General features: G+C 43.0%; 1 protein-coding gene and 4 long non-coding RNA genes across 8 annotated transcripts; 1 reads left to right on the top strand and 4 right to left on the bottom strand.

Annotated features, from left to right (window-relative positions):
• Window positions 1-243: 243 nt before the first annotated feature.
• LOC146062583 (uncharacterized) lies at window positions 244-6,944 on the bottom strand. Its single transcript, XR_014471407.1, has 4 exons — window positions 6,932-6,944; window positions 5,256-5,454; window positions 962-1,154; window positions 244-456 (listed from the first exon to the last, which is right to left on the bottom strand). It is a non-coding gene; the product is annotated as an uncharacterized LOC146062583 (long non-coding RNA).
• Window positions 6,945-12,514: 5,570 nt separating this feature from the next.
• LOC146063813 (uncharacterized) lies at window positions 12,515-40,662 on the bottom strand. The gene is made up of 13 exons (XR_014471681.1): window positions 40,465-40,662; window positions 35,914-36,106; window positions 35,217-35,415; window positions 33,590-33,788; window positions 29,039-29,231; window positions 28,342-28,540; window positions 26,554-26,752; window positions 22,003-22,195; window positions 21,306-21,504; window positions 19,518-19,716; window positions 14,967-15,159; window positions 14,270-14,468; window positions 12,515-12,792 (listed from the first exon to the last, which is right to left on the bottom strand). It is a non-coding gene; the product is annotated as an uncharacterized LOC146063813 (long non-coding RNA).
• A 1,452-nt stretch (window positions 40,663-42,114) lies between these two features.
• Window positions 42,115-49,746, bottom strand: LOC146063814 (uncharacterized). Its single transcript, XR_014471682.1, has 3 exons — window positions 49,549-49,746; window positions 42,950-43,142; window positions 42,115-42,451 (listed from the first exon to the last, which is right to left on the bottom strand). It is a non-coding gene; the product is annotated as an uncharacterized LOC146063814 (long non-coding RNA).
• Window positions 49,747-51,249: 1,503 nt separating this feature from the next.
• LOC146063812 (uncharacterized) lies at window positions 51,250-83,957 on the bottom strand. 2 transcript variants are annotated; one of them, XR_014471679.1, is made up of 4 exons: window positions 83,399-83,957; window positions 55,922-56,115; window positions 52,161-52,353; window positions 51,250-51,662 (listed from the first exon to the last, which is right to left on the bottom strand). It is a non-coding gene; the product is annotated as an uncharacterized LOC146063812 (long non-coding RNA). The 2 variants fall into 2 exon arrangements; XR_014471680.1 differs by having other exon boundaries at window positions 83,409-83,957.
• Window positions 83,894-101,356, top strand: CCDC28A (coiled-coil domain containing 28A). Of its 3 annotated transcripts, none has more exons than XM_083176590.1 (6): window positions 83,902-84,231; window positions 84,392-84,582; window positions 87,615-87,775; window positions 89,518-89,672; window positions 97,754-97,776; window positions 100,456-101,356. In XM_083176590.1, the coding sequence occupies exons 2-6, from the start codon at window positions 84,428-84,430 to the stop codon at window positions 100,508-100,510; spliced, it is 549 nt and encodes a 182-aa protein (XP_083032716.1). In that variant the 5' UTR covers window positions 83,902-84,231; window positions 84,392-84,427; the 3' UTR covers window positions 100,511-101,356. The 3 variants fall into 3 exon arrangements, with proteins under 3 accessions (XP_083032717.1, XP_083032716.1, XP_083032715.1); XM_083176589.1 differs by having other exon boundaries at window positions 83,905-84,115; XM_083176591.1 differs by lacking the exon at window positions 89,518-89,672 and having other exon boundaries at window positions 83,894-84,115.
• Window positions 101,357-102,484: the final 1,128 nt, after the last annotated feature.

The following is a 102,484-nucleotide window of genomic DNA, read 5'->3' as shown; positions in this document are numbered from 1 at the left end:
TTCAAAATATTAGGGTTTTACATAAATGATAGATGAAATTAAGGTGGAACGTTAGGAATGGAACCATACAGCAAAATGTAATGTCGCACGGCACCATACGGCACAACATAATGCTCTACTGATGGTTGTGGGGAGGGAGAAAATCTGGTTTAACCCAGAATTTCAAAAAATTAGATTTTAAATGAAAGCAAACTAAAAAGGACCGAGTACGGAGGAAAAGGAAGTCTAGATAAGTAAAATGTAGAAAAGATATTTACCTGTGCATTGAAGTCAAACATCTCTTCCATCAGCTTCAGACTCAACAGTCTGCAGCAATGTACCCCGATGTCTGTTCGTAATTTTCACTAAAAAGCCATCTTTAGGGTTTGGAGACATTGCCATCCTCTTGTAACTTCGCCAATGGATAAAGCCATTTTCTTTCAGTGGCCCAAAAAATGTAGATATTCAATAGAGTAGCTGCCATAGTGAGAAGAGGAAAGAGTTTTAGATCGGTTAGAGCATGTACTAGTACTGAAAAAGTCTATTGGCACACCACAATTTATAAATGACACCAGGAAAGCACCATACTGCAAAGGGAAAACAATACAACACACCACATACTTTTAGAAAGGAAAAAAATAGAAACAATTTGGATTTTAAAAAGGGAGGCAAGCAGTGAAATTAAGTCTAGAAAATAATCACAGCAAAATGCCATGGCGCACGGCATTAAGAAGCACAGCACGATTGCCGATTGCCTACTGATTGCCGAAGGGATGGTGAAAACTTGCTAACCCACGCACTTTAAACTATTCGTATATTGTTGAAAAGTATGTTGGATGTTGGAAGAACAACCTCATGAAGGCACAATGCCACACCATAGTTTTAGAGACATTACATTCTGAAATACATATAAGATTAGTAATGTAACCAAGCACGAAATCGGATAGATGATACGAAAGGAAGACTGTAATGCTATATTTACCTGTGCATTGAAATCCGTAAATTTCTTGTACAGCATCAGAAACATCTGCAGCACTGAATCCTTAAACACGCTTGTAAAGTCCACCACCATGACATCCATGATTTCCACAGTGATTGAAGACATTGGCTTTCTTGCTGCTTTGCTAATGGATGAAGCAAACCATTTTCTTTCAGGAACCCAAAAGAGTAGCTGCCTAAAATAAGAAGGGGTAACAATAATATTTAACGCTAAACAAAATAAAGTTAAAAGGTAAAATTGGAAAATGCCTTAAATGATGTCAACATACAGAACTGAATAAACAGTGATTCTAAACTTAACGGCCAAGATGGGGAAAATCTTTTCATAGTCTATTAAGGAAAAATCTAAAAAGGTAGGTAACAGCACAAAAAATCATGCTGCCATATTTTTGGATTGACTGAAATATTCATAGAAACCTTTGTATATTGAGGAAAAACAAGCTGCACATAGGACTGAAACTGCCAGTAAGGCAATTTACAGCATAGCATCGGAAAGCACGATGCCATACAGTTCTTCTGTTTTATGATCAAAATGTTCATAAAAACCTTTGGATTTGAAGGAATTACAAGCTGAACATAGGACGGAAAACACCAGGAACAATAAAGCACAATGCCGCACCTTACGGCACAGAACGATGCTACGGTTTAAGGGACACTGAAAATAGTTTGTATGGCTGGGTGTTTTCTATTAGATCAAGGAAAACGCAGCTGGATCGGGTACCGACATCATCAGTAAGCACATAACTGTTAATACCAAGTTGTACGGTGCCATACGCCAAAGCATCAGACAGTCTGCCGCCATACTAATGGAATTAGGGATGCTGATAATAGATTACACCCAAAAATACAAGCTATTCGCATATTAGGTGAACGCAGATTCCAGGACTGAAAGCACCAGGAAAGCAATTTACAGCATAGCATTGGAAAGCATGATGCCATACTTGTGATTTTATGGCCAAAATAGTCATAGAAACCTTTGCATATTGAGGTAAAACAAGCTGCACATAGGACTGAAACTGCCACGAAGGCAGCATACCGCATAGCATCACAAAGCATGATGCCATACTTGCTTTTTTGACTGAAATATTTGTAGAAACCTTTGCATATTGAGGAAAAACAAGCTGCACATAGGACTGAAACTGCCACGAAGGCAGCATACCGCATAGCATCACAAAGCATGATGCCATACTTGCTTTTTTGACTGAAATATTCGTAGAAACCTTTGCATATTGAGGAAAAACAAGCTGCACATAGGACTGAAACTGCCACGAAGGCAGCATACCGCATAGCATCACAAAGCATGATGCCATACTTGCTTTTTTGACTGAAATATTCGTAGAAACCTTTGCATATTGAGGAAAAACAAGCTGCACATAGGACTGAAACTGCCAGGAGGGCAATTTTCAGCATAGCATCGGAAAGCATGATGCCATACTTGCTTTTTTGACTGAAATATTCGTAGAAACCTTTGCATATTGAGGAAAAACAAGCTGCACATAGGACTGAAACTGCCAGGAGGGCAATTTTTAGCATAGCATCACAAAGCATGATGCCATACTTGTGAGTTTATGACCAAAATAGTCATAGAAACCTTTATATATTAAGGAAAAACTAGCTGCACATAGGACTGAAACTGCTAGGAAGGCCGCTTACAGTATAGTATCACAAAGCATGATGCCATACAGTACTTCTGGTTTTATGATCAAAATGTTCATAAAAACCTTTGGATTCTAAGAAAATACAAGCTGGACATAGGACACTGAAAATAGTTTGTATGGCTGGGTGTTCTCTATTAGGAGATCAAGGAAAACGCAGCCGGATCGGGTACCAACATCAGTAAGCACATAACTGTTAATACCAAGTTGTACGGTGCCATACACCAAAGCATCAGACAGTCTGCCGCCATACTAATGGAATTAGGGATGTGGATAATAGATTACACCCAAAAATACAAGCTATTCGCATATTAGGTGAACGCAGATTCCAGGACTGAAAGCGCCAGGAAGGCAGCTTACAGAATAGCATCACAAAGCATGCCGCCATACTTGCGATTTTAGGACCAAAATATTCGTAGAAACCTTTGCATATTGAGGAAAAACAAGCTACACATAGGACTGAAACTGCCAGGAAAGCAATTTAAAGCATAGCATCACAAAGCATGATGCCATACAGTTCTTCTGGTTTTATGATCAAAATGTTCATAAAAACCTTTGGATTCGAAGGAAATACAAGCTGAATATAGGACGGAATACACCAGGAACAATAAAGCACAATGCCGCACCTTACGGCACAGAACGATGCTACGGTTTAAGGGACACTGAAAATAGTTTGTATGGTTGGGTGTTTTCTATTAGGAGATCAAGGAAAACGCAGCCGGATCGGGTACCAACATCAGTAAGCACATAACTGTCAATACCAAGTTGTACGGTGCCATACGCCAAAGCATCAGACAGTCTGCCGCCATACTAACGGAATTAGGGATGCTGATAATAGATTACACCCAAAAATACAAGCTGTTCGCATATTAGAGGAACGCAGATTCCAGGACTGAACTCGCCAGGAAGGCAACTTTCAGCATAGCATCACAAAGCATGATGCCATACTTGTGAGTTTATGACCAAAATAGTCATGGAAACCTTTATATATTGAGGAAAAACAAGCTGCACATAGGACTGAAACTGCCAGGAAGGCAGCTTCCAGTATAGCATCACAAAGCATGATGCCATACTTGTGAGTTTATGACCAAAATAGTCATAGAAACCTTTATATATTGAGGAAAAACAAGCTGCACATAGGACAGAAACTGCCAGGAAGGCCGCTTACAGTATAGCATCACAAAGCATGATGCCATACAGTACTTCTGGTTTTATGATCAAAATGTTCAGAAAAACCTTTGGATTCTAAGAAAATACAAGCTGGACATAGGACACTGAAAATAGTTTGTATGGCTGGGTGTTCTCTATTAGGAGATCAAGGAAAACGCAGCCGGATCGGGTACCAACATCAGTAAGCACATAACTGTTAATACCAAGTTGTACGGTGCCATACACCAAAGCATCAGACAGTCTGCCGCCATACTAACGGAATTAGTGATGCTGATAATAGATTACACCCAAAAATACAAGCTATTCGCATATTAGAGGAAGGCAGATTCCAGCATAGCATCACAAAGCATGATGCCATACTTGTGAGTTTATGACCAAAATAGTCATGGAAACCTTTATATATTGAGGAAAAACAAGCTGCACATAGGACTGAAACTGCCAGGAAGGCAACTTCCAGTATAGCATCACAAAGCATGATGCCAAACTTGTGAGTTTATGACCAAAATAGTCATAGAAACCTTAATATATTAAGGAAAAACAAGCTTCACATAGGACTGAAACTGCCAGGAAGGCAGCTTCCAGTATAGCATCACAAAGCATGATGCCACATGGACTGAACATTTGGAAATTAACAAAATGCCATGATGCATGGCACAGCAGTATGCTCTACTGATGGATGAAAGGATTCTAAAAACTGGTTACACCCAACAATACAAACTATTACAACGAGAAGAAATGCTGTAGAAAAATAGAAGGCGTGGTGAAAAAAAATCTGGCGGCCGGTTGGGCGGCACTCATGACATAAAGTGCCCTACATGGGTCAAAGGATGCTAAGAGCTGGCACCTGAAGCAGAACGCAGAAATGGAATCCAAAGCTAAGAACTCATAAATGGAATCTGCAGCTCAGCACTCAGTACTTGAAGCACTGAGAACCTTGACGAGCTACAAAAACTCATAAATGGAACCAACCTTGGAAACTCATAACTGGAACCAGCTGCAGAACTGGAATCTGGGGCCAAGAACGCAGCGCTGAGTAGTATAACTGAAGGCGCAAAACTGGAACCTGTAAACTGAGAACTCAGAAACTGACACCTGACAAAGTGCCCCCGGCCGGGTAGTACCTGGAACCAGCCACAGGCACTCCAGCCTGCATGATCAAGCATCAGAAATGGGGCGCTGGACCAGCCCCAGAGACTCAGAACTGTCCCCAGTCTGCAGAATTGGAATCTGAGGCAGAGCACAGTTCCGAGGTGTCAAGCTCAGAACTGGCCAACCCCCAGGAGACTCAGAACTGGCTCCAAATGCAGACCGCTCCATACTAACATGTGGTACTGTGCCAAACAGCATAGCCCAAAATAAGCAAGGATGCCATACTAACAATTTTAGGGACGAAGAACAGTTTGTATTGTTGAGTGTAATCGACTACAATATTTAATATATGTCTATAGTTACCTATGCATAGAGGTCAGATAATATCTTGCCCGGCAGCTTCAGAGAAAAGTCCACTGCACTGGATTCTGATGACCGATTTTAATGTCCACCACAGTAGAAGATCCGGACTTTAACTTCTTCTTTCGACTTTGCCAAAGGATGAAGCAAACCATTTTCTTTCAGGTATCCAAAGATCTCATTATTTAATATAGAAGCTGCCCTAGGGTAAAGTAGAAAAACTAGTAAACATAATACTTGCATGCAAAATTGGTGAAAACCCAAGACATGAGGTCAACATACCTTTGGATATTAAGCTAAACCAGCATGATGCTCTACTGACGGTTGTAGGGGGATGGGACAGGACGGGAAGCAGTGAAGGTTTTAGGGGGTACGGGACGCACCAAAGATTTTAGGGGGTACGGGAGGCAATGAAGGTTTTAGAGGGAAGGGACGCAATGAAGGTTTTAGATGGGCATTGAAATCTGGTTTAACCTACAAGTATAAACGAAGGATTTGAAATGAACGCAAGCTGTAAATAGAGATGGAATAGAAGGAAACGACCATACAGCAAAATACTATGTCGCACGGCACCACACGACACAGCATAATGCTCTCCTGATGGTTGTAGGGGGATGGGACGGGACACGCTGAAGGTTTTAGTTAATACGGGATGCACTGAAGGTTTTAGGGGGATGGGATGCACAGAAGATTTTAGGGGGTACGAGACGCAATGAAGGTTTTAGAGGGAAGGGACGCAGTGAAGGTTTTAGGGGGGGAGGGATGCCATGAAGGTTTTAGATGGGCATTGAAATCTGGTTTAACCTACAAATATAAACTAAGGATTTGAAATGAACGCAAACTGTAAATAGAGACTGAATAGAAGGAAAAAACCATACAGCAAAATGCCATGTCGCACGGCACCATACGGCACAACATAATGCTCTACTGATGGTTGTGGGGAGGCGGAAATCTGGTTTAACCCAGAATTTCAAAATATTACGGATTTAAATAAAGGTTAGATGAAAAAGGAGGTGGAACATTAGGAATGGAACCATACAGCACAACATAATGCTCTACTGATGGTTGTGGGGAGGAAGAAATCTGGTTTAACCCAGAATTTCAAAATATTAGGGTTTTAAATAAAGGATAGATGAAATTAAGGTGGAACGTTAGGAATGGAACCATACAGCAAAATGCAATGTCGCACGGCACCATGCAGCACAGCATAATGCTCTACTGATGGTTGTGGGGAGGGGGGAAATCTGGTTTAACCCAGAATTTCAAAATATTAGGGATTTAAATAAAGGATAGATGAAATTAAGGTGGAACGTTAGGAATGGAACCATACAGCAAAATGCAATGTCGCACGGCACCATGCAGCACAGCATAATGCTCTACTGATGGTTGTGGGGAGGGGGGAAATCTGGTTTAACCCAGAAATGGAAAATATTAGAGTTTTAAATAAAGGATAGATAAAAATGAGGTGGAACGTTAGGAATGGAACCATACAGCAAAATGTAATGTCGCACGGCACCATACGGCACAACATAATGCTCTACTGATGGTTGTGGGGAGGGAGAAAATCTGGTTTAACCCAGAATTTCAAAAAATTAGATTTTAAATGAAAGCAAACTAAAAAGGACCGAGTACGGAGGAAAAGGAAGTCTAGATAAGTAAAATGTAGAAAAGATATTTACCTGTGCATTGAAGTCAAACATCTCTTCCATCAGCTTCAGACTCAACAGTCTGCAGCAATGTACCCCGATGTCTGTTCGTAATTTTCACTGAAAAGCCATCTTTAGGGTTTGGAGACATTGCCATCCTCTTGTAACTTCGCCAATGGATAAAGCCATTTTCTTTCAGTGGCCCAAAAAATGTAGATATTCAATAGAGTAGCTGCCATAGTGAGAAGAGGAAAGAGTTTTAGATCGGTTAGAGCATGTACTAGTACTGAAAATGTCTATTGGCACACCACAATTTATAAATGACACCAGGAAAGCACCATACTGCAAAGGGAAAACAATACAACACACCACATACTTTTAGAAAGGAAATAAATAGAAACAATTTGGATTTTAAAAAGGGAGGCAAGCAGTGAAATTAAGTCTAGAAAATAATCACAGCAAAATGCCATGGCGCACGGCATTAAGAAGCACAGCACGATTGCCGACTGCCTACTGATTGCCGAAGGGATGGTGAAAACTTGCTAACCCACGCACTTTAACTATTCGTATATTGTTGAAAAGTATGTTGGATGTTGGAAGAACAACCTCATGAAGGCACAATGCCACACCATAGTTTTAGAGACATTACATTCTGAAATACATATAAGATTAGTAATGTAACCAAGCACGAAATCGGATAGATGATACGAAAGGAAGACTGTAATGCTATATTTACCTGTGCATTGAAATCCGTAAATTTCTTGTACAGCATCAGAAACATCTGCAGCACTGAATCCTTAAACACGCTTGTAAAGTCCACCACCATGACATCCATGATTTCCACAGTGATTGAAGACATTGGCTTTCTTACTGCTTTGCTAATGGATGAAGCAAACCATTTTCTTTCAGGAACCCAAAAGAGTAGCTGCCTAAAATAAGAAGGGGTAACAATAATATTTAACGCTAAACAAAATAAAGTTAAAAGGTAAAATTGGAAAATGCCTTAAATGATGTCAACATACAGAACTGAATAAACAGTGATTCTAAACTTAACGGCCAAGATGGGGAAAATCTTTTCATAGTCTATTAAGGAAAAATCTAAAAAGGTAGGTAACAGCACAAAAAATCATGCTGCCATATTTTTGGATTGACTGAAATATTCATAGAAACCTTTGTATATTGAGGAAAAACAAGCTGCACATAGGACTGAAACTGCCAGTAAGGCAATTTACAGCATAGCATCGGAAAGCACGATGCCATACAGTTCTTCTGTTTTATGATCAAAATGTTCATAAAAACCTTTGGATTTGAAGGAATTACAAGCTGAACATAGGACGGAAAACACCAGGAACAATAAAGCACAATGCCGCACCTTACGGCACAGAACGATGCTACGGTTTAAGGGACACTGAAAAAAGTTTGTATGGCTGGGTGTTTTCTATTAGGAGATCAAGGAAAATGCAGCTGGATCGGGTACCGACATCATCAGTAAACACATAACTGTTAATACCAAGTTGTACGGTGCCATACGCCAAAGCATCAGACAGTCTGCCGCCATACTAATGGAATTAGGGATGCTGATAATAGATTACACCCAAAAATACAAGCTATTCGCATATTAGGTGAACGCAGATTCCAGGACTGAAAGCACCAGGAAAGCAATTTACAGCATAGCATTGGAAAGCATGATGCCATACTTGTGATTTTATGGCCAAAATAGTCATAGAAACCTTTGCATATTGAGGAAAAACAAGCTGCACATAGGACTGAAACTGCCACGAAGGCAGCATACCGCATAGCATCACAAAGCATGATGCCATACTTGCTTTTTTGACTGAAATATTCGTAGAAACCTTTGCATATTGAGGAAAAACCAAGCTGCACATAGGACTGAAACTGCCAGGAGGGCAATATTCAGCATACGTCGGAAAGCACGATGCCATACAGTTCTTCTGTTTTATGATCAAAATGTTCATAAAAACCTTTGGATTTGAAGGAATTACAAGCTGAACATAGGACGGAAAACACCAGGAACAATAAAGCACAATGCCGCACCTTACGGCACAGAACGATGCTACGGTTTAAGGGACACTGAAAATAGTTTGTATGGCTGGGTGTTTTCTATTAGGAGATCAAGGAAAACGCAGCTGGATCGGGTACCGACATCATCAGTAAGCACATAACTGTTAATACCAAGTTGTACGGTGCCATACGCCAAAGCATCAGACAGTGCCGCCATACTAATGGAATTAGGGATGCTGATAATAGATTACACCCAAAAATACAAGCTATTCGCATATTAGGTGAACGCAGATTCCAGGACTGAAAGCACCAGGAAAGCAATTTACAGCATAGCATTGGAAAGCATGATGCCATACTTGTGATTTTATGGCCAAAATAGTCATAGAAACCTTTGCATATTGAGGAAAAACAAGCTGCACATAGGACTGAAACTGCCACGAAGGCAGCATACCGCATAGCATCACAAAGCATGATGCCATACTTGCTTTTTTGACTGAAATATTCGTAGAAACCTTTGCATATTGAGGAAAAACAAGCTGCACATAGGACTGAAACTGCCACGAAGGCAGCATACCGCATAGCATCACAAAGCATGATGCCATACTTGCTTTTTTGACTGAAATATTCGTAGAAACCTTTGCATATTGAGGAAAAACAAGCTGCACATAGGACTGAAACTGCCAGGAGGGCAATTTTCAGCATAGCATCGGAAAGCATGATGCCATACTTGCTTTTTTGACTGAAATATTCGTAGAAACCTTTGCATATTGAGGAAAAACAAGCTGCACATAGGACTGAAACTGCCAGGAGGGCAATTTTCAGCATAGCATCGGAAAGCATGATGCCATACTTGCTTTTTTGACTGAAATATTCGTAGAAACCTTTGCATATTGAGGAAAAACAAGCTGCACATAGGACTGAAACTGCCAGGAGGGCAATTTTCAGCATAGCATCACAAAGCATGATGCCATACTTGTGAGTTTATGACCAAAATAGTCATAGAAACCTTTATATATTAAGGAAAAACTAGCTGCACATAGGACTGAAACTGCTAGGAAGGCCGCTTACAGTATAGTATCACAAAGCATGATGCCATACAGTACTTCTGGTTTTATGATCAAAATGTTCATAAAAACCTTTGGATTCTAAGAAAATACAAGCTGGACATAGGACACTGAAAATAGTTTGTATGGCTGGGTGTTCTCTATTAGGAGATCAAGGAAAACGCAGCCGGATCGGGTACCAACATCAGTAAGCACATAACTGTTAATACCAAGTTGTACGGTGCCATACACCAAAGCATCAGACAGTCTGCCGCCATACTAATGGAATTAGGGATGTGGATAATAGATTACACCCAAAAATACAAGCTATTCGCATATTAGGTGAACGCAGATTCCAGGACTGAAAGCGCCAGGAAGGCAGCTTACAGAATAGCATCACAAAGCATGCCGCCATACTTGCGATTTTAGGACCAAAATATTCGTAGAAACCTTTGCATATTGAGGAAAAACAAGCTACACATAGGACTGAAACTGCCAGGAAAGCAATTTAAAGCATAGCATCACAAAGCATGATGCCATACAGTTCTTCTGGTTTTATGATCAAAATGTTCATAAAAACCTTTGGATTCGAAGGAAATACAAGCTGAATATAGGACGGAATACACCAGGAACAATAAAGAACGATGCTACGGTTTAAGGGACACTGAAAATAGTTTGTATGGTTGGGTGTTTTCTATTAGGAGATCAAGGAAAACGCAGCCGGATCGGGTACCAACATCAGTAAGCACATAACTGTCAATACCAAGTTGTACGGTGCCATACGCCAAAGCATCAGACAGTCTGCCGCCATACTAACGGAATTAGGGATGCTGATAATAGATTACACCCAAAAATACAAGCTGTTCGCATATTAGAGGAACGCAGATTCCAGGACTGAACTCGCCAGGAAGGCAGATTCCAGCATAGCATCACAAAGCATGATGCCCTACTTGTGAGTTTATGACCAAAATAGTCATGGAAACCTTTATATATTGAGGAAAAACAAGCTGCACATAGGACTGAAACTGCCAGGAAGGCAGCTTCCAGTATAGCATCACAAAGCATGATGCCATACTTGTGAGTTTATGACCAAAATAGTCATAGAAACGTTTATATATTGAGGAAAAACAAGCTGCACATAGGACAGAAACTGCCAGGAAGGCCGCTTACAGTATAGCATCACAAAGCATGATGCCATACAGTACTTCTGGTTTTATGATCAAAATGTTCAGAAAAACCTTTGGATTCTAAGAAAATACAAGCTGGACATAGGACACTGAAAATAGTTTGTATGGCTGGGTGTTCTCTATTAGGAGATCAAGGAAAACGCAGCCGGATCGGGTACCAACATCAGTAAGCACATAACTGTTAATACCAAGTTGTACGGTGCCATACACCAAAGCATCAGACAGTCTGCCGCCATACTAACGGAATTAGTGATGCTGATAATAGATTACACCCAAAAATACAAGCTATTCGCATATTAGAGGAAGGCAGATTCCAGCATAGCATCACAAAGCATGATGCCATACTTGTGAGTTTATGACCAAAATAGTCATGGAAACCTTTATATATTGAGGAAAAACAAGCTGCACATAGGACTGAAACTGCCAGGAAGGCAACTTCCAGTATAGCATCACAAAGCATGATGCCAAACTTGTGAGTTTATGACCAAAATAGTCATAGAAACCTTAATATATTAAGGAAAAACAAGCTTCACATAGGACTGAAACTGCCAGGAAGGCAGCTTCCAGTATAGCATCACAAAGCATGATGCCACATGGACTGAACATTTGGAAATTAACAAAATGCCATGATGCATGGCACAGCAGTATGCTCTACTGATGGATGAAAGGATTCTAAAAACTGGTTACACCCAACAATACAAACTATTACAACGAGAAGAAATGCTGTAGAAAAATAGAAGGCGTGGTGAAAAAAATCTGGCGGCCGGTTGGGCGGCACTCATGACATAAAGTGGCTTGTCATCTACATGGGTCAAAGGATGCTAAGAGCTGGCACCTGAAGCAGAACGCAGAAATGGAATCCAAAGCTAAGAACTCATAAATGGAATCTGCAGCTCAGCACTCAGTACTTGAAGCACTGAGAACCTTGACGAGCTACAAAAACTCATAAATGGAACCAACCTTGGAAACTCATAACTGGAACCAGCTGCAGAACTGGAATCTGGGGCCAAGAACGCAGCGCTGAGTAGTATAACTGAAGGCGCAAAACTGGAACCTGTAAACTGAGAACTCAGAAACTGACACCTGACAAAGTGCCCCCGGCCGGGTAGTACCTGGAACCAGCCACAGGCACTCCAGCCTGCATGATCAAGCATCAGAAATGGGGCGCTGGACCAGCCCCAGAGACTCAGAACTGTCCCCAGTCTGCAGAATTGGAATCTGAGGCAGAGCACAGTTCTGAGGTGTCAAGCTCAGAACTGGCCAACCCCCAGGAGACTCAGAACTGGCTCCAAATGCAGACCGCTCCATACTAACATGTGGTACTGTGCCAAACAGCATAGCCCAAAATAAGCAAGGATGCCATACTAACAATTTTAGGGACGAAGAACAGTTTGTATTGTTGAGTGTAATCGACTACAATATTTAATATATGTCTATAGTTACCTATGCATAGAGGTCAGATAATATCTTGCCCGGCAGCTTCAGAGAAAAGTCCACTGCACTGGATTCTGATGACCGATTTTAATGTCCACCACAGTAGAAGATCCGGACTTTAACTTCTTCTTTCGACTTTGCCAAAGGATGAAGCAAACCATTTTCTTTCAGGTATCCAAAGATCTCATTATTTAATATAGAAGCTGCCCTAGGGTAAAGTAGAAAAACTAGTAAACATAATACTTGCATGCAAAATTGGTGAAAACCCAAGACATGAGGTCAACATACCTTTGGATATTAAGCTAAACCAGCATGATGCTCTACTGACGGTTGTAGGGGGATGGGACAGGACGGGAAGCAGTGAAGGTTTTAGGGGGTACGGGACGCACCAAAGATTTTAGGGGGTACGGGAGGCAATGAAGGTTTTAGAGGGAAGGGACGCAATGAAGGTTTTAGATGGGCATTGAAATCTGGTTTAACCTACAAGTATAAACGAAGGATTTGAAATGAACGCAAGCTGTAAATAGAGATGGAATAGAAGGAAACGACCATACAGCAAAATACTATGTCGCACGGCACCACACGACACAGCATAATGCTCTCCTGATGGTTGTAGGGGGATGGGACGGGACACGCTGAAGGTTTTAGTTAATACGGGATGCACTGAAGGTTTTAGGGGGATGGGATGCACAGAAGATTTTAGGGGGTACGAGACGCAATGAAGGTTTTAGAGGGAAGGGACGCAGTGAAGGTTTTAGGGGGGGAGGGATGCCATGAAGGTTTTAGATGGGCATTGAAATCTGGTTTAACCTACAAATATAAACTAAGGATTTGAAATGAACGCAAACTGTAAATAGAGACTGAATAGAAGGAAAAAACCATACAGCAAAATGCCATGTCGCACGGCACCATACGGCACAACATAATGCTCTACTGATGGTTGTGGGGAGGCGGAAATCTGGTTTAACCCAGAATTTCAAAATATTACGGATTTAAATAAAGGTTAGATGAAAAAGGAGGTGGAACATTAGGAATGGAACCATACAGCACAACATAATGCTCTACTGATGGTTGTGGGGAGGAAGAAATCTGGTTTAACCCAGAATTTCAAAATATTAGGGTTTTAAATAAAGGATAGATGAAATTAAGGTGGAACGTTAGGAATGGAACCATACAGCAAAATGCAATGTCGCACGGCACCATGCAGCACAGCATAATGCTCTACTGATGGTTGTGGGGAGGGGGGAAATCTGGTTTAACCCAGAATTTCAAAATATTAGGGATTTAAATAAAGGATAGATGAAATTAAGGTGGAACGTTAGGAATGGAACCATACAGCAAAATGCAATGTCGCACGGCACCATGCAGCACAGCATAATGCTCTACTGATGGTTGTGGGGAGGGGGGAAATCTGGTTTAACCCAGAAATGGAAAATATTAGAGTTTTAAATAAAGGATAGATAAAAATGAGGTGGAACGTTAGGAATGGAACCATACAGCAAAATGTAATGTCGCACGGCACCATACGGCACAACATAATGCTCTACTGATGGTTGTGGGGAGGGAGAAAATCTGGTTTAACCCAGAATTTCAAAAAATTAGATTTTAAATGAAAGCAAACTAAAAAGGACCGAGTACGGAGGAAAAGGAAGTCTAGATAAGTAAAATGTAGAAAAGATATTTACCTGTGCATTGAAGTCAAACATCTCTTCCATCAGCTTCAGACTCAACAGTCTGCAGCAATGTACCCCGATGTCTGTTCGTAATTTTCACTAAAAAGCCATCTTTAGGGTTTGGAGACATTGCCATCCTCTTGTAACTTCGCCAATGGATAAAGCCATTTTCTTTCAGTGGCCCAAAAAATGTAGATATTCAATAGAGTAGCTGCCATAGTGAGAAGAGGAAAGAGTTTTAGATCGGTTAGAGCATGTACTAGTACTGAAAATGTCTATTGGCACACCACAATTTATAAATGACACCAGGAAAGCACCATACTGCAAAGGGAAAACAATACAACACACCACATACTTTTAGAAAGGAAATAAATAGAAACAATTTGGATTTTAAAAAGGGAGGCAAGCAGTGAAATTAAGTCTAGAAAATAATCACAGCAAAATGCCATGGCGCACGGCATTAAGAAGCACAGCACGATTGCCTACTGATTGCCGAAGGGATGGTGAAAACTTGCTAACCCACGCACTTTAAACTATTCGTATATTGTTGAAAAGTATGTTGGATGTTGGAAGAACAACCTCATGAAGGCACAATGCCACACCATAGTTTTAGAGACATTACATTCTGAAATACATATAAGATTAGTAATGTAACCAAGCACGAAATCGGATAGATGATACGAAAGGAAGACTGTAATGCTATATTTACCTGTGCATTGAAATCCGTAAATTTCTTGTACAGCATCAGAAACATCTGCAGCACTGAATCCTTAAACACGCTTGTAAAGTCCATTACCATGACATCCATGATTTCCACAGTGATTGAAGACATTGGCTTTCTTGCTGCTTTGCTAATGGATGAAGCAAACCATTTTCTTTCAGGAACCCAAAAGAGTAGCTGCCTAAAATAAGAAGGGGTAACAATAATATTTAACGCTAAACAAAATAAAGTTAAAAGGTAAAATTGGAAAATGCCTTAAATGATGTCAACATACAGAACTGAATAAACAGTGATTCTAAACTTAACGGCCAAGATGGGGAAAATCTTTTCATAGTCTATTAAGGAAAAATCTAAAAAGGTAGGTAACAGCACAAAAAATCATGCTGCCATATTTTTGGATTGACTGAAATATTCATAGAAACCTTTGTATATTGAGGAAAAACAAGCTGCACATAGGACTGAAACTGCCAGTAAGGCAATTTACAGCATAGCATCGGAAAGCACGATGCCATACAGTTCTTCTGTTTTATGATCAAAATGTTCATAAAAACCTTTGGATTTGAAGGAATTACAAGCTGAACATAGGACGGAAAACACCAGGAACAATAAAGCACAATGCCGCACCTTACGGCACAGAACGATGCTACGGTTTAAGGGACACTGAAAATAGTTTGTATGGCTGGGTGTTTTCTATTAGGAGATCAAGGAAAACGCAGCTGGATCGGGTACCGACATCATCAGTAAGCACATAACTGTTAATACCAAATTGTACGGTGCCATACGCCAAAGCATCAGACAGTCTGCCGCCATACTAATGGAATTAGGGATGCTGATAATAGATTACACCCAAAAATACAAGCTATTCGCATATTAGGTGAACGCAGATTCCAGGACTGAAAGCACCAGGAAAGCAATTTACAGCATAGCATTGGAAAGCATGATGCCATACTTGTGATTTTATGGCCAAAATAGTCATAGAAACCTTTGCATATTGAGGAAAAACAAGCTGCACATAGGACTGAAACTGCCAGGAGGGCAATTTTCAGCATAGCATCGGAAAGCATGATGCCATACTTGCTTTTTTGACTGAAATATTCGTAGAAACCTTTGCATATTGAGGAAAAACAAGCTGCACATAGGACTGAAACTGCCACGAAGGCAGCATACCGCATAGCATCACAAAGCATGATGCCATACTTGCTTTTTTGACTGAAATATTCGTAGAAACCTTTGCATATTGAGGAAAAACAAGCTGCACATAGGACTGAAACTGCCACGAAGGCAGCATACCGCATAGCATCACAAAGCATGATGCCATACTTGCTTTTTTGACTGAAATATTCGTAGAAACCTTTGCATATTGAGGAAAAACAAGCTGCACATAGGACTGAAACTGCCAGGAGGGCAATTTTCAGCATAGCATCGGAAAGCATGATGCCATACTTGCTTTTTTGACTGAAATATTCGTAGAAACCTTTGCATATTGAGGAAAAACAAGCTGCACATAGGACTGAAACTGCCAGGAGGGCAATTTTCAGCATAGCATCGGAAAGCATGATGCCATACTTGCTTTTTTGACTGAAATATTTGTAGAAACCTTTGCATATTGAGGAAAAACAAGCTGCACATAGGACTGAAACTGCCAGGAGGGCAATTTTCAGCATAGCATCACAAAGCATGATGCCATACTTGTGAGTTTATGACCAAAATAGTCATAGAAACCTTTATATATTAAGGAAAAACTAGCTGCACATAGGACTGAAACTGCTAGGAAGGCCGCTTACAGTATAGTATCATAAAGCATGATGCCATACAGTACTTCTGGTTTTATGATCAAAATGTTCATAAAAACCTTTGGATTCTAAGAAAATACAAGCTGGACATAGGACACTGAAAATAGTTTGTATGGCTGGGTGTTCTCTATTATGAGATCAAGGAAAACGCAGCCGGATCGGGTACCAACATCAGTAAGCACATAACTGTTAATACCAAGTTGTACAGTGCCATACACCAAAGCATCAGACAGTCTGCCGCCATACTAATGGAATTAGGGATGTGGATAATAGATTACACCCAAAAATACAAGCTATTCGCATATTAGGTGAATGCAGATTCCAGGACTGAAAGCGCCAGGAAGGCAGCTTACAGAATAGCATCACAAAGCATGCCGCCATACTTGCGATTTTAGGACCAAAATATTCGTAGAAACCTTTGCATATTGAGGAAAAACAAGCTACACATAGGACTGAAACTGCCAGGAAAGCAATTTAAAGCATAGCATCACAAAGCATGATGCCATACAGTTCTTCTGGTTTTATGATCAAAATGTTCATAAAAACCTTTGGATTCGAAGGAAATACAAGCTGAATATAGGACGGAATACACCAGGAACAATAAAGCACAATGCCGCACCTTACGGCACAGAACGATGCTACGGTTTAAGGGACACTGAAAATAGTTTGTATGGTTGGGTGTTTTCTATTAGGAGATCAAGGAAAACGCAGCCGGATCGGGTACCAACATCAGTAAGCACATAACTGTCAATACCAAGTTGTACGGTGCCATACGCCAAAGCATCAGACAGTCTGCCGCCATACTAACGGAATTAGGGATGCTGATAATAGATTACACCCAAAAATACAAGCTGTTCGCATATTAGAGGAACGCAGATTCCAGGACTGAACTCGCCAGGAAGGCAGATTCCAGCATAGCATCACAAAGCATGATGCCATACTTGTGTGTTTATGACCAAAATAGTCATAGAAACCTTTATATATTGAGGAAAAACAAGCTGCACATAGGACTGAAACTGCCAGGAAGGCAACTTTCAGCATAGCATCACAAAGCATGATGCCCTACTTGTGAGTTAATGACCAAAATAGTCATGGAAACCTTTATATATTGAGGAAAAACAAGCTGCACATAGGACTGAAACTGCCAGGAAGGCAGCTTCCAGTATAGCATCACAAAGCATGATGCCATACTTGTGAGTTTATGACCAAAATAGTCATAGAAACCTTTATATATTGAGGAAAAACAAGCTGCACATAGGACAGAAACTGCCAGGAAGGCCGCTTACAGTATAGCATCACAAAGCATGATGCCATACAGTACTTCTGGTTTTATGATCAAAATGTTCAGAAAAACCTTTGGATTCTAAGAAAATACAAGCTGGACATAGGACACTGAAAATAGTTTGTATGGCTGGGTGTTCTCTATTAGGAGATCAAGGAAAACGCAGCCGGATCGGGTACCAACATCAGTAAGCACATAACTGTTAATACCAAGTTGTACGGTGCCATACACCAAAGCATCAGACAGTCTGCCGCCATACTAACGGAATTAGTGATGCTGATAATAGATTACACCCAAAAATACAAGCTATTCGCATATTAGAGGAAGGCAGATTCCAGCATAGCATCACAAAGCATGATGCCATACTTGTGAGTTTATGACCAAAATAGTCATGGAAACCTTTATATATTGAGGAAAAACAAGCTGCACATAGGACTGAAACTGCCAGGAAGGCAACTTCAAGTATAGCATCACAAAGCATGATGCCAAACTTGTGAGTTTATGACCAAAATAGTCATAGAAACCTTAATATATTAAGGAAAAACAAGCTTCACATAGGACTGAAACTGCCAGGAAGGCAGCTTCCAGTATAGCATCACAAAGCATGATGCCACATGGACTGAACATTTGGAAATTAACAAAATGCCATGATGCATGGCACAGCAGTATGCTCTACTGATGGATGAAAGGATTCTAAAAACTGGTTACACCCAACAATACAAACTATTACAACGAGAAGAAATGCTGTAGAAAAATAGAAGGCGTGGTGAAAGAAATCTGGCGGCCGGTTGGGCGGCACTCATGACATAAAGTGGCTTGTCATCTACATGGGTCAAAGGATGCTAAGAGCTGGCACCTGAAGCAGAACGCAGAAATGGAATCCAAAGCTAAGGACTCATAAATGGAATCTGCAGCTCAGCACTCAGTACTTGAAGCACTGAGAACCTTGACGAGCTACAAAAACTCATAAATGGAACCAACCTTGGAAACTCATAACTGGAACCAGCTGCAGAACTGGAATCTGGGGCCAAGAACGCAGCGCTGAGTAGTATAACTGAAGGCGCAAAACTGGAACCTGTAAACTGAGAACTCAGAAACTGACACCTGACAAAGTGCCCCCGGCCGGGTAGTACCTGGAACCAGCCACAGGCACTCCAGCCTGCATGATCAAGCATCAGAAATGGGGCGCTGTACCAGCCCCAGAGACTCAGAACTGTCCCCAGTCTGCAGAATTGGAATCTGAGGCAGAGCACAGTTCCGAGGTGTCAAGCTCAGAACTGGCCCACCCCCAGGAGACTCAGAACTGGCTCCAGATGCAGACCGCTCCATACTAACATGTGGTACTGTGCCAAACAGCATAGCACAAAATAAGCAAGGATGCCATTCTAACAATTTTAGGGACGAAGAACAGTTTGTATTGTTGAGTGTAATCGACTACAATATTTAATATATGTCTATAGTTACCTATGCATAGAGGTCAGATAATATCTTGCCCGGCAGCTTCAGAGAAAAGTCCACTGCACTGGATTCTGATGACCGATTTTAATGTCCACCACAGTAGAAGATCCGGACTTTAACTTCTTCTTTCGACTTTGCCAAAGGATGAAGCAAACCATTTTCTTTCAGGTATCCAAAGATCTCATTATTTAATATAGAAGCTGCCCTAGGGTAAAGTAGAAAAACTAGTAAACATAATACTTGCATGCAAAATTGGTGAAAACCCAAGACATGAGGTCAACATACCTTTGGATATTAAGCTAAACCAGCATGATGCTCTACTGACGGTTGTAGGGGGATGGGACAGGACGGGAAGCAGTGAAGGTTTTAGGGGGTACGGGACGCACCAAAGATTTTAGGGGGTACGGGAGGCAATGAAGGTTTTAGAGGGAAGGGACGCAATGAAGGTTTTAGATGGGCATTGAAATCTGGTTTAACCTACAAGTATAAACGAAGGATTTGAAATGAACGCAAGCTGTAAATAGAGATGGAATAGAAGGAAACGACCATACAGCAAAATACTATGTCGCACGGCACCACACGACACAGCATAATGCTCTCCTGATGGTTGTAGGGGGATGGGACGGGACACGCTGAAGGTTTTAGTTAATACGGGATGCACTGAAGGTTTTAGGGGGATGGGATGCACAGAAGATTTTAGGGGGTACGAGACGCAATGAAGGTTTTAGAGGGAAGGGACGCAGTGAAGGTTTTAGGGGGGGAGGGATGCCATGAAGGTTTTAGATGGGCATTGAAATCTGGTTTAACCTACAAATATAAACTAAGGATTTGAAATGAACGCAAACTGTAAATAGAGACTGAATAGAAGGAAAAAACCATACAGCAAAATGCCATGTCGCACGGCACCATACGGCACAACATAATGCTCTACTGATGGTTGTGGGGAGGCGGAAATCTGGTTTAACCCAGAATTTCAAAATATTACGGATTTAAATAAAGGTTAGATGAAAAAGGAGGTGGAACATTAGGAATGGAACCATACAGCACAACATAATGCTCTACTGATGGTTGTGGGGAGGAAGAAATCTGGTTTAACCCAGAATTTCAAAATATTAGGGTTTTAAATAAAGGATAGATGAAATTAAGGTGGAACGTTAGGAATGGAACCATACAGCAAAATGCAATGTCGCACGGCACCATGCAGCACAGCATAATGCTCTACTGATGGTTGTGGGGAGGGGGGAAATCTGGTTTAACCCAGAATTTCAAAATATTAGGGATTTAAATAAAGGTTAGATGAAAAGGAGGTGAAACGTTAGGAATGGAACCATACTCTGATGGTTGTGGGGAGGGGGAAATCTGGTTTAACCCAGAAATGGAAAATATTAGAGTTTTAAATAAAGGATAGATAAAAATGAGGTGGAACGTTAGGAATGGAACCATACAGCAAAATGTAATGTCGCACGGCACCATACGGCACAACATAATGCTCTACTGATGGTTGTGGGGAGGGAGAAAATCTGGTTTAACCCAGAATTTCAAAATTTTAGGGTTTTACATAAATGATAGATGAAATTAAGGTGGAACGTTAGGAATGGAACCATACAGCAAAATGCAATGTCGCATGGCACCATGCGGCACAGCATAATGCTCTACTGATGGTTGTGGGGAGGGGAGAAATCTGGTTTAACCCAGAATTTCAAAAAATTAGATTTTAAATGAAAGCAAACTAAAAAGGACCGAGTACGGAGGAAAAGGAAGTCTAGATAAGTAAAATGTAGAAAAGATATTTACCTGTGCATTGAAGTCAAACATCTCTTCCATCAGCTTCAGACTCAACAGTCTGCAGCAATGTACCCCGATGTCTGTTCGTAATTTTCACTAAAAAGCCATCTTTAGGGTTTGGAGACATTGCCATCCTCTTGTAACTTCGCCAATGGATAAAGCCATTTTCTTTCAGTGGCCCAAAAAATGTAGATATTCAATAGAGTAGCTGCCATAGTGAGAAGAGGAAAGAGTTTTAGATCGGTTAGAGCCTGTACTAGTACTGAAAATGTCTATTGGCACACCACAATTTATAAATGACACCAGGAAAGCACCATACTGCAAAGGGAAAACAATACAACACACCACATACTTTTAGAAAGGAAAAAAATAGAAACAATTTGGATTTTAAAAAGGGAGGCAAGCAGTGAAATTAAGTCTAGAAAATAATCACAGCAAAATGCCATGGCGCACGGCATTAAGAAGCACAGCACGATTGCCTACTGATTGCCGAAGGGATGGTGAAAACTTGCTAACCCACGCACTTTAAACTATTCGTATATTGTTGAAAAGTATGTTGGATGTTGGAAGAACAACCTCATGAAGGCACAATGCCACACCATAGTTTTAGAGACATTACATTCTGAAATACATATAAGATTAGTAATGTAACCAAGCACGAAATCGGATAGATGATACGAAAGGAAGACTGTAATGCTATATTTACCTGTGCATTGAAATCCGTAAATTTCTTGTACAGCATCAGAAACATCTGCAGCACTGAATCCTTAAACACGCTTGTAAAGTCCACCACCATGACATCCATGATTTCCACAGTGATTGAAGACATTGGCTTTCTTGCTGCTTTGCTAATGGATGAAGCAAACCATTTTCTTTCAGGAACCCAAAAGAGTAGCTGCCTAAAATAAGAAGGGGTAACAATAATATTTAACGCTAAACAAAATAAAGTTAAAAGGTAAAATTGGAAAATGCCTTAAATGATGTCAACATACAGAACTGAATAAACAGTGATTCTAAACTTAACGGCCAAGATGGGGAAAATCTTTTCATAGTCTATTAAGGAAAAATCTAAAAAGGTAGGTAACAGCACAAAAAATCATGCTGCCATATTTTTGGATTGACTGAAATATTCATAGAAACCTTTGTATATTGAGGAAAAACAAGCTGCACATAGGACTGAAACTGCCAGTAAGGCAATTTACAGCATAGCATCGGAAAGCACGATGCCATACAGTTCTTCTGTTTTATGATCAAAATGTTCATAAAAACCTTTGGATTTGAAGGAATTACAAGCTGAACATAGGACGGAAAACACCAGGAACAATAAAGCACAATGCCGCACCTTACGGCACAGAACGATGCTACGGTTTAAGGGACACTGAAAATAGTTTGTATGGCTGGGTGTTTTCTATTAGGAGATCAAGGAAAACGCAGCTGGATCGGGTACCGACATCATCAGTAAGCACATAACTGTTAATACCAAGTTGTACGGTGCCATACGCCAAAGCATCAGACAGTCTGCCGCCATACTAATGGAATTAGGGATGCTGATAATAGATTACACCCAAAAATACAAGCTATTCGCATATTAGGTGAACGCAGATTCCAGGACTGAAAGCACCAGGAAAGCAATTTACAGCATAGCATTGGAAAGCATGATGCCATACTTGTGATTTTATGGCCAAAATAGTCATAGAAACCTTTGCATATTGAGGAAAAACAAGCTGCACATAGGACTGAAACTGCCAGGAGGGCAATTTTCAGCATAGCATCGGAAAGCATGATGCCATACTTGCTTTTTTGACTGAAATATTCGTAGAAACCTTTGCATATTGAGGAAAAACAAGCTGCACATAGGACTGAAACTGCCACGAAGGCAGCATACCGCATAGCATCACAAAGCATGATGCCATACTTGCTTTTTTGACTGAAATATTCGTAGAAACCTTTGCATATTGAGGAAAAACAAGCTGCACATAGGACTGAAACTGCCACGAAGGCAGCATACCGCATAGCATCACAAAGCATGATGCCATACTTGCTTTTTTGACTGAAATATTCGTAGAAACCTTTGCATATTGAGGAAAAACAAGCTGCACATAGGACTGAAACTGCCAGGAGGGCAATTTTCAGCATAGCATCGGAAAGCATGATGCCATACTTGCTTTTTTGACTGAAATATTCGTAGAAACCTTTGCATATTGAGGAAAAACAAGCTGCACATAGGACTGAAACTGCCAGGAGGGCAATTTTCAGCATAGCATCGGAAAGCATGATGCCATACTTGCTTTTTTGACTGAAATATTCGTAGAAACCTTTGCATATTGAGGAAAAACAAGCTGCACATAGGACTGAAACTGCCAGGAGGGCAATTTTCAGCATAGCATCACAAAGCATGATGCCATACTTGTGAGTTTATGACCAAAATAGTCATAGAAACCTTTATATATTAAGGAAAAACTAGCTGCACATAGGACTGAAACTGCTAGGAAGGCCGCTTACAGTATAGTATCATAAAGCATGATGCCATACAGTACTTCTGGTTTTATGATCAAAATGTTCATAAAAACCTTTGGATTCTAAGAAAATACAAGCTGGACATAGGACACTGAAAATAGTTTGTATGGCTGGGTGTTCTCTATTATGAGATCAAGGAAAACGCAGCCGGATCGGGTACCAACATCAGTAAGCACATAACTGTTAATACCAAGTTGTACAGTGCCATACACCAAAGCATCAGACAGTCTGCCGCCATACTAATGGAATTAGGGATGTGGATAATAGATTAGACCCAAAAATACAAGCTATTCGCATATTAGGTGAATGCAGATTCCAGGACTGAAAGCGCCAGGAAGGCAGCTTACAGAATAGCATCACAAAGCATGCCGCCATACTTGCGATTTTAGGACCAAAATATTCGTAGAAACCTTTGCATATTGAGGAAAAACAAGCTACACATAGGACTGAAACTGCCAGGAAAGCAATTTAAAGCATAGCATCACAAAGCATGATGCCATACAGTTCTTCTGGTTTTATGATCAAAATGTTCATAAAAACCTTTGGATTCGAAGGAAATACAAGCTGAATATAGGACGGAATACACCAGGAACAATAAAGCACAATGCCGCACCTTACGGCACAGAACGATGCTACGGTTTAAGGGACACTGAAAATAGTTTGTATGGTTGGGTGTTTTCTATTAGGAGATCAAGGAAAACGCAGCCGGATCGGGTACCAACATCAGTAAGCACATAACTGTCAATACCAAGTTGTACGGTGCCATACGCCAAAGCATCAGACAGTCTGCCGCCATACTAACGGAATTAGGGATGCTGATAATAGATTACACCCAAAAATACAAGCTGTTCGCATATTAGAGGAACGCAGATTCCAGGACTGAACTCGCCAGGAAGGCAGATTCCAGCATAGCATCACAAAGCATGATGCCATACTTGTGTGTTTATGACCAAAATAGTCATAGAAACCTTTATATATTGAGGAAAAACAAGCTGCACATAGGACTGAAACTGCCAGGAAGGCAACTTTCAGCATAGCATCACAAAGCATGATGCCCTACTTGTGAGTTAATGACCAAAATAGTCATGGAAACCTTTATATATTGAGGAAAAACAAGCTGCACATAGGACTGAAACTGCCAGGAAGGCAGCTTCCAGTATAGCATCACAAAGCATGATGCCATACTTGTGAGTTTATGACCAAAATAGTCATAGAAACCTTTATATATTGAGGAAAAACAAGCTGCACATAGGACAGAAACTGCCAGGAAGGCCGCTTACAGTATAGCATCACAAAGCATGATGCCATACAGTACTTCTGGTTTTATGATCAAAATGTTCAGAAAAACCTTTGGATTCTAAGAAAATACAAGCTGGACATAGGACACTGAAAATAGTTTGTATGGCTGGGTGTTCTCTATTAGGAGATCAAGGAAAACGCAGCCGGATCGGGTACCAACATCAGTAAGCACATAACTGTTAATACCAAGTTGTACGGTGCCATACACCAAAGCATCAGACAGTCTGCCGCCATACTAACGGAATTAGTGATGCTGATAATAGATTACACCCAAAAATACAAGCTATTCGCATATTAGAGGAAGGCAGATTCCAGCATAGCATCACAAAGCATGATGCCATACTTGTGAGTTTATGACCAAAATAGTCATGGAAACCTTTATATATTGAGGAAAAACAAGCTGCACATAGGACTGAAACTGCCAGGAAGGCAACTTCAAGTATAGCATCACAAAGCATGATGCCAAACTTGTGAGTTTATGACCAAAATAGTCATAGAAACCTTAATATATTAAGGAAAAACAAGCTTCACATAGGACTGAAACTGCCAGGAAGGCAGCTTCCAGTATAGCATCACAAAGCATGATGCCACATGGACTGAACATTTGGAAATTAACAAAATGCCATGATGCATGGCACAGCAGTATGCTCTACTGATGGATGAAAGGATTCTAAAAACTGGTTACACCCAACAATACAAACTATTACAACGAGAAGAAATGCTGTAGAAAAATAGAAGGCGTGGTGAAAAAAATCTGGCGGCCGGTTGGGCGGCACTCATGACATAAAGTGGCTTGTCATCTACATGGGTCAAAGGATGCTAAGAGCTGGCACCTGAAGCAGAACGCAGAAATGGAATCCAAAGCTAAGAACTCATAAATGGAATCTGCAGCTCAGCACTCAGTACTTGAAGCACTGAGAACCTTGACGAGCTACAAAAACTCATAAATGGAACCAACCTTGGAAACTCATAACTGGAACCAGCTGCAGAACTGGAATCTGGGGCCAAGAACGCAGCGCTGAGTAGTATAACTGAAGGCGCAAAACTGGAACCTGTAAACTGAGAACTCAGAAACTGACACCTGACAAAGTGCCCCCGGCCGGGTAGTACCTGGAACCAGCCACAGGCACTCCAGCCTGCATGATCAAGCATCAGAAATGGGGCGCTGGACCAGCCCCAGAGACTCAGAACTGTCCCCAGTCTGCAGAATTGGAATCTGAGGCAGAGCACAGTTCCGAGGTGTCAAGCTCAGAACTGGCCCACCCCCAGGAGACTCAGAACTGGCTCCAGATGCAGACCGCTCCATACTAACATGTGGTACTGTGCCAAACAGCATAGCACAAAATAACCAAGGATGCCATTCTAACAATTTTAGGGACGAAGAACAGTTTGTATTGTTGAGTGTAATCGACTACAATATTTAATATATGTCTATAGTTACCTATGCATAGAGGTCAGATAATATCTTGCCCGGCAGCTTCAGAGAAAAGTCCACTGCACTGGATTCTGATGACCGATTTTAATGTCCACCACAGTAGAAGATCCGGACTTTAACTTCTTCTTTCGACTTTGCCAAAGGATGAAGCAAACCATTTTCTTTCAGGTATCCAAAGATCTCATTATTTAATATAGAAGCTGCCCTAGGGTAAAGTAGAAAAACTAGTAAACATAATACTTGCATGCAAAATTGGTGAAAACCCAAGACATGAGGTCAACATACCTTTGGATATTAAGCTAAACCAGCATGATGCTCTACTGACGGTTGTAGGGGGATGGGACAGGACGGGAAGCAGTGAAGGTTTTAGGGGGTACGGGACGCACCAAAGATTTTAGGGGGTACGGGAGGCAATGAAGGTTTTAGAGGGAAGGGACGCAATGAAGGTTTTAGATGGGCATTGAAATCTGGTTTAACCTACAAGTATAAACGAAGGATTTGAAATGAACGCAAGCTGTAAATAGAGATGGAATAGAAGGAAACGACCATACAGCAAAATACTATGTCGCACGGCACCACACGACACAGCATAATGCTCTCCTGATGGTTGTAGGGGGATGGGACGGGACACGCTGAAGGTTTTAGTTAATACGGGATGCACTGAAGGTTTTAGGGGGATGGGATGCACAGAAGATTTTAGGGGGTACGAGACGCAATGAAGGTTTTAGAGGGAAGGGACGCAGTGAAGGTTTTAGGGGGGGAGGGATGCCATGAAGGTTTTAGATGGGCATTGAAATCTGGTTTAACCTACAAATATAAACTAAGGATTTGAAATGAACGCAAACTGTAAATAGAGACTGAATAGAAGGAAAAAACCATACAGCAAAATGCCATGTCGCACGGCACCATACGGCACAACATAATGCTCTACTGATGGTTGTGGGGAGGCGGAAATCTGGTTTAACCCAGAATTTCAAAATATTACGGATTTAAATAAAGGTTAGATGAAAAAGGAGGTGGAACATTAGGAATGGAACCATACAGCACAACATAATGCTCTACTGATGGTTGTGGGGAGGAAGAAATCTGGTTTAACCCAGAATTTCAAAATATTAGGGTTTTAAATAAAGGATAGATGAAATTAAGGTGGAACGTTAGGAATGGAACCATACAGCAAAATGCAATGTCGCACGGCACCATGCAGCACAGCATAATGCTCTACTGATGGTTGTGGGGAGGGGGGAAATCTGGTTTAACCCAGAATTTCAAAATATTAGGGATTTAAATAAAGGTTAGATGAAAAGGAGGTGAAACGTTAGGAATGGAACCATACTCTGATGGTTGTGGGGAGGGGGAAATCTGGTTTAACCCAGAAATGGAAAATATTAGAGTTTTAAATAAAGGATAGATAAAAATGAGGTGGAACGTTAGGAATGGAACCATACAGCAAAATGTAATGTCGCACGGCACCATACGGCACAACATAATGCTCTACTGATGGTTGTGGGGAGGGAGAAAATCTGGTTTAACCCAGAATTTCAAAATTTTAGGGTTTTACATAAATGATAGATGAAATTAAGGTGGAACGTTAGGAATGGAACCATACAGCAAAATGCAATGTCGCATGGCACCATGCGGCACAGCATAATGCTCTACTGATGGTTGTGGGGAGGGGAGAAATCTGGTTTAACCCAGAATTTCAAAAAATTAGATTTTAAATGAAAGCAAACTAAAAAGGACCGAGTACGGAGGAAAAGGAAGTCTAGATAAGTAAAATGTAGAAAAGATATTTACCTGTGCATTGAAGTCAAACATCTCTTCCATCAGCTTTAGACTCAACAGTCTGCAGCAATGTACCCCGATGTCTGTTCGTAATTTTCACTAAAAAGCCATCTTTAGGGTTTGGAGACATTGCCATCCTCTTGTAACTTCGCCAATGGATAAAGCCATTTTCTTTCAGTGGCCCAAAAAATGTAGATATTCAATAGAGTAGCTGCCATAGTGAGAAGAGGAAAGAGTTTTAGATCGGTTAGAGCCTGTACTAGTACTGAAAATGTCTATTGGCACACCACAATTTATAAATGACACCAGGAAAGCACCATACTGCAAAGGGAAAACAATACAACACACCACATACTTTTAGAAAGGAAAAAAATAGAAACAATTTGGATTTTAAAAAGGGAGGCAAGCAGTGAAATTAAGTCTAGAAAATAATCACAGCAAAATGCCATGGCGCACGGCATTAAGAAGCACAGCACGATTGCCTACTGATTGCCGAAGGGATGGTGAAAACTTGCTAACCCACGCACTTTAAACTATTCGTATATTGTTGAAAAGTATGTTGGATGTTGGAAGAACAACCTCATGAAGGCACAATGCCACACCATAGTTTTAGAGACATTACATTCTGAAATACATATAAGATTAGTAATGTAACCAAGCACGAAATCGGATAGATGATACGAAAGGAAGACTGTAATGCTATATTTACCTGTGCATTGAAATCCGTAAATTTCTTGTACAGCATCAGAAACATCTGCAGCACTGAATCCTTAAACACGCTTGTAAAGTCCACCACCATGACATCCATGATTTCCACAGTGATTGAAGACATTGGCTTTCTTGCTGCTTTGCTAATGGATGAAGCAAACCATTTTCTTTCAGGAACCCAAAAGAGTAGCTGCCTAAAATAAGAAGGGGTAACAATAATATTTAACGCTAAACAAAATAAAGTTAAAAGGTAAAATTGGAAAATGCCTTAAATGATGTCAACATACAGAACTGAATAAACAGTGATTCTAAACTTAACGGCCAAGATGGGGAAAATCTTTTCATAGTCTATTAAGGAAAAATCTAAAAAGGTAGGTAACAGCACAAAAAATCATGCTGCCATATTTTTGGATTGACTGAAATATTCATAGAAACCTTTGTATATTGAGGAAAAACAAGCTGCACATAGGACTGAAACTGCCAGTAAGGCAATTTACAGCATAGCATCGGAAAGCACGATGCCATACAGTTCTTCTGTTTTATGATCAAAATGTTCATAAAAACCTTTGGATTTGAAGGAATTACAAGCTGAACATAGGACGGAAAACACCAGGAACAATAAAGCACAATGCCGCACCTTACGGCACAGAACGATGCTACGGTTTAAGGGACACTGAAAATAGTTTGTATGGCTGGGTGTTTTCTATTAGGAGATCAAGGAAAACGCAGCTGGATCGGGTACCGACATCATCAGTAAGCACATAACTGTTAATACCAAGTTGTACGGTGCCATACGCCAAAGCATCAGACAGTCTGCCGCCATACTAATGGAATTAGGGATGCTGATAATAGATTACACCCAAAAATACAAGCTATTCGCATATTAGGTGAACGCAGATTCCAGGACTGAAAGCACCAGGAAAGCAATTTACAGCATAGCATTGGAAAGCATGATGCCATACTTGTGATTTTATGGCCAAAATAGTCATAGAAACCTTTGCATATTGAGGAAAAACAAGCTGCACATAGGACTGAAACTGCCAGGAGGGCAATTTTCAGCATAGCATCGGAAAGCATGATGCCATACTTGCTTTTTTGACTGAAATATTCGTAGAAACCTTTGCATATTGAGGAAAAACAAGCTGCACATAGGACTGAAACTGCCACGAAGGCAGCATACCGCATAGCATCACAAAGCATGATGCCATACTTGCTTTTTTGACTGAAATATTCGTAGAAACCTTTGCATATTGAGGAAAAACAAGCTGCACATAGGACTGAAACTGCCACGAAGGCAGCATACCGCATAGCATCACAAAGCATGATGCCATACTTGCTTTTTTGACTGAAATATTCGTAGAAACCTTTGCATATTGAGGAAAAACAAGCTGCACATAGGACTGAAACTGCCAGGAGGGCAATTTTCAGCATAGCATCGGAAAGCATGATGCCATACTTGCTTTTTTGACTGAAATATTCGTAGAAACCTTTGCATATTGAGGAAAAACAAGCTGCACATAGGACTGAAACTGCCAGGAGGGCAATTTTCAGCATAGCATCGGAAAGCATGATGCCATACTTGCTTTTTTGACTGAAATATTCGTAGAAACCTTTGCATATTGAGGAAAAACAAGCTGCACATAGGACTGAAACTGCCAGGAGGGCAATTTTCAGCATAGCATCACAAAGCATGATGCCATACTTGTGAGTTTATGACCAAAATAGTCATAGAAACCTTTATATATTAAGGAAAAACTAGCTGCACATAGGACTGAAACTGCTAGGAAGGCCGCTTACAGTATAGTATCATAAAGCATGATGCCATACAGTACTTCTGGTTTTATGATCAAAATGTTCATAAAAACCTTTGGATTCTAAGAAAATACAAGCTGGACATAGGACACTGAAAATAGTTTGTATGGCTGGGTGTTCTCTATTATGAGATCAAGGAAAACGCAGCCGGATCGGGTACCAACATCAGTAAGCACATAACTGTTAATACCAAGTTGTACAGTGCCATACACCAAAGCATCAGACAGTCTGCCGCCATACTAATGGAATTAGGGATGTGGATAATAGATTAGACCCAAAAATACAAGCTATTCGCATATTAGGTGAATGCAGATTCCAGGACTGAAAGCGCCAGGAAGGCAGCTTACAGAATAGCATCACAAAGCATGCCGCCATACTTGCGATTTTAGGACCAAAATATTCGTAGAAACCTTTGCATATTGAGGAAAAACAAGCTACACATAGGACTGAAACTGCCAGGAAAGCAATTTAAAGCATAGCATCACAAAGCATGATGCCATACAGTTCTTCTGGTTTTATGATCAAAATGTTCATAAAAACCTTTGGATTCGAAGGAAATACAAGCTGAATATAGGACGGAATACACCAGGAACAATAAAGCACAATGCCGCACCTTACGGCACAGAACGATGCTACGGTTTAAGGGACACTGAAAATAGTTTGTATGGTTGGGTGTTTTCTATTAGGAGATCAAGGAAAACGCAGCCGGATCGGGTACCAACATCAGTAAGCACATAACTGTCAATACCAAGTTGTACGGTGCCATACGCCAAAGCATCAGACAGTCTGCCGCCATACTAACGGAATTAGGGATGCTGATAATAGATTACACCCAAAAATACAAGCTGTTCGCATATTAGAGGAACGCAGATTCCAGGACTGAACTCGCCAGGAAGGCAGATTCCAGCATAGCATCACAAAGCATGATGCCATACTTGTGTGTTTATGACCAAAATAGTCATAGAAACCTTTATATATTGAGGAAAAACAAGCTGCACATAGGACTGAAACTGCCAGGAAGGCAACTTTCAGCATAGCATCACAAAGCATGATGCCCTACTTGTGAGTTAATGACCAAAATAGTCATGGAAACCTTTATATATTGAGGAAAAACAAGCTGCACATAGGACTGAAACTGCCAGGAAGGCAGCTTCCAGTATAGCATCACAAAGCATGATGCCATACTTGTGAGTTTATGACCAAAATAGTCATAGAAACCTTTATATATTGAGGAAAAACAAGCTGCACATAGGACAGAAACTGCCAGGAAGGCCGCTTACAGTATAGCATCACAAAGCATGATGCCATACAGTACTTCTGGTTTTATGATCAAAATGTTCAGAAAAACCTTTGGATTCTAAGAAAATACAAGCTGGACATAGGACACTGAAAATAGTTTGTATGGCTGGGTGTTCTCTATTAGGAGATCAAGGAAAACGCAGCCGGATCGGGTACCAACATCAGTAAGCACATAACTGTTAATACCAAGTTGTACGGTGCCATACACCAAAGCATCAGACAGTCTGCCGCCATACTAACGGAATTAGTGATGCTGATAATAGATTACACCCAAAAATACAAGCTATTCGCATATTAGAGGAAGGCAGATTCCAGCATAGCATCACAAAGCATGATGCCATACTTGTGAGTTTATGACCAAAATAGTCATGGAAACCTTTATATATTGAGGAAAAACAAGCTGCACATAGGACTGAAACTGCCAGGAAGGCAACTTCAAGTATAGCATCACAAAGCATGATGCCAAACTTGTGAGTTTATGACCAAAATAGTCATAGAAACCTTAATATATTAAGGAAAAACAAGCTTCACATAGGACTGAAACTGCCAGGAAGGCAGCTTCCAGTATAGCATCACAAAGCATGATGCCACATGGACTGAACATTTGGAAATTAACAAAATGCCATGATGCATGGCACAGCAGTATGCTCTACTGATGGATGAAAGGATTCTAAAAACTGGTTACACCCAACAATACAAACTATTACAACGAGAAGAAATGCTGTAGAAAAATAGAAGGCGTGGTGAAAAAAATCTGGCGGCCGGTTGGGCGGCACTCATGACATAAAGTGGCTTGTCATCTACATGGGTCAAAGGATGCTAAGAGCTGGCACCTGAAGCAGAACGCAGAAATGGAATCCAAAGCTAAGAACTCATAAATGGAATCTGCAGCTCAGCACTCAGTACTTGAAGCACTGAGAACCTTGACGAGCTACAAAAACTCATAAATGGAACCAACCTTGGAAACTCATAACTGGAACCAGCTGCAGAACTGGAATCTGGGGCCAAGAACGCAGCGCTGAGTAGTATAACTGAAGGCGCAAAACTGGAACCTGTAAACTGAGAACTCAGAAACTGACACCTGACAAAGTGCCCCCGGCCGGGTAGTACCTGGAACCAGCCACAGGCACTCCAGCCTGCATGATCAAGCATCAGAAATGGGGCGCTGGACCAGCCCCAGAGACTCAGAACTGTCCCCAGTCTGCAGAATTGGAATCTGAGGCAGAGCACAGTTCCGAGGTGTCAAGCTCAGAACTGGCCCACCCCCAGGAGACTCAGAACTGGCTCCAGATGCAGACCGCTCCATACTAACATGTGGTACTGTGCCAAACAGCATAGCACAAAATAACCAAGGATGCCATTCTAACAATTTTAGGGACGAAGAACAGTTTGTATTGTTGAGTGTAATCGACTACAATATTTAATATATGTCTATAGTTACCTATGCATAGAGGTCAGATAATATCTTGCCCGGCAGCTTCAGAGAAAAGTCCACTGCACTGGATTCTGATGACCGATTTTAATGTCCACCACAGTAGAAGATCCGGACTTTAACTTCTTCTTTCGACTTTGCCAAAGGATGAAGCAAACCATTTTCTTTCAGGTATCCAAAGATCTCATTATTTAATATAGAAGCTGCCCTAGGGTAAAGTAGAAAAACTAGTAAACATAATACTTGCATGCAAAATTGGTGAAAACCCAAGACATGAGGTCAACATACCTTTGGATATTAAGCTAAACCAGCATGATGCTCTACTGACGGTTGTAGGGGGATGGGACAGGACGGGAAGCAGTGAAGGTTTTAGGGGGTACGGGACGCACCAAAGATTTTAGGGGGTACGGGAGGCAATGAAGGTTTTAGAGGGAAGGGACGCAATGAAGGTTTTAGATGGGCATTGAAATCTGGTTTAACCTACAAGTATAAACGAAGGATTTGAAATGAACGCAAGCTGTAAATAGAGATGGAATAGAAGGAAACGACCATACAGCAAAATACTATGTCGCACGGCACCACACGACACAGCATAATGCTCTCCTGATGGTTGTAGGGGGATGGGACGGGACACGCTGAAGGTTTTAGTTAATACGGGATGCACTGAAGGTTTTAGGGGGATGGGATGCACAGAAGATTTTAGGGGGTACGAGACGCAATGAAGGTTTTAGAGGGAAGGGACGCAGTGAAGGTTTTAGGGGGGGAGGGATGCCATGAAGGTTTTAGATGGGCATTGAAATCTGGTTTAACCTACAAATATAAACTAAGGATTTGAAATGAACGCAAACTGTAAATAGAGACTGAATAGAAGGAAAAAACCATACAGCAAAATGCCATGTCGCACGGCACCATACGGCACAACATAATGCTCTACTGATGGTTGTGGGGAGGCGGAAATCTGGTTTAACCCAGAATTTCAAAATATTACGGATTTAAATAAAGGTTAGATGAAAAAGGAGGTGGAACATTAGGAATGGAACCATACAGCACAACATAATGCTCTACTGATGGTTGTGGGGAGGAAGAAATCTGGTTTAACCCAGAATTTCAAAATATTAGGGTTTTAAATAAAGGATAGATGAAATTAAGGTGGAACGTTAGGAATGGAACCATACTCTGATGGTTGTGGGGAGGGGGAAATCTGGTTTAACCCAGAAATGGAAAATATTAGAGTTTTAAATAAAGGATAGATAAAAATGAGGTGGAACGTTAGGAATGGAACCATACAGCAAAATGTAATGTCGCACGGCACCATACGGCACAACATAATGCTCTACTGATGGTTGTGGGGAGGGAGAAAATCTGGTTTAACCCAGAATTTCAAAATTTTAGGGTTTTACATAAATGATAGATGAAATTAAGGTGGAACGTTAGGAATGGAACCATACAGCAAAATGCAATGTCGCACGGCACCATGCGGCACAGCATAATGCTCTACTGATGGTTGTGGGGAGGGGAGAAATCTGGTTTAACCCAGAATTTCAAAAAATTAGATTTTAAATGAAAGCAAACTAAAAAGGACCGAGTACGGAGGAAAAGGAAGTCTAGATAAGTAAAATGTAGAAAAGATATTTACCTGTGCATTGAAGTCAAACATCTCTTCCATCAGCTTCAGACTCAACAGTCTGCAGCAATGTACCCCGATGTCTGTTCGTAATTTTCACTAAAAAGCCATCTTTAGGGTTTGGAGACATTGCCATCCTCTTGTAACTTCGCCAATGGATAAAGCCATTTTCTTTCAGTGGCCCAAAAAATGTAGATATTCAATAGAGTAGCTGCCATAGTGAGAAGAGGAAAGAGTTTTAGATCGGTTAGAGCATGTACTAGTACTGAAAATGTCTATTGGCACACCACAATTTATAAATGACACCAGGAAAGCACCATACTGCAAAGGGAAAACAATACAACACACCACATACTTTTAGAAAGGAAAAAAATAGAAACAATTTGGATTTTAAAAAGGGAGGCAAGCAGTGAAATTAAGTCTAGAAAATAATCACAGCAAAATGCCATGGCGCACGGCATTAAGAAGCACAGCACGATTGCCTACTGATTGCCGAAGGGATGGTGAAAACTTGCTAACCCACGCACTTTAAACTATTCGTATATTGTTGAAAAGTATGTTGGATGTTGGAAGAACAACCTCATGAAGGCACAATGCCACACCATAGTTTTAGAGACATTACATTCTGAAATACATATAAGATTAGTAATGTAACCAAGCACGAAATCGGATAGATGATACGAAAGGAAGACTGTAATGCTATATTTACCTGTGCATTGAAATCCGTAAATTTCTTGTACAGCATCAGAAACATCTGCAGCACTGAATCCTTAAACACGCTTGTAAAGTCCACCACCATGACATCCATGATTTCCACAGTGATTGAAGACATTGGCTTTCTTGCTGCTTTGCTAATGGATGAAGCAAACCATTTTCTTTCAGGAACCCAAAAGAGTAGCTGCCTAAAATAAGAAGGGGTAACAATAATATTTAACGCTAAACAAAATAAAGTTAAAAGGTAAAATTGGAAAATGCCTTAAATGATGTCAACATACAGAACTGAATAAACAGTGATTCTAAACTTAACGGCCAAGATGGGGAAAATCTTTTCATAGTCTATTAAGGAAAAATCTAAAAAGGTAGGTAACAGCACAAAAAATCATGCTGCCATATTTTTGGATTGACTGAAATATTCATAGAAACCTTTGTATATTGAGGAAAAACAAGCTGCACATAGGACTGAAACTGCCAGTAAGGCAATTTACAGCATAGCATCGGAAAGCACGATGCCATACAGTTCTTCTGTTTTATGATCAAAATGTTCATAAAAACCTTTGGATTTGAAGGAATTACAAGCTGAACATAGGACGGAAAACACCAGGAACAATAAAGCACAATGCCGCACCTTACGGCACAGAACGATGCTACGGTTTAAGGGACACTGAAAATAGTTTGTATGGCTGGGTGTTTTCTATTAGGAGATCAAGGAAAACGCAGCTGGATCGGGTACCGACATCATCAGTAAGCACATAACTGTTAATACCAAGTTGTACGGTGCCATACGCCAAAGCATCAGACAGTCTGCCGCCATACTAATGGAATTAGGGATGCTGATAATAGATTACACCCAAAAATACAAGCTATTCGCATATTAGGTGAACGCAGATTCCAGGACTGAAAGCACCAGGAAAGCAATTTACAGCATAGCATTGGAAAGCATGATGCCATACTTGTGATTTTATGGCCAAAATAGTCATAGAAACCTTTGCATATTGAGGAAAAACAAGCTGCACATAGGACTGAAACTGCCAGGAGGGCAATTTTCAGCATAGCATCGGAAAGCATGATGCCATACTTGCTTTTTTGACTGAAATATTCGTAGAAACCTTTGCATATTGAGGAAAAACAAGCTGCACATAGGACTGAAACTGCCACGAAGGCAGCATACCGCATAGCATCACAAAGCATGATGCCATACTTGCTTTTTTGACTGAAATATTCGTAGAAACCTTTGCATATTGAGGAAAAACAAGCTGCACATAGGACTGAAACTGCCACGAAGGCAGCATACCGCATAGCATCACAAAGCATGATGCCATACTTGCTTTTTTGACTGAAATATTCGTAGAAACCTTTGCATATTGAGGAAAAACAAGCTGCACATAGGACTGAAACTGCCAGGAGGGCAATTTTCAGCATAGCATCGGAAAGCATGATGCCATACTTGCTTTTTTGACTGAAATATTCGTAGAAACCTTTGCATATTGAGGAAAAACAAGCTGCACATAGGACTGAAACTGCCAGGAGGGCAATTTTCAGCATAGCATCGGAAAGCATGATGCCATACTTGCTTTTTTGACTGAAATATTCGTAGAAACCTTTGCATATTGAGGAAAAACAAGCTGCACATAGGACTGAAACTGCCAGGAGGGCAATTTTCAGCATAGCATCACAAAGCATGATGCCATACTTGTGAGTTTATGACCAAAATAGTCATAGAAACCTTTATATATTAAGGAAAAACTAGCTGCACATAGGACTGAAACTGCTAGGAAGGCCGCTTACAGTATAGTATCATAAAGCATGATGCCATACAGTACTTCTGGTTTTATGATCAAAATGTTCATAAAAACCTTTGGATTCTAAGAAAATACAAGCTGGACATAGGACACTGAAAATAGTTTGTATGGCTGGGTGTTCTCTATTATGAGATCAAGGAAAACGCAGCCGGATCGGGTACCAACATCAGTAAGCACATAACTGTTAATACCAAGTTGTACAGTGCCATACACCAAAGCATCAGACAGTCTGCCGCCATACTAATGGAATTAGGGATGTGGATAATAGATTACACCCAAAAATACAAGCTATTCGCATATTAGGTGAATGCAGATTCCAGGACTGAAAGCGCCAGGAAGGCAGCTTACAGAATAGCATCACAAAGCATGCCGCCATACTTGCGATTTTAGGACCAAAATATTCGTAGAAACCTTTGCATATTGAGGAAAAACAAGCTACACATAGGACTGAAACTGCCAGGAAAGCAATTTAAAGCATAGCATCACAAAGCATGATGCCATACAGTTCTTCTGGTTTTATGATCAAAATGTTCATAAAAACCTTTGGATTCGAAGGAAATACAAGCTGAATATAGGACGGAATACACCAGGAACAATAAAGCACAATGCCGCACCTTACGGCACAGAACGATGCTACGGTTTAAGGGACACTGAAAATAGTTTGTATGGTTGGGTGTTTTCTATTAGGAGATCAAGGAAAACGCAGCCGGATCGGGTACCAACATCAGTAAGCACATAACTGTCAATACCAAGTTGTACGGTGCCATACGCCAAAGCATCAGACAGTCTGCCGCCATACTAACGGAATTAGGGATGCTGATAATAGATTACACCCAAAAATACAAGCTGTTCGCATATTAGAGGAACGCAGATTCCAGGACTGAACTCGCCAGGAAGGCAGATTCCAGCATAGCATCACAAAGCATGATGCCATACTTGTGTGTTTATGACCAAAATAGTCATAGAAACCTTTATATATTGAGGAAAAACAAGCTGCACATAGGACTGAAACTGCCAGGAAGGCAACTTTCAGCATAGCATCACAAAGCATGATGCCCTACTTGTGAGTTAATGACCAAAATAGTCATGGAAACCTTTATATATTGAGGAAAAACAAGCTTCACATAGGACTGAAACTGCCAGGAAGGCAGCTTCCAGTATAGCATCACAAAGCATGATGCCATACTTGTGAGTTTATGACCAAAATAGTCATAGAAACCTTTATATATTGAGGAAAAACAAGCTGCACATAGGACAGAAACTGCCAGGAAGGCCGCTTACAGTATAGCATCACAAAGCATGATGCCATACAGTACTTCTGGTTTTATGATCAAAATGTTCAGAAAAACCTTTGGATTCTAAGAAAATACAAGCTGGACATAGGACACTGAAAATAGTTTGTATGGCTGGGTGTTCTCTATTAGGAGATCAAGGAAAACGCAGCCGGATCGGGTACCAACATCAGTAAGCACATAACTGTTAATACCAAGTTGTACGGTGCCATACACCAAAGCATCAGACAGTCTGCCGCCATACTAACGGAATTAGTGATGCTGATAATAGATTACACCCAAAAATACAAGCTATTCGCATATTAGAGGAAGGCAGATTCCAGCATAGCATCACAAAGCATGATGCCATACTTGTGAGTTTATGACCAAAATAGTCATGGAAACCTTTATATATTGAGGAAAAACAAGCTGCACATAGGACTGAAACTGCCAGGAAGGCAACTTCCAGTATAGCATCACAAAGCATGATGCCAAACTTGTGAGTTTATGACCAAAATAGTCATAGAAACCTTAATATATTAAGGAAAAACAAGCTTCACATAGGACTGAAACTGCCAGGAAGGCAGCTTCCAGTATAGCATCACAAAGCATGATGCCACATGGACTGAACATTTGGAAATTAACAAAATGCCATGATGCATGGCACAGCAGTATGCTCTACTGATGGATGAAAGGATTCTAAAAACTGGTTACACCCAACAATACAAACTATTACAACGAGAAGAAATGCTGTAGAAAAATAGAAGGCGTGGTGAAAAAAATCTGGCGGCCGTTTGGGCGGCACTCATGACATAAAGTGGCTTGTCATCTACATGGGTCAAAGGATGCTAAGAGCTGGCACCTGAAGCAGAACGCAGAAATGGAATCCAAAGCTAAGAACTCATAAATGGAATCTGCAGCTCAGCACTCAGTACTTGAAGCACTGAGAACCTTGACGAGCTACAAAAACTCATAAATGGAACCAACCTTGGAAACTCATAACTGGAACCAGCTGCAGAACTGGAATCTGGGGCCAAGAACGCAGCGCTGAGTAGTATAACTGAAGGCGCAAAACTGGAACCTGTAAACTGAGAACTCAGAAACTGACACCTGACAAAGTGCCCCCGGCCGGGTAGTACCTGGAACCAGCCACAGGCACTCCAGCCTGCATGATCAAGCATCAGAAATGGGGCGCTGGACCAGCCCCAGAGACTCAGAACTGTCCCCAGTCTGCAGAATTGGAATCTGAGGCAGAGCACAGTTCTGAGGTGTCAAGCTCAGAACTGGCCCACCCCCAGGAGACTCAGAACTGGCTCCAGATGCAGACCGCTCCATACTAACATGTGGTACTGTGCCAAACAGCATAGCACAAAATAAGCAAGGATGCCATTCTAACAATTTTAGGGACGAAGAACAGTTTGTATTGTTGAGTGTAATCGACTACAATATTTAATATATGTCTATAGTTACCTATGCATAGAGGTCAGATAATATCTTGCCCGGCAGCTTCAGAGAAAAGTCCACTGCACTGGATTCTGATGACCGATTTTAATGTCCACCACAGTAGAAGATCCGGACTTTAACTTCTTCTTTCGACTTTGCCAAAGGATGAAGAAAACCATTTTCTTTCAGGTATCCAAAGATCTCATTATTTAATATAGAAGCTGCCCTAGGGTAAAGTAGAAAAACTAGTAAACATAATACTTGCATGCAAAATTGGTGAAAACCCAAGACATGAGGTCAACATACCTTTGGATATTAAGCTAAACCAGCATGATGCTCTACTGACGGTTGTAGGGGGATGGGACAGGACGGGAAGCAGTGAAGGTTTTAGGGGGTACGGGACGCACCAAAGATTTTAGGGGGTACGGGAGGCAATGAAGGTTTTAGAGGGAAGGGACGCAATGAAGGTTTTAGATGGGCATTGAAATCTGGTTTAACCTACAAGTATAAACGAAGGATTTGAAATGAACGCAAGCTGTAAATAGAGATGGAATAGAAGGAAACGACCATACAGCAAAATACTATGTCGCACGGCACCACACGACACAGCATAATGCTCTCCTGATGGTTGTAGGGGGATGGGACGGGACACGCTGAAGGTTTTAGTTAATACGGGATGCACTGAAGGTTTTAGGGGGATGGGATGCACAGAAGATTTTAGGGGGTACGAGACGCAATGAAGGTTTTAGAGGGAAGGGACGCAGTGAAGGTTTTAGGGGGGGAGGGATGCCATGAAGGTTTTAGATGGGCATTGAAATCTGGTTTAACCTACAAATATAAACTAAGGATTTGAAATGAACGCAAACTGTAAATAGAGACTGAATAGAAGGAAAAAACCATACAGCAAAATGCCATGTCGCACGGCACCATACGGCACAACATAATGCTCTACTGATGGTTGTGGGGAGGCGGAAATCTGGTTTAACCCAGAATTTCAAAATATTACGGATTTAAATAAAGGTTAGATGAAAAAGGAGGTGGAACATTAGGAATGGAACCATACAGCACAACATAATGCTCTACTGATGGTTGTGGGGAGGAAGAAATCTGGTTTAACCCAGAATTTCAAAATATTAGGGTTTTAAATAAAGGATAGATGAAATTAAGGTGGAACGTTAGGAATGGAACCATACAGCAAAATGCAATGTCGCACGGCACCATGCAGCACAGCATAATGCTCTACTGATGGTTGTGGGGAGGGGGGAAATCTGGTTTAACCCAGAATTTCAAAATATTAGGGATTTAAATAAAGGTTAGATGAAAAGGAGGTGAAACGTTAGGAATGGAACCATACTCTGATGGTTGTGGGGAGGGGGAAATCTGGTTTAACCCAGAAATGGAAAATATTAGAGTTTTAAATAAAGGATAGATAAAAATGAGGTGGAACGTTAGGAATGGAACCATACAGCAAAATGTAATGTCGCACGGCACCATACGGCACAACATAATGCTCTACTGATGGTTGTGGGGAGGGAGAAAATCTGGTTTAACCCAGAATTTCAAAATTTTAGGGTTTTACATAAATGATAGATGAAATTAAGGTGGAACGTTAGGAATGGAACCATACAGCAAAATGCAATGTCGCACGGCACCATGCGGCACAGCATAATGCTCTACTGATGGTTGTGGGGAGGGGAGAAATCTGGTTTAACCCAGAATTTCAAAAAATTAGATTTTAAATGAAAGCAAACTAAAAAGGACCGAGTACGGAGGAAAAGGAAGTCTAGATAAGTAAAATGTAGAAAAGATATTTACCTGTGCATTGAAGTCAAACATCTCTTCCATCAGCTTCAGACTCAACAGTCTGCAGCAATGTACCCCGATGTCTGTTCGTAATTTTCACTAAAAAGCCATCTTTAGGGTTTGGAGACATTGCCATCCTCTTGTAACTTCGCCAATGGATAAAGCCATTTTCTTTCAGTGGCCCAAAAAATGTAGATATTCAATAGAGTAGCTGCCATAGTGAGAAGAGGAAAGAGTTTTAGATCGGTTAGAGCATGTACTAGTACTGAAAATGTCTATTGGCACACCACAATTTATAAATGACACCAGGAAAGCACCATACTGCAAAGGGAAAACAATACAACACACCACATACTTTTAGAAAGGAAAAAAATAGAAACAATTTGGATTTTAAAAAGGGAGGCAAGCAGTGAAATTAAGTCTAGAAAATAATCACAGCAAAATGCCATGGCGCACGGCATTAAGAAGCACAGCACGATTGCCTACTGATTGCCGAAGGGATGGTGAAAACTTGCTAACCCACGCACTTTAAACTATTCGTATATTGTTGAAAAGTATGTTGGATGTTGGAAGAACAACCTCATGAAGGCACAATGCCACACCATAGTTTTAGAGACATTACATTCTGAAATACATATAAGATTAGTAATGTAACCAAGCACGAAATCGGATAGATGATACGAAAGGAAGACTGTAATGCTATATTTACCTGTGCATTGAAATCCGTAAATTTCTTGTACAGCATCAGAAACATCTGCAGCACTGAATCCTTAAACACGCTTGTAAAGTCCACCACCATGACATCCATGATTTCCACAGTGATTGAAGACATTGGCTTTCTTGCTGCTTTGCTAATGGATGAAGCAAACCATTTTCTTTCAGGAACCCAAAAGAGTAGCTGCCTAAAATAAGAAGGGGTAACAATAATATTTAACGCTAAACAAAATAAAGTTAAAAGGTAAAATTGGAAAATGCCTTAAATGATGTCAACATACAGAACTGAATAAACAGTGATTCTAAACTTAACGGCCAAGATGGGGAAAATCTTTTCATAGTCTATTAAGGAAAAATCTAAAAAGGTAGGTAACAGCACAAAAAATCATGCTGCCATATTTTTGGATTGACTGAAATATTCATAGAAACCTTTGTATATTGAGGAAAAACAAGCTGCACATAGGACTGAAACTGCCAGTAAGGCAATTTACAGCATAGCATCGGAAAGCACGATGCCATACAGTTCTTCTGTTTTATGATCAAAATGTTCATAAAAACCTTTGGATTTGAAGGAATTACAAGCTGAACATAGGACGGAAAACACCAGGAACAATAAAGCACAATGCCGCACCTTACGGCACAGAACGATGCTACGGTTTAAGGGACACTGAAAATAGTTTGTATGGCTGGGTGTTTTCTATTAGGAGATCAAGGAAAACGCAGCTGGATCGGGTACCGACATCATCAGTAAGCACATAACTGTTAATACCAAGTTGTACGGTGCCATACGCCAAAGCATCAGACAGTCTGCCGCCATACTAATGGAATTAGGGATGCTGATAATAGATTACACCCAAAAATACAAGCTATTCGCATATTAGGTGAACGCAGATTCCAGGACTGAAAGCACCAGGAAAGCAATTTACAGCATAGCATTGGAAAGCATGATGCCATACTTGTGATTTTATGGCCAAAATAGTCATAGAAACCTTTGCATATTGAGGAAAAACAAGCTGCACATAGGACTGAAACTGCCACGAAGGCAGCATACCGCATAGCATCACAAAGCATGATGCCATACTTGCTTTTTTGACTGAAATATTCGTAGAAACCTTTGCATATTGAGGAAAAACAAGCTGCACATAGGACTGAAACTGCCAGGAGGGCAATTTTCAGCATAGCATCGGAAAGCATGATGCCATACTTGCTTTTTTGACTGAAATATTCGTAGAAACCTTTGCATATTGAGGAAAAACAAGCTGCACATAGGACTGAAACTGCCACGAAGGCAGCATACCGCATAGCATCACAAAGCATGATGCCATACTTGCTTTTTTGACTGAAATATTCGTAGAAACCTTTGCGTATTGAGGAAAAACAAGCTGCACATAGGACTGAAACTGCCAGGAGGGCAATTTTCAGCATAGCATCGGAAAGCATGATGCCATACTTGCTTTTTTGACTGAAATATTCGTAGAAACCTTTGCATATTGAGGAAAAACAAGCTGCACATAGGACTGAAACTGCCAGGAGGGCAATTTTCAGCATAGCATCACAAAGCATGATGCCATACTTGTGAGTTTATGACCAAAATAGTCATAGAAACCTTTATATATTAAGGAAAAACTAGCTGCACATAGGACTGAAACTGCTAGGAAGGCCGCTTACAGTATAGTATCACAAAGCATGATGCCATACAGTACTTCTGGTTTTATGATCAAAATGTTCATAAAAACCTTTGGATTCTAAGAAAATACAAGCTGGACATAGGACACTGAAAATAGTTTGTATGGCTGGGTGTTCTCTATTAGGAGATCAAGGAAAACGCAGCCGGATCGGGTACCAACATCAGTAAGCACATAACTGTTAATACCAAGTTGTACGGTGCCATACACCAAAGCATCAGACAGTCTGCCGCCATACTAATGGAATTAGGGATGTGGATAATAGATTACACCCAAAAATACAAGCTATTCGCATATTAGGTGAACGCAGATTCCAGGACTGAAAGCGCCAGGAAGGCAGCTTACAGAATAGCATCACAAAGCATGCCGCCATACTTGCGATTTTAGGACCAAAATATTCGTAGAAACCTTTGCATATTGAGGAAAAACAAGCTACACATAGGACTGAAACTGCCAGGAAAGCAATTTAAAGCATAGCATCACAAAGCATGATGCCATACAGTTCTTCTGGTTTTATGATCAAAATGTTCATAAAAACCTTTGGATTCGAAGGAAATACAAGCTGAATATAGGACGGAATACACCAGGAACAATAAAGCACAATGCCGCACCTTACGGCACAGAACGATGCTACGGTTTAAGGGACACTGAAAATAGTTTGTATGGTTGGGTGTTTTCTATTAGGAGATCAAGGAAAACGCAGCCGGATCGGGTACCAACATCAGTAAGCACATAACTGTCAATACCAAGTTGTACGGTGCCATACGCCAAAGCATCAGACAGTCTGCCGCCATACTAACGGAATTAGGGATGCTGATAATAGATTACACCCAAAAATACAAGCTGTTCGCATATTAGAGGAACGCAGATTCCAGGACTGAACTCGCCAGGAAGGCAGATTCCAGCATAGCATCACAAAGCATGATGCCATACTTGTGTGTTTATGACCAAAATAGTCGTAGAAACCTTTATATAGAGGAAAAACAAGCTGCACATAGGACTGAAACTGCCAGAAAGGCAACTTTCAGCATAGCATCACAAAGCATGATGCCCTACTTGTGAGTTTATGACCAAAATAGTCATGGAAACCTTTATATATTGAGGAAAAACAAGCTGCACATAGGACTGAAACTGCCAGGAAGGCAGCTTCCAGTATAGCATCACAAAGCATGATGCCATACTTGTGAGTTTATGACCAAAATAGTCATAGAAACCTTTATATATTGAGGAAAAACAAGCTGCACATAGGACAGAAACTGCCAGGAAGGCCGCTTACAGTATAGCATCACAAAGCATGATGCCATACAGTACTTCTGGTTTTATGATCAAAATGTTCAGAAAAACCTTTGGATTCTAAGAAAATACAAGCTGGACATAGGACACTGAAAATAGTTTGTATGGCTGGGTGTTCTCTATTAGGAGATCAAGGAAAACGCAGCCGGATCGGGTACCAACATCAGTAAGCACATAACTGTTAATACCAAGTTGTACGGTGCCATACACCAAAGCATCAGACAGTCTGCCGCCATACTAACGGAATTAGTGATGCTGATAATAGATTACACCCAAAAATACAAGCTATTCGCATATTAGAGGAACGCAGATTCCAGGACTGAAAGCACCAGGAAAGCAATTTACAGCATAGCATTGGAAAGCATGATGCCATACTTGTGATTTTATGGCCAAAATAGTCATAGAAACCTTTGCATATTGAGGAAAAACAAGCTGCACATAGGACTGAAACTGCCACGAAGGCAGCATACCGCATAGCATCACAAAGCATGATGCCATACTTGCTTTTTTGACTGAAATATTCGTAGAAACCTTTGCATATTGAGGAAAAACAAGCTGCACATAGGACTGAAACTGCCAGGAGGGCAATTTTCAGCATAGCATCGGAAAGCATGATGCCATACTTGCTTTTTTGACTGAAATATTCGTAGAAACCTTTGCATATTGAGGAAAAACAAGCTGCACATAGGACTGAAACTGCCACGAAGGCAGCATACCGCATAGCATCACAAAGCATGATGCCATACTTGCTTTTTTGACTGAAATATTCGTAGAAACCTTTGCATATTGAGGAAAAACAAGCTGCACATAGGACTGAAACTGCCAGGAGGGCAATTTTCAGCATAGCATCGGAAAGCATGATGCCATACTTGCTTTTTTGACTGAAATATTCGTAGAAACCTTTGCATATTGAGGAAAAACAAGCTGCACATAGGACTGAAACTGCCAGGAGGGCAATTTTTAGCATAGCATCACAAAGCATGATGCCATACTTGTGAGTTTATGACCAAAATAGTCATAGAAACCTTTATATATTAAGGAAAAACTAGCTGCACATAGGACTGAAACTGCTAGGAAGGCCGCTTACAGTATAGTATCACAAAGCATGATGCCATACAGTACTTCTGGTTTTATGATCAAAATGTTCATAAAAACCTTTGGATTCTAAGAAAATACAAGCTGGACATAGGACACTGAAAATAGTTTGTATGGCTGGGTGTTCTCTATTAGGAGATCAAGGAAAACGCAGCCGGATCGGGTACCAACATCAGTAAGCACATAACTGTTAATACCAAGTTGTACGGTGCCATACACCAAAGCATCAGACAGTCTGCCGCCATACTAATGGAATTAGGGATGTGGATAATAGATTACACCCAAAAAAAAAAGCTATTCGCATATTAGGTGAACGCAGATTCCAGGACTGAAAGCGCCAGGAAGGCAGCTTACAGAATAGCATCACAAAGCATGCCGCCATACTTGCGATTTTAGGACCAAAATATTCGTAGAAACCTTTGCATATTGAGGAAAAACAAGCTACACATAGGACTGAAACTGCCAGGAAAGCAATTTAAAGCATAGCATCACAAAGCATGATGCCATACAGTTCTTCTGGTTTTATGATCAAAATGTTCATAAAAACCTTTGGATTCGAAGGAAATACAAGCTGAATATAGGACGGAATACACCAGGAACAATAAAGCACAATGCCGCACCTTACGGCACAGAACGATGCTACGGTTTAAGGGACACTGAAAATAGTTTGTATGGTTGGGTGTTTTCTATTAGGAGATCAAGGAAAACGCAGCCGGATCGGGTACCAACATCAGTAAGCACATAACTGTCAATACCAAGTTGTACGGTGCCATACGCCAAAGCATCAGTCTGCCGCCATACTAACGGAATTAGGGATGCTGATAATAGATTACACCCAAAAATACAAGCTGTTCGCATATTAGAGGAACGCAGATTCCAGGACTGAACTCGCCAGGAAGGCAGATTCCAGCATAGCATCACAAAGCATGATGCCATACTTGTGTGTTTATGACCAAAATAGTCATAGAAACCTTTATATATTGAGGAAAAACAAGCTGCACATAGGACTGAAACTGCCAGGAAGGCCGCTTACAGTATAGCATCACAAAGCATGATGCCATACAGTACTTCTGGTTTTATGATCAAAATGTTCAGAAAAACCTTTGGATTCTAAGAAAATACAAGCTGGACATAGGACACTGAAAATAGTTTGTATGGCTGGGTGTTCTCTATTAGGAGATCAAGGAAAACGCAGCCGGATCGGGTACCAACATCAGTAAGCACATAACTGTTAATACCAAGTTGTACGGTGCCATACACCAAAGCATCAGACAGTCTGCCGCCATACTAACGGAATTAGGGATGCTGATAATAGATTACACCCAAAAATACAAGCTATTCGCATATGGGGAACGCAGATTCCAGGACTGAAACTGCCAGGAAGGCAGGTTCCAGTATAGAATCACAAAGCATGATGCCATACTTGTGAGTTTATGACCAAAATAGTCATGGAAACCTTTATATATTGAGGAAAAACAAGCTGCACATAGGACTGAAACTGCCAGGAAGGCAACTTCCAGTATAGCATCACAAAGCATGATGCCAAACTTGTGAGTTTATGACCAAAATAGTCATAGAAACCTTAATATATTAAGGAAAAACAAGCTTCACATAGGACTGAAACTGCCAGGAAGGCAGCTTCCAGTATAGCATCACAAAGCATGATGCCACATGGACTGAACATTTGGAAATTAACAAAATGCCATGATGCATGGCACAGCAGTATGCTCTACTGATGGATGAAAGGATTCTAAAAACTGGTTACACCCAACAATACAAACTATTACAACGAGAAGAAATGCTGTAGAAAAATAGAAGGCGTGGTGAAAAAAATCTGGCGGCCGGTTGGGCGGCACTCATGACATAAAGTGGCTTGTCATCTACATGGGTCAAAGGATGCTAAGAGCTGGCACCTGAAGCAGAACGCAGAAATGGAATCCAAAGCTAAGAACTCATAAATGGAATCTGCAGCTCAGCACTCAGTACTTGAAGCACTGAGAACCTTGACGAGCTACAAAAACTCATAAATGGAACCAACCTTGGAAACTCATAACTGGAACCAGCTGCAGAACTGGAATCTGGGGCCAAGAACGCAGCGCTGAGTAGTATAACTGAAGGCGCAAAACTGGAACCTGTAAACTGAGAACTCAGAAACTGACACCTGACAAAGTGCCCCCGGCCGGGTAGTACCTGGAACCAGCCACAGGCACTCCAGCCTGCATGATCAAGCATCAGAAATGGGGCGCTGGACCAGCCCCAGAGACTCAGAACTGTCCCCAGTCTGCAGAATTGGAATCTGAGGCAGAGCACAGTTCCGAGGTGTCAAGCTCAGAACTGGCCCACCCCCAGGAGACTCAGAACTGGCTCCAGATGCAGACCGCTCCATACTAACATGTGGTACTGTGCCAAACAGCATAGCACAAAATAAGCAAGGATGCCATACTAACAATTTTAGGGACGAAGAACAGTTTGTATTGTTGAGTGTAATCGACTACAATATTTAATATATGTCTATAGTTACCTATGCATAGAGGTCAGATAATATCTTGCCCGGCAGCTTCAGAGAAAAGTCCACTGCACTGGATTCTGATGACCGATTTTAATGTCCACCACAGTAGAAGATCCGGACTTTAACTTCTTCTTTCGACTTTGCCAAAGGATGAAGAAAACCATTTTCTTTCAGGTATCCAAAGATCTCATTATTTAATATAGAAGCTGCCCTAGGGTAAAGTAGAAAAACTAGTAAACATAATACTTGCATGCAAAATTGGTGAAAACCCAAGACATGAGGTCAACATACCTTTGGATATTAAGCTAAACCAGCATGATGCTCTACTGACGGTTGTAGGGGGATGGGACAGGACAGGAAGCAGTGAAGGTTTTAGGGGGTACGGGACGCACCAAAGATTTTAGGGGGTACGGGAGGCAATGAAGGTTTTAGAGGGAAGGGACGCAATGAAGGTTTTAGATGGGCATTGAAATCTGGTTTAACCTACAAGTATAAACGAAGGATTTGAAATGAACGCAAGCTGTAAATAGAGATGGAATAGAAGGAAACGACCATACAGCAAAATACTATGTCGCACGGCACCACACGACACAGCATAATGCTCTCCTGATGGTTGTAGGGGGATGGGACGGGACACGCTGAAGGTTTTAGTTAATACGGGATGCACTGAAGGTTTTAGGGGGATGGGATGCACAGAAGATTTTAGGGGGTACGAGACGCAATGAAGGTTTTAGAGGGAAGGGACGCAGTGAAGGTTTTAGGGGGGGAGGGATGCCATGAAGGTTTTAGATGGGCATTGAAATCTGGTTTAACCTACAAATATAAACTAAGGATTTGAAATGAACGCAAACTGTAAATAGAGACTGAATAGAAGGAAAAAACCATACAGCAAAATGCCATGTCGCACGGCACCATACGGCACAACATAATGCTCTACTGATGGTTGTGGGGAGGCGGAAATCTGGTTTAACCCAGAATTTCAAAATATTACGGATTTAAATAAAGGTTAGATGAAAAAGGAGGTGGAACATTAGGAATGGAACCATACAGCACAACATAATGCTCTACTGATGGTTGTGGGGAGGAAGAAATCTGGTTTAACCCAGAATTTCAAAATATTAGGGTTTTAAATAAAGGATAGATGAAATTAAGGTGGAACGTTAGGAATGGAACCATACAGCAAAATGCAATGTCGCACGGCACCATGCAGCACAGCATAATGCTCTACTGATGGTTGTGGGGAGGGGGGAAATCTGGTTTAACCCAGAATTTCAAAATATTAGGGATTTAAATAAAGGTTAGATGAAAAGGAGGTGAAACGTTAGGAATGGAACCATACTCTGATGGTTGTGGGGAGGGGGAAATCTGGTTTAACCCAGAAATGGAAAATATTAGAGTTTTAAATAAAGGATAGATAAAAATGAGGTGGAACGTTAGGAATGGAACCATACAGCAAAATGTAATGTCGCACGGCACCATACGGCACAACATAATGCTCTACTGATGGTTGTGGGGAGGGAGAAAATCTGGTTTAACCCAGAATTTCAAAATATTAGGGTTTTACATAAATGATAGATGAAATTAAGGTGGAACGTTAGGAATGGAACCATACAGCAAAATGCAATGTCGCATGGTTGTGGGGAGGGAGAAAATCTGGTTTAACCCAGAATTTCAAAATATTAGGGTTTTACATAAATGATAGATGAAATTAAGGTGGAACGTTAGGAATGGAACCATACAGCAAAATGCAATGTCGCACGGCACCATGCGGCACAGCATAATGCTCTACTGATGGTTGTGGGGAGGGGAGAAATCTGGTTTAACCCAGAATTTCAAAAAATTAGATTTTAAATGAAAGCAAACTAAAAAGGACCGAGTACGGAGGAAAAGGAAGTCTAGATAAGTAAAATGTAGAAAAGATATTTACCTGTGCATTGAAGTCAAACATCTCTTCCATCAGCTTCAGACTCAACAGTCTGCAGCAATGTACCCCGATGTCTGTTCGTAATTTTCACTAAAAAGCCATCTTTAGGGTTTGGAGACATTGCCATCCTCTTGTAACTTCGCCAATGGATAAAGCCATTTTCTTTCAGTGGCCCAAAAAATGTAGATATTCAATAGAGTAGCTGCCATAGTGAGAAGAGGAAAGAGTTTTAGATCGGTTAGAGCATGTACTAGTACTGAAAATGTCTATTGGCACACCACAATTTATAAATGACACCAGGAAAGCACCATACTGCAAAGGGAAAACAATACAACACACCACATACTTTTAGAAAGGAAAAAAATAGAAACAATTTGGATTTTAAAAAGGGAGGCAAGCAGTGAAATTAAGTCTAGAAAATAATCACAGCAAAATGCCATGGCGCACGGCATTAAGAAGCACAGCACGATTGCCTACTGATTGCCGAAGGGATGGTGAAAACTTGCTAACCCACGCACTTTAAACTATTCGTATATTGTTGAAAAGTATGTTGGATGTTGGAAGAACAACCTCATGAAGGCACAATGCCACACCATAGTTTTAGAGACATTACATTCTGAAATACATATAAGATTAGTAATGTAACCAAGCACGAAATCGGATAGATGATACGAAAGGAAGACTGTAATGCTATATTTACCTGTGCATTGAAATCCGTAAATTTCTTGTACAGCATCAGAAACATCTGCAGCACTGAATCCTTAAACACGCTTGTAAAGTCCACCACCATGACATCCATGATTTCCACAGTGATTGAAGACATTGGCTTTCTTGCAGCTTTGCTAATGGATGAAGCAAACCATTTTCTTTCAGGAACCCAAAAGAGTAGCTGCCTAAAATAAGAAGGGGTAACAATAATATTTAACGCTAAACAAAATAAAGTTAAAAGGTAAAATTGGAAAATGCCTTAAATGATGTCAACATACAGAACTGAATAAACAGTGATTCTAAACTTAACGGCCAAGATGGGGAAAATCTTTTCATAGTCTATTAAGGAAAAATCTAAAAAGGTAGGTCACAGCACAAAAAATCATGCTGCCATATTTTTGGATTGACTGAAATATTCATAGAAACCTTTGTATATTGAGGAAAAACAAGCTGCACATAGGACTGAAACTGCCAGTAAGGCAATTTACAGCATAGCATCGGAAAGCACGATGCCATACAGTTCTTCTGTTTTATGATCAAAATGTTCATAAAAACCTTTGGATTTGAAGGAATTACAAGCTGAACATAGGACGGAAAACACCAGGAACAATAAAGCACAATGCCGCACCTTACGGCACAGAACGATGCTACGGTTTAAGGGACACTGAAAATAGTTTGTATGGCTGGGTGTTTTCTATTAGGAGATCAAGGAAAACGCAGCTGGATCGGGTACCGACATCATCAGTAAGCACATAACTGTTAATACCAAGTTGTACGGTGCCATACGCCAAAGCATCAGACAGTCTGCCGCCATACTAATGGAATTAGGGATGCTGATAATAGATTACACCCAAAAATACAAGCTATTCGCATATTAGGTGAACGCAGATTCCAGGACTGAAAGCACCAGGAAAGCAATTTACAGCATAGCATTGGAAAGCATGATGCCATACTTGTGATTTTATGGCCAAAATAGTCATAGAAACCTTTGCATATTGAGGAAAAACAAGCTGCACATAGGACTGAAACTGCCACGAAGGCAGCATACCGCATAGCATCACAAAGCATGATGCCATACTTGCTTTTTTGACTGAAATATTCGTAGAAACCTTTGCATATTGAGGAAAAACAAGCTGCACATAGGACTGAAACTGCCAGGAGGGCAATTTTCAGCATAGCATCGGAAAGCATGATGCCATACTTGCTTTTTTGACTGAAATATTCGTAGAAACCTTTGCATATTGAGGAAAAACAAGCTGCACATAGGACTGAAACTGCCACGAAGGCAGCATACCGCATAGCATCACAAAGCATGATGCCATACTTGCTTTTTTGACTGAAATATTCGTAGAAACCTTTGCATATTGAGGAAAAACAAGCTGCATATAGGACTGAAACTGCCAGGAGGGCAATTTTCCGCATAGCATCACAAAGCATGATGCCATACTTGCTTTTTTGACTGAAATATTCGTAGAAACCTTTGCATATTGAGGAAAAACAAGCTGCACATAGGACTGAAACTGCTAGGAAGGCCGCTTACAGTATAGTATCACAAAGCATGATGCCATACAGTACTTCTGGTTTTATGATCAAAATGTTCATAAAAACCTTTGGATTCTAAGAAAATACAAGCTGGACATAGGACACTGAAAATAGTTTGTATGGCTGGGTGTTCTCTATTAGGAGATCAAGGAAAACGCAGCCGGATCGGGTACCAACATCAGTAAGCACATAACTGTTAATACCAAGTTGTACGGTGCCATACACCAAAGCATCAGACAGTCTGCCGCCATACTAATGGAATTAGGGATGTGGATAATAGATTACACCCAAAAATACAAGCTATTCGCATATTAGGTGAACGCAGATTCCAGGACTGAAAGCGCCAGGAAGGCAGCTTACAGAATAGCATCACAAAGCATGCCGCCATACTTGCGATTTTAGGACCAAAATATTCGTAGAAACCTTTGCATATTGAGGAAAAACAAGCTACACATAGGACTGAAACTGCCAGGAAGGCAGCTTCCAGTATAGCATCACAAAGCATGATGCCATACTTGCTTTATTGATTGAAATATTCGTAGAAACCTTTGCATATTGAGGAAAAACAAGCTGCACATAGGACTGAAACTGCCAGGAAAGCAATTTAAAGCATAGCATCACAAAGCATGATGCCATACAGTTCTTCTGGTTTTATGATCAAAATGTTCATAAAAACCTTTGGATTCGAAGGAAATACAAGCTGAATATAGGACGGAATACACCAGGAACAATAAAGCACAATGCCGCACCTTACGGCACAGAGCAATGCTACGGTTTAAGGGACACTGAAAATAGTTTGTATGGTTGGGTGTTTTCTATTAGGAGATCAAGGAAAACGCAGCCGGATCAGGTACCAACATCAGTAAGCACATAACTGTTAATACCAAGTTGTACGGTGCCATACACCAAAGCATCAGACAGTCTGCCGCCATACTAACGGAATTAGGGATGCTGATAATAGATTACACCCAAAATACAAGCTGTTCGCATATTAGAGGAACGCAGATTCCAGGACTGAAATCGCCAGGAAGGCAGATTCCAGCATAGCATCACAAAGCATGATGCCATACTTGTGAGTTTATGACCAAAATAGTCATAGAAACCTTTATATATTGAGGAAAAACAAGCTGCACATAGGACTGAAACTGCCAGGAAGGCAACTTTCAGCATAGCGTCACAAAGCATGATGCCATACTTGTGAGTTTATGACCAAAATAGTCATAGAAACCTTTATATATTGAGGAAAAACAAGCTGCTCGCATATTAGAGGAATGCAGATTCCAGGACTGAAATCGCCAGGAAGGCAGATTCCAGCATAGCATCACAAAGCATGATGCCATACTTGTGTGTTTATGACCAAAATAGTCATAGAAACCTTTATATATTGAGGAAAAACAAGCTGCACATAGGACTGAAACTGCCAGGAAGGCAGCTTCCAGTATAGCATCACAAAGCATGATGCCATACTAGTGAGTTTATGACCAAAATAGTCATAGAAACCTTTATATATTGAGGAAAAACAAGCTGCACATAGGACAGAAACTGCCAGGAAGGCCGCTTACAGTATAGCATCACAAAGCATGATGCCATACAGTACTTCTGGTTTTATGATCAAAATGTTCATAAAAGCCTTTGGATTCTAAGAAAATACAAGCTGGACATAGGACACTGAAAATAGTTTGTATGGCTGGGTGTTCTATTAGATCAAGGAAAACGCAGCCGGATCGGGTACCAACATCATCAGTAAGCACATAACTGTTAATACCAAGTTGTACGGTGCCATACACCAAAGCATCAGACAGTCTGCCGCCATACTAACGGAATTAGTGATGCTGATAATAGATTACACCCAAAAATACAAGCTATTCGCATATTAGAGGAACGCAGATTCCAGGACTGAAATCGCCAGGAAGGCAGATTCCAGCATAGCATCACAAAGCATGATGCCATAGTTGTGAGTTTATGACCAAAATAGTCATAGAAACCTTTATATATTGAGGAAAAACAAGCTGCTCGCATATTAGAGGAACGCAGATTCCAGGACTGAAATTTCCAGGAAGGCAGATTCCAGCATAGCATCACAAAGCATGATTCCATACTTGTGAGTTTATGACCAAAATAGTCATAGAAACCTTTATATATTGAGGAAAAACAAGCTGGACATCCAACATGAAAATCTAGTTATGTGAAATTTATACAGGATATATTTACCTGTGCATTGAAATCCATTAACGTTCTGTCCAATAGTCTACAGCACTGTATCCTGATGCCTGCTTGCAGTGTCCACCACCAAGCCATCCATAGTATTCCCTGTGTGAAGACATTGGATCCTTCTTGTAAATTTTCCAATGGATGAAGGCAACAGTTTTTCTTCAGGTACCCATAAATCCAATAGATTAGCTGCCCTAGTAAGACGAGGGGAAAGTCAATTAAGTAAAGTTTGTAATCAAAATAAAAATGACCAATTTTAAATGCACAACACCCTACACCGCATTATGCAATAACCCATAAAGAACTTCATCTACTTAAAACCTGGTCCTTTTTATTTATTTTTTTATAAACTTTTTTTTAACCATGATGGAGAATGATAGATCCATTTCTGTCTATCCATCTTCACCCCTCTATAAATATCCATCTAAAATGCGTAATTGTAAACCAAATGATCACACAAAAAAGTTACTTTTCTTCCCAGCAGACTCAGATTTACAAGAAATTTGGTAGAATGATAGATGCCAAAGTTACTTTCATACTTAAATTGTGATATACAGTGTTCATACTACAGGGTTGCCAACATGACAACATTTTTTACATGTATGCTTTTTTAAAAAGATTTATTTGGACAGTAGTAAAATACAAAGAATCGGGTCACGTACCACAAGCGGCGGCTCAGATTTGCCGCAAGTAGATAGCATAGGAATGTTCAGCACCTAACAACTTTCAGAGCGTTTACACTCACTCTGCTCCACGATCAGGCTGACGCCCCCGCCCCCCCCCCCCCCCCACGTCATTTCACAAAATGTCAAGCAGGGAACCCTCTTGGGATGAAATTCACGGGTTTAGAACATGTTACACTTGATATTAGAGGTGGGAACAGAAAATGTATTAAGTAGTGTTCATTCTAGCACCGCCAACTTTGAAATCCCATGCAGTTCCTCTTCCCTGCTTAGGGTGTCGCTGTCTGCTGTGGTATTTCTAGCACAGGTCTGGTTTGCATATCAGACCACACTGTTCTAGAAGCACTACAGCAGACAGTGACACCCGAGACAGGGAAGAGGAACTGCATGGGTTTTCAAAGATGGGAGGTGCTAGAAACAACACTAATAAGGAAAAAGTAATTATGGATTTATATGCTAGATACCCTATGTCCGACCGGATTGAACGAGGGGACGGAAATTACCCCATTCTTGAAATAATCAAATGGACCTTCTCTTTTTTGCCTTTTCATGTTATCTTTTTTCTGTGTTTTTATAGAAACCTTGTTTAAAATCTAGTTCAAAGAATTATAATGGGAGTTTATCTTCCGTCATTTTTATGCTTTGTTACATTATATATTTTTAAGTCAATTATTGACTCGCTGGTATATGTTTTTATTTTATTCGGAATATATTATATATTCCTTTTTTAAACAATATTTTTTGATGTTTGTTGATATTTATGATATCCTAAATTTCATAGAAATAAATGTGTAATTGTGGGTTGCCAGGGGTGACCACAGTGGCCGCACAGACAGTAATGTTATTTTGAAATCAAGCACAGGGTGGATAATGAGCATTTCAATACGATGCACCTGTATGAGTTGTATTTGAGGGGAGCTCGTCTGATGCTAGGCCAGATCTCTGACTAAGTCCTCCGTGACAAAACACGTAGGGGCGTGGCCTAGCGTCAGAGAGGAGGTGAGTGTAACCACTCTGAAAGTTGTTAGGTGCTGAGCACCATTCCTATGCTATCTACATGCGGCAAATCTGTGCACCCCGCAGCTTGAGGTATGTTCTTTGTATTGTACCACTGTCTAAATAAATGTTTTTTTTAAAATTGGTAACGTGCACTATTCGAGCGCCCACATGGTCTTTCTAGATTTCGAATACCTGCTTGGATTCAGGAGAACCCTTGGGTTCAAAAAGGTGGAGCTGCCAGCTTGTCATAAAGCGAAGTGCCTTATTTGATTCCGCCAGTAAAACTGGGACTATATAACACCAGAACTGGTACTCTTTAACCAAACAAATACTCATTACCAATCATGCACTAAGCTTCAAAAGTGACAAAGTGGAGAGTGATAAACAGTCAGCGAATCAGCTCCTACCTGCCATGTCACAGGCTGTGTTTGAAAAATGTCAAATTAGGAGCGGATTGGTTGGTTGTTTATCACTCCATTTTATCACTTTTGAAGCTTAGTGCATCTGGCCCATTGTCTCCAAAAAACTGCCATTTGTTGGCAGCGAGTGAAACTATCACTCTCTCTCAGAGGCAGCTAGCTTTTGAAACTTGATTCAAGCGGGCTTACATGTATCTATGTATGATACACTAATCATCAGCATTCACCTTTCTTAGTTTTAGGGTGACCACATTGTTTAAATATAAACTGCAGGGGCTCTGCGCTCACTAATTAACTAATAACCAGTGGAGATTTAGTTCATGTATTGATCAATGCATTTAAGCCTGCAGCTCCCTCCATGGGACCCCTCTTCTCTGCAGGCCCTACACCATGGGTCTTCAAACTGCGGCCCTCCAGATGTTGTGAAACTACATGTCCAAGCATGCCCTGACAGTTTTGGCATGCTCTTATAGGAAAAAATGTGGCAATGCATGTTGGAACATGTAGTTTCACAACATCTGGAGGGCCACAGTTTGAAGACCCATGCCCTACACTATTGTGCAAAATAATCACCATCATTTACATAACAAATAATTACCATAGCCAACAGTACTGGTTTTGCCTATCACTTTTGAACATAATTTGTTTGGTGGATGACCCCCAACTCAAGGCACACTTACAAACATACCAGGGAACAAAGTTTGGGAACCACCACTGTAAAGAAAAAACTAATATTTTGCACAAAGCAACCTTTTACATATGGGACGGTTAGATATGCAAAACCAAGAATAGCATGTAACCTGCTCAAATACTGTGTGTGTGTGTGTGTATATATATATACAGGTTGAGTATCCCTTATCCAAAATGCTCGGGACCAGGAGAATTTTGGATAACGGATTATTCCGTATTTCGGAATATTTTAATATTTCAATGATGTATTTTGAAGTATCTTGCATTTATGCTGTATAAACACATAATATACACACAAATATATTTTATTACCACATAAAATACACACAAATATATTTTAATTGTTCAAAAAACAAGGTTTCAAAACGTGAAACAAAATTTGTGTACTATCTCAGATATTGAATTTGAATGCCAAGCAATCATTTTCTTGTACATATATAGTGCCAGTTACATATCATGTCCTCAGTAGTGCTGTTACAAATGTCCCCAGTGAGTTTTTAGCAAAAAAAATTTTTTTTTTTCACTTTCTGGAATGTCCGTATTTCGGAATAATTCGGATAACAGATATACGGATACGGGATACTCGACCTGTATATATATATATATATATATGTGTATATATATATATATATATATATATATATATATATATTTTTTTTTTTACTAATTAGTTATAACATGTCATATTTAGGGAAATTTACTAAGATGGGCGTTCTAATTCACATGGGATGTTTCTATGGGCAATCACTTAATCTACTTTTTTAGCACCTTCTAGAACAGTGGTAGCCAACCCTAGCCCTCGAGAGCTACCAACAGTTCACAAATTCCAGACAACCTAGCTGCTGCACTCATTAATCACCGACACATTTTAAAAGATCCACAGATGGAGCTAATTAGCTCACTTGTGATTATGTGAGACCTGCAAAACATGCACTGTTGGTAGCTCTCGAGGACTAGGGTTGGCTACCCCAGCAATAGATAGTATCTGATTGCTTGCCTATAGTCCATGTGAAATATAACTTGCATATCAAGGGGTATACACAGAGAACTTTTAACAGGAGATTTTGACTAGTCAAAATCTCCTAGAAGGTTAGCCAAAATCTCCCTTTTTTTTTCTCCTGCTTAGTCAATATTGTCTAGCAGAAATTGCTTAGCATAGATAGACTGTGCAGGCAAAGCAATTTTGACTAGATCATAGACTATCATTGCTTAGTCAAAATCTCCAGTGCATCTAGCCAAAATCTCTCCCAAAATTGCTTAGTCAAAATTGTCCATTTGTCAAAATCTCAGCATGTGTACACCCTTTAGTAAATTGCCCCCATTAGGTAAACCAAATAAGTAGTACTAGAGATGTATTGAGGGGTATTCAATGCTCTGATAGCGAGACATGGCAATAACTCAGTCATATATTCAACTCACTTCCCTTCACTCGCCGTTTCCATCTAACCTCATGGAACAGGCTTAAACGATGGGGCAAGGTACAAAATGCGACAAACAGCAATGCTGGCTGCAGATGCAGCTATTCTAAGGTGTTCCTTACCATCCTCTCATGGCAAGGATTTGGCCCTTACATTGAATACGGTGATGGGGTTTGACAAGGATGGCTTGTTTTTGGCCAGGAAAGCCATCCTTGCCATAGAAACCCCCTCACTGTATGAATGACATTGAACTACACAATTGTTTAAATAGGGTGTGAATCATCTCACAATATCAAGATAGACACCAAAAGGTTGATGAAAAAAGATAGACAGGTTTAATTTTTTCTTTTTCACCTAAGCATGGGAATCGCCAAATCGTGTACAGCCTCACTCTATAGGATTCGGGCTCAATCAGAGTTCACATGGATGGTTAAGGGCAATACCAACAAAAAATGGACATGGGTCATGAAAGTTTCCCAGTGCATCAGTCAGTCTATAGCAGGCATGTCCAAACTGTGACCCTCCAGCTGTTGTGAAACTACACATCCCAGCATGCCTTGCCATAGTTTTAGCATTCCCTATTAGCAAAACTGAGGCAAGGCATGATGGGACTTAAGGTGCCCATACACATGCCGATTCTGGCGGTGCGATGTGTGCTATGAGATGCGTGTTCCCGCGGCATCTCATCGCACAGTACAAAAAGTATGTGCTGCAAATACTTTTTGTACTGTCTTTTTATCGCATCGCATGGCATGCACAATGCATGCAATGAGATGCTATTTTAGCACAAAACGCACGCCAGAATCGGCACGTGTATGGGCACCTTTATAGTTTCACAACAGCGGGAATGCCAGTTTGGACATTCCTGGTCTATAGTAATTTTTTTAAAAATCGGTTGGTAACTGTCACGTGGCATGCTGCTTTTTTCAGTAATGGTTATCATCAGGCAGACACTGATTGTGACCAATGATAATCTATTGCGGTTTTCTGAAAACAAAAGTAAGACACTTGGCTTATTGTAGTATATAAACCAAACTACACCAACATACATATCTTCTCTTATCTCAAAATATCATCCAACACGACCTCTACGCTCCTCCCAAGATCTGCGTCTCTCATCCACACTCATTACTCGCTCCCATTCCCGACTGCAGGACTTTCTTCGGGCTGCACCCACTCTGTGGAATGCCCTCCCAAGCACAATAAGACTCTCCTCCAGTCTCCAAACCTATAAGCGTTCCCTGAAGACTCATCTCTTCAGGCAAGCTTATCAAATTCCAGAACCAGTCATAGAACCTTGCGTTCTGGTGGAATCGATGCAATAAAGAATACAGTATCTATCCTTATGTATCAATGCCTATTTCCCTATAGATTGTAAGCTTACGAGCAGGGCCCTCCTACAATTTGACTGTCTGTAAATACCCTGTTTTGTTGTATCACTGTCTGCCATTGTGAAGCGCAACGGAATATGCTGCGCTATATAAGAAACTGTTAATAAATAAATAAATAAATATAAACACAAGTAGAGCACATTCACTGGCAGAAGCTATGTGTTGATAATCAGTGGTTTTATGTTAATGAAAGTTACATTTGGCACACATTTGGTGTTACTTTTTTGGTTATTTTTTTTCCATATTTTGTTTAAAACGATGAGTAAATGCATGATATTTACCAGATCTCTAATGGTTTATGAGGATTAAAAACGCATTTGTTATTCACAACATATTTACTTTGGCAGTTCTGTACTGTCATTTTATGTGCATTATAAATTTGTAGCAATCCAGATGTTTACCACAAACATTGTATATAGAGTTATGGTTTGTACACACGGTAGGATATGCCTTCCGATGTTGACAATGTAGGCAACATCGTGTCTGTATCGCATGCAGATCGCAAGGGTTTTAACCCTTGCAATCTGCTTGCGAGTTCCGATGCGCATTCAAGTATCGCAAGGCATATATGCTTGGCTGCCTTAACTATATAGTGCAGATCTGCACTATATAGTCAAAATTGTGCCATTACATGCATGCCGTGTAATGCGAGTCCCGATGCGATCTGATCGTATCGGGACTCCCATAGCACAGCATATCCTACCGTGTGTACACACCATTACATCCATTACTTTGGAATTGCCCTTAACCGTTACAAATTGGAGTCCATGTGGATTATAAAGTATTATGGGGCAGATGTATTAAGCTTGGAGAAGAGATAAAAGTGGAAATAAAGTGAAGGGCGATAAAGCACCAATCAATTATCAACTGTCATTTTCAAACAGGTTATTGGCTGGTGCTTTATCTCCTTTCACTTTATCTCCAGTTTATATATTATCCAGGCTTAATACATTTGCCCCTATTTTGAAATGGTCAGACCTGTGCGTATGAATGAAGAATTATTTCTGCAATATGTGGATTACTGTCAACTAATTACTAAACAGTAATGCTTTACAATATACAGCTCACAATAGCTATAGAAACAAGTGTGTGTCTAGTCAGGGCTCGACAAAAACCGGGGGCCAGGTCACCATGGTGACCAAATTCCTCTTCCTGTTGGCCAGATTTTTTTGCAGGAAGGAAGCAGAATCTGGTCATGGGCAGGTCAGCGCCAGGTTCTCTGAGGGGAGAAGTCGCAGTGTATAGGCACCTTAACAAATGTGTGCCACATTGTTAAAACCTTTAAATGATAACCACACAGTAGATGCAGTAATGCTATAAGGCTGCTCCACAGATGTAAATGTAATGAAGGCATAATTCAAAATGTGACAATTGATTATATCAAACGTATGTATCAATCATTGCAGGTACAGCTTGCTAAACTGCTCTGCAACATTGCTGGCTTTGCAGAATGCACCACAGAGATCGCCAGTACTGCTGGGACTCCAAATCCTTGTCTTGAAAAACCCCCACCACTGCTGAACACACTCAACTATCCAATTATCAGCTACTGTAACCCATGTTGCATTAAAGTGAACTGCCACTTTGCAGCATCACTTTACTCCACAGGGGGTCACAGGAACAGCACCACTATGACCAACACTCCTTAGCAGAGCACGTAACAGGAGACCCTTGGTAGGATAGGAAATGGGAAAAATTAACATTTTATTAAGGTACTTGTGAGGTGGGCTCTCTTTTAGGGTATGTACCCAATATAGGCGCCATCTTGAATTCTGCCTTCCAGAATAATCAGTGTAATTTTGTTTTTTTTTAAATGGAAAGGGGGCCATGTAAAAAGCCTAACATCAGAATTTGATTACGTTTATTGCTGTAAATTTGAAAATGCAGTTATTGTAACTGAAGCCATCTTAAGTTACCGGTAACAAAAAGTATTGTAACTTTTGAACAATAATTGCTATTTCAAATCTGCAGCAATACACATTTCAGCAAATTTTGAGGTTTGCCATCCCCTTCCCATTTGAAAAAAACAGACATCAATTCAAGATGGCTGATTTCAAGATGGCACCCATGTTCAGTATATACCATAAGAGATAACCAACCTCGCTTAAGTATTCAGCTTTACCATTTCCTACACAGTTTGAGACAAAAAGGTATACTACAACTTTTGAATCACCCTGAATATAGGTGATACGGTCGAATTATCGACCACACTTAGTTCGACAGTCGTTAGGTCGACACCATTGGGTTGGCAGTGGGGAAGGTCGACACAGGTGAAGGTCAACATAGGACAATGTCGACATGGGTTTAGGTTGACATAGCATTAGGTCAACAGGTGGGAAGGTAGACATGTTTTTTTTTTTTACCTTTTTTAGCCGACATGTGCCAACAGGCGGTATTTCATGCCCTACCATCCACTAGGGCATGGTGGGAGAATAAAATAGTGTGCCGAGCACAGCGAGGCACCGTGCCTGAAGCATAGCGAGCGATGCAAGGGGCTGCGGTTGCCTTTCAACTGTGTCCATGTCGACTATCGACATTCGGGTAAAAAAACAGTAAAAAAATATGTCGACCTTCCGACATATACCATGTTGACCTAAAGCTATGTCGCCCTAAACCCATGTGGACCTTGTCCTATGTCGACCTAGACACCTGTCGACCTTCACCTATGTTGACCTAGACACCTGTCGACCTTCCCCCCCGTCAACCCAACGATGTCCGCCTAAGGACTGTCGACCTAAGTGTGGTCGATAAAACGATCCACACCGTATATAGGTGGTGCCGCGGGTGTCAAAAATTGTGCACACAAAAGCACAGATATAGGTCAGTGATATTACCGGCACCCATGCCATACATGCAGTCATCTAGTAGTCAAGATTGCAGTGCATGGACAGGCGTGGAATGGGGGGGGGGGGGGGGTGTACACACGGGACTATTTGCTATAAAAAAAAAAAAATATATATATATATATATATATATATATATATATATATATATATATATATATATATATATATATATATACACACACACACACACATATATATATATATCTCATTGTATATATGTCGTTAACAATATATCACCAAATAAGTGACATACTAAAAGGAATGACAGTGGAATGACAGTGTTGTCTGCAGATAAGGAATGCCAATTGACTATAATGGGAGAAAATGACTTTTATATTAATATTTCTGAAATTATTGCACATATCAACTATATTTTATTTATACTTCTTGCTAAGACCATTACACATATTTTACATGCAGAATGACGCGGAATGACGGCTTCCTCCTATGGAATGACGGCCTTTAATTCGCCATCCTGAAGCCAAAATAGCATTAAAATAGCTCCATTATGCGATATTAAGACCCCGATGTTACGGTGATCCCCATAGCGCACGCGCTCATCCTTTTCCAAACATGCCCGCCTACACCCCTGCTCTCGTAAACATGTCACGTGACGAAGAATGACGGCTGCCTCCTATGGAATGACGGCCTTTTAATTCGCCATCCTGTAGCCAAAATAGCATTAAAGCAGCTCCATTATGCGATATTAAGACCCCGATGTTACGATGATCCCCATAGCGCACGCGCTCATCCTTTTCCAAATATGCCCGCCTACACCCCTGCTCTCGTAAACATGTCACATGACGCGGAATGACGGCTGCCTCCTATGGAATGACGGCCTTTTAATTCGCCATCCTGAAGCCAAAATAGCATTAAAATAGCTCCATTATGCGATATTAAGACCCCGATGTTACGGTGATCCCCATAGCGCACGCGCTCATCCTTTTCCAAATATGCCCGCCTACACCCTTACTCTCGTAAACATGTCATGTGACGCGGAATGACGGCTGCCTCCTATGGAATGACGGCCTTTTAATTCGCCATCCTGAAGCCAAAATAGCATTAAAGCAGCTCCATTATGCGATATTAAGACCCCGATGTTACGGTGATCCCCATAGCGCACGCGTTCATCCTTTTCCAAATATGCCCGCCTACACCCCTACTCTCGTAAACATGTCACGTGACGCTGAATGACGGCTGCCTCCTATGGAATGACGGCCTTTTAATTCGCCATCCTGTAGCCAAAATAGCATTAAAGCAGCTCCATTATGCGATATTAAGACCCCGATGTTACGGTGATCCCCATAGCGCACGCGCTCATCCTTTTCCAAATATGTCCGCCTACACCCCTACTCTCGTAAACATGTCACCTGACGGGGAATGACGGCTGCCTCCTATGGAATGACGGCCTTTTAATTCGCCATCCTGAAGCCAAAATAGCATTAAAATAGCACAGTGGAATGACAGTGGAATGACAGTGTTGTCTGCAGATAAGGAATGCCAATTGACTATAATGGGAGAAAATGACTTTTATATTAATATTTCTGAAATTATTGCACATATCAACTATATTTTTGGTATACTTCTTGCTAAGACCATTACACATATTTTACATGCAGAATGACGCGGAATGACGGCTGCCTCCTATGGAATGACAGCCTTTTAATTCGCCATCCTGAACCAAAATAGCATTAAAATAGCTCCATTATGCGATATTAAGACCCCGATGTTACGGTGATCCCCATAGCGCACGCGCTCATCCTTTTCCAAATATGTCCGCCTACACCCCTACTCTCATAAACATGTCACCTGACGCGGAATGACGGCTGCATCCTATGGAATGACGGCCTTTTAATTCGCCATCCTGAAGCCAAAATAGCATTAAAGCAGCTCCATTATGCGATATTAAGACCCCGATGTTACGGTGATCCCCATAGCGCACGCGTTCATCCTTTTCCAAATATGCCCGCCTACACCCCTACTCTCGTAAACATGTCACGTGACGCTGAATGACGGCTGCCTCCTATGGAATGACGGCCTTTTAATTCGCCATCCTGAAGCCAAAATAGCATTAAAGCAGCTCCATTATGCGATATTAAGACCCCGATGTTACGGTGATCCCCATAGCGCACGCGCTCATCCTTTTCCAAATATGTCCGCCTACACCCCTACTCTCGTAAACATGTCACCTGACGGGGAATGACGGCTGCCTCCTATGGAATGACGGCCTTTTAATTCGCCATCCTGAAGCCAAAATAGCATTAAAATAGCACAGTGGAATGACAGTGGAATGACAGTGTTGTCTGCAGATAAGGAATGCCAATTGACTATAATGGGAGAAAATGACATTTATATTAATATTTCTGAAATTATTGCACATATCAACTATATTTTTGGTATACTTCTTGCTAAGACCATTACACACATTTTACATGCAGAATGACGCGGAATGACGGCTGCCTCCTATGGAATGACGGCCTTTTAATTCGCCATCCTGAAGCCAAAATAGCATTAAAGCAGCTCCATTATGCGATATTAAGACCCCGATGTTACTGTGATCCCCATAGGGCACGCGCTCATCCTTTTCCAAATATGTCCGCCTACACCCCTACTGTCGTAAACATGTCACCTGACGCGGAATGACGGCTGCACCCTATGGAATGACGGCCTTTTAATTCGCCATCCTGAAGCCAAAATAGCATTAAAGCAGCTCCATTATGCGATATTAAGACCCCGATGTTACGGTGATCCCCATAGCGCACGCGCTCATCCTTTTCCAAATATGCCCGCCTACACCCCTACTCTCGTAAACATGTCACGTGACGCGGAATGACGGCTGCCTCCTATGGAATGACAGCCTTTTAATTCGCAATCCTGAAGCCAAAATAGCATTAAAATAGCTAAATTATGCGATATTAAGACCCCGATGTTACGGTGATCCCCATAGCGCACGCGCTCATCCTTTTCCAAATATGTCCGCCTACACTCCTACTCTCGTAAACATGTCACCTGACGTGGAATGACGGCTGCACCCTATGGAATGACGGCCTTTTAATTCGCCATCCTGAAGCCAAAATAGAATTAAAGCAGCTCCATTATGCGATATTAAGACCCCGATGTTACGGTGATCCCCATAGCGCACGCGCTCATCCTTTTCCAAATATGTCCGCCTACATGCCTACTGTCGTAAACATGTCACCTGACGCGGAATGACGGCTGCACCCTATGGAATGACGGCCTTTTAATTCGCCATCCTGAAGCCAAAATAGCATTAAAATAGCACAGTGGAATGACAGTGTTGTCTGCAGATAAGGAATGCCAATTGACTATAATGGGAGAAAATGACTTTTATATTAATATTTCTGAAATTATTGCACATATCAACTATATTTTAGGTATACTTCTTGCTAAGACCATTACACATATTTTACATGCAGAATGACGCGGAATGACGGCTGCCTCCTATGGAATGACGGCCTTTTAATTCGCCATCCTGAAGCCAAAATAGCATTAAAGCAGCTCCATTATGCGATATTAAGACCCCGATGTTACGGTGATCCCCATAGCGCACGCGCTCATCCTTTTCCAAATATGTCCGCCTACACCCCTACTCTCGTAAACATGTCACGTGACGCGGAATGACGGCTGCCTCCTATGGAATGACAGCCTTTTAATTCGCCATCCTGAAGCCAAAATAGCATTAAAGCAGCTCCATTATGCGATATTAAGACCCCGATGTTACGGTGATCCCCATAGCGCACGTGCTCATCCTTTTCCAAATATGCCCGCCTACACCCCTACTCTCGTAAACATGTCACCTGACGGGGAATGACGGCTGCCTCCTATGGAATGACGGCCTTTTAATTCGCCATCCTGAAGCCAAAATAGCATTAAAATAGCTCCATTATGCGATATTAAGACCCCGATGTTACGGTGATCCCCATAGCGCACGCGCTCATCCTTTTCCAAATATGTCCGCCTACACCCCTACTCTCGTAAACATGTCACCTGACGCGGAATGACGGCTGCACCCTATGGAATGACGGCCTTTTAATACGCCATCCTGAAGCCAAAATAGCATTAAAGCAGCTCCATTATGCGATATTAAGACCCCGATGTTACGGTGATCCCCATAGCGCACGTGCTCATCCTTTTCCAAATATGCCCGCCTACACCCCTACTCTCGTAAACATGTCACGTGACGCGGAATGACGGCTGCCTCCTATGGAATGACAGCCTTTTAATTCGCCATCCTGAAGCCAAAATAGCATTAAAATAGCTCCATTATGCGATATTAAGACCCCGATGTTACAGTGATCCCCATAGCGCACGCGCTCATCCTTTTCCAAATATGCCCGCCTACACCCCTACTCTCGTAAACATGTCACGTGACGCGGAATGACGGCTGCCTCCTATGGAATGACAGCCTTTTAATTCGCCATCCTGAAGCCAAAATAGCATTAAAATAGCTCCATTATGCGATATTAAGACCCCGATGTTACAGTGATCCCCATAGCGCACGCGCTCATCCTTTTCCAAATATGTCCGCCTACACTCCTACTCTCGTAAACATGTCACCTGACGCGGAATGACGGCTGCACCCAATGGAATGACGGCCTTTTAATTCGCCATCCTGAAGCCAAAATAGCATTAAAATAGCACAGTGGAATGACAGTGTTGTCTGCAGATAAGGAATGCCAATTGACTATAATGGGAGAAAATGACTTTTATATTAATATTTCTGAAATTATTGCACATATCAACTATATTTTAGGTATACTTCTTGCTAAGACCATTACACATATTTTACATGCAGAATGACGCGGAATGACGGCTGCCTCCTATGGAATGACGGCCTTTTAATTCGCCATCCTGAAGCCAAAATAGCATTAAAGCAGCTCCATTATGCGATATTAAGACCCCGATGTTACGGTGATCCCCATAGCGCACGCGCTCATCCTTTTCCAAATATGCCCGCCTACACTCCTGCTCTCGTAAACATGTCACGTGACGCGGAATGGCGGCTTCCTCCTATGGAATGACGGCCTTTTAATTCGCCATCCTGAAGCCAAAATAGCATTAAAGTAGCTCCATTATACGATATTAAGACCCCGATGTTACGGTGATCCCCATAGCACACGCGCTCATCCTTTTCCAAATATGCCCGCCTACACCCCTGCTCTCGTAAACATGTCACATGACGCGGAATGACGGCCTTTTAATTCGCCATCCTGAAGCCAAAATAGCATTAAAGCAGCTCCATTATGCTATATTAAGACCCCGATTTTACTATGATCCAATAAGAGCACACACTAACCTCTTTCCGTATACGCCTGCCTACACCCCTACTCTTATTAATATGTCAAATTACTTGTTTTTTTTTTTGGTACTTGTGTGTTATTGCGGTGCCCGTTACGTAGCGTCCCTGTCAAATTAGGCGTAGTGTTCCCGCGGCCAGCGTAGTTTAGTGTTCCCGCCCGTCGAGCCGGAGCTTACGTAGTTAGCGTAGTCAGTCAGTGTTATGCAGTTAGTGTAGTCAGTGATCGCATATTGTATTGTGTGGGAACCATCTACTTGTTGCCTACAAATGGTTCCACATCCCTATAGATGATGTGTGTGATTTTTTACACCTTGCCGGGACATTAGGACAAGTCGGCCTAATGTCGGCCCCGACTTCCACTGAGCTCCCCCCGGCAGCTCCTGATATGATTTGGCACTTGATGTGCCATTTTTTTGCATATGATAAATCGGATCGATTCAAATCCGGGGGAGCTGCAGGAGAGCAGGGTCTAGGGGGAGCTTGCGGCGGGGGGGGGGGGGGGGGGGGGGGTCAGGGTCCGTCTGGGGGAGCGGGGACCAGAGACCGGAGAGACTGGGCGGACGCTGATTGCCCGAGAGCTCAGCCAATCAGCGACTGCCCTGCCCACACAGTCTTTTGAATAGGATGTTTCCTATTCTCCCGCTTGCCGATACCTGGACTCTGCTTTGTGCCGTGCGCTCCCCGCCTGTCGCTACCTCTCCAGTCCACCCGCTAGCCCACTACCCCTCCTGCAGCTGGACCGGACCCCGCTCCCCGCCACCTCTCCTGCCACTAGCTGACTACTCCCTCTGCATCACCCACGGACCGGACCCTGCTCTCCGGTCTCTGGTCCCCACTCCCCCAGACCAGCTCAATGCCGGCTGCACATAAGATTTATCTTATGTGCAGACCGTCCGACATCCAGATCTGATCCGATGCGCACGGGACCACGCATCGGAAGAGATTGGATGTCATACCCTACGCGATTTGGGCAATTTCACCCAATTTCTTGGCCCGATCCTCCAGAATCGGTTGAAATCGGGGCCAAATCGTGTAGTGTATGGGGGCCTTAAGAGATGAAATACACATGAATGAGTGGCAGTGAGGATGCTGACAGTCAGAAAACCAACACCGGCATCCTGTAAGACGGAATCCTGAAAGGGGTCTTGTAAGTATACTTTACAGCCCCTTCCTATCCCTAACCTTCCCCCAACCACACAGACTACCCCTAGTACTCTGCTCACTAAACCGAACCCTCCCACCCCAAAGCCTAGCCTTAAACACATTTCTGGGGGGGGGCGTGGCCAGGACGCTGAGCTGAGCAGACGTGGGCTGCTGGAGCTCCCACTATCAAGGCCAAAACCTGGTGCCCAGAGCCTCATCCCTACCCACAACTGCCCCAGATCACTTGCCCGGGGCCCCCTCGCACAGCTGACTAGTGCCGCAGAGCCGGGGGACATTCCCGTAGTCCCCGCGGGTTGCGGCCTACTCGCGGTGGTGGAGCCGGGGCCTCGAGTTTTGCGGCTGCCCGCGACGCGGTTCCGGGTCCAGCCCGCTGCGCCCGGAGTGGCAGGAGTGAAGCAGAGACCCCCAGCAGCCCACCCAGGAGCGGGAGGAGGCTGGCAGCGGGCTGAGGATCTGCTGCTGTCGCCCGAGGAGTCCTCCCTGCGGTGATCCCCTCTGCTTCAGGGAGATGGCGGCCATCTTGGATCCGGAGCTGCAGCCTAAGACCTCTGCTGCTCTTCCCCGGCATACTGTGCTCCACACGGATTCCTGCAGACCCCCAGCTGCCCCCAGCAAGCTGCAGTAAGTGGCACTCAGTGCCTTCTTCACAGCTACCCTAGCCTACATTAATATAACACCTCACAGGGCATATTGCTGTACTGCACTGCCTTCACTCACATACTGGGTGGCAAGCCCCTCTGTACTGTACTGCAGGGTAAGCTCAGCCTGGGCATGAGATAGTGGGTACACAAAATAAGTGTCTCCTGTGCGCCACCTACTCTGAATCTACACTACTGCTCCTTACTTCACTATACTGCTACAACCAGAATTGATCGGGACACAGTGATCTCACCCCCCTCCTGCTAGCTGTGAATCCCTACCTTATCATTCAGCCCATTGGGGAGTCAGTGTGCTCAGGAATGGGTCTTGTGTACATTTGATGTGACGGCCTCCCATACACCCCATTATGTCAAGGCGGATGCTGTGAGACTGTCCTCTTTCTGCATGAGTGCAGCCTGACAGTTCTGTTTATGTGAAATTGCTACCGACCCCCTTGACCCTATTAAGGAATTGATTTAAGAGAAGTCTATGTTCCTGCCTTCGCCATTATGAGATCGCGCAAAAACAAGGTGTCTAAGACAGTCTCCCAGATCCTCTAAATCTGAAAATGCTCCACCTTCCACATCCACCTCGTCTCCCACTTCACTATTCCCTACGTCAGCCCCTTCCCTGTCTTCTCCTCTGGAGACCCCAACCTGCAGGGAGCTTCCTGATGATGAGGCGCTGACAGTTGGCACCTTGAAATTTCTACTTACACAACTGAAAGATGAAGTATCCGCGGAAATACGTACATCCCTACAGTCGTGCCAGCGTTCCATAAACGAACTGGGAGAATGTACAGATGCTTTTGTCACACGTAGCCGCGACGGAGCGCGGCGGGTACAGTACTCACCCGTCCGCGCCCGCCGCCGGCTAGCGTGTGCAGGCTCCGGTCTGCGGTGTGCGGGTAGCGGCAGCTCTGGGTAGGGATGGCAGCAGGGGAGCGTCGGGTAGCGGTGTCTTTGCAGATAGTGGTGCTGGGAGGCCGGCGTCACCATCTTGGTTGAGGGCAGAAGACAGATTGGCCCAGAGTGGAGGTTCCCTCCTCATCCTGCGCTGACAGCCAATGGCAGCCGTCCCCTGGGGATATAAAGGATCTGCCTAGGCTGTTCAGTGTCAGTGCAATGAGTCTTTGGAGTCATTCACAACTCCTAGCTGATTCCCGGATCCTGGCTCTTTCTCCCCTGACTCTGGTGCCTTGCTCCCTGCATCTTGCTACAAGGAAGTTTTCTCCTGACACCAATGCTGCAAGTCCTACCTAGTGCTTGTTCCTGCTTGTGTCCCAGAATTACCCTGCACAGCATTCCGCTGCCCTCCTTCATACAACTCATTCATTCCATCATCTTTCAGTCATCCGGATCCATTTCTTCTGTCATCAAATCAACCTCTTTCCGGATCTTCCTCTATGTACTCTGGCTCATCATGTACACGTTTCCAGATTTACCTGCTCGTTATTAATATTGTGCTGGACTCTATTTAATTTATCCCAACTGTCACTTAAAGAAGTATTTGAGTGAAGTTTATCATTTATGAAATCTGTTATTAAACCTGCACGTTTCAATCCTACTCCTCCTGGTCCGTCTCCGGCTTCTGTGCACCACACGACTCCATCCAGCCCTTTAGCCGTGACAGCTTTGGAGTTGAAAATGGGGGAGGTGGTTGCTTCCCATAACGATTTGATTGACTCTCATGCTAATCTGGAGACGGAAGTCGCCTTGTTACGGGATAAAGTTGCAGACTTGGAGGATCGCTCCCGCAGGAATAACCTTAAGCTAAGGGGCATTCCTGACAACGTCTCTAACAGTAGCCTTCATGATGTGACTTTGGATATTTTCAAGAAGCTCCTTCCATCGGCCTCGGCTTCCGACCTGTTGATAGACCGGATTCATAGGCTTCCACGAGCCAGGAACGCCCCTGAGGGTGCACCCAGAGACGTCCTCATGCTTGTACATTTCTACCACATTAAAGAGGCTCTCCTAAAAGCGGCGAGACCCTCCTCTGAGACGGCTGCTGCCTTGGGCTCCTATCAGTTGTTTGGGGACCTGTCGCAGGCAACCTTAGCTAAGAGGAGAGCGCTACAACCTATTACTGTGTATTATGTGGCTGGAATAGCTGACACGCTGCTCTGAGTTGCTTTAGCCACATCCAGTCCCCCGCCACCCTGACAGCGCGCTCATCTACTCTGCTGAGAGCGACTGTTACAGCATCCCCCTCTCAGCAGCGGAGTGGACTTGGGATGCAGAGTTACTATGAAACGGTAACCTGCATGCAGGGTGCGTTGCTTTAAGGTGCGCAGCGGCAGCAAACTGTATAAAACCTACAGTGACTGGCTGCCGGCGGCCACTGTTCAGTGATTGGGTCCCGGCGGCCGCTGCAGTCACAGTGATTGGCTCGCAGCGGCGGCTGACAGGTTTAGTACAGTGCGTCCTCTGGGACCCCTTTAGTTTTAAAAACTGAGTCCCCGGGGACCGTTTTAGGGTAAAATACGCGCTATAGCGCGTTTTTGCGAACCTGGAATGGTCCATACACGAGATCTCCTGGTTAGGTAGAGTAGCAGCGTCAAAGATGGTCTTGCTACCTAAGCTCATGTATTTGTTCAGAGCTATCCCTCGGATCCTCCCTACTTCTCTTATTTGTAAATTCAATGCCTTATTTTCTAAATACATTTGGAAGGGTTCCAGGCCCAGGATCTCCAGAGGAGTGCTCTCGCTGCCTAAGGACAGGGGGGGAGTGGCCTATCCGGATATCGAGAGATATCAATTGGCTTGTCGGCTTAGTCAAGCTAGAGACTGGTTCGCGCCGCACTCCCCTAAGCCTTGGGTGGTGATAGAACGCTCTTTCTCCCCAAGACTGGGCCTAAACTACCTATTTTGGATTCCCCCTCAGGTCTCCCCTAAATGGTCTGGCCCTGGGACATCTATCAAAGCTACGGTAACGGTTTGGCATAAAGCTATCACTGGCGCGGAGGGAGTTTCCCTGCCTGGACCCGACCTGTCACTTAAAGCTATGTCGAGACTCATTCCCAACCTGAAGCTAGATTCTTGGATAGAGGCAGGAATAGTGTCCCTTAGACAGATGTACCACAAGGGTAATCTTTTACAGTTCTCTTCTTTACAGGAGAGATACGGGGTACTCAAGCAGGACTTTTATAAATACCTTCAAATACGGCACTGGTTGTCATCCTCATTTAAAAGTACCACGGCCAGCCCCTCCTTCCCTAATTACGTACTCTCTTATTTGACTTCACAGAACCATAGAGGGGGTATTTCAAGATGGTATAGATACTTGGTTACTAAAGGGAAAAAAGGAAAATTACAGGCCCAGCTGAAGTGGGAGGTGGATCTGTCCACTACCTTCACGGAGGAGGAGTGGAACGCTATTCTCTACTCTGGCTTTAAAATGTCTAGATGCCTCCACCACTCTGAGATGTTTTACAGGTTGTGCCACAGAGCGTACTTCACCCCCCAGCGGCTCCACGGGATCTGGCCCACCGTCTCCAAACTTTTCTGGAGGAGCTGTGGCAGTGTGGGTTCCCTGTACCACATCTTCTGGGAATGTGCGTTAATACGTCCGCTGTGGGGTGAAGTGTTCTCTCTTATTAGTGATGTTTTGAGAGTTAGTATCCCTTTGGACCCAATAATAGCTCTCCTACATCAGTGTATGCAGCTTCCCAAGGGAGACCTATACATTCTTCGACACATTCTGATAGCCACCAAAGCTGCCATAGGTCAACTTTGGAAATCCTTAGATGTCCCTTCCATGCCACATATAATTTCTAGTATTCATAAGCATTTTCTATTCGAGACATCCAACGTTAAATATACATCTTCAGCTTCGTCAATACACCTCAAGTGGTTTAAATGGAGTGAATATAGGGAGTCCCATGGCCTTCCACTGTCTCACACAGACACTGCAGACCCAGCAACCCTTCTATCCCCTCCGCACTCTGTGGATGACGGCTCTACTTAGGAGCTAGTTGTCCCTTTATGGACCCCTGCCTATTGGACCTCTCCGCCTCATAACTCACCCCGGGACCTTTTCCTTTCCTTTTCACCCCTTTCTTTCCCTCTTTTCATCTTTTATCTTCTTATTTTTCTCTCCGCTCTTTCCTCCTTTTCTCTTCTTAACTCATAAATTTAAAACCTGTCATGTATGTTTCACACCTATGTAATTGTAATGTCTTTTTACAATTTATTCAGATATTTTGCACAATCGAAACCAAACATTGGTTACAGATTCTATTGTTATAAGTGTTCAAGACTCAATAAAAAGTTATTATTGAAAAAAAAAAAAAAAACATTTCTAAGTGCATAACCCTAACTCCCACCTACCCAGAATTGACCTATGTCATCCCTAGTGCCTAAACCTTAACCCCCCCAGCCATTCCTAACGCACATACTTGCATTCAACATTCCGACGTAGGCATTTCCAATGATCTTGGTATTCTGGGGCAGGACTCCTGGTGGTAGTCGGTATGCAGGGGTGAGTATTGTGAATGCCAGCATACCCACCACCCCAGTGCTAACTAAAAAGTTACAGCCAGGACCATGCTCAACCTACAGTACATACCAGCTTGGCCAATGCTGATTATTTATTTATTTATTTATTAACAGTTTCTTATATAGCGCAGCATATTCCGTTGCGCTTTACAATAGCAGACAGTGATACAACAAAACAGGGTATTTACAGACAGTCAAAATGTAGGAGGGCCCTGCTCGCAAGCTTACAATCTATAGGGAAATAGGCACTGATACATAAGGATATATACTGTATTCTTTATTGCATCGATTCCACCAGAATGCAAGGTTCTATGACTGGTTCTGGAATTTGATAAGCTTGCCTGAAGAGGTGCTGATGGACACCTGTCCACAGAGGGACACCTTTACACATAATGATGCTACTTTTCCAGAGCTGGGATGCCATACTCAATCCCAAGGCTGCTATTTTTCTTTCTCCGGCAAGATCAAAATGGTGGCCAGATCTGGCGGTATGTCATAAAGTTGTTTACTGCCACACTTCAAGCACTTTTGTGAAAAAAACCCCCCCTGGTAATTGTGTATTATCACAGTGCCTGGCTATGCTACCTTTTCAGCGCAGGCTAAGCTACGTTAGCGTAGCCCAAAAGCTGCCTAGCGTAGTCAGCGTAGTGACTCCGCGGCAGCCCTGCGTAGTCAGCGCAGTGTCCCCATCAGGCAGCTAGCCAGCGTACTGTCCCCAGGAGAGCTGCGGCTCTGTCCCCAGCATCCCTGGCCAGCCTAGTGAGTGCCTCTCACACAGCGCTGGTAACCGCCAGATCCCCTGCGCTGGCAGACACCAGCGGAGAGGGGATCATGCGGGTCTGAGACGTCTCAGTAATTATTGCGGCAGGGTACGGCAGGGTTAGGGGTTCGGTAGCACGTGCGTCTCCTGCGCAAAGGGGAGGGGGGGGGTTTGGCAGCAAGTGCGTCTCATGCACAATAAAGGAGTCATTTGCCAGTGCTCCATGTTACAAATGCAAATGCCTCCATTTAAAACCCCCACTATCCACGTCAGCCTGAAGCGTGGCGAGCGTAGCAAGCCCCGCAAAGGGGACGCGTTGATGCGTTACGTGTCCTCCCGACCTTTTCATACACCCACTATCCACGTCAGCGGGGAGTTGATTTTAGAAAAGTGTGGCAAGCGCAGCGAGCCACCGATTCCGAAGCGCGGCAATAGTGGGGGTATGAAAGGGTCAGGAGGATGCTTGACGGTGCACTCACCGCACTTTGGGCTGGCGTGGATAGTGGGGGTGTTTCAGGAACACATTCACACCTGTCATGTCAGGCAGGTTAAAATGGTCAATGGTTCCCACACAATACAATATGCGATCACTGACTACGCTAACTGCATAACACTGACTGACTACGCTAACTACGTAAGCTCCGGCCCGACGGGCGGGAACACTAAACTACGCTGGCCGCGGGAACACTACGCCTATTTTGACAGGGACGCTACGTAACGGGCACCGCAATAACACACAAGTACCCAAAAAAAACAAAGTAATTTGACATATTAATAAGAGTAGGGGTGTAGGCAGGCGTATACGGAAAGAGGTTAGAGTGTGCGCTTATTGGATCATAGTAAAATCGGGGTCTTAATATCGCATAATGGAGCTGCTTTAATGCTATTTTGGCTTCAGGATGGCGAATTAAAAGGCCGTCATTCCATAGGAGGCAGCCGTCATTCCGCGTCACGTGACATGTTTACGAGAGTAGGGGTGTAGGCGGGCATATTTGGAAAAGGATGAGCGCGTGCGCTATGGGGATCACCATAAAATCGGGGTCTTAATATCGCATAATGGAGCTGCTTTAATGCTATTTTGGCTTCAGGATGGCGAATTAAAAGGCCGTCATTCCATAGGAGGCAGCCGTCATTCCGCGTCACGTGACATGTTTACGAGAGTAGGGGTGTAGGCGGACATATTTGGAAAAGGATGAGCGCGTGCGCTATGGGGATCACCGTAACATCGGGGTCTTAATATCGCATAATGGAGCTATTTTAATGCTATTTTGGCTTCAGGATGGCGAATTAAAAGCCCGTCATTCCATAGGAGGCAGCCGTCATTCCGCGTCATGTGACATGTTTACGAGAGCAGGGGTGTAGGCGGGCATATTTGGAAAAGGATGAGCGCGTGCGCTATGGGGATCATCGTAACATCGGGGTCTTAATATCGCATAATGGATCTGCTTTAATGCTATTTTGGCTTCAGGATGGCGAATTAAAAGGCCGTCATTCCATAGGATGCAGCCGTCATTCCGCGTCAGGTGACATGTTTACGAGAGTAGGGGTGTAGGCGGACATATTTGGAAAAGGATGAGCGCGTGCGCTATGGGGATCACCGTAACATCGGGGTCTTAATATCGCATAATGGAGCTATTTTAATGCTATTTTGGTTCAGGATGGCGAATTAAAAGGCTGTCATTCCATAGGAGGCAGCCGTCATTCCGCGTCACGTGACATGTTTACGAGAGTAGGGGTGTAGGCGGGCATATTTGGAAAAGGATGAGCGCGTGCGCTATGGGGATCACCGTAACATCGGGGTCTTAATATCGCATAATGGAGCTATTTTAATGCTATTTTGGCTTCAGGATGGCGAATTAAAAGGCCGTCATTCCATAGGAGGCAGCCGTCATTCCGCGTCATGTGACATGTTTACGAGAGCAGGGGTGTAGGCGGGCATATTTGGAAAAGGATGAGCGCGTGCGCTATGGGGATCATCGTAACATCGGGGTCTTAATATCGCATAATGGATCTGCTTTAATGCTATTTTGGCTTCAGGATGGCGAATTAAAAGGCCGTCATTCCATAGGATGCAGCCGTCATTCCGCGTCAGGTGACATGTTTACGAGAGTAGGGGTGTTGGCGGACATATTTGGAAAAGGATGAGCGCGTGCGCTATGGGGATCACCGTAACATCGGGGTCTTAATATCGCATAATGGAGCTATTTTAATGCTATTTTGGTTCAGGATGGCGAATTAAAAGGCTGTCATTCCATAGGAGGCAGCCGTCATTCCGCGTCATTCTGCATGTAAAATATGTGTAATGGTCTTAGCAAGAAGTATACCAAAAATATAGTTGATATGTGCAATAATTTCAGAAATATTAATATAAAAGTCATTTTCTCCCATTATAGTCAATTGGCATTCCTTATCTGCAGACAACACTGTCATTCCACTGTCATTCCACTGTGCTATTTTAATGCTATTTTGGCTTCAGGATGGCGAATTAAAAGGCCGTCATTCCATAGGAGGCAGCCGTCATTCCCCGTCAGGTGACATGTTTACGAGAGTAGGGGTGTAGGCGGACATATTTGGAAAAGGATGAGCGCGTGCGCTATGGGGATCACCGTAACATCGGGGTCTTAATATCGCATAATGGAGCTGCTTTAATGCTATTTTGGCTTCAGGATGGCGAATTAAAAGGCCGTCATTCCATAGGAGGCAGCCGTCATTCAGCGTCACGTGACATGTTTACGAGAGTAGGGGTGTAGGCGGGCATATTTGGAAAAGGATGAACGCGTGCGCTATGGGGATCACTGTAACATCGGGGTCGTAATATCGCATAATGGAGCTGCTTTAATGCTATTTTGGCTTCAGGATGGCGAATTAAAAAGCCGTCATTTCATAGGAGGCAGCCGTCATTCCGCGTCACGTGACATGTTTACGAGAGTAGGGGTGTAGGCGGGCATATGTGGAAAAGGATGAGCGCGTGCGCTATGGGGATCACCGTAACATCGGGGTCTTAATATCGCATAATGGAGCTATTTTAATGCTATTTTGGCTTCAGGATGGCGAATTAAAAGCCCGTCATTCCATAGGAGGCAGCCGTCATTCCGCGTCATGTGACATGTTTACGAGAGCAGGGGTGTAGGCGGGCATATTTGGAAAAGGATGAGCGCGTGCGCTATGGGGATCATCGTAACATCGGGGTCTTAATATCGCATAATGGATCTGCTTTAATGCTATTTTGGCTTCAGGATGGCGAATTAAAAGGCCGTCATTCCATAGGATGCAGCCGTCATTCCGCGTCAGGTGACATGTTTACGAGAGTAGGGGTGTAGGCGGACATATTTGGAAAAGGATGAGCGCGTGCGCTATGGGGATCACCGTAACATCGGGGTCTTAATATCGCATAATGGAGCTATTTTAATGCTATTTTGGTTCAGGATGGCGAATTAAAAGGCTGTCATTCCATAGGAGGCAGCCGTCATTCCGCGTCATTCTGCATGGAAAATATGTGTAATGGTCTTAGCAAGAAGTATACCAAAAATATAGTTGATATGTGCAATAATTTCAGAAATATTAATATAAAAGTCATTTTCTCCCATTATAGTCAATTGGCATTCCTTATCTGCAGACAACACTGTCATTCCACTGTCATTCCACTGTGCTATTTTAATGCTATTTTGGCTTCAGGATGGCGAATTAAAAGGCCGTCATTCCATAGGAGGCAGCCGTCATTCCCCGTCAGGTGACATGTTTACGAGAGTAGGGGTGTAGGCGGACATATTTGGAAAAGGATGAGCGCGTGCGCTATGGGGATCACCGTAACATCGGGGTCTTAATATCGCATAATGGAGCTGCTTTAATGCTATTTTGGCTTCAGGATGGCGAATTAAAAGGCCGTCATTCCATAGGAGGCAGCCGTCATTCAGCGTCACGTGACATGTTTACGAGAGTAGGGGTGTAGGCGGGCATATTTGGAAAAGGATGAACGCGTGCGCTATGGGGATCACCGTAACATCGGGGTCTTAATATCGCATAATGGAGCTGCTTTAATGCTATTTTGGCTTCAGGATGGCGAATTAAAAAGCCGTCATTCCATAGGAGGCAGCCGTCATTCCGCGTCACGTGACATGTTTACGAGAGTAGGGGTGTAGGCGGGCATATTTGGAAAAGGATGAGCGCGTGCGCTATGGGGATCACCGTAACATCGGGGTCTTAATATCGCATAATGGAGCTATTTTAATGCTATTTTGGCTTCAGGATGGCGAATTAAAAGGCCGTCATTCCATAGGAGGCAGCCGTCATTCCGCGTCATGTGACATGTTTACGAGAGCAGGGGTGTAGGCGGGCATATTTGGAAAAGGATGAGCGCGTGCGCTATGGGGATCATCGTAACATCGGGGTCTTAATATCGCATAATGGAGCTGCTTTAATGCTATTTTGGCTTCAGGATGGCGAATTAAAAGGCCGTCATTCCATAGGATGCAGCCGTCATTCCGCGTCAGGTGACATGTTTACGAGAGTAGGGGTGTAGGCGGACATATTTGGAAAAGGATGAGCGCGTGCGCTATGGGGATCACCGTAACATCGGGGTCTTAATATCGCATAATGGAGCTATTTTAATGCTATTTTGGTTCAGGATGGCGAATTAAAAGGCTGTCATTCCATAGGAGGCAGCCGTCATTCCGCGTCATTCTGCATGTAAAATATGTGTAATGGTCTTAGCAAGAAGTATACCAAAAATATAGTTGATATGTGCAATAATTTCAGAAATATTAATATAAAAGTCATTTTCTCCCATTATAGTCAATTGGCATTCCTTATCTGCAGACAACACTGTCATTCCACTGTCATTCCACTGTGCTATTTTAATGCTATTTTGGCTTCAGGATGGCGAATTAAAAGGCCGTCATTCCATAGGAGGCAGCCGTCATTCCCCGTCAGGTGACATGTTTACGAGAGTAGGGGTGTAGGCGGACATATTTGGAAAAGGATGAGCGCGTGCGCTATGGGGATCACCGTAACATCGGGGTCTTAATATCGCATAATGGAGCTGCTTTAATGCTATTTTGGCTTCAGGATGGCGAATTAAAAGGCCGTCATTCCATAGGAGGCAGCCGTCATTCAGCGTCACGTGACATGTTTACGAGAGTAGGGGTGTAGGCGGGCATATTTGGAAAAGGATGAACGCGTGCGCTATGGGGATCACCGTAACATCGGGGTCTTAATATCGCATAATGGAGCTGCTTTAATGCTATTTTGGCTTCAGGATGGCGAATTAAAAAGCCGTCATTCCATAGGAGGCAGCCGTCATTCCGCGTCACGTGACATGTTTACGAGAGTAGGGGTGTAGGCGGGCATATTTGGAAAAGGATGAGCGCGTGCGCTATGGGGATCACCGTAACATCGGGGTCTTAATATCGCATAATGGAGCTATTTTAATGCTATTTTGGCTTCAGGATGGCGAATTAAAAGGCCGTCATTCCATAGGAGGCAGCCGTCATTCCGCGTCATGTGACATGTTTACGAGAGCAGGGGTGTAGGCGGGCATATTTGGAAAAGGATGAGCGCGTGCGCTATGGGGATCATCGTAACATCGGGGTCTTAATATCGCATAATGGAGCTGCTTTAATGCTATTTTGGCTTCAGGATGGCGAATTAAAAGGCCGTCATTCCATAGGATGCAGCCGTCATTCCGCGTCAGGTGACATGTTTACGAGAGTAGGGGTGTAGGCGGACATATTTGGAAAAGGATGAGCGCGTGCGCTATGGGGATCACCGTAACATCGGGGTCTTAATATCGCATAATGGAGCTGCTTTAATGCTATTTTGGTTCAGGATGGCGAATTAAAAGGCTGTCATTCCATAGGAGGCAGCCGTCATTCCGCGTCATTCTGCATGTAAAATATGTGTAATGGTCTTAGCAAGAAGTATACCAAAAATATAGTTGATATGTGCAATAATTTCAGAAATATTAATATAAAAGTAATTTTCTCCCATTATAGTCAATTGGCATTCCTTATCTGCAGACAACACTGTCATTCCACTGTCATTCCTTTTAGTACATCCCCCAGGTGGAGGATTGCAACGGCTGGGAGAACCGTTGCATTACACTCAGCTGTCTGCAAAGTGCAAACGCAACCATAGTGCAGCAATACAGCTGGACGTTCATGCCAGTCAGACGCCGGTAGTAACACCAGCCCAAAAACATGAATAAAAAAAAAAAGTGTTACTATAGCAAAACCATCAGAGCGGGGTTTCGGAGCCTAAAGAGAAAAGCATATAATGTGTTCTGCATATATAGGGGTATGGGTAAAAACCGGACCAGGACAAAACCCCCGGACCAGACATCAAACTCTGCATTTTGGAGCTTGTAGCGTCCGGTCCGGGGGGGTGTCCTGTACGGGGGTGTCCTGTCCTGGGGGGCTGCCTGTGACACCTGTCACCAGGTAGAGGAGGAGGGGTACATTGCTACATGGTCCGGGCATGTAGCAAAAACCAGACGGTCCGGACCACAGGGGGAGGCTGTTATCTCCCCTTCCCCATGTCCCTGATGATAGTGGCACAGGTACACCTGAACTTAAGTAATTGTGACACGGAACGCCCTTCACGCCAACCAGGCCTGGGTCCATATCCACGGGCAACAATCGCCGCTCTCACGTACCTCGCCTTACCGCTCAGCCACCACCGCCGCCCGCTCTGGCTAGGTGTCGGCGTCATTGCCGCGGCTCCCCTCCGTCCGTCCGCCGATACATCCCCCTTTATCTCGCAGGAGAGACGAGCGCCGCTCCTGTTGCCCCGGCAATCGCACCGTCAGCTCCCCCGTCTAGGGGTTACCGGTTCCCCGGCCTCACGGTTCTGACCGGCAGAGTCAAGCGCGCTCCTCAGGCGGAAACAAAAGCCCCTGACGCCAAAGCAGGGCCCGGAACCAATCTTGTCCTAGCACAGCTGCTGCCTCTAGGGGTGTTGTTGACTTCTCCGCTATCCGACATGAAATGAAACCTAAAGCACGGCGGCAGCGGCAGCTGAAAGGAGAAATAGCGGCGAAATCTCGCGAGAGGATGATGAAGATGGTGGTAGTCTCGCGGTGCTGATGCCTAGCGTTGTTGCTGGACCGGTCGCCGTGTTCGTTTGTCCGGCAATGTACAGTACTAATAAAGTTCTATTAAAAAAAAAATCTTCAGAGAGAAATATCGCTATCCGAACGAGGCTGAAGTTCTATGTATTACTATGCCGCCCCCGGCGTGACACCGCCCGGCTATGGGGCGCGGCCATTGACGTCTCTGTGTGTTATACGTCAGAGCCGCGCCACTTTCGCCTCACACACAGTGGAAGTCCACTTCCCCCCAACAACAACACGGGGGGCATATCACCTATGCAGGTCAGAGTACAGTGTATGCACAGCCGGGTAGCGGTGCCGGTAACCGTGACACCACTGACTGTGCTGTGTAGTATGAGGCGGCTGTAGGTTGGGGCTCTGTGGCTGAGAGAATTTTAGTAAGCAACAAAACACACACACACAGCCTCTGTATGCTTCACTAGGCACACTGATATCTTAAATATTAACCTGTTAATTTTATAGTCCACTCCTTTTAACACCAACCTCTTGTTATGTGTTTAATACAATTATAGGATTGATGTATTTTGTTTATTTTAGGTTATGAAAAGTGGGTGCAAATAAAGCTCAGCCTCCATGGACGAGAGGAAGATGAAGAGGAGGAGTCCCAAGTCCTCTACCAGTCATCCTCCGCTGGTGAATTCCAAGAAAAACTCTGTCCCACTCAGCAAAAGTTCAGGCTTTTCCAATGCTGGGTCACAGTCTGCTGTGCAGAAACCAAAGCTGAAAAGGTAAACTTACATACTGCAGCTCTGTACATGGAAAGAATATATAGGCCATTCTGCTTATTCTGATACATTGCACACATTGGGGCTGATTCTACATTGTCATGGTTTCATTGGCACAGGTGACCATGTACAGTTTTTGGACATTCTGAGCAAGCATAGGATTGCACTAAATAAGATGTGGGTAGATGGTATTTGCACAGCGCTCGGAAGGGGGCTGAACCCTTAGCAGCTCGCACCTGTAGGGGGGAGTCCTGTTCCCCCCCCCCCCTTGGTTAGATCAGGTACAAGTTTTTGGGTGGTGCTAGCGCTCTGGGGTTGCCGTGAAGGATAGGTGGTGTTTGTAGTCACTGATGGTATGATCTTTGGCAGTGGGCAAAAAACTATAGGCTGGGTGTTGTGAAAAGTGATAAGGTGACCGGTATAATCTGTTGATCTTTAGTAACCTGTCACACGAAGAGAGATGTTTAAATCAGGGGGACTTGTGGCTGGGAGTTCTGAGAATGTGGATCTCTTGCTTCTGGGCTGTGGTGTTGATACCTCAGATGTAAGGGGATGTGTCAGAATAAATCAATTTGCAATGCTGGTGCTGCTGTAGTGACTTACCCTTGAGTTCTGTCGAATCTTCGCAAAAGAGGCTAATTCAATAAGCCCCGCAGATTGAATTAGCCTCTTTTGCGAAGATTCGACAGGCTATTTGCCAATTTTCGATGATCTGCACATGCGGTCGCAAAGTGTGGAGGTACCCACGAAATTGGTTAGGGTGGTATAAGGGGGTGTAGGTACCTACACCCCCTTATACCACCCTAACCAATTTTGATTGTATACCGTTTTTACAGCTAATAAATTTGTGCTTGTATTTAAGCACCAGTCCATAGCTATTTTCATTTATCCGCCCCTCCTGCCATCTGACTGCCACACAGGGAGCTATCCAGGCAAGGAGTGCATGCTGATTCAACAGAACTCAAGTGTAAGTCACTACAGCAGCACCAGCATTGCAAATTGATTTATTCTGACACATTCCCTTGCATCTGAGGTATCAACACCACAGCCCAGAAGCAAGAGATCCACATTCTCAGAACTCCCAGCCACAAGTCCCCCTGATTTAAACATCTCTCTTCATGGGACAAGTTACTAAAGGTCAACAGATTATACCGGTCACCTTATCGCTTTTCACAACACCCAGCCTACAGTTTTTGCCCACTGCCAAAGATCATACCATCAGTGACTACAAACGCCACCTATCCTTCACGGCAAACCCAGAGCGCTAGCACCACCCAAAACCTTGTACTTGCTCTAAATAAGGTGTGAGGGTGCAGCAGATAGGTGGGGTATAGCACGCCGACAGTCATTAGTCCGACGTCTGAATCCCAACTGCGAGGACTCAGCGGGGTGAGCACATAGAAGCCCCTTGTGGGCTTTGCAGCAAGCTGCGCTCGCCCCCTATTCTATTCTCCCTCTATGGTGGGCATGGGTTCCCACGAAGAAGAATAGCCCCTTTCAGTCGGGATTCCGAAGTTGGTGTAATGACTGTCGGAATGTCATCCAGCATCCGCAGCAGGTCTCCGCTTCAACCTGTTTTAATGTAGTTTAACACCTGACTTTGCTCTAGTAACAGAAGTATGTAACTGTTTCCCAAGGAGAGAAAGCATTTGATAGATTTTTCCTTTTGGTCTTGAATGTGCTACTTGTTCTGGGTGACCGCTACATATTGGGCCTAATTCAGCTTCAGTTTCTGGTTTTATAAAGATTTGTAATACTACACCTGATCCCCCTAGCATGCAGGGGCCCACGTGCTGGGTACCTCCACGCTATGCGACCGCATGTGCAGATCATCGAAAATTGGCAAATAGATTATTATTTTTTTTGTGATCTGCGGGGCTTACTGAATTAGCCTCTTTTGTGAAGAGAGAGATCATGTGATGCAGAAGTTGGGAAAATAATAAGATCAAGATCTGTTTTTTCCTTCACGACCCATTGCAACTATTGGTACTTGTGAGTTATCTGGGCGCCCGATTTCTAAATCGGGTCGGATCGGGCACATCGCATCGCATGCGACCATCGGATGCGATGCGATGCGATGACCCGATTTTTCCATAGGAATCAATGTTAAAATGGACTGAGTCCATTTTAACATGGAATTCAATGGGAAAAAGGGGTCCTTTTCATACCCCTACTATCCAAGTGGGCATGGAGTTGGATATAAACCTGTGGCGAGCGGACACAGAATACCGTCCCCTCGCGGGGCTCGCTTCGCTCGCCACGCTTCGGGCTCGGTGGCTCGCTACGCTCGCCACAGGTTTATATCCAACTCCATGCCCACTTGGATAGTAGGGGTATGAAAAGGACCCCTTTTTCCCATTGAATTCCATGTTAAAATGGACTCCGTCAATTTTAACATTGATTCCTATGGAAAAATCGGGTCATCGCATCCGATGGTCGCATGCGATGCGATATCGCATCGCATCTGATTGTATGCCTTAACTTAAGGCATACAATCAAAAAATCGGGCGCCCAGATAACTCATAAGTACCCAACTATTTTAAATAAGTTATGCTGCGTACACACCGGAACGATTTGGCCTCCATTCCCCTAATTTCGATGCAATGTCGACGATTGTATGGAAATTGGGCATGTTTTGGCATGTTCTTGATCCGTTCCGATACGTGTCCCCACTGGTCGTTTCGTAATTTTGGAGATCCTACCTGCTGCAGTCAGGATTTGTTATCGGATCGCAATTGGATGGTTTGCAGATCGTGTGCACCAACAGATCTTGCAACCATCGTACGATTGTCTCATGATCTGCTCACAATCATAATCATTCTGGTGTGTACCTAGCATTAGGGCTGTTGGTTAAGCAGATCATGACATAAAGCAGAGATTAGAAGCTGGGACTGATGGGGGCGGAGTAAAGCAAGAAACAGCTGGGGGCTGCAGGTGAAGACTTGGTAGGCACGCCTGCTTGTTTTATTAAGTTCTAATGTGCAAATTGCTTTATGTACAGTGATTATCATTTTCTGTGTTTCATTTCCTTGAAGAGCGATCAAAGAAAAGTCTAAATCTCAGGGAGAAGGCAAAGGTGCTACCTCAGCCCCTATTCAGCACTCTTTCCTTACAGATGTGTCTGATGTGCAGGAAATGGAGAAAGGTCTTTTGAGTCTTCTCAATGACTTCCACTCAGGCAAACTTCAAGCTTTTGGTAAAAAAAATATATATTTCTGTATAAAATGTATCTGGAATGCCTGTATAATAATACTCCTTTTATTTGTTACTATTAGTAGTTGGTGGTTGTTAAAGTCCTTCCATTACTTACATACACCCAGTAGACAGGCAGTCTGTGAGATGAATCAATATTCACGAGAATACAACTTATCGGTTCACTAAGACAGAGCTTGGTAATTTTTGGGGTCCAGTTCGATAGGACAACCAGATTTCTGATTGGTGACCAGATAACGCAGAGAGGGAGGAATCAGAAGCAGATCCTTGTGGGCGAGCTTGTATTGCAGCAGTCATTTCATGCCTAAGAGTGTATGCGCCAATTTTTTATACCAGCCTGTGCCTGCTTCTGCCACATTTTTCACTGCCTACGTTATCTCCTCCTGTCCCTTCTTCCCTGGTGGTGCATCATCTGGCTTCAACACTACAGATGGAGCCGGCTTTATCTTTGCCCGGCGCTCGCCAGGGACTCCTCTCTGGCGCGCGCCGGCGATAGACTCTGGGACGCACGTGTTTCACACGCGCATCCCAGTATCACGACGGCTGGGCAGCGTTTCCCTGCCCGTCCCCGCTTCATGGAGATGCTACCCAGTTCGAGGGGGGACCGGTGGCGACGGAGGGGGAGGCTACGGGGACCCCCGCCAAGCTCCGTTGTCATTGGGCGCCCGGGTGTCTCGTGCGAGCACGCCCCTGCAAGGATGGAGCCGGCTCCATCTGTAGATGCTAGATTTTAGAAAATGTGTCAAGGCCCGCACTAAGAACTAGTGGCATCAGTATTGGGGACTACACACTTAGTGATTTGGAAGCATTTTCGGTACTTGTGTAGTTTTTTACAGCGTCACTTCCCAGCGGATCTTATTCAAATCGCATGCAATATTTGCATACAATTTACATACGATTTGATCTGCGATGCGATTTAGCACACCCCCACTATCCACATCAGCCCGAAGCATAGCGAGCCCCACCAAATACATGCCCCACGAAATACACGTCAAGTAATCCGTGCCTGCTCGCAATGCTTCAGGCTCGTTTTCCACGTCCCCTCGCGGGGGCACACTTCGGGCTCGCCACACTTTATAAAATCAACTCCATGCTGATGCGAATAATGGGGGTATGAACAGGTCACAAGGATGCCTACCGTGTCCCCTCGCGGGTTTGGGCTGACATGGGGGTGGGCTAAATCGCATGCGATATTTGCATACGATGCGATCCGCAAGGAAGTGCCGCTGTGAAACTACACAAGTACCGCATTTTCTAAGTGATCTCACTAAATCGTTTTGAAAATGCCCCTACGTCGTTCCATTTGTAGGGGTAGAGCAATGCGCAGCCCCGCACATCACTATCGCCCCAGCGATTAATATCCAGCATGCTAGTTCATCGCCGGGGTCAGGGCCAGTGTTCTCACCGGAGAGCACTGGCCGTGACAGATTACTCCACACACAGCGCTGACACATCGCTGTGTGCTGAGCGATCGTAAAAACTAGGTACTGATTGTTGGAGAATTGGTGCTGGTTCTACCCACAAAAAGATGGCTCACATAATTTGAGAGACTTTCAACACTTGCAATAGTTATCAAATTGGTATCATAGGAGAAGACTGGGATTGTTTAACCAAACTTTTATATATATTTATATAACTTTTATTTTAAATATGCCAAAGTTAAGTGTTCGATTTTATGTGGCATGTAAGCTATAGTGTCAGAATTTTGTGCAATTGCTTTTGTAGGCAATGAATGTTCCATTGAACAGATGGAACATGTCCGGGGGTTGCAGGAAAAGCTTGCTCGTCTGCACTTAGACCTGTATGGCGAGTTGGAGGAAATGACTGAAGACAAACGCAAGATGGCCAGGGATTCCAATCTCGACCGTCTCCTTTCTGATGTATGTTTTATGTATATATCGTGAATAGATTTAGTAATAGAGATACAGAAGTGGAATTGTGTATTTATTATCATAGACTCCTTTAAAGAAAAACACAAACTAAATACACTTTCTCTTTCAATGGTCCTGGTGACACAGCTTCATTTTGGGATGTAGGAGGGTCCGCAGGAGCCAGACACCTATCCTAAAGCTTTGAGAGGTAGGCTCCTCCCACTGCATCCCAGAATCCTCATTTCGTTTTCGGTGCCCACCGGAGAGGGTGCTATACTGAAGAGGCTGCTGAGCAGCTGAAGATTTAGAGATAGATTAGGTGTTTTTTATTTTATTCATTTTACACTTAGTCAATCTGTTAGAATCCTCACACTGCCAGCGCAGCAGGAGCTGACAGAAGCGCGTCCTGTCAGCTCCCTGTGCACAGAGGAGACACTGTTTGGTCTCTCTGTGCGGCGCTTTCAGCCTTTTTTAGGAGGCTGCCTGGGCCCCGGTGTGTCCCTGAACCGGCTCCATGCAGGTGGGGATCATGGGGGATGGGCGCTCCGTAATGGCGGCAGCCATTTTACATGGGGTTTTGCAATGCTGAGCTCTTCCACCAAAAAGACAGCAACTTGCTACAGGGCCTGCGGGCAAATTCCAAGTGATCTAAATTTCAAGGAGAGGCACAAGGAATAGGAGAATCGGCAGTGGGAGCGGCTACAGGGGGTAGATTGGCACCAAAGTCCACAGACCCTCTGTAGCAGGGACAGATGACGTCTCTTCCCTCACTCTGCTTGGCGCCGTTTTGGGAGACGCTGGCTGCGAAGCTGAAACGCTGTATCTGGCTGAGTGATTGATTCTCCTGGGCTGCGCTACCCCCTACATTCTGGAGAAGGCATCCTGAATTCACAGACAGATAAGTACTATATATATATTAGCTTTGGTACTTTCGCCTGACATTTTGCACTGTGTGATTTATTATCATGACAGAAGAGCAGTCTGTGATCATGGGGAGGGAGCCCTTAACCTTTTCATCGCGTGCAGAAATTGTGCACTTCAATTACTTTCTGAACAAGGGGATTTGTGCCCTGCTTGCGCAGCTGTGAGGCCCATGGGTATTCAACTCAGGGGACACAGCAAACTGAGCCTGTGTGGGCCACGGCCCTTGGCAGGTCGGTTACTGCCATAGTGCAGTTGTTGGATAAGCAGAGAGATGTATTGGTTACTTCACAGACACCTAGATCATCTTTCCAACATTCCTCTAGCTCTTTTCCTTTAACCCAAAAAGACAAAGAGCCAGGTTTACTGCAGGTAATGCAGGATACTGCAAAGGGTACATATTTAATGCACTTCTGGATAAGTTTGATAGTGATGTATCACCAAAACAGTATTATTCCTGTACCTGTAGATTCAGAGGAGGGGGGTGGGGGTGCAGTCATGATGTGCCCTGGGAACAGGGTGACAATGATGATGATATATCGGTCCCCGGTGTGGAGGATTAATCATGGCAGTGAAACAGGCTTTAAGCTTGTCAGATGTGGACAAAACTCCTTTTAAAGGAGTGTTTAAAAGGCAGTGCAGAAGGCTGTTGCCTTTCCTGCCGATGAACGTTTACAGGGCTTGGGAAACGCCCGATAAGAGACTTCAGATGCCTGAAAGGTTTTAAGTCTATATCCCTTGCCTGAAGAGCATATGGCTCTCTGGGAAAAGGTCCCTTTAGTGGATGCACCGGTTGCCAGATTATCTAAAGCTACGGTGCTTCCCGTTCAAGGGGGTGCAGTATTTAGAGGCCCCGTTGAGAAGAAGGGAACCTAAAAGCAATTTATGATTGTGTGGGGTTTACTCTCTGACCTCTTATTGCTTCCACCTGGGTATCCAAAAGCCATGATTGTATGGGGGAATGCCTTATTTCTTGTGGTTCATTCCAACTCTGGGATCGTAGTGCTGGCTGAAAAGTTAAAAGCAGCATCTGAATATGTCCTAGAAGCCGAGGAAGAAGCACTTAAAATGGCTTCAAAGGTGTCGGCTGCGTCTGTAAATGCCAGGAGAGTTCTGTCGGTCAAAGCCTGGGAAGCAGACGATGAGTCCAAAAAGGATTCAGAGGCCTTAGCCTTAAGGGGAACCTAATATTTGGTTCCGAAATGGAGGACATTATTAAGTAGGCCACGGGGGGGGGGGGGGGGGGAGTACATTTCTCCCTGCCCCATCGGTTAAGCAGGCCTCAAGATTTTCGGCTGTGCTTTTGTCCCTCCCCTAGAGGGGGTGTATCATTTAAAGGACAATCTTACAGAGGTAAATCTCACTCGGGTAAAGGGAAGGCCCCAATATCCTGTATTGTGCTTCCAATAAGGAACAGGGTACCAAAGGTGAGGAAAAATCCTCAGCATGACTGGCCGGAGACTCCCTTATCTGTCCTCAGAATGGGGGGTCGCCTCCTGGGCCTTGCTGGAACAGGACCCTTGGGTCCTGGACATTGTTTCTCAAGGATACAAAATAAACTTCAGAGGCTTACCACCAAAGAGGTTTCTACCTACACCACTACCAAAAGAGTTTCAGCTCAGGACCGCCCTATTTTGGGCTGTCCAGTCTCTTCTAGAAAAAGGTGTGGTGGTCCCGGTACCGCGGGAGGAGAGAAAGAAGGGTTTTTACTCCCTTTTATTTTCTTAGTACCAAAACCAGACAGATCTTTCAGACCCATTCTGAATTTACAGTCGTTAAATCTCCACCTATGGGTGGATCATTTCAAGATGGAATGAGGTCAGTGCTATTGAGCTTTGACCAAGGAGAATTTTTGGCATCAATGGACATTCAGGACGCATATCTACATGTGCTCATTTGCAGAGAGCATCAGTCTCTCCTACGTTTTGCAATTGGAGACTTGCATTACCAGTTTCAAGCTTTGCCCTTCGGTCTCGCTACGGCCCCGAGGGTATTCGCAAAGATCATGTCTGTTATGGCGGCAGCCCTCAGACTAAGGAAAAAATAGTGATCCCCTATTTGAACGACTTGCTGTTCAAACAGAGTCAGCAGAAAAGTGACGACAGGACTTTGGCAGAGGCCACAATGTTTTTGCAGAATCACGGCTGGATGCAAAATTTTCTAAAGTCTCATCTTGTACCATCACAAAGGATTCAGTTCCTGGGAGTTCTAGTGGACACTCATTTACATTCTCCCGGAGTCAAAGGCCAGGGACATGTGTCTACTGGTGACATCTATATTGGAATTACCAGATCCATCGGTTTGGAGATGTCTGACGTTACTGGGCAAGATGGTGGCAACCTTCGAGATCCTACAGTACGCCAGGTTCCATTCTCTGCTTTTTCAGTGGAACGTGCTAACTTGTTGGTCGGAGAACCCAAAGACCATGAAATCAGAGACCAGGTCCACATTGCAGTGGTGGACAGACGTAGACACCCTTCAGGGGAGTCGGTCTCTCCAGACATGGAATTGGCTGGTGGTGACCACAGAGGCCAGCCTGAAAAGCTGGGCAGCTGTTGTTCTGGAATTGAGGTTTCAAGGTCTGTGGACCAGAGAGGAATCCTCTCTTCAAATCAATATATTAATACCTCGAGCAGTTTGGAAAATGTTATCCCAAGCGGAGAACAGGTTAATGGGTCTGCCTATAAGAATCCAGTCCGACAATGCCACGACGGTAGCATACTTGAATCATCAAGGAGGCACTCGCGGCAGGATGGCGAGGCAGGAAATGTTGCAGATTCTGAGTTGGGCAGAACAAAATGTTCCGGCCTTGTTAGCAGTGTTCATTCAGGCGGTTCGGAATGTGGAAGCAGACTTCTTGAGCAGAGAGGAGCTCCTGGAAGGAGAATGGGCGTTGAATCCACAGGTGTTTCAAGAGATTGTGGCTCGTTGGGGACTCCCCGAGGTGAATTTATTGGCGTCCAGGTTCAATCATCAAGTATCCAGATTATTTTCCAGGACAAGGGATCCACTGGCGTTAGCAGTGGATGCTATGACAGTACCATGGTTAGGGAGTCTGGCTTACATCTTCCCTCCCTTTCCGATGCTTGAAAGGGTACTGAAGAGAATCAAATCCCAAGGGATTGCTGTCATATTGATAGCTCTGGATTGGCCAAGGAGATCTTGGTTTTCCAGCATTCAGAGTCTATCAGTCATGGCGTCTACCTCTACGACCAGACCTTTTAAGACCAGGTCCATTCCATCATCAGGATTTAGCTCGACTAACTTTGTTGACCTGGCTATTGAAACCGCCATTTTGAAAAATTATGGTTTCTCTGAGGCGGTGATTAATACTATGATTAAGGCCAGGAAGCCTGTGTCTTCAGCAAATTATTACAGGGTCTGGAAGACATGTATTATTAGATGGTGTGAGCGGTAGAAGGCTCACACTGCCAGATTCAAGTTGGCTAAGCTACTTGAATTCCTACAAGACGGTTGTTCATCAGGACTGAGTTTTCAGTCTCTCAAGGTTCAAATTTCGTCCTTGTCGATTTTTCTTTCAGAAAAGAGTGGCTATGATTCCGGAGGTTCAAACCTTCCTTCAAGGGGTTACCAGGTTAAAGCCTCCATACAAACAACCCGTTGCACCATGGGATTTGTCCTTGGTGTTTGAGGTTCTTTAAAAAAATAAAATAATTCTAAAATCTCCTTTTGAACCGTTAAGGTCGGCTGACCTAAAATTTCTATCTTGGGAATTAACGTTTTTTTTTTGTTGGCCATTACCTCTACAAAGAGAGTTTCGGAATTGGGAGCTGCGGACCCTCCTACATCCCAAAGTGAAGCTGTGTCACCAGGACCATATCAGAGAAAGGTTTTCGAACGGTAAGTTCTTACAAAAATCCCTTTTAATGTGTGAAGCAATATAATCTATTAATAGATTAGTGTAACAGCTCCTCAGATGATCTTCACCAGAATGGACCTAGGAACATATAAATTAGGCATGTCAAACTATGGCCCTCTAGCTGTGAAACTACAAGTCCCATCATGCCTTTCCACAGTTTTGCTATTAGGGAATGCTAACACTGGCAAGGCATGCTGGGATGTGTAGTTTCACAACATCTGGAGGGCCACAGTTTGGATATGCCTGCTATAAAAGAACAAAACAGGACGGCATGATGCAAAGTGTATTAAGGGCCTGATTCAGACCTGACCGCTAATGTGAGACATGGCAGTGGACTGCTAGAATACAGCCTCTACCCAGACAGATAAAATGGCCCTTAGATAGTGATCCATTGCGACTGGATCACTATCTGCCCACAAACACAACTCCCGAACCATCAAATAATATAAAAAAAAAAATAGTAACTGACTGAGACAGACTGGAAGTGGTCATCGCTGACATCACAGTCCCTCCTCAAAAATGCCTGGGCACCCCTGCATTTTTCCAACCACTCACAGAAAACTGCAGGTTTCCACCCCCAAAAGCTGGTTTCCTGTCAGTCAAATTGCAAAGGGATTCCGTTTACATAGTAACTTATCCATACACATTTTGTGTTGCCATTGCTATGTGGCCACTCAATTTGCAAATTCCCTAATTAATGGTTGTCTGAATGAGGCCCTAAATACAATTCCACTAACTTGTAAAGCCCCCCCATACACGGTCCGTTAATCGGATCCGTTGTGTGCTTAAACAGCACACATCGGATCGCATCCCTAGTGCATGCAGTGTGCATGCACTGCGATCCGATCCGATGTATAGCTAGTACAAAAAGTATGTGCAGCACATACTTTTTGTACCATACTATGTGATGCGCGGGAGCGCGCATCGCATAGTACAGAACGGAGCCATACACAACGGACCGTGTATGGGCTCCTTAAAATAGATACTTATAAGCATACTTATTAAATAGAACAATGTGCTTTTCTGAACGTACTCCATTCCAGATATGGAATTCTACAGTTTTTGGGCAAGCAAGCTAATGAGCTTATCCTTAAAGATTTATATTTTAAAAAGGTTGGTTTACAAAGAAAACTCCTTTAATGCACAAACCCATGTGCACTGCAGGTGGGGCTGATGTAACATGTGCAGAGAGAGTTACAGTACATTTGGGTGACTTATTTTGTTTCTGTACAGGGTAAATACTGGCTGCCTTATTCTTACACTGCAATTTAGATTTCAGTTTAAACACACCCCACCTAAATGTAACTCTCTCTGCACATGTTACTTCAGCCCTACCTGCAGTGCACATAGTTTTGTTCATTAAAGGAGTTTGCTTTTGCAAACCAACCTGAATCACCCCCATAGTCCTGCTCCTAAAAATACAAATTCATTTTTTGGGGGCAAATTCAGCTCGCTCTATTCAATCCCCGTGCTGATTTTTTTCACCTGGGTAAATAAATCTAGCATCAACAAAAACAGCATGAATCTGCAAAATTGCAGGTCCAACACTGATTGCAGTAGTAAGCCTCTGGTCGCGCCTTCCGGACTTGGAAATGGTTCACCAAACAGGTTACTGGTGATAAGTTTCGGCTGCTCCTGATGTGACTGAAAGTTCTGCAATTAGTCTCACTGTCGGGAAACCATAAATAACTTGCCTTTGTTGTGGACTGTGGGACTCCTTTAAAATATATTCAAGGAGATAATAAATACACTATCCAGCAACAGAAGTATCATTTGAAGTATAATGGTTAGGGAAATTGGAAACTGTATATATAAAATCAATCAAACTGATGTACAGTATATAAAAAAATACTATAGTATTAAACAAGTGTTGTTCTTATTGACCCAGAAAATAGGCCATAGTGATACCCTCATTTAGCTCCCTTGGAGTAACTGTATCACACATGAATATCTAATATACCAAGCCGAGGCACCTAATTTTACAACAAAAAACTGGGAAAACCTATTCACTCAAGTGGGACCCTCACTCGAGTATAAGTCGAGGGGGGGCTTTTTCAGCATAAAAACTGTTCTGAAAAAGTAGGCTTATACTCGAGTGTATATATGTTAATTATTTAAATCGGTACTTGTGTATTTTGGCGGCGCGCGATTTTGACCCCCTATGCGATGAAAAATTGTATAAGCACCCTAATGGGTGCTTACAATGTTAAATGCACCCCCACGCCACCCCCCACTATAAACGTTAACCCGAAGCGTGGCGAGCGGTGGCGGTACGCGTCCTACGACCTTTTCATACCCCCACTATCCACGTCGGCGTGGAGTTGAGAATAGATTAGTGTGGCGAGCGCAGCGAGCCACCGAGCCCGAAGCGTGGCGAGCGCAGCGGATACCTTCACAGGTATCCGCGTCCCCTCGCGGGGCTCGCTGCGCTCGCCACACTAATCTATTCTCAACTCCACGCTGACGTGGATAGTGGAGGTATGAAAAGGTCGTAGGACGCGTACCACCGCCCCTCGCGGGCTCGCTGCGCTCGCCACGCTTCGGGTTCACGTTTATAGTGGGGGGTGGCGTGGGGGTGCATTTAACATTGTAAGCACCCATCAGGGTGCTTAACATTGTATAAGCACCCATTAGGGTGCTTATACAATGTTTAATCGCATCGCATCGTATGGCATTGTATGCCATGTACAATGGCATACAATTTGAAAATTGTATGCCATCGCACACTATCCAACGAAATCGCGTCGCATCGCATACCATCGCATGCGTTATGGTATGCGATGCGATGGGCGCCGCCAAAATACACACGTACCTTTAAATCTATATTGTAGTGGTATGCTGGTACATTTTCAGTATCCGTAAACTGGTAAAAGGGTTGGTCATTGAAATTATGAGCCTGAGTAAAATGTCTATGTAGACTGTGATTGGTGACCATATTTTTTTTCTTAAGCAAATGTTCCTGATTACAGATTCTTATAGGCCTTTTAATTTGATACAGCATAATAGCCACAGCCACGTTCTATTCCTTAAATAGCATATATACTACGAGTTACTAGGGAGCTTTAAGCTGGGTACACACTAGGTGATATATAGTCAATGATGATCATTGACGATACCATGGTAATATTGTCCAGTGTATACAGTCAATGTCGTTATTGTTGCGCGTGGTTCTATGTTGTTAATGTGTCGTAATAGGTGTCATGGTCACCAAATTGTATTGGTGAGATCATTATTACATTAATTTGAAATGTTTGTGTTGTTCCTTAACTACTTCCTTTTTCATTTGTAGCTGGAGGAGCTCAATTCTTCTATGTATCCTTTTTATTTTATTATATTGACAAACCTTATTGTGTCACATTTCTAGGTACTTGTGTATTATCACGGCGCCCAAGTTTCCTACGTACAGCACCGTAGGAAAATCGCATTGCATCAGCCATTTTAAGGGTCATGCGATGGGATTTTTTTATGTCATTTATTCACTGCTCTGTATGCCCCAGGGGATCGCATCGCACCTCCCGCAAAATCACATGCGATTTTATAGGGTGTGCGATGCCATGCCATGACATTACCTATACCATAATATCATTGTATGACATACAATGATGTTTTAGGTACCCCCTCACTATCCACGCCACCCCGAAGCGTGGCGAGCGGCGGCGGAACGCGTCCTCCGGCATTTTCATTCCCCCACTATCCACGGCGGCGCAACTTGGCGAGCGGACGCTGATTACTTTACATGTATTTTGCGTCACCTCGCGGGGCTTGCCACACTATGAAATCAACTCGACTCCGACGTGGATAGTGGGGGTATGAAAAAGTCGGAGGAAGCGTGCCGCCGCTGCTTGCCACGCTTCGGGGTGGCATGGATAGTGGAGGGGGGGGGGCTAAAACATCATTGTATGTCATACAATGATATAATGGTATATCTAATGTAATGGCATCACACACCCTATAAAATCGCATGCGATTTTGCGGGAGGTGCGATACGATCCCCCAGGGCTGAGAGAGCAGTGAATAAATGACATCGGAAAATCACATTGCATCGCACGGCCCTTACAAAGGCCCATGCGATGCGATTTTCCTACGCAGAATAGCCCACTAATCAAATTGCTTAGTGGGCGCTGTGATAATACACAAGTACCCATTTTTATGTATTGTAAATGTTAAGCGTTCAGCAGTTCTTTTGACTTGGCGGAAGTATAAAAATGTTAGTGTAATGATTTTTATCCAAAAAGCATGTAATATGTAAATATTTATAGTGCATATTAATATACACATATTTTGGGGCAGATTCAATTAGCTGAGCTAAAGGTCAGCCCGGACACAATCCATCAGTGCAGCGTTCCCATGCGTCACACATTAGATGGTGTACTAACTGTGGATTCTGTGGGTTAATGTGCTTTACACCGCAGAATCATTGAATAGCTTCGGACATTGGGGGTGATTCAACACCATTTGGAACAGGGCAAATTCGGCCAAATTCCGATGGCGGTGAGTTTGCGCACATGCAGACCCCGGCAAGGAATGGTTTCTGCAAGCTACACACTTGCCGGGTCGTTTTGTTTAAGGGAGGGATAGGTGGGGATGGGGTTTGCCCATGGGAACGTTTATGGGCGTCCCCATGAAAATGCTGGGTGTTCCCATGAGTACGCAGGCTGCCTGACAGGGGCGGACGGCTGATGTCAAACATTTCCAGGCACATCGCTTAATTGCAAGCACTTTGCTGTGGAGCTATTGTTGCATCAACGCCACCCCTGCCAGAGCTTATATTGCAATAGTCAGGCAAAATCGGATTAAGTCTAGGATTTTCAGACAATGAGACCGGGTCTGAATTGGGCCCCCGGTTTGGAAGTCACTGCATAACCTTTATTTTAGATGGTCCCTCATGGTTGGCCCTGCATATAGCATACTGGATCTTATTCTAGTCCACCCACAATGCTGCGTGTGGATAAATCACTGCTCCCGAGTCCCCTGCACGGCTGCAAATGGATGTTTTGCATAAACATCCATTCATAGCCTTGGACGCGGGCGCCAAATCATTCGGTGGTCATCAACCATCGAATGATTTAAAAGGTGCACGCAAAACTAAGCCACTGTCCGGTGTATTGGCTTTGCATGTTCCCTATATGGGAAGAGGGAGGACATCAGGTGATGTCAGCTGTCCACCCCCGGCAGCCACATCACTGCCTAATTTCCATGGAAACGCTCAGCATTTTCAAGGGAACGCCCATGAAATGCTGGGTGTTCCCATGGGCGTATCGCCTCGCCGCTGGCCCCTGCTCGCACTAGCAGGTGCAAACGGAATGGCGAAATAGCAGTTCGCCCTGCCCGTTCACACCCAGCGTATGCACAACAGGAAAACATCGCTCCCCCATGCGGACGGAACAGAATAAGGCCCACAGTGTAATATTAGAAAGTTGGGTACTTATGTAGTATCTGGGCTGCCGATTTTGTGATTGTTTGCCTTACCTTAAGGCATACAATCAGATGCGATGCGTTTCGATGCGATTTTGCATAGGATTCAATGTTAAGAAGGTCCTGTTCATTTCCCCACTATCCAAGTGGGCATAGAGTTGATTTTATATAGCGTGGCGAGCGCAGCGAGCCACCGAGCCCAAAGCGTGGCGAGGGGACGCATATTTCTTAAAAAGTATTGTGTCCCCTCCCGGGGCTCGCTACGCTCGCCACGCTTCGGGCTCGGTGGCTCGCTACGCTCGCGACAGGTTTATATCCAACTCCATGCCCACTTGGATAGTGGGGAAAGGAAAAGGACCCCTTTTTCCCATTGAATTCTATGTTAAAATGGACTCAGACCATTTTAACATTGAATCCTATGGAAAAATCTTGACCATCGCATACGATTTGGTCGCATGCGATCCGATCCGATTTCTAAATCGGACGCCCAGATACTACATAAGTACCGAAAGTTGCCCAGATGTGAGATTTGCCATAACTATATATTGGTATTAACACCTTAACAGTGTGATTCAGACAAAAGCTTCACCTAGCAGATGTCCAGGATATCCCGAAAACTACAGATAACTGACACTCTATTGCATACTACTACACATTATCCTCTTTAATATCACATACTTTCAATTTGTGAAACAGATTTGATGGTTTTGGAATTCTTTTCCAGGTTCAGAAAGTTGGGGTAATGTGGGCTGCTGAAACTGCGTTGTACCTTTTTATATCATCAATGTGAGTGTAGTCAAAAGTGTTTGCGGATTAAGCATTGATCCTGCAAATGTTATTCTGGCAAATGGCTTGTATCGAACTAATACAACTTTACCCTTGAGTATTTTGAAACTATTATTTCTATTCCTCCTTCATTCTTATGTGGAGAATAGGAAATGAGGTGTCTATGTTGCTAAGCACCTGCAATAGAACAGTCTACTGTGGGCCTCGGTAACCTGCGTTCTCTAGGTGCTGTGAAACTACGAGTCCCAGCATGCTGAGCCAGCTGGTAGGTTACGGTATGTTGGAATTTGTATTTCACACTACCTGGAGTACTGAAGGTTGTCAAGGCATCTACTGTGCAACTTTTCCAAATATTTGAAGTTTTCAGGGTTTGTTAAACTTGATGCTTTTATTATTATATCTGTGTTATGCTTAAAAGCTATTGCCTTGTTATTAACGAAGATGGCGTACACTGCCCAGCTTATTTATCTTCATTGTTTACATGTTGACAATCAAAATGCTACTGTATTTAATGTATATTCTTGTGTATTTGGGAAGCGGACTGTACATCTTTAAACAAATTGTTCTATGCATCCGTTGTATATACAAGCTTGTGTATGCAGTCTGAAAGGTATATCTTTATTTTAATGTAAAAAGAAAAAAGTTTGGTACCGTGTTAGCCAGTTGATAAGAAGAGTTTTATTGTTCCTCAGTGAGAAAAACAAAATAGCAATCTAGCAAATATGATACCTTTTAATAAAAGGTATCATATTTGCTAGATTGCTATTTTGTTTTTCTCACTGAGGAACAATAAAACTCTTTTTATTTTAATGTGATTTGCTTTGAGCAGTTTTAATTGTTTATTTTGTGGTAAAATATGCTAATGTGCTGAAATAACTCTAACATACTGGCCAAATACAAAGTGCTATATGAAAGCTGCAAGATTTAAAAAAAAATCTCTCATTTCCATATTATTTACTGCAAGTGCTGTTTAAGTAATGGAAATATCAATGGCTGTGATACCTATTTGGATTCCAGTCATTGTTCTTGTATGATTGCTATTTTAGAATAACTGTTCTCTTGGTCACAAAATAAACCCAATCTTACATTCATGGCTGAATGTTTTGTTTAAAGTGTTGGTCTTATGTTATTTGTGATGTCAATGATTTGTTGTTTATTTTCAAGCACATTTTAGGCTATAAATGAACAAATTAACATATGCAACCTGCATACCAAAATTACATTGCAGTGTTCTAGTCATACTTGCCTACCTGACCCTCTCCATGAGGGAGAAAATCCTCTGTTCCTGGACTTCCCTGGTAATGTATGATTGCCATCACCTGTGGGGAGCTAGGTAATTGATAGGAAAGGTGTTTCACTACAAGTGATGACAATCCTACATTACTAGGGAAGTCCAGGAAAAGAGCATTTTCTCCCGCATGGAGAGGATCAGATAGGCAAGTATGGTTCTAGTGAGAGCCGATATTTCAGTTGCCAGCTTTAGAACATGTTATATTTAATCTGTGGTAACGTATATGTAGTTGCTTTTATCTTGTAAAGATATAGCTTTCGGCTAATTTTATTTCATAGAAAAGTAAAGAAACATCTGTCTAGATTTTACATACATTTACCACAGAGTGACTGGGGGCCATTTTGCCTCTTAGGCCCTTATTCTGATTGAGTCGGATGGCTCCGAATGCGGACGGTTGGCCGATGGTTGGTGTTTGCGCATGTGCAGAGGCGTATCTGCGCATGTGCGAACGCCTCACACACCCGAACACGGCGTGAGATCCTTTCAGAAAATGATCGTACTGAACCATCCGAGCAGGGGGTGGAGGTG

Source organism: Crinia signifera, chromosome 3 (genome assembly GCF_055691185.1).
Source record: "Crinia signifera chromosome 3, ASM5569118v1, whole genome shotgun sequence".
Taxonomy (NCBI): Eukaryota; Metazoa; Chordata; class Amphibia; order Anura; family Myobatrachidae; genus Crinia; species Crinia signifera.
This window is presented reverse-complemented; position numbering and strand designations above follow the sequence as displayed.

Coding starts and splice junctions, on each gene's coding strand:
- CCDC28A (XM_083176590.1), top strand. CDS start 84,428: ATGGACGAGAGGAAGATGAAGAGGAGGAGTCCCAAGTCCTCTACCAGT. Junction 84,583..87,614: donor CAGAAACCAAAGCTGAAAAG/GTAAACTTACAT, acceptor ATTTCCTTGAAG/AGCGATCAAAGAAAAGTCTA. Junction 87,776..89,517: donor AGGCAAACTTCAAGCTTTTG/GTAAAAAAAATA, acceptor TTGCTTTTGTAG/GCAATGAATGTTCCATTGAA.